Source organism: Molothrus aeneus, chromosome 6 (genome assembly GCF_037042795.1).
Source record: "Molothrus aeneus isolate 106 chromosome 6, BPBGC_Maene_1.0, whole genome shotgun sequence".
Classification (NCBI taxonomy): Eukaryota; Metazoa; Chordata; class Aves; order Passeriformes; family Icteridae; genus Molothrus; species Molothrus aeneus.
In genome coordinates, this window is record NC_089651.1 from 851599 (window position 1) to 975623 (window position 124025).

Consider the following 124025-nt stretch of genomic DNA (forward strand, 5'->3'; position numbering starts at 1 on the left):
GTCAAGCCTTTAGTTTGGCAGATATGGGCTTTAGCTCATTTTCCCTTTCTGCACTTCAAGTAATTCCTGATTGTTTTTCTTCGTTCCTCTTTTATACAACTTCACATCTGCCGTGAGCAAGATGTTACTGTCGATGGGAGTCGGGGAGTTACAGCGCCAGCGCTGCTAGCTGATCTTGAACTTTCTCCCCGGTGGTTTTCTGCTTGCCTGCAGACCGAAACCTTCTTGAAGCTGCGAATACGTGACAACCTTTACGCTTCCTCAAAACCAGAACTTTAGTCGCCGAGAGGAAGCGCCCCGGGCTCCCCGTGCCGCGCTGTCCCTCGCAGCGCTTCCCCCATGGCAGGTGGGGCCGCTTCGTCCCGCTCGGGGCCCGAAACCAACGGGACGGCTGCGGGAAACACCACCGCGGAAACTGCCCCCGGAAACTGCCCCTCAGAAACTGTCCCCAGAAACTGTCCCCAGAAACTGCCCTGCGGAAACTGCCCCCAGAAACTGCCCCGCGGAAACTGCCCCCAGAAACTGTCCCCAGAAACTGCCCCGCGGAAACTGCCCCCAGAAACTGCCCCCAGAAACTGCCCCTCAGAAACTGTCTCCAGAAACTGCCCCGCGGAAACTGCCCCCAGAAACTGCCCCGCGGAAACTGCCCCCCGGAAACTGCCCCTCAGAAACTCTCCCCATAAACTGCCCCGCGGAAACTGCCCCCAGAAACTGCCCCGCGGAAACTCTCCCCACAAACTGCCCCCAGAAACTGTCTCCAGAAACTGCCCCCAGAAACTGTCTCCAGAAACTGCCCCTCAGAAACTGTCCCCACAAACTGCCCCTCAGAAACTGTCTCCAGAAACTACCCCGCGGAAACTGCCCCCAGAAACTGCCCCGCGGAAACTGTCCCCACAAACTGCCCCTCAGAAACTGCCCCGCGGAAACAGTGCCGCAGTAGCCGCTCAGAAACAGCCCCGCTCGGGGCGGCGGAGGACGCGCAGGTTGCGCGGAGCTCAGCGCGCCCTGCCCGACTCGGCCGGGGCCGGGGCCGGGCAGGGCCGGGCCGGGGCTGGGGCGGGCGAGCCGCGGGCCCCGCCCCGAGCCCGGCTAGCCGCGGCGAGGCAGTGCCGGCAGCATGATGAGCGGCGGCGCCGCTGCAGCCGCTGGGTCCGCGGGACAGGCGCAGCAGGTGCGGTGGGGCTGGGCGGGGAGGGCAGCGGGGCACGGAGCGGGACCCACGGCCTGGCGCCGGGCACGGGGGTCCCTCCGTGGGCGGCCGGGAGGGACGGAGGGAGCGCCCCGAACCGGGCTCTGCTCCGCGGGCGGCGTGTCTCGGGGCCGGCCGTGCCGAGCCGCGCCGAGCCGAGCCGCGCCGGGCCGGGCTGTGCCGTGCCGGGCTGTGCCGTGCCGGGCTGAGCCGCGCCGAGCCGAGCCGGGCTGAGCCGAGCCGGGCTGTGCCGTGCCGGGCTGAGCCGCGCCGAGCCGAGCCGGGCTGAGCCGAGCCGGGCTGTGCCGAGCCGGGCTGTGCCGTGCCGTGCCAAGCCGAGCCGGGCCGAGCCGAGCCGGGCCGAGCCGAGCCGAGCCGGGCCGAGCCGAGCCGGGCCGTGCCGAGCCGGGCCGGGCCGGGCCGGGCCGGGCCGTGCCCCACCGGCGGGTCCCTGTGCGGCGCTCCCGGAGCCCTCCCGGACGGTGGCACCGCGCTGGCTCGGACGGCCACGCAGGAGAAGTCAAAATAATCTTTTCGCTTTGTGACTAGCCTGCGATTAAGGCAGCCGAGCGCCTTCCCAACGTGTTACAACGCTGGAGCGGGCTGTTAGTTTGGACGCGTCCTAATGAGTGTGTTAATCAGCGTAACATCCTTCTTTGCTCACCTTTTGGGCTAATTGAGAATGGCATCTGCCGAGTTTCTCTTTGCGCTTCGAAGTGTTTGTTAATAGTGATTGTCTTGTCGTGTTCACTCCGTTTTTCATGTCTAAATTCAGCATGTGACTTGAATTCAGATAGCTGCCCCGTGGAGTGGTGATTGTACGTTTATTTGCCCCTATGCCTGTAAGGTTGAGCCAGTATCAAAAAGCTTTAAGTTCTCTCTCAAGTTTATTGAAACAGATCTGGAGGTCTCTGTATTCTTTAAAAGCTGTTTACAATTGGCAACCTTGTTGGTGCCTTCAGCCAAAATGAGATCTGAGCATGGAAATTGAACTGCATTCTTGTATCTAAAGATGGTCCCTTGCAGGTCAAAACGTAGGCATGTTGGCATGGACAGGAAACTTCATGGCAGCGTGAACTTTTTTTTTTTTTTCCCCTGCCTTTCTTTCTGGCTTTCTTTCTCTGTAGATACTCTAAACCTTTCAGTAAGGTGGAGCAGTGCAGTCCTCTGCTGCCAGTCCCAGCTGGGGTGTAGCTGCCCCCTCTCTGACTCTGCTTTTGGTTTTGAGGAAGTTCTTAATCTCTCTGTGACTCAGTGTTCTAATCTTTAAAATGGCTTAATAAGACTTGTCACGCTTGCCTCCCAGGGACATTAACATCTAATTGATGCTCACGGAGTGCCTTGATCTGGCAGAAAAGAGGGCATCTTGCTTCCCTCATTTCGCCACTTTATTTTGGGTGCTAATTATATTACATGGGTGGAAAACAGATTGGTTGACAACCGAACTGGAATTAATGTCTGTTATCATTGACACAGGCACTCTGAGTGTGTGCCCACTTATGCTTAGTTTGAGGTGTCCAGTGTTTCTCTAAAAACAGTGGGGTTTATCCTTTCTGGAGGATGAGAAATTGCACTGAAGCAGCAACAGACTTTTGCTCCTAACTATACACAGTTTTTTCTCTGTGTATTATGAGGTCAGTAAAGGTTTTAAGAATTAAAACTGTTGACTCAACTCTCAGCATGTCCCTGATCTTAAATCTTACTCCGCCTGAATCTTACCATAGTCTCCGTTTTTGTCATGTTTTACTTCTTTAGAAATAGAGAAAACATACAAATTTACAGTTCTTTGCTTGAAAATACAAGCCTTACAGTATAAAATGTATCTTTTTAACCGTTTTACTTGCGGCTCAAAGGAGTAATTAGCCACTTTACTCCCGTGACTTAAATCTTGCCCCATCTCCTCCTTATCGCTGCTGCCTCCCCCTCGGGCAGATAGCAGAGACTGCGGTGGCTGTAGCAGGGCTCTGGCATGATGGGGTCACCATTAACATACACCGGAAGACATCAGCAGTGTTCATAAATCAGCTGATGTGAGTGGGCACCCTGCCTTAACAGCACCGGCACCATGGGTTTTTTCACCTAAAGCTTGGAGTTGCAGAATTCCCAGTCCTTTCCCTACATTAGGTTCCTCTGTAGGGCAGGTCTCTGTGCTGGGAGGCTGCTTTGTGACACGGCATTTGGCTCATCCCTTTGGTTCACTTCTCCTTTTCACCATTGTTGCTGCAGAATTGTCCTTCCCTGTGCTAAATGGACGTGCAGCCTTGATACCTGACAGCCTTGATGGACCTTGATCAACCAGCGTTGATACCTTTTAAAGCACTGTTTGATGTTTGTTCGTGCTGTTCTTTTCATGGTACTAGGAAAAAACATTGCAGCTGCATCTCAGAGTGTGTGTGTGGTGGAGGGATGAAGTTCTGCATGGAAACTGAAGCATTCTTCATTCCACTTCTTCTTGCCGTGTGGTCTGCCACAGTGATGTGACTTTGCCTGCCCTGTCTGTAAGATCAGGTGACTTTTCAGCAAATTAGTATAAAGGAAAGCATGTAAAAATGGGAAGTTGTCTCTGTTTCACTCTGAATTTCTTTTTTGCTTGTTTTTAATTAATTGCCTCAATGTTGCTCTGAAGTTGTATGGCATTACCAGATCCCTGACATCAGTGCTGCTGTTTGTGGGGAGATCAGATTTCCTTCGCCTAGAATCTAGACAGATGATCTGAAAAGGTTTTGTTTTTATTAAGATATGCTGAAGCAGGGTTTTCTAGTCTCCTGTCGATATCCCATTCCTTGTGGAGGTGAGGAGCCTATGTTTTGGCTGGAGATGTTCTTTAGGTGTAAGAAACCAGAAAACAGGAGAGGTGATTGCTCCCCAGTTTCTTCATGAGTATGCTTGAAGTCTTTCACCTCTTTTAGCACATACCTTGTATCTGCTCCAGCTGTCTCACTGCTCGGGTATTTTATAACTAGCACCTTGAAAAGGGGAAAAAAAGGGAAAACTTTGAAATGCTATATGTTTCCCATTGGGACTCTCCCAGGTGGCTGTGACATTTGTTGTGAATGCCTGGTAACCTGTGTCTGTTTCTTTGCCTCACTCTGGTTCCCCTGGTGTCAGCAGAAAAGCTCTCTCCTCCTAGTGGAAGAGGCTTTGCTTCTTAAGGGCATGGTGTGTTTTGATTCCCTTGAAATGAAGACAATTTCAGGTGTCTGAAACTGAGATCTGCCTCCCAGCGGTCCTTCTGTTTTCTCAGCTTGCTCACGTGTTGGATCCAGAGTCAAGGAGCTACAGAAAGGCTGAGGGGTTGCTTTCTGTGTCTGTGCTGGCAGCCTGGCTTGCATGCATCTCTGGAATAGACTTGTACCTGTACAATAGGAATTTGGGGTGTGAGTTTTGTGTGTGAACAAATTTTTGGCTGCACCTTTCCTGTTCCAGCTCTTTCTGTGTGAGGAGCCCATGAACTTGAAAAGTACAGCCTCCTCTCTGTGTCTGGCAGCTCAGCTGTGCAGGGAGGGCACACTGCTTGTTTCTCATCACTGGGACCAGTTTTAGAGGCGTTTATACAGCAAACTGACTCTTTCAGAAGTGGTATTAGTAGTTCAGGGTACATTAGTCTGATTCTGGAAAATATAGGTATTCTAAATTAAGGCTATTAAGTGTCCACTGATTCAGTGACTGTGCAGATACGCAGTTAATATTGTATTGTGACACATTCTGAAAATTGCTGTGTTTATTTTTGACCTGGAGAAGATGACTAACTCTTTCATGTATGCATAGTTACGTTTACAAGCAAGTAAAAACTTACCCAAAATTATCTTTAGACTCCTAGTTCCATGAAAGGAAAAAAATTCAGACTTGTTCCTAACTCTGAGCTGTGTGTGCTATCAAGCCTTCTTTCTGCTCTGGGTTGATCACCCTGTTGGGTTTTCAGAGGTTTTATTTATCTCCTCCACATTTTTGTGGGCAATTTACTGTGTGGGGAAAGGAACAAGAGCAACCCATTCTGTGTTAGGAGAGGTAGGTGGTACCACAACACAAATTAGAAAGACACTACTGTGGTAGCTTATATTTAGTTAAATTCTGATTGTTCTTATTTCAATGTCCCAGTAACACTGATGTAATTAGGAGAAAACTTGGGTTTGTTTTTTCTTGCTTTTGGCCCCCTAGAGTTGGGATGGCAAAACCTGGTGAGGCAGGTGGTGTATGGATTGTGTGATGGAATTACGTGGACTAGATTTAAACTTTTGTTCTTGGCTCTGGCCTCTCCTCTGCTGTGCTCTGGAGAAATAATGGCAGCGGTTTCTCCAATTGCTGCATTCAGCCAAGGGGACGGTACCAATTCAGCTTTTAAAATTACTGGGCCTGGCATTGTGTATTGTGGAGTTTTAGCTTCCTCAAAAGCAGTTTCTTTGGATCTGTTAGTCCACCATAAATCCTTCTCAGACCTTTTAAGCTTGCAGCTTATTGCCTGTTTAGACTTCAGTAATGCCCAAAGGGGTGCTACAGTTCATAATTAATTCTCTATTGCTGCCATTGCCAAGCATCAAAATAGAATTTCCAAAGCCATGCAAAATTTTTGTTGGGAATAAGCAGGGATGCTTTGTAATCAGCTTTAAATAGTCCTGTGGTAACCCATCAGCCCTTAGACCACCCTTCCAGTACCAAAAGGGTACAAGAGAGCTGGAGAGGGACCTTTTACAGGGGCAGGTAGTGATAGGATGAGGGGTGATGGCTTTAAACTGAAAGAGGGCAGGATTAGATTAGCTATCAGGAAGAGATTCTTTGCTGTGGGGATGGTGAGACATTGGAACCATGATATTTTTATTATATAGTGTTATTTTTAGAAGACTAAGGACATTAAAATACCTGATTCTGATAACATATTTTGTCATTTTCATACCTGAATAGGTGATTCCCATAGCTAATTGGAAGATTTTAAATCTTGCAAGATTTTTTTTCCCGGCCTATGATGTGCAAATCATGTATGATGGAGTCCAGAGAAAAAAAAAAAGAAAAAAAAAAAAAGAACAGTTTTGTTAACAGCAAAGCAGAAGGTGGAGCAGAAAACAAATTTTCCCCTCTCTTTGAGAAGACTCATGTTTGGCAGATAGTGGAATTCTTTTTTGTGTGTAATCGGATAAGAGTGTATTGCAAAGACCTTAATCTGTGTTATTGGCTGAGGTGAGCCCCATCTGTTAATGGTGTCAGGGATGTGCAGTACCCTTGCCCTCTAAACTCATGCACACGGGGAGCAGCACAGAAAGATTTACAGAAACAAGTGCAGGCTCTGAAGGCAGTTGCTAAAAGCAAAGGGAGGAATTCAGAATGGAATGCAGTGTTCTCTGCTGACACCCTTTCTAGCTGAGGAAACCCTCTGGTTAAAGAACTTTACAAGATACTGGGTACTTTATGGTTTCTGCTCATTCATAGTTTGACATCCTTTCATACAGGTTCACCTGCTGTACATGCTTGTTATCAGCCTGGTTTTTATTGATTGTCTTTATGGCACCTTGTGGAATAATTTAAAATAGTAAACTGAGCTCATTAGAAATAAAAATGGGCTTGTGTTGGGTTTGACTTCATGGTGGTAAATAGGCAGTCAGTGCTAATTACCCCCATGTCATCATTCACCCCAGCTGCGGGTCAGACACAGGATCTGCTTGTGCACTTGAATTGCCATTGCTTTGCTCCTTGCAGAGGCAGTAAAGGAGTGAGCATGCTGACACAAGAGCTTACTTCTCCAGGTCTCATTTCCATCCTAGGTGAACTCAAAGAACTTCTGATGGAATGTGATATCTGGGCTTGGATAATTTATGTGAACGAGTTCTCATTCAGATCTGATCTCCTGGCCTTCTGCTTGGTATTTGATTTTCCCCTTTTACTGAGTGCTACAAATTCCTATGGTTGCCACCAATGCAGCCAACTGTTTCTGTCAGTTCAGAAATTGTTTCAGTAATCACATGGCTGTAGGGACAGAAGAATATTGAAGATTGGAGCCACTTTTAAGATTTCAGAGTGTGAATGTGGAGTGTAGGTTCCTCCCATTTCTATCCATGGATTTTTAAAAGTAACAGCTGACACCCCTGTGTACAATATTTGTGTTCAGAACATTCATGTGCTTGACTGAATGTCAGAAACATGCACATGCTTAAGGCTTGGACATAAGCTCCATAAATATGAACTATTAGTGCATTCAAAAACTGAGTTTGTGGATGTAATCAAATACCTCTTGCTGTACTTACTCTCAGAAACCCTGCCCTTGGACCAAGTCAACATTAGGTGTCCCAAAAATGCATTAGGAAGAGCAAAGCTTGTGCAGAGAGCTAAATACATGACACGTGAACCTGTTCAGACAAAAGAAACCATCTTTCTGTTGGGGGGCTGTGTATGAGAGAGTAGAAGGGTTAGGGTGGTTAATTTTATTTTCTGGAAGTGAATAGCACACATTTTTCAGTGCACCAAGCAGGTATCACTCTGTTTGTGACCTGTTTCCTTGTGACAGTGTCAAGGAGCAGGGATTGGGTTGAATCTGTTGCCTGCACTGCTGGCACACAGCACTGTGTGATGCTGCCCTGCCATGGTGTATAAATAACCCTGTGTGGCACAGGGAAGGGGAGACAATGTGCAAATATACACTGGTGTGCTGGGCCTTGTCCTGGATACTGGGATCTGTCTGGCACTGGGTATCTGAGCTGCAGCAAAGGGATGATGGCTAATACAGCACTATAGGAATGGGCTCTTTGTTGATGGAGTGACAAAACTGGCTTTTGTCTTTTCAAGAAAAGAAAAGAGCTCAGAAGTTTTTCTCTTTAATGAAATGAAAAGACACTTTATAGGATTTGGGGGACTTCACTTTAAACTTAAGGATAGCCAATTGGACAGAAGCTAAAAAGTCTTACTTGAGCAATTTACTAGAAAAAAACCAAAGAAACGAATTACTTTTGTGAGGTGTCTTACTAAAAGCAAGAACTTTTTGCACTTGGCTTGGTTTTTCTTCATAAAGAGTTTTGTTATTTTGCCTTTTAATAAAACTTCTTTGTTTCCAACACTACCACAGAAGCCATCCTGCTGATTTTATGCCTTCTAAGGTAGCTGAGCTATCTTGGGTGTGAAATAGATCTCCAAGAGCTGATGAGACCTGGCTCGAGGAGACCCCTGTTTCACAGCACTCCCCAGCACCTACTGCAAAGCTGCTCTGCACGCTGCAGGGAGGCACAACCACGAGTGCCACAGCTCAGCCACATCTTATTTGTAGTTGGGATGCTTAGATAGGCATACAGGAAAATAGGTTAGTGTGCAACAGGCCATCTTTGTGCACGTCGTGGGGAAAGGACTGCCTTTGGTATCCCCTGTGGAGTCATTCTGGTGGCTACTTCACATATCAATGTCAGGTTAAAGATAGAACAGACCAGAGCAGTGTTACTCGTCCAGGAGCATCGGTTCTCCCCTGGAGGGGGCTCAGAGGGTGCTGACCTCGGGCAGTGAGGTTTGTGCTTCAGGGCAGTGCTGGGGCTGGCAGCCCTGGGAGGGAGATGTGCCTTTGGGAGATGCTGGCACAGGCACCAGGAGCAGTGTCAGGCGCTGGGAGCTGGGTGCTGCACCCTCACTCTGAGAGAAGGGTTTCCTCTGGGCTTCCTTCCCACCTGGGAATGAAAAGTCACAGTGAAGCATTCACCTCTGTGTATTTATGTGGAAAAGGAGGGCCACAAGGTTTTTATCTCACACTTCCCTATGCAAAAATGCAGAGGGCAATGCTATTTTCTCTCTCTCTGTTTTCTTTTTGACTGAGGAAGGAGTTGTGATTGTTTGCTGAATATGTTCACGCAGAGGGCTCCAGGATTGCAGAGTGCATGCACTTAGAGGGTTCCAGCAGAATTTCTGATGCTATTTTATGACAACTGCAGAAACCTGACACCTTACAGCCCAATTTATGCATTTAGCTATAGACCACCACACCTGTCTATAGCTACTTGTTCAGCTACTACCTGACTTAATGATTGATGGTATTAGTAACTTGTGTGTAGAAGCATCTTGAAACTCAGTTATGGAATCAAAGCATGCCTCCCAATTATTTTGTTTATCAGGCATTAATAGAGACCAAAAAGAACTATATGGCTGTTTCAGAGCAAGGTGAGATATTTTTGTGTGCTGTTCACAATACTCTTCCCTTACAGAGGTTAGTCCAAGGTTCTACCTGACACTCAGTAAAACACATGAATAACTTAATGCTGTGTTTGACAGAGTTTCTTGGCTCAGCTTTATCTAAGGCAGCACCTGTATGCATCCTTCAGGATGGTCAGGTGGTTCTGCAGAGCAGTGTCAGTATGAGACTTCTGCCTTTTGTTGTAAAGTTTTGTGGATTCTGACCCAGAACTTGATAGGATACATGTCTGTGATGCAATTTGGCTCATTTGAAATCTCAAGCCAATAGAACTACAGCCACTGGCTTCTGAAAACCAGCTGTGAAATTATTTGAGTTTCTCTCCTAGTTCATTAATTTCCAAGATGAATCCAGGAATGGCATACGTAGTATAGCAGATTTACATTTGCACACAAGATTTAATTTAGAGGTAAATATTAATGCAGATATATCAGAGGTTTTTTTTTGCTTTAATAGTTCTAGTGAACAGAGAATGTGAACCACTAGTTTTCAGCTTTATTTGCCCTTCTGAAGTAGCAAAGGATGGCAGGGTTTTCCTTGCCTCTCTCCCTAATCAGTTGCTATCCAGCTAGTGAGCCAACCCTCATGCAAACTATATTGAAAGTGTGGGCCAGAGAGAGTTACTGGGACTTCTGCAAAGGCAACTTAGTTAATGACTTTGCCCAACTTCCCTGCTGGTTTCATGAGGCAGTGTAAGGTTGTGATCAGAGCCTCTGGTGAGTTCATGGAAGCCATCACTACATTTAGTTTTAATGACTGCTTCCTCTAACAAAAAAAATGCCCCTTTGTCATACTAAGAAGCACCTTGTGTTTTGAATCCAAATTTTCTATATTTCTTTTGGGTTTTGTCTGTTGTAAAATATTTAGCTGGGATATTTTGCCAGTCACAGGGCTGAAATAAGTGTTTCTTTTAATTTTGGAGGAGGAGATGAAGTCAAACGGTGTTTTCTTCCTTTTGGCTGATGATTCTACTATGATTATAATGGTGATTCTGATTTCTTCAGGAAGAATATGCAGAGCAGTGAGTGCTTGTCTCTTTTCTGCCAGGTCTGGGGAATTTAAAATGAAAACTAATAGATTATTTTGGACCTCATGACTAGAAACTAGTATTGGAAACACAATTAGAATGAAGCAAAAAAAGGTAAAAATTACATTAATTATTTAATTACCAAACAGATCTGTATTCACATGGAGAGTCTCTGTTAAGTGTATATGCATTTCCTTTCTATTTTTGTCAATGGAATCCACATTTCTGATATTTCTTACTTGATAAAGTTTAATGTTAAAAAGAGTATTTGTAGTCACTGTCCTGTGTGAAGAGTTGTTTTTGTTTGGCATCTTGTGATATGTTGGGCTTTTTTTTTATATTATTATACATAAGGTTTCTCAAGCTTCATTTGCAATGCTCTGGCTTTCCCGTACTCAGTGGTCCGTGGGAGGGGGAGGTAAGGAGCAATTCCCTTTCTTTCAGCCGGGTATTGGCATGGGCACTATGTGCTTAGTCATGTGCTGTGCTGATGGCGAGTTTCGCTCGGCACACCCTGGCAGGGGCAGTCCCTCCCCTGCTCTCAGCAGAGCCATCCTCTCCCTGCTGCAATTGTAGATGACTGGGCTTGTTTTACAGCACTGACGCTGTAATGATAATCTTGCCAATGCTCAGGAGAGGTGGAGGCAGCTGAGCTTTTTGCTGGTATAGCAGGTTTGAAAATTTCACTAGAGATGCTGTGACTTGAAGGTTTTGGTCAGTGTCACAAGGCTGTTGTGAACTTCTGTCAGAAAATGTCAGAGTGGCAGTGAGACTTAGGCTAAAGGTTCTTCCACCAAAATTCTACTTTAATTGCTCTTTCAGTTTCTTTGCCTTCACCTTTACCTGTTTCTTTTCTCCCCTAAGCCTGTATTCTAGATTATGTTCTTATCACTGTTGACTAAACTTCCAGCAGTAAAATTGTCAGCTTTGAGCAGTGAGATGCACCAGTGAGTGCAGCCTTGCAGGGTTCAGAAAAATAGGGTGTAGGCAAGAAAGGGGAGAAAACCACCTGGTAATTGTGTAGGTAGCTGCTGCTAAAATATGGGGCTTCTGTCTGGGAGTGCAAGGACGTTGTATTTATTGTATTTAACGCCCGAAGTGTCTGTGCCTGTCAGAGCTGGGTGCCCTCTTCCCCCTCATCACTGTTCCTCACAACATTTGTTATGCTCTTATGGGCACATGTGTAAGAAATGTCAACTGAGTCATTATTGGGGTGGATGTTCTTCCAGCAGGTGTTTTAAAGGCAAAATTTCAAGTCTCTGGACAAAAAGAGACCAAACTGCCAGTCAAGAATTTATAATATGGAAATAGGTGAGCCCTTTCTTTTTGATCCAGAGCAGTTCTCTTTCCTGACACCCCTCTGTCCTGCTGCAGGTACATGGGGCAGTTTGGCAGCCAAACTGCTGCACCAGTCAGGGTTAGTGTGCAGGGACTGCCTTTGAGATGGAGCCTTTCATGTTGCTTCTGCATGAAAAGGCAGGTGGGTTTGATTTTTAACAACACACCACAGTCATGTTGTTTAATCTGCTACAAAATTCAGACATCTGCCTTTCTGAGCAGCTGTAGCAGGTACATGCAGTGCCTCTTCCAGAATCAGGTTTTATTTTGCCCAAACCTATTTTAGATTTAAACTCCACAGAGGTGAGCAGAGGTGCCCAGGATGTTTCCTCTCCCACTCCAGCACTTGCAGACCGGGAGTGGTGAAGCCACATCAGCAGTGGCTGTGCTGGATGTCCTTGTTGTGATCCTTGCCCCTGCCTGCCGGGCTCTGCCTTAAGCAGATTTACTCAGCTGACCTTTTAACCCACTGGAGATGATCAGAGCTCTGCCCTACGAGCTGCCAGACCAGACAGGGTGGCCCTGACAGGAAAGGTAAAGGAGCCAGCACCTAAGTGCAGCTACCCCAGCAGCAGGAATTTGGGCTGGAAGGGGCCTGTGCAAAGCTGTCAGCTCCTGTTTTTGGAAAGCAAGGGTGCTCTCTGCCTGGTGCTGCACTGACCTGAAAATACCGAGGTGAGCTGTTCATGTGTTGCCATACCCTGCCTGCCAAGACGCCTTGGGGAAATGGGCTCTGCAAAAGTTGATTCATAATTAGATGATATGCTGGATATTAGGAATCCAACAAAGTGCTGCCTTTTGCACTTTTTTCTAGCAATCTCCCTTAGACTCTGTTTATATATTAATGGGCGACATAAGCAGGATTGTAGCAGCCAACTCAACATTTGTAACTTCCCGATGTCCCAGATGGAGTGGCACACATTCAGTGGGTCAGAAGCTCCTTTTTATCCTATTTTTTATCCCTTTGGATTGGTTTCTGTTTGGATCCTTCATTTGCATGAAGGTTTAAGGCGCTGGATTGCCCCATTACAGTTCTGTCCAGGCTGGCTGGTTTCGCTGGGGGTGGTGCACTAAGGTGTAATATGGTATATTGAGTACCCTATTTCTTATAACTACCCTTTTAACCCCTTTTACAATATAATAACCAAACTAACAGTACATGCTTAACGATCTATCAGCTATTTTACAACAGTTTCTAACCTATTTTTAACAAACTTGTACCTCTTTGCAATTTTTTTAGTCTTCTTTTATGCAAACCTATGGCATCTTTTGTCCAGTGAAGAAAACAGGATTCTAGCACTAATAGCTTGTCCTGTCAATTACAGAAAGCTAGGAATAAACTATTCTGGATGACGCTGACTTATGCATTGGGGTATCTGGTAAGCAAACCCTTGGTTACCAAGGCTTTTGAGGTTTTTCTGTGTGTTACCTTGTGCTGCTCCCCCAGGCAGGGCACTCACTGGTTGTGCTCCCTGGCAGGACTGGTGGTCAACAAAGGGCAGGGGTGGAAGAGCCCCTGCTGTGTGTGGTGGAGGGAGGCAGAATTCTGATCATGGAGGACAGATAAACCATCAAATGAAATGCAGAAAAGTTTCTCTTGTGGAAGGCTCCACATCATTAGTGGCAGCAGGAGCACTGGAGTATGTGCTCCCAAGCCCAGTCACTGATATTCCCTGGAGCTGTGTGTGTGTGGTTTTAAACAGGCAGTTTGAGGTAGCAGGTTAATCTGCCTAGAGAGGAGCCCATTTCCCGCAGGCACAGACTGGTCTGTGATGGGCCCAGTTTGGAAGGAATTGCCTGAAGTTGATAGCATCAGTGGAGAAGTTGTGCTCAGTCTGGCTTTGGTAGGAACAGGAGGGCTGGGAGCCCTGCCCAGCTGCACCAGGAGCAGCACCAAGGGGACAGGGATGTTCCCAGCCTGACCTGGGATAGCCTGTGCTGCACACAGGAGGTGCTGGAGGATTTGAACTTCATGTGCTTCACAGTGCTCTGCGCTGGCAGGAATGAGGGCAGGGGTAAAACCTCTCATGTTGTACCTTAAGGAAATGGGCTGACTAAGTGACTGTTGCAGTCACTTCCAGACTTCCTTTCATAAGGTTTTCTGATTTAGAAATGCATTATGGAAATACCTGGCATATGAGCTTTTGTTTTGTTTTTGGTTTTTTTTTTGTTTTTTTTTTTTTTTTACTCCGGTTACTGGTGTGAGCTTTTTCTTTGAAGTAGTATCTATCTGTGGTATAACTTGCACACAAAATAAAGCACTGTTTCTTGAAAATTTTGTTTCCAGAGCTGATATTATTATCCTTTAATCTTCACCTGAGATTTAGTTTTTCTGTTGACTGAATTTTTTTTTTTCCCTTGATGTGGGTGAGCTCATAGTATGTAAATTGTTTCCTTTTGGACCTGGTGTGCCAACTGTCCCAAACTCTTTTTAATGCAGCATATCACTGACTCGTTCTCTTTGGTACTCCAAGTAGCAGTTCCAAGCAATTGTTGGGGGAGGGTAAAATATATTTAAAAAATCCCTATCTGGGTAGAAAAGCTGAGGTTTTGTGCTGTTTTCATGTGTTTGTGACCTCAGAGCCCACGTAGTGAGCTCCAAGGATGTCCTTCTTTTGAAAGACACTGCAACAAAGCCTGTTCTGTGCAGATGGCTTTTGGAGCACTGGTTGTGTTGGTATTTAATCACACTGGGAATACAGTATTAGGGCATTAGCCAACTCCTTATTCCTAGTAAACTAAACCTTGATAACTGGAGCATAGATAAAGATCTGGTTACACATTTCAGTGAAATAAAAGCAATACTGTTTACCTGCATGCAGAAGAGAGGGAGAAATCTGTACTAATATAGAAACAGAATGAAGTCCAAGCCAATATAAGGTCTTGGGCTCAGTAACAAAATGTTTAAAAAAAATCATATTTGTTAAGTGGAGAACTAAAAAGTATTTCTTATGTGTGGATAGTTTAGATTCACACATTTTTCTCTCCATCCTTTTTTTGAAGGTCAGTTCTCTGTTCTCCTTCTTGGTCTCTATAAATTGGGGAATACTAAAGCTCTTTGAACTGCATATTAAGGAACTGTAATAATGAAACACATCTTTGGTGTCTTCAGTTGGTACATTGGATGAATGGATTCTGGGTTTCCTGATCAGCAGTTGGATAAAAACTTCCAGTGTGCTGAGCATCCCCATTCCCCAGTCCCTGCTCTTGGCAGAGCAGGCACAGTGAGGGAAGAATGTGATGCCCAGGGGATCAGCTAAAGCAAAACCAACTTGACCCAAGACGTTTTCTGCAAACCACTTGCCTTCCTAAATTGTTGTTTTCTCTAACAAAGCCAGTTCTAATCAGCACCTTGGGTACTGGGCACTCTGTGAACCCAGAACCAGTTAATCCCTTCCCTTTCTGAAAATTACAGCCTCTTTGAGAGTTGGGGCACCAAAGCAGCTTTAGCTCTGTCTTCCTGTGGCTGTAGGGAGAAATGTGATGCCTCTTATCTCCTCTGCCCTGAAAACACCATGCTCAAGTGAGCACCATGCAGCCAAACATGGCAGCGTTTCAGGATCCTCAGTCAGCTGTGGCTGCTCCACATAACCTCATGGCAATAAATGGGAATGAAGTGGCAGTGCTGCCTCAAAACTTCCTGGGTCTGTGTGACATACTTGTGATGTTTCTGCACTTACACAGGCTCAACGCTTTAAATGCCCTGTTCACGTTGCCTTTCAGGTATGTGTGTTGATGCTGGCCACAGATGCATGCTTTCACTGAGAGATTTTGGCTCTTCTGTGCAGTAAAAGGAATGTTAGGACTAGATGACAGTGAGAAAAGGAACCTTTTAGAAAAAAATCCACATTGTCCTTTGCCTTGGCCCTTCAATGTCATTCTGCAATGTCTGCCCACTTACATGCAGTGAAATACAGGTGCATGATAAAGTAAGTTTTCCAAATGAATGGATGGCTAATGAAGAGCATAATGATAACATCTACATATTATAGCACAGGTCATTCAGTTTGGGAGATGACTGGAAGCAAATGGCCATTGTTGCATAAAAACTTCAATAGAGAAAGATGCAACCTCTGACCATCAATACTGATAGGACTTACATAGAGAAAAAACTTTAGGCAGTGTGATGAACAATTATGGTTAAGAAGTGGTTTTTTTGGTATTTCACAGTTTCCAGTAAACTTTGCTGTGCTGGAGAAAATGAATCATAATGTTATCATGACTGTATCTCAGCTTGCCTTGTGAAAACAGTGATGCATTTGCCATCCCTCCTGTTGCTGGTTAATGATGTTCTGCCCTCAGAGTTGTTTTTTTTTTTTTTTAATTTTTTGATGGGACTTCTTCCTAGCATATTACTCCCATGGGTCTCTTTTTTTTTTCTTTTTCTGGTGGATGTCCCAAAACTAATATTTCAGGATGTATTCTATAGCTTCACCAGGAGGATTTTTCTGCAGCAGAAATGGATTATGTTTTTGTAACTCTCTTGGCATCTTCATTTGGTTTTTTTTTATACTTTGTTTTTCTTCATTTTTTTGGGAAGTCTGGGCAGAGGGAGGGTAGAAATTGTCCTGCACATTTTCTTCCAAAAATACTGTTTCTACTTTCAGAAACTATGTCTTTTCCAATCTCTTCTGGTAACTGTGGGTCCAGTTTACAAGGACAAAAAACATAGAACAGATACAAAACTAACACAGTAGCTTTCTTTCTGTTTTTGTCTTTTTATGTAAATACTCCTTGTGTTTAACCTAATCTGGTTTCCCATCACCCTCTGGCTGACTTGTCTGGATGCAGCTTCTCAGTTCTCCACTGCCATTCAATGGCTGGTTTTTATTGTTTGTTTTTTGGAATTGGCATTGCTGCACTCAAGAAACCTCATTTACAACTCAAAACTGCTTTTGGGCATCTTTGATTCTTTAACTTTGTGGTTTCCATGGATTTCAGTGTGATTGATAGCATTAATGCCCCAGTAAAACACAGGAAGAACTGTGTGATACCTTGTGTTGAAAAAAAAAAATTACAGTAATGGAAAATGGAATGTGTTGATTCCTAAAAATGTGTGTGTATGCATATGAAATACTGCCCAGAACGTTTCATTTCTTTGATCATTGGCAAAGCAATCCTGTCTGTGTTTTCAATGGATTAATCCTCGCTACTGATCTGGAAGTCTGATGTCTACAGATGAGGGCAGCTCTGCCAAATGAATTACTGTGGACTGGAGCCCTCAGGGTCTTGCAGCCCCAGTGCCAGCTGTTTATTCCTCTTGGGTAATTGCCACAGCCCCAGTAACCAGAGGGACACATACTGGAGAGCAGAGATCTACACATCCACGATGTGTAGAAAGATGATCTGAAATACACTCCTGAGAGCTTTTGGCACAAATCTATGAAAACTAATGCTGGTGCTGTTCTTTTCCTCCCCCAAGACATAACCTGGAGTGTTTGCTTCAGCACAGCCGTAATTTCATATTTTTGCTTCAAAAAACCCTGAACAAATATTAATTTCCTTTCTCACAGAAATCCTGAGGAGAAACAAAAGACAGCCTTGCTTTGGCATCCAGTGTTCTCTGAGGGCACTTTCTGGTGTCTCCAGCAGATATTTTTGGCCAGCTCTCAGAGAAGCAGCATTGCTGCTCTTTTTTGCTTTCTGGGTTGGGGGAGATCAGTGAGGGGACAGACAGGCTGTATATGGGCATCAGGTGGCTTCAAGGATTCCAGACTGGTGGCACTCTTTGTCCCTTGCTCCCTGCTGGGGTCCACCAGAAATGAGGTGGCCCCTCCTGGGCTCTGGCAGTGTCACGTTGCTGGGTCAGCTCATGGCCTGTCTTGCTGCCCCATCCTTCTGCATTATTCCTATTCTCCAAGTGCCATAAACCAGCATTGTTTCTGTGATTGCTGACTAAGAGAGTCTGCTTTTTGCTGCTTCATGTGCTTGTTTTCTTTTATGGTGTATTTACCTCCGTAATTATGTCCCCATGCATAAAGGGAATGCTGTAGTAGAGGAACTGTTGCTGAATGTAGCTCAGTTTTGTTGGTATAACTTTATATATAGCAGGGATTTTGCTGACAGGGCTCTGCCAGCTACAGGGTATGCTTTTATTTGTCTTCCTCACAGTGACAGTTGTGCCATCAAAGTTTTGCCTGTGACCTGAGGGTGAGGAACAGAGAGGAGGACACAGGGCTGTGAGAGAAGTGGGATGTTCAAGTTCCCACTGGCAGCTGGGCAGGAGTGGTGCCAGAGTTCCCTCTCCATCATCCTCTTGTGTCATCCATCCCTGCTCAGTGTGTCTGGCCCTGCCATCTCCCTGCTGCTGTGATTTTGGGAATGGAAAACAGGGTATTACTTGCTCTCCAAGTTAGTCTGGCTCAGTGTTCCAAACATCCTATTGAAAGTAGAAAATCTTGTGCTGATCAAAGGACAACCAGCACTGCCTATTCTGTGATTACTATCTATGCTGTTCTAGCTTGTGAGCTTGAAATTATAAGTGTCACTTTAGAAAAAGAAAGGCAGGAGTTTCAAAGAGCTTAAATTGTTTTCACTGAGACTACATCCATACCATCTTTCTAGCTTAAATAACAGGTGCTTTTTCTTAAGAGTATGCTTTCTTTTTCTTAAGAGGCAGGCTGATGTTGCCCTTCTGGTATACTGTCTCCTTCGTTCTTGTGATCCTAACCTAGGGAAACATCAGCATAAACTTTCTACTGTTGTTTATATTGTGTTTCTCATCTACTACAACAGAGCTGAAAAATGTTCTTCCTCATAACCAGTCTAAACAAGAGTCAGGTTTTAATATCTTATTTATGCATGTGGTAGAATCATCTACAGTTACCTTTGAAGATGTAGATTATATGGAAACTTGGGACTTTGCAGCAGAGCTTTTAGCAGGCCTGTAAAAAAAATTTTTAAGTACTTACTGTAACCTGCACAGAATAAGAATTGAGCTAAAGACATTTCTCCTTGAAACCATTGGACTTGAAGGTTTAGAGTTATAATTTCCACTGGTGTAGCTACAACAACATTGCTTGAAAATTCATTCTTCAGAAATTATGGTATTACTGATAAGTAGATGAGTAGTTTGTAAGCTGCATACAAGCTGCATACAAAATTATGTATTGTCGTTCATTTGAAAAATCTGTGCCTTTGCTTTGCAAAATGAGTATCTTGAGGGTTTTAGTTTACAGATGTTTACAGGACAGGACTTCTTGTGCAGGCAGCAGAACAGTGTGAGCTCTGTGGCTGCCAGTTCTCTGTGGGATTTATCTGAAAGCTGGCAAGTGCTGTGTCCTTGGGCCCAGCAGAGGTCTGAGCCCCATCCCTGGGGGTGCACATGTGGCCCCTGGGGCAGCCCCCACTCTTTACCCCTGCCAGCACCGTGTGTTTCTGTGAGTGGGGACACACGCAAGCTGCTGTCTGCCTCATGGGGCTGATCTCGCTTTACTTGTCCTTGTCTTAGTGCAGTCCCTCAGCAAAGCTCAGATTGGTAACATCAAGAAACAAACCGACTATTTTTAAAGCTTCCAGCTTTAAAATGTGTGGAATGTGACTCAGTCTCTGTTGTGGCAGATAAAACCCTACAGATAGGTCATTTTATTTTCTGCTTCCTGTGAACGAATCTAAAATACCCAGTGCCAAGCCTTGGTGCTCTTGTGCACATGTTTCCAGCTGTATTTTATCGTGGGTGCTCCCAGCTGCAGCAGGTTAAACGGGCACAGCTGCACTTGCTGTGTTTGAAATGTCTCATATAACCACTGCAAAACGAGCTGATAGCGTGCATGGTAACCTTGTAAGTTCACAGGCACACAGTGTCTCAGCAGGAGCTGTTTGGAATTCCATACTTGGCCTGAAAAGTTATTTTGCAGGGGTTCTGTGGAAGTTGGCTTTTTATAAAAATACAGAAGAGTAATCTGGCTGTTTAGAGAGACAGTTTGTGAGCCTTTGTTCAGAGGCAGCTTCCCTTCACTGATGTTTGTGGTAGGACTGTGCATCTTAAGGAATGGGTTGTCTGTTTGTGGCCAGCACAAAACTAGTATTTCAGGCCAACATGCTTCTAGCTAGTTTTATAAGCAAAGCAAATGAGAGCTTCACTTGTTACCAGAATTACATAGAATTTTTTTTCCTTTTATGTCATTTTTAGGACAACATGCAAAGAAACCAAACCACCAAAAAGCTGTGTTTCCTCCAGACAGAAATGTTTACATTTAAAATGGTCTCCACAAAAACAAAGTGCATCACAATAGAAACTAAACTGAAAGACTCAGGAAGTTTTGTAACACAGCAGTTTTACGTGCAAACTTCACATTTTATGATGGTATTGATCTCTTAGTTCAGTCAGGGAAAGAGGCAGCAGAAATATTCTACTTTAAACTGATGATGAGGAAGGGCTGGAGTAGGTGACTGCTGTGATTGCTGCAGTCTTTTGTTTCTGTTGTTGTTTCTAACCTTAAGCCAACAATAAATGTATTGTATCCTGCATGCCAAACTGGAGTCTCAATAAAAGAATTTATTCTTGGTAAACATGGCAGAATTAGGGTTGTATTGAAAGTGGAATCAGGATTAGTGGTATTGAGTGCTGGGAATTGAATCCTTTCCTGATCTCCCCAAGGAACATGTTCTCAAGTATTAGAAGCAGCGCATTAAGGGACTAAGGAAGAACTTAAGTGCTTCAATTTTGAATTAAATTAGGGTTGTTCTCATTCCAGTGGGACACATAAGCCAAAAGAGGGTTTTAATTTTTGTTGGTAGTACCTCAAGACCTTGCTGCCAAGCAATTTGTATGGTGCTGCTGTCAAAAAGTATGTTATTTTCCTGTAATGACTCATATATGTCAGCTTTACTGCTTGCTCAGCTTGCTGCTGAGAGACTCCATGTGCAGATGTGAACCAGCTCCATACATCCATCTGACTAGAGATACTTAGTGGAATTGCCCTGACAGTGGAGCTGCTTTTTTCAGTATTCTCAAGATTGTCTGCAGTAGCAGAGCTTGTTTTGCTGACAGGAGATATCACCCAGGACTAGAGCCATTAGTTTTCCTATGGATACATCAGTGCACGTGCCATTGCTTTAACTTCTGCTTTCTCTCTGCCTCTTTTGCACTGCTTTCCTTTTAGTTGTAACAAGATCTTCACTTTCTTCTTGGGCAGCCACCAGGCATGAGCAACACTTCTCAGCTTTCCTTATCTGACATTCCTGTTGGCCCTGGCTGGAGGCAGAAAGGAGGCAGGGATAACTTCTGACAGTGGAGGAACCATCGAAATGGAGCCCTTCTTCTTCCCAGTGTACTTTGTGTCCTCCAGAGACTCCTACAATGCCATGGGAAGCTGGGTGCAAGGCCAAGTTCTTGTGTATGCTTAATACATCATGCAGGGGACCTAAAATGGCAATTCTTGTGTCTAACCCACAGATGCTTCAGTTCTGACTTAAAAGAACTGTTTGTGCAGCCTATTTCCTGCTCTCTCATTCTTTTCCTTTCACTGACCCAAATTTTTATTGGGCTCTGCACCACTTCAGTGAAGTTTAAAATAAAATGCATTTTATTTTTGGATTGTGCTACTAGAGGAAGTTTAAAAGTCACTTTAAAAAGCATCATTTGCAGTTTCAGCATCAATACTCACCTTGATGAGATTTTTGGCTCTATATTTCATCCCGAGAGTGATCTATATGATGAAGGAAGTAAAAGGATAAATTATAATACTCTAAGAACTCAAGTACTTTGCCAAACACTGTTAATTTTTCTGCTACAGGTAAGCAGTTAATGCATTCCCTCTTAAGTCTTTAAGACAGTTACAGAACAGGAAACTTATAATTATAGGCAAGAATGACCCTGTTGAACTCCTTATCCTTATTGCATTGCTTCTAGTGAGTTATATGCAATACTGCAGTGAAATATCAGTGGCTCCTCAGAAAGAAATGCATACTTTTCTATCAGCTGCATATACTTAGAGCACCATCTTCAGCTCTGTCATCTGTCAACACAGTGTTCATGCCAAAAAAAAAAAAAAAGGGAGAAATTAAATGGTGTTTCCAGCAATCCAGAAACCTTAGTAACCAGAGTCTCCTGTCTCATCCTGCTTTTTTGACCACAAAATGTTACTTTTTTGGAGAATATGACCTCTGACACAGCAAGGAGAAATGCTTCACTAGTGAGCAAATGTCTTCTGAGATGCCAATGCCACTCCTCAGTTTTTCAGTATGGGGAGTGTGTTGGAAGTTCCTGAGGAGAAGATTTAATGCCCAGAAAAAATAGTCTCAGTCTTGGCTTTGTGGTGTTGGAGAAGGGAGGTTTTATGGCTGGAGATAGTCCTGCCTGTCCTCCCCAGTGGAAAGGCAGAGGAAGGCTAGGCCAGGCTTGTGTGTGTGCAGCACCTACTTCCACTCCATGCTAAAAATGTTTTTGTCCCTTCCCTTTGCCTGCAGTGGGTCCTGCCTTGTCCCTGCTGTTATCAGCACTGCCTCATGCTTGCTTTCCTTCTTTGCTTGGTTCAGATACCGCTCTCCTCTCTTAGCTCTGCTCTTCCCCCACTTCTCTGCTGGATGGCAACAGCTGAGGCCATAAAACTCCAGTCTCTGGGAGCAGAAAAAGGCACTGAGTTAAGAGCTGGTGATCACATGGGCTTACCAGTTATGCCAAGAGTTACCTTTCAAAGACATTTGTGTTTTATGAACACAACTGTCTTGGGGTGAGCTAATAAAGCAGTGCAGAGGAAGCACTGTTTCATAGCTGTGGTGTCAGCAAAGTCTCTGGTAGGTGTGAGGGAGGAGCAGAACGTGAGTTTCTGGTGACAGTACTGTATTTGCAGGGTGCCCTGTGGCAGGAAGGAATGATGAATCTGACTCCATGTTCTCAGAAGGCTGATTTATTATTTTATGATACTATATTATATTAAAAAATATTATACTAAACTATACTAAAGAATACAGAAAGGATACTTACAGAAGGCTAAAAATATAATAATGAAAACTCATGACTTTCCAGAGCCCCAACACAGCTTGGCCCCAATTGGCCAAAGAGTGAAAACAACTCACAGCAGAATGCAATGAAACAATCACCTGTGGGTAAACCATCTCCAACCACATTCTAAATGGGAGCACAACACAGGAGAAGCAAATGGGATAAGAATTTGTTTTCCTTTTTCTCTGAGGTGTCTCAGCTTCCCAGGAGAAAAATCCTGGGTGAAGGGATTTTTCAGAGAATGTGAATGCCAGAGCAGAGGAGAGCGTGTGAGACTGCCGCTCCCTCCCTCAGTGACGTGCCCTCAGTGGGATGTGTCACTGACACTGCCCCGCTCCCTGAGAACCCACTTGGAATTATTTTGAGAGAAAAGGAAAAGGACTACTTCTCTGTTGTGAAATATCTCAGGCAAGTATAAACATTGGGTAAAGTAAGTGTTCAGCCTTGATTTTAAGTGTTTTTTTTTAGTGGGCCTCAAATCCTGAGGCGCATGCACACCAAGCTGTTCAAGCCTCATGGTAGCACCTTGTGCTGTGTTTCATGGTTGTTCCCTGCCTTTCCTGTGGAACTTTTGGATCTGTTGGTCCTTTTTGGACCGACCGAAACCCTTTGTGTGCTCTGCATTCCCAAAGGCAGCAGGGTGAGGGGAATGCCGGGCCTCCCTCCCTCGCACCTGCCCGGGGCTGGCAAAGGCAGGCTCCCTCCGGCTGACACGCAGCTCCTGGGGCTGTGCTCATTAACCGTCGAGGCCTCCAAGCTGGGAAAGTGCACCATGTCCTGGGCTCCTTCTGAGGCAATGGGAGCTCATGGTACTCAGCTGCTTGAAAAATTAGATCTTCTGAAAGGCAGGGCATGTAAAATGTTTGTGCTTTTACCTCACAAAGCTCTGTAGAAGAGGGCATGAAACGTACTATAAATGAAGTATTCAGAGGGGAAAACAAAAATTTCCTGACTTGTTCTTGGCACCAAACATTTAATCATGACATTTGGTCTTAAAAAATGTACAACTCTCAACATTGCCAATTCATTTTACCCACAAACCCACAACAGACTGATGATGTGCATACAAAGGTTATTTATTTTGAGCACAGACAGGGAATGTGAGTATTCCAAATGCTTCCTTATATCTCCCTGTGGGATCTCTTTAATAAGTTGCATAATATTTTTCTGTATTAGAGGATGGTAAGACAGACATGGTGGGGCTCTTCTTTACTTAAATACGCTGGTTATGTTTTCTTTTTTCTTCTTTGAAGGAAATGCAAGCAGAGAATGAATAGTTTGTGAACAGTGTTAGACTGAGAAGCATGACTTCAAAGGCCTTTCTAACAATTTATTCTGAAACTATCAGCCAACAGATGACGTTCCAAGTAAAATAACTAATTATGTGGGAAGTTAGGCAAGCATTGATTTAGTTTTTGGTTTCTTGGACTGGCAGATAATTCTTTAATAGCAAGAAAAAGAATACATGACTTAACTTTCTGAACCTGAGTCCAGGTAAACCTTCTTCTGAGGACAAGTTTATACATAACCTGTAACAATATTCTTGGAAAATGTGAAAGCCACTTGGATACTTTCTATGGACCTTGGCTGACTCTAAGATGCTCCCCATTAGATATGAAGAACAAGGTTAAAGAAGGATAAGGGAGTGCCGCAATGAAAGTATTTTAGTTCTTTGAAACTTGTGTTAATTTAGAATAGCATTGCTCTTGCAGAATGTAAGGGTATTTATCTGGAATATCAGGCACAGTTTGACAGTAATCATGTTACTAGGAAAAGCCAGTGGGGCTTAGCACGCCAAACATCATTACTTTATATTGTCAGCACATGACAAGGTAAGACTCCAAACACATAACTTCAGCATGGAACATGTGAAGACGTGGAGATAAAATTCCTTTCTACGTGCTAGAGCGCCAAACCCTTTCTCATTTTGGCAAGAGTGTTAGGAAAAGGGGGTCTCTCTATGATTACTTGTTTTCTGGTTCCTTTAGTTCTGGTGTAACTTGTGATGATGTTTCTGCTTAGCCTGTTTTGTACATTTGCTTGTGGCAAATGATTGTGCCAATTCTAAATTGCTCTGGGTAAGCTGCACCCTTGGCCCTAACTTGTGCAACAGCAAAAAAAAAAAAAAAAAAAAAAAAAAAAAAAAAAATCCATCAAACCATGTTGACTTTTGGCTGCAGGTTTCCATGAATTCTTAAGACCAAAATATCACTTGCTGTTACATAAATTCTGCTTGGGGAAAAAATCTGGACTTTTGGGGTTTGTACATCAGTTATCTAGGACTGAACAACAGCAACAAAAAAATTAAATCCTCAAGCTCTCGGTGAAGCTGGTTCTTCTTGTAGCAGTAGGCTTGAGTTAGCAGGGCTTTTATAACAGTCTTTGTGAGTATAAGTCATGACAGCACAAATATGGGATGTTTGTTTGTGACACTTGGGTATCGCTACTAACTTTTTGTGCCTGCTTGTACAAAACTTGCTTCTATCTCTATTCCTTCATCAGACTCTACATTTAAAAATCTTTCTGCTAAGCATACATATCTGTGAGACTTTCTTGTCAAACTTTCATCCTTCCCAACAGGCTAGTCACTGTATGCTGGGGTTTTATGTTCATATTGTATGTGCAGTTTGTGGATTTAATTTTATCATACAGAACCTGCTTTAATATGACCTGTGTTTGTCTTTTCTAGGAATAACATGTGTGGAAGTACTTGCTATTGTTGATCACCTGTGCCCCAGCACGAGAGCTCCAGCTTAATCATTCTCTGCTCTCAGAACATGGAGGAAAATGATGATGAAAAATACAATCAAGCTGGCCAGATATTTGAAAACTTTGTACAAGCATCAACATGCAAAGGCACCATTCAGGCCTTCAATATTCTCACTCGCCAACTTGACTTAGATCCTTTGGACAACAGAAACTTTTACACCAAACTAAAATCAAGAATTACCACATGGAAGGCCAAAGCTTTGTGGAACAAGCTTGATAAGAGAGCAAGTCACAAAGAGTATAAACGCGGGAAGTCTTGTATGAACACTAAGGTAAGTAGAATTCAGTTTTGGATTTCATAGCTTGGGAATTTTTAAACTTGTTTTTCTGCAGAAGCAAGGTTTCTACCATCACTTACAGTGTGTCTGTTCAGTAACCCTTCCTTTAATATGCTGAAACTGGTTATTGACTGGTTTTAGACAAATTTTAAAGTGTTTTTCTTCTGAAAGTTCTGTGGAAACTCACAATATATAAGAGTGAGCCTTAAAGCATCCTTTTACAGTCTGTCTCAGACTTTGTCCTTTTTATACCTCATCACCAAATGGGTGTAAGATGCAAACTTCTGAAGAAATAGGCTGCATTCATGACAGACTCTCAAGAACTACTTGCTTTATTAAGCAGGGGTTTGCAAGGTACAAACTGTAACATATTCAGGCTCCTCAGCTTTGTGTATGCTGTAAGAGACCAGGGCTGGCCAAATGTGTTTCAGCAGCAGTTCCTAAGCTGCTCTCTGAAGGTGCTGCTTGGAGGTCTGGGGATCTGTCTCTGTCACCTGGCATTGGCTCCAGTTGCTGTACAACAGCAAAATACAATCCTGCTCTATTTATGGATTGAAGTCCTTTCCTGGTAGTGTTTTTTCACAAGCAGAATGTGAGTAATTGCTCTGTGGTAGTTACTGAGGGAGATGGTCTGCTTGGTTGTGGAGAGGACAGGAAATGATCTTTTCACCGAGCATGCATTACATATTTTGATAGAGTGCACCGATGAGCACTCTAAATCTTGCTGACGTAAGTCTTGCTGACAAAACTGTGCAAAATACTCCGGCCGGTTGTTTCATCTGGCTATCACAGAATAATTCTACTAGCTTTGTCTCAAGAGCAATTCATTCATTTACTGCCAAGTGATGGCTAAATGTTGTCCCAAGAAGGGTAACTTTTAAGAAGCTACTTGACTATATAGAGGTAGAACAGAGAGGAGGGGCATACTGGGGTATAACATATATAGACACCAAAATGTGAAGGGTTTTTTAATTAAAACTATCACTGAAGTGTTCTTTCATGGACTCAGTAGATAGGTAGTGTTGAAAGTCTCTTTCTTCTGGTTTGCATCATTGACTGAAACTTCTCAAACGCGTGAGGAGAACACCAAGTTACCTTCAGTACATAGAGAGTCCTCTGGTTTTATTCACTTTTTATAACTTCTCAATGATTATTGATGTTTTTTAAGGTCATAAGGGTCCTTAATATAGTTTTATATAGTAAAGTAGTGTCATCACAGCTATTTAGACTGTGTTCCTGGCAGGCTCTGGTTTTCTCCTCTCCTTTTTCCCTTCATTTCCCTTTTTGACCTGTGCTTCCTTCCTCCCTTTTTGTTCTTTGGAAAAGTCCTTGAACATATGTCATGGAGCATCTTTGTGATGAAAACAGACAGGAAATGGAAGGAATGAGAAACTGTCTGATGATTAAAAAATTTTAGGAAATATTCCACATGCACCTCACCATACACATACAGCCCCAGGTCCAAATTTCTGTGGTGGGAAGTTTGGGGAAGTGTTTGCAACACAAAAAAGCAGTTTTAAGACCCACGTGAAATGTAAAAACTAAGTCTTCTCTCAAACGGTGACCTTATAAAGCCAAGACTTTGTTCTGTAAACTTCCTAAGCAAAATGATTAATATTTATTTTGTGAGAAGATTCTGTGGAAATGGGTTGGTGCATAAAATATATAGGCTGTGTAATGCTTTACAATGTTGCCAAGGAGGAAGCTAATCAACACCTTCCACGGTGTTTGAAGTATGGTATTACTGCCCCTTGAGATGAAAGATTTATTTTGAGTGGCATGGTGTAAGTATTTGCAGAAATTAATGGACATTTCTATGATGCACATGCGACCAACGTGCAAATGGCTGTAGAATGTCTGCATGTCAAGAGTGTGGGTCCAGATATTCCGTGAAATACTTGGAGATGTTCACCATGAGCCTGGCCCGTGCCCAGAGCTGCACTTCAGCGTGTCATCGCTGATTTAACATGAGAAACATGAATCTTCACATTGCTGGCAATGAGACCAGCGGCCCCAGTGGGGATATCTAACCAAACATTCCTGGGGTGTGAATCACAGGCTGCTGCAGAGCCTATCTGTGCCTGGCCCTGCAGGAGGGGAGGCTGCTGTGCTGGGAGAGGAGCGTGGACCCCAGCCATTGAGATGGTGGGCTCTGACAGCTCCACTCACAGATAAGGGGTTCTCAGAAATGCTGGCAGCCCAGCCAGTGCAGAGAGGTTAGGCTGCAGCATGCACAGCACCCTTACCTGCAGTGTAACTGGTGATTTTAGCTTTGTGTCTTATTCTGTGCTGTTTGCAGGGGTGGAACAGGAGCTCACAGCTGCATCCTGGCAGCCGTGCCCGGCGCTCACCTCCATGGGGCTGCCTGGAGCTGCTCGAGGCACATCTGCCCCAAGTGAAAACCCTGCTTTAGCAAGCACCATCACAACCTGAGCAATGAGCCAAGTGGATTCTTGCAGTTGCAGCTCTGTAAACAGAGCCAAGGTTGCTAGTAGGCATCACTTAAAAAAATACATGACTTCAAGGCTTTAAATAAGGTTGTGGCCTTGAATGCTGTAGATGAGCCTGCAGCTCATGGTTCTTAGATATGGCTTTGCAATCTTCCCAATCTTTGGAGGAGATAGAGAAGATGCAGTTGGGTTCTAAATGACTCATAATGACTCATAGGAGGCTTGTTGGGGGTTTTTTGTTTGTTTTTGGGTGGTTTTTTTGTTTGTTTGTTTGTTTGTTTGGGTTTTGTTTTGTTTTTTGGGTTTTTTTTTTAAACAAAATGAAAATCTACTGCCTCATCCCAAAACTGCTGGGTTTTGGGGTTTTTTTTGCATGGTATTTAAGAGCTGAATGCTGTACTTGTTGATTTTTGTGCTTATAAACTTTAAACCACGCTTGAGTCACTCATTGCAATATACACAAGTTTTATACATACAGAATGTTCCACTCCAGCTAAATAACAATAATCCTGTGTCTTAACTGCTCTTGAAGAAAACTGCCAAATATGGCTTTCAAAGTTTCTACAATGATACAGTTTTAAGCTGGAAGAATAAAACTGGTTGACGAATTTTCAAGAAGTTCAAACCCACTGCTATTTCAGAGTTGTCTTATTGGGAGCATTATTTTCCCTGAATTCTTTGTAGGAAAAAAAGCAAAACAACCTACCCCAAAATAAAGCCAGAGTGCTGTAGAAAGACATGAACAGAACTGGGGCAGAAATGAATTTTCTGAAACTGTAGGAGTCCGCCTGTGTGAATGTTAAGTCTTCATAAAACATAAACTTCCTTCAATCTTGAACTTCTAAGTTGGGAATGAGTCCTGTTCAAAATTTGTTTCTGGAGCTGGCACCTGCCTAGTTCACCAGCATTAGAAAGAAACAAAAGTTTGTACTAACCAGGCAAAACTGTAGATATCACACTGTGATTTTTTGCAAATATGTGCAGAAAAAGCACAAATTTTTTATGCTGACAAAATTTCCTTCTGGTTTTCATCTTCTGCTAATTAATGCAGAGGAGCCTGGCTGGACTCTGAAGTGATTATTTGTTTCTTTGGGGGATGAAGCTGGACAATCAAAGAACATTAAAGGTTTAATGCATGTTGTTCCCTATGTTAGCAGTTTGAATATCAGTCTAAATTTTTGAACATGCAAAACATCATGCAATACTGACCAAGAATATATCCAGCTAGTGTTAGTATATTCATTACCCTTTTTAAGACATCTGTGAATGTTGCCTCTCTGTATGGAGCAGATTCATTACTTGCACTTGATTTACATTTACTTTCAGTTTACCTGTGTAAATGATGGGAATATGTGCAGGCACATATAAATGAGGCTCCCACTGATGTTTGAGCTAGGTATGAATATGTATCGGGGGTAGCACCTGGCTCATGCTGTGCGCCCGAAATTCAGGCTCTCCCATGCTTCAGGGGAGCAGAAATTTCTGCACATGGAAACCTCCCAGGCTTACTCTGAGAGGGAGTGTTGGTTCTCTGAAGCATGCAAATGTGGTGTTGCCTTCCCCTTCAAAGATGTATGCTGTTTTTTTGCAAAGTACATGCTTACACTTGAGAACTAAGAAAACTTTGCTTGAAGTGCTGCTGTGTAATTATCAGCTGCCTTGGTAGACTCTGGCATTTCTCTCTGGGTATTTGAGTTTTGGGACAAAGCTCCAGTTGAGGAGGGACAAATGCCTGGGTGCAGCTTTGGTCCTCTGAGCATTGTCAGTATTTTGGACCCTCCCTTGGGCACAGTTCCTGGGCAGGAGACTTGTACAGTCTGAGCTGCTGTTTTGACGCTGAACAATATTAGCATAAAGCAAGGAAATAAAATTAAGCTAAGAAGTTTTGAAACCATACCTATGTGCATTTGTAGGTATATGTGTATATGGAATCATATAAAACCCTAAAAAACAAATTCAATGATCTTGAAGTCTATCATAGAATCATTTAGGTTGGAAAAGGCCTCTAAGATTGAGTCCAGCTGGTTAACTCAGCACCACTGTGTTCACCATTAAACGTGGTCCTCAGATGCCTCTCTTTTACTCATTCCGGAACTCAGCCTTTCAAATCTTGTTTTACAATAGATGAGGTTTCCTTCCAAAAACTCTTGTTGGGAGACTTATTGCAAGAGAATGACTCTAAAATTGTTTTTGACCATGTTTCCATGACTTACATAAGGATGAAGTGGCTCTTCTTGGTACTGTCATGTGCTGTCAGTCTGACCAGGACCTGGTGGCATCTGTGTCCCTGCTGCAGAGAGGGCTCCATGGTGGTGCTTTATCCAGCACAGCAGTACAGAGAGCCTGTGGTTTCCGGGGAGCTGGGCCAGGGTGTGAGTCAGCAGAGGAGGAGCCCTGGGTCACAGCTGGGGTTGGAGGTTTTCTGACTGAACCCGAGCTACGTCTCCCTTTTCTAACCATACTGGTGTACCTATGAGCAATAAAACAGGGGATGGTCTTTATCTGCAAACCCCTTCCACTCCTTTTCACACTGTCTCCATTTCTAAAGAATACCTTGGGAGTTACCAAACCTCCTCTACTGGTGCTGTCCTTCCCAGAGAGCTGAGAAGGGGAAAGGAGCTCCTGGTATCTCTGGGTGCTGCCCTGTTCTGTAGCCATAGGGTGATCGGCAGGATGAGCACAGGGTGCCAGGTTTCTCTGCTTCTTGTTGGGTACAAAGGGGGCCTTCCTTCCAGTCCTCAGTTGTTTACAAACATCCCATTCTGCAGTCTTGCCCCTCGTGGTAAATCAGGCAGGTTGGGTTCCACGTGTCTTCCTCTGTCCTGCTAAACAAATACTTGTCTCTTAATGAAGCAAATCATCCAGCATGTATGAACCTGCAGGTAAAGTGGCCAAATTTCCTCCCCAAGTGCTGGCATTTGTTGATCCTTCAGAGGCAGTGGGGATTTTCAGCCAGGTTTCTCCAGTGCTGTACATACTGGTACAGAACCCAGTGAGTTTGAGTGTTCAACTGACCTGACTGATTACATCCCTCAAGACAAACATTTGGTTTTTAATTGAGTAATTGAATTGTAAGATGAAAGAAGGCAAAGCCAGTTATGCTCCAACGGAAAAAAATATCCATATTATAATGAAAATTGTAACCTCTTTCATCTTCTAAAGAGTAAATACCCATCCCTTTTGCCAGATTTACTATTTTCTTCAAAATAATTATTGGAATAGGGAGATTTCCAAACCTGATAATCAGGGTTTATAATGAACACACCAAACTTGTTGCAGATATATTAGATAGTGTTGCTAGCTTGCTTATTTTAATAAAAAAGCATTCCTGTGAAATCCACAAAACTTGAACTAGTCAGCCAGAAGATGACTGCCAAGTTAGGAAGCTGAGTGAATGAAAGGTTGTGGCTTTTTACAAAGAGGCATTCAGCTGCTTTGTATGTGTGTGTGTGTATTTTCTTTAAAAAAACAAACAAACAGTGCTTGGATAGTAGAATTCAGAAGCTGTCAAGGTTTTTGGGAATATTGAAGGCCACATTCTACTGACATTTTAGGTGGCACCTAGGTGTGTTTGGTATACTTGAAAGACAAGCTGTTGATCTTGATATTGGTGCTTCTTTGCTTTTGCCTTTTAGGACAGGGATTCTAAAGCCTTGCACCAGATTTCCACTGTAGAATTATTTTTAAGGATTTTGATAAGCAACTTCTATTTCAAAGCTCTAGAAAACATGGGACTAATGAGGATGAGTGGCAGGGAAGGTTTGCTTGAGATGAATGGAGAAGCAGTAAATCACCTATGAACATGCAGTGAAACCACAGTTGTTGAACACTGCATTCACATTCATTTCTCCAAGGATTTTTAGAGAGGGGATAGGGAGAAGCTGGGGTGATGACAAGACACACAGCAGACAGTTTTTTGAAAGCAAAACAAAGTATTTGACTCTTTGTAATGTGTTTTAAACTGAGATTGGGCCAAATTACATCAGCAAAAGCAAATGTTTGGCATGTGATTTGGTAATGAAATCACTTTATTTTCATTATCCTGGAGACACTTCCACAAACACACAGTTTTTTCAGCTTTATCAGTTATGAAAAGCAATGAAGCCTGGCCAAAGCAGAGCAATCAGACAGGCTAGATAAAGACATTTTAGGCATGTGGAATTTAAAGTTTTTTTGGCTTGGAAGGTAACAGTAGCTTTACATCTGTATTTTAACAGAACTATGCTGTTTTTCAGTCCCTCACTTAATGGCTTTGCAAGTAATCGAGAGAAGGAAACTGTCCCACCCTGACCTGATTTCCTAGATATTTTATGAAGATTCCCACAGGGAGTGACACACAGTTACTTTCACACAAACCAGCACTATTGTCACCACGAGTGGCTTAATGAGGTCTGAATGAAACAAAAGGTTACCACAGGGTGTGTTCCCATGGCCCTGGCTCTGTAGGGCTTTGGGGTTTGGTTCTTTGAAGCAGCTGGGCTGTGTCCATCTGCCAGGAAGGCTGGTGTGGGGGGCAAGGGGAGCTCCAGGGAAGGATGCTTTGCTGGGTCAGGTCTTTCTCCTGCCTTCCAAGAGACCCGTGTGGTTGTTATGGGGTTGGTGCCAAAGGTGGTCGTTAGGGGTTTGTTATTAGCTACGCTTCCAGCCTCGCTCTGGTAATGTTTGTGTACTGATAAGTGAGGAAATACATAACTTTTGCTACCAAGGAGTGATTAAACACTTGGCTGCTAAACCCCAGATTTCAGACAATAAGGCAATTTCCTGTCTCCTGCAGCTGAGGTCCTTCCCGAGGTTCCCATGTCTGCCCTGAGAACAGGGGGTTTGGGGATGTGGTTGCTCTCTTTCTGCTGACAAACAAAATTCTGCATTATCTGCTGCTCAGGCCTCAGTGCAGATAGCTTTGAATATTCTTTTCACAGTATGCAAAATATCACAGTTCTAAGATGCTATACAAGAAGAGAAAATGTAAAATATTTTAGTAGAAGATTATTTTCATAAGCAAACAAGACAATTTCTATTTGTGTTTTCTCTCTAAAAAGCCATGATATTGATGGCATTCATGGTGAAAAAAGAAGTTTAGCTGGTATATGTTGAAAAGAAAAAGTAGAAATTCCCTTTTAATGCCCTTGGTTTAATTTACTTTATTTTCTCTGCTACACTGTTTAAAGAGGGGTTATTTTTGTCAGATGGTTCTTGAAATTTTCACATTCCCTAACAAGTCTGCACTTACATAATTTGTTTCTACAAGCAACCAGGTTTCTGCAAACTGTTTGTATCTCAGGTCTCTGGGATATTTGTCTTAACCTGTGTTCAACGGGGTAAAATTGCTAGAAGCTACTTGGAGATTATGAACTTTCCTGTAGAGGAGTGTAATACTCTGAGAAAATTGGGAATATGCTGTAGAAAATTATCTGGTGCTTATGAGGACCCACACATCCAGCCACCTCCTTAGTGCAGATGACACCCCAGCTAGAATATTCTGGCAGATAAAGCAGAGCAAGTCCAGAGCAGAGCAGCAGGAATGATCAGAGCTCTGCAGAATGTGACCAGCAGAAGAGGCTTCAATACCTTCACCTAATCTGTGCTAGGGAAGGCCCAAGGGGAGCACCATGGGATTGTTTGGAGTGCCAAGCCACACAGAACTGCTGTGGCATTTCTCCTTCTGCCTCCTGTCATCTTGCTGATGCTGATAGATCAAGTTCTGATTAGCTTTTCAAAGTTTGCCTTTTGCCCTGGACGTTTGCTGCTCCTGAAGAGCAGCTCATGTTTTTCCACGGGCACCCTGTTTCCAATAGACAAACGAGCCAAGAGACACTGCCTGCCTTGTCTTGCAGCACTCTCTGGATTTGTTCATCTGACTGAGATACTGTCTGAGCAGAAACCATGTGCTTCTGCCACGCTGGGAGTTAGCCTTGTGCTGCTTCCTTCTCCTGCCCCTTTGAAAGGTTTATGAGAGCAGCTCTGAAAGGACCTGTGCAACAGCAAGTGCTCCTTCCTCCTGATCCTGTCCTGCCTGCACCCTGCCTGCCATCCTTGCAGGATTTACAATTCAGATAAAACAACTGCTCCGGGGTAAATTGCAACTCAGATTAGAAGACATTGCAGGAGATGGCAGTGAGCTTCCTGCCAAGGACTACACACCCAGAGCAGTAATAACAAGTTATGCAGATCAGCAAGCGCCCGGTGGAAGGCAAAGACATTTCTCTCAGGTTTCTTCTCCCTGCTTTTTCTCTTCCTTGTGCTTTAGCAAGGTAGGAAACAATGGGATAGGGTAGGAAGCCATTCCTGGCTGGTGGGGCTGCTGCCGTGGTTCTGCATGCCCTGCCTGCCTAGGAAGTTCACTGCCTGGCAGCCCAGATACAGCCCTGATAGTGGCAGAACAAGCATGGCTGGTGCTCTTGAGGCTGGTGCCTCCATCTGCATTTCACCCAGCCTGGAATGTGAAAACAGACTCATTAATACATGTAAATAAACACTGGTGTATGTTTATCTCCTTTCTGTTGTGTCGGATGTTGGTGTAGAAGAGAGTTTTGCACCTTGCTGCCAAAGTTTATGTTTCCACCTCTCTGCCCCTCTTTTTGAAGCATGCTTCTTTTTATATTTTTTCACCATTTTATATTTATTTTTTGAGACTCTTTTGCTTAGTAATAAGGGTTATGTACTACCCTTGTTTTCAGCCAAAAAAGGTTTTGGAAATAAGAGCTAGAAGTGCTGAAATTTAACTTTCACTGTGTGATATGCTGCCAGCAGCTTGGTTTGTGGGTTCTGTGAGTGCTGTTAACTTTCCCCGCTATCAGAAGCCTTCTTAAAAATGTGCTAAAGGTAAATATTTTTAATTCTGGTTGTTTGAACAATTCAAGTCCATCTTGCTTGCTGGCACTTTTGGATGCTGTGTTACTAAGAAGTGCTGGTTAGTAATTCCTAGTGTTCTCAAATTGTAAGAAAAAGTGTCAAAAGTAAAGGCATTGTCTACCTATGGTAAACTGGTTTGTGCAAGTGACCAGGTAAACTAGAAAAAAAATCAGATTATCACTCTTTTTGGACCTGTATTTAGATTTACTAGTCAAATGTCTGTGAGTGTCAGCAGTAGAAATGCAGTGAGTTTGAAGGCTGCATGATGAGCTGGAAAAAAAAAGGACTCCAAGAGCCCAGAACTGTTCCCTTCTGGTACTGTATTGCACTTTGAGCTCATCTATAGCTGATGTACACTGCTGTGCAGACATTCTGGTTAGGAGAGTTAGGAATAATGGGATTAAATGATTAAGATCTTTAAAAATAAATAAAATTTTAAAATCTGGATTCTGACTCAGATTTGATGTCTATATCTATATGAGCTCATTTACTCAGGACTGGCTTCTAAAAGCCATGTCTTAAATGGGTGTTGGTTAACAATTCACGTAATAGAAAAGTGAATTTTAGAATGTATTTTAAAATACTCTGTGAGATACCCTCAAAGTAAGTTAATGCCCCACTTAGTTGAAAAAGCCAATTTCCAAGTGGAAGCTCAGCTCATTTATTAGGTTGTTGTGATGTTTGGTTAAAAGTTCCAGGTTTCTCTGTAGATGGGCCAGACTGGAGCAGCAGGGGTGTATTTTTAAAGCATGTTACCAAGCTCTTGCTGAAATCAAGCCATGCTTGTTGACCAACCTGCCTGCATGCTTTAGATGCCATAGAGCATGAGAAATCCTTTCCTCCTTTGCTGGCTGCCCAGCAAAGCCCCTGCCCCTGGAAACCATGGAGGGGATTAACCATTTTCTCTCTGTCACTGCTCACAAAGCTCCCCAGACTCATGGCTTGGTCTCTACTATGCTCAGAGGTGAGGCTCTTGATGCCTTTATCTCTCTCCATCACTTTTTGTTTCTGGATGAATTCTTTGTTTTGTGGGTTTGTTTTTGTTTTTGCTAAGTTTTTAGTGTAGCCTCAGAGCACTATCTCAGTGTGACAGGCCAGGTACTTACATGCTGCCAGCCATGTTCATGGCTGGGAGAGTCAGGCAACATTCTTTCTGCAAGGTTTATCTTGTTTTCATTTTGATTGTTTAAGCAGCTGGCCAAAAAAAGAAAAGAAAGCAATCTCTGCTAGATTTTGGGTGGGGGCTTGTTCTTTTTTTCTTCCCTGTGTTTTGATAACAATGAAAGGCAGGTAAGAAAACAGCAAACACACTTAATTCCAAAGGATGTTGGAGGGCTTATTTTGTGCTTTTTTTGAGGAGATTTTTGGATTAAAGCACTTGCCAGGTCGCTGGTGGATATGTTTACTGAAATGAGTGTAACATTTTTTTGTTAGTAATGTCTAGGTTTTTTGGATAACTGTAACTGGTGCAGGGCAATGGAAAGTTTCCAGGCATACTTGCTGTATTATGACTGTCAGTTGCAATTTTTTCAAGAAGTATTTTTTGCATATTCTTCTAAAAGATCTGAGATCAAGTCACCAGATTTAAATACAACAAATGCCACCTGAGTTCTTCAGAAAAGCTCCATAGTCCTGACAGCTCTGATGCATCATAGAAGGCACTCTTGACTTTCTATCACCCTGAGTGCACACAGCCCCTCTTTAATGTGTGGCATAGCAGAATATGAGTTACAGATGTTGTTCATACCATTGTTTAATTTCAAACTATGGAAAGAGCTTTTTTTTTAATACACAGGTCTAATATTAGTACATATATCCATGTGACAGAGAGGATGGATGGACAAGTGTGTCCAAATACATCCAGGAAAAATGAAGGCACGTACTTTTTTCCATGCAGAAGCTTATCTTCCAAAGAAGAGAAAAAAATCCCAGTAAAGATGAGCCAGATGAATGCAATAAATGTGCTAATGTTTCACTTCTGGCATTTTGACTCAATAAAACAGGAGGGCAGTAAAGATAGATCCTCTGATCCCTGGGTTGTGCTGCGTCCAGCTGCGAGTGCAGCAGCTGCTGGGCACGGGGCTGGGAAAGAGCTGTGGCCAAAGTCACCCTGGCTTGGGTGGCCTCAGATCCATGGTACAGTCTTAGAGGGGGGAAAAAAAGAAAGCTATGGCTCCATTTATGAAAATCACTGATCTGGGAGAGGACAAAGCTACACATTTCTGAGGTGCTCAGCTGGGAATACAAAGGGTAAAATACTGGAGGGATTTAAAGCAGAAGTGGAATCATAGTGAGGCATTGAATTTGTGCATTGACGCAAGGTTTTGTTGCAATTAGGGGTGTGTGAGCCTTGCTGTTCCCAGGTACCTCTGAACTTCCCCAGCAGTGGTATTTATGTGGTGTTCACTCTCCAAAAATGTCTGTTCAGCAAGATCCAGCTAATAGTATTATCTTAATAGTATTTTAAGGTAGATTTTTAGACCTATCTGTAGTGTATTTAAGAAGTGTCCACATAACCCTTTGGAGAGTTAGGATTTCTCATTAGAATGCATCTAAGTGAATATTATTTTTGTCAAATGACATATTTTTTAACCTTGCTAATTCTATAAGGAGCTCATAAAACAGTACAACAGAGAAAAAACCCTTTTAAAGATTACATAATCTTTGTAGTCAAGTTTAATTACTCCTAGGCCTTCTCTCCCCCTTTCTTGGGGAGAAGATGGAAGAACTGATTTTTATTAAAAAATAAAGCTTCAGCCTGTGACATTTTTAATGTTGTCTGAAGTGGCATATAGATTTTCATTTTTCAGTGTCCATGATGATGTTTCAAACTTTAAATTGATTGTTCAGTGGGTTCAGGGTGCAATTGGCTGCAGTGTTATATCTGGTGGCTGTCAGTGGATTTATGTGCTAAAATCTGGGGCTGCAAATGGGAGATGAACTGTAAGTCAGTAAGTCAGGAATGTCCCACTGAGCAGTCCTATTTTTGCCAGAAGCATTTTCATATCTAGTAAAGGGGATGGCCTGGAAAGCATCGTGGTGGAGAAAGCTCCTGGTGGCCTCTGCCTTTGCTGCTTATGCAGCTGTTTTTGTCTGGAGCCTTTCCAGGGGAACGGGCGCCGCTGTTCCAGAAAACGTGTTGTTTTGTGCCTGTCTCGTGTTGCAGCACATTAAGCCCCATCACCAATAAGCACTTGTCCAAATCCGTGGAGGATGTGACCCTCTAGAATCAGCCAAATTAGTCCTCGGTGCACCCCTGTCACTCTGGGTGTTGCACAAAGGCCTGGGCCGGTGTGAAAGTTGTCTTCTCTCATGGTCTCAGACCTGCTGATTATGGAAATGAATGTTTGCCATGGAAGAGCAAAGCACTGTCCCTCTGTGTCCTACAGACAGAGCCTCCTGTCACTGGGTGGGGAGGCCCACAGCTGCTGAGGGCACCTGTGGTTGTGAGGATCAGGGGGCTTTGAGGCCTGTGGGAAAGCCACCCCTTTCTGCTCCTTTCTGGGAGCGTGATCCATGATCAGAGGGCCTCGAGGCTTGTGGGAAAGCCACCCCTTTCTGCTCCTTTCTGGGAGCATGATCCATGCCTGTAGTTCAACTTCCATTTGATGGTTTGGCTAAAGGCAGTTCAGTAACGTGGGCAGATGGGTTTTGCTGTTTTTTCACCATTTCCACTGAACAGTAGCAGTGATGCTTCTGGCTTGGCATGCCATAAGACAGCGAAGGGTGTGCCTGTGTCTGTCCAGCTGGAGAGTTGTTGAGCTGGAGGCTAAAAATAATCCCCTTTTTTTCACCTCCAAAACAGCTGAAAGGCAGAAATGAGGAAATCTTGGATTCCTGGAGCTATTGAAGTTTCTGTCTTCATCCCAAGGACATACAGGGAGTGGATCATCATTTAACACCCCCTTATTTTCCAAGATGAATTTAATATTTGGGTGCCTTGGGCAGGAGAGGAGTGAGGGGTTTAGAGTGGGATGATGCACTGGGCCACAACAGGATTTGTCTGCTCTTAGCTATGCCAAGAGATGCTGTTTGTTGCATTTCCCACCGCCATGCTACTACCAACTGGTAGATTCCTTGAGCATCTAAATGCTGAGAGCTAATGTTTTTTTTTAATTTTTGAAGGTCAATGAATAGATTCAGCCTTTCAGTTATAGTGTATGAGATTTTTGTGACTAGGTTGTTGTGGAGTGTTATTTTGAGGTAGGGTTTTTTTGTAGTTTTTGTTGGTGTTATGGGGATTTTTTGTTTGTTGGTTTGGGTTTTTTTTGGTTTGTTGTTTGTTTGTTTGGGTGTTTTTTGTTAAACACAGTGGTGGTGTTCAGCTGTTTAACTGCATATGGTTTTTCCACAAGGGGATGCAGGTGCCTGGATTCACAGGCTGCTGATTTAATAGCAGGGGACAGGAGAGATTGCAAGAGGCCTCTATTGTATCCCTCTCCCTTCCCTTCTATTTTGAGTGATATATTTGTACATTATCTAGAGGAGATCATATCAAAATCCTGTGCCTGGCACAGAAACCATTCTGCTATTGGAGAGGTGACTTGTGCTGCCATTTAGCTCAGCACTGGGAATATTTCCTGGAGATTTTCAAGGCACTGCTATTCCTAAACACAGAGAGAGAAAGTAGCCTCTCTTACCGACAGACTGACCCTTGAGTGGAATCAAGCTTATGAGACTTACCAAATGCTGTGTGTGTTTATATTAGTAAATATAAGTGAAAATTTCTGATACATTTAAATTGCACAAGGAAGAAATCAGTGAAGTTCTGTTCTATTTCTGTCTGAGATAATGCTTTGTGTACTGCACTTGGTTGTAGTGTGGGACAAGATTTATACAGAAACAATCATCTTTCAAGGAAGAGTACAATACTTTTTAACAGTATCATAGAAACAGACTATTTACTCAGCAACTTGAATAAACAACTTTTATAAAATATTCATGGGCCTATTAGTGTTTTATTGTGAAGTGCAAAAATGTCCATGCTTTACTTATTAAGTATGAATTTAAACTGAAATAGTCCTAGGTTAGTCACTAGGCAGTTATTACTGGCCTGGAAACTTACATTAGTTTCATTCAATGGGAATTTTGTAACCCATATTCTTTCTGTAATTTTGCCTTAACATAGGTGCTGTTCTTGGGAAATATGTTAAATTCAATGAAGCTTCTCTTTTGACAGAAAATATTCATGCACATCTGCAGGCAGAAGATCAGCCATTTGCACCAGGAGGTTTTCACCAAGAAAAATGTCTTCTCTCAGTATTATTATCTCAGTGGTAAAACAAGATGTAACATCCAACATGATACTGATTCTTCAGGCAGGTTATAAAAGTCTGGTCATGATCTTATTCTTTCATAAGCTGCCCTGTAAAACTAAACAAGACTTTCTCCCTTCGTTTCCAGCTTGAGCAAGAAATATGCAAAAGCTCTTTGTCTGTTCTTTTCAGCAACTGTTATTTAGGATAATTTGTGGGAGATGCTTTGAAAAGTCAAGTTGTCCTTTAGCTTTGTGGGGGATGATCTGGCACTGTTAAAAGGCAGTTGATGTGTGAATGGTGATGGGGATGTCAAAAAGCCCTTGGCATTTGTTCATTCAGTATTGATTGTTTGAGACTCCCTGTGTGATGCCAGCTGTCATGATTTGTGTTAAATTGCAAGAAATTAGTTCCAAAAGCAGGCCCTGATGAGCCAGGAGACTGGGATGACAGGAGGGGAAAATAGGATGCCATTCAAAGTTCCTTCTAGTCTGGCTGCAGGAAGGTTTCTTCTGGGAGTCTGTTGGCAAGCAGACCACCGGGGAGTGGCATGGGCCTTTCCCTTGCTTCATAAAGTTAGGAACACAAATGTAGTAAGAATTACTTTTGCAAGGATTTTGTACTGGTTTTGACCCCAGAAGTTTCAAAATTAGATGAAGAAGTGCCAAGAGTAAATTCTACACCAGCAGGAAGCGTCCTCGATAAATCTTAGAACAAATAGCTCTGAGATGTAGATAAATGTGTTTCTGGAGGTAACCACGGGTGGTGGCAAACATACAACCATTTTTCATGATGTCTCTATGCAATTATGAAGATACTTTGTCAATGTGATAGGAGAGGGAAGAGGGCAGAATCCTCCTTAAAATGCTAACATAGTGTGTTGCAAAGCACCAGGAGGAACGAAGGGTTTTCTGTGCGGGTTTTGTTACTTGGCAGGGTCTGCTATGACTAAACCTCCAAAGACTGCTGTTTCTTTTTATTTTTTATTTTCTTTAAAGTTGCATTTATTTATGTATAATGCAGCTTGTAAGCGAAAAAAACCCAGCCTCACCTTATCAGACCATGTATGGGCTTGCTTTGTAAAATGTTTCTGACTGCCTGCTCAACATGACTGGAAGCTGTGAAGGCTCATTTGAGTCACTCACTTGTCAGATCTCAGAGTTCCCATGCTAATCACAAGAAGCATGTGCAAAAAGATCCTCTTCAGCTAGGCCTCATGTGCCCTCTATTATTCTTCCTTTATATTGTTACATCTGTTGATTTTTTTTTTTAAATATTCATCATGCAGTGAGGAGTGTTCTTCTGAAATTGTGAATTAAATATGTTCTTTTAAAAGGAGCAAAGCCAAGTGGCTAAGGCAACAGCCTAACTTTAATATCTCTGGTTAACAAAACACTTGCCTAAACTAAGCCAAAGCACCTCACAGGAGTTTTTCTTTCAATGGGAATTTATTAGAATTATTTATTAAATTGAAAAAAGACATTTTTGCACTTCTATGATTTGGATTGGACAAAAGTCAGCACCAGATACTTTTTGCTCAAGTTGTTAGATCTGAAAACAAATGATGACCAAACCAAAATAAATAAATGACTCTACTTTCTGCAATTGCAATGTAATGGGAACCAGACTGGAATCCAGCGAGCCTGCAGATAGAGCCCGTGCTTGCTTTGAGACTGCAGTCAGTGCCTGGCTCTGTGTGTGGGACACACAGCAGCGTGTCTGGCCTCTGACACAAAGGTCTTGGATTGGCAGCATGGCCCAGCTTGGCTGTGCTGCAGCTCTCCCATCCTCCCAGACCCACCTTAGCTGTCCCTGCTTCAGCCACGGCACAGCTGGAACTCACAGCAGGGATTTTGTGAAATCTGGGGGGCTTTGGAGGAGTGGAAGGGGTTCGTAGGAGATGTGGAACAACAGCATTGTCCAGCTATAAGACTGTTTCTAATCAGGTTTTAGTAATCAGTCAAGGAAATGTAAGCACTAGATATGCTTAGGGTTTAATTAGTTGCTTTTTGGAAATCCTGTCCTTGTTGGTCTGTGAAAAATTACAGCTGTCAGTTAAAATTTGGGCAGGAATCCTCTGTAATTGTTTTGGAAGAGATTCTTCCAAGGGTGCCCAAACATAGATTTAAGCTTCTGAAGTGTGATTTTCCTGAAAGTGAGGATGCTTAGCACTGGGTGAAATGGAATAGGACAGGATGAGTTCCCTGGCCCTGGCAGAGGAGGGCAAGTCTGCTGAGTTCCCTTGGCATGTCCTCCTTACATCAGTAGGTGAACCAGGCTGTTACATCCACCCTCTCTTGAAAGAGAGTAGCTAATAGTGTAAGTCTACTGGCTTATCGTAGGTTTGTTCAGCAAATCTAGTAAATGTAGATTTAAAATTTCCTCTTTAAAATAAAAAAGCCTACACTAAGACCACTTATTTCCTTTCCCCTCCCTCTTACACAACTGTGATGCTGTTGAGAAACAGCTGCAAGCACTTGAGAAACGCTAAATGAGGGTTAGAAATGTGCAAGCAGATGCTCAAAAATGTTCGGCTTTTTGTTGTTTTTTCTCTTACTTCTCTTCATCAGATGCTTTTGTGTCTGCATTAAGCACAGTTTATCCTCTTTTTTGCATCGGCTGAATACCACATGCAAGAAAAATTCCGTTGATCCGTAAATTACTTGTTTGTGCTCTCAGTAGTGCAAGTCCAGTTATATTTCAAGTCATACCAACAGGGTAAGATGGAAACTGTGTGGAAGTAATACAAAACCCTGTGTCACACCCCTCCTTTTCTCTGCCAGTGTTTAATTATTGGAGGTGGCCCCTGTGGCCTGCGGACTGCCATAGAACTTGCCTTCCTGGGAGCCAAGGTTGTCGTTGTGGAGAAGAGGGACACTTTCTCCAGGAACAATGTGCTGCATCTCTGGCCCTTTACCATCCACGACCTTCGGGGACTGGGAGCAAAGAAATTCTATGGCAAGTTCTGTGCAGGATCTATTGATCACATCAGTAAGTATCTGAGGGCATGGGCACTGTTCAGATAAGAGGTTGCCAGGATCAGAAGATTGGTGGAGATATTCTTGGTTTGGCAGAAAGTTCATCTGCCTTAACCATGTGCCAGTGCATGTGTCCACACAGAGAGGAAAAAAAATGGTCTTGTTTAAGCAAGGTGGAAATAGAACAAGTTACAGTCTTATGGAGCAGATTTTCTTGTTAGTCTGCTATGGTTAAACAGCAGGTTTTGATTATGAGGTATGAAGAATATTGATATTTATTCCAGTATGTTGAAGGTAGACACTAATAACAGAGTGGACTATTTTACAGGGAAATATGCTGTAAAATTTTGTATTCTAAAATATGCTGGTTAGCAGATCTTTTAAATATCATCAAGAGACAAAGCTCTACAAAAACATTCTAAGAAACTCAACTGAAATGAGTTTTGACAACAAGATTGTGCTGCAAGAGGAAAGGGAGGCGGAAGAGAACAACATCCTGTGGTAGTTGCTATGTTTGCATTCATTACAGTATGGGAAATAGAAATGCTACACACTTGTGTTAACAATGAATTTCAGTTCTCTAGCAGGCTGGTGGCAGCTGGGGTTGCTTACTTATCAAATACATCTTTGTCACTTGCTCTCCACAGGTATTCGACAGCTTCAACTCATCCTCTTCAAAGTTGCACTTATCCTTGGAGTGGAAATTCACGTGAACCTGGAATTCGTGAAAGTCCTGGAGCCTCCTGAAGATCAAGAAAACCAAAGTATTATTTATCATAATACATTCTGCTCACAGCAACTTCTTTTTGTGCCAGGTGTTACGTGAAGTTGCATAAGGCAGTCAAACACTGTTTGCAGAAATCAAGAGTTTTTTGCCCTTCTTACTCTTTTTTACCCTTCTTACTTTTTTGCCCTTACTTACAAGCCAGCCTTGTTCTGTGCAGTGTGATAAGTATCAGTGTGACAGAGCACTGATAAATCTTAAAACACAACCCAGGCTGAGAAGCTCAGGTTTTGCACTATATGCCTTCTGGCATGTGTTTGAGGCTTTGTAGGAAGTCTGGTGTGGCTTCTCAGGATCTTCTTGATAATATAAATATTGAGGATGGATGAAGTGCCCAGGGCCTTGTTTTTGCATTCACATTTGATATAACTCCCACTGGCACACAGAGTCTTACCAGCATTCTTATGCAAGATTTTTAAACAATAGAAAAATATTCTAATTCTCCAAAAATTTTTTTAATATTAGTTTTTTGGATGTAGTATCACTAAAATATTTTAAAATTTTAATTTAAACTCTGTGGTATCTCTTCAAAGGGTCACATAGTGACAGCAGAACAAGTATATTGGTTTAAATAAAGTATATATAGTTTTAAAACACTGACAGTGCAAACACTTTCACATAATCAGCTTTGTAAAAAGAATAAATTTAGCTTTGTGAGTATGCTTCCATTTAATTTCTATTTAGACGACAATTAGAAGCACTGATGATGGAATGCTGTTTTTCCTCTTTTAGTAGCCAGTTCTTTCTTGCAGTAACCACATGTATGTACTGCCCTGGTAAGGTGGCTGGGGGGTTATTTCTGTGAGAATCAAATGCTTGAGCATCTTCTTGTGTGGCTCTGAGGGAAGCTACTGCATTAGGTGATCCAGAGAATGAGAAATGCACCCCTTTATCTCAGTGCCCTTTCCTCAGACTCTGAAATCACTTCTCTGTTGTAATACTGAAGAATTAATAAATATTATTTGTGTTTTCAGAGATGGGTTGGAGAGCTGAATTTCTCCCCATGGATCACCCTTTGTCAGAGTATGAATTTGATGTTATCATTGGTGCAGATGGCCGCAGGAACACCTTGGAAGGTGGGCGAATGTGTGTGTTTAGCCTTATTACTGCTCTTTAGGGTACCTTGAAAGATCTGAAAGTCAGAGCAAAGAAAGAAACAAAGCAGCAGGTTACCTTTCAATCCATGGAAGTCTGTGTGAAAGCTGTTGTTTTATGTGGTACCCTTTGGTTTTGTTTTTAAGTTATAGCTCAAAGTAAAAGGCATTTAATGTCATTACTGCTTCTGAGCTCTGTGTATTTGCACTGCCTACAGAATGCATTGTGGTGCCATTGGGCTTGCTTCAAGGTTAAGTAATTATATGATGATTTAACTTGAAGGAAGCTGACAAGATACAGGTCAGGAATGGCATAGCCTTTGCTGTGGTGCTGTGAATTTGCCCTGTGTGCTTGAACTCATGACCAAAAGGTGACTGCCAGGTATTTAATGAAGGCAACAGAGGCTTTGCTGCTTTGTAAATGAGACTGAACTTCAGAAGCACCTCCTTTAGAAACAATGGCAAAAGGTAATAAATAGCTCTAAGGTTTGTGGGAGTAGAGGGTGTAAATGTTTCCTGAACTTGAGTCACTGCTGAGAATTCAGACCACCTGAGTTGTGTTTCTTAGAGAGACACTGGCTAAGCTGCTCCTGCATCACAGGAACAAACCTTTTACTTAATTATGTATTTCCCTTTTAACTCTAATAATATCCAAGCTAGTTTCCATTCTCTAAGTACACTTTTCCTTTTTTTTTATTGGCTTCATAGTTTGTCTGCTTATTCTTTTATCTGCCAAATACAATGTGCTTACAGTTAATTCCTTATAATGCTGTACTGGAAATTTCCCTACACTGTTGTTTGGCTGTCCCCCATAAAACACTGTTTAAATAGTCAGGTACCATCAAAACCTAATTATTCTTGCTTCACCTGCAGACTCTATCAAAAGGTAAATGTTTATCATCATACCAGGATCTAGGGGAGTGATTGGTGCACTGAAGATATGTACAGAAGCTGGTGTTCTCTTATCAAATCTATCCCAATGAAATAACGAGAGCATATCAAGAAGCACAGAGACAAAAATCCATAACAAATTTATTTCTTGCTATAAAATAACATATTCATATGATGTCATCTGCAGTGAGCCAAAAATACACTAAGGATCCTCTGTTCTAGTTCATAATTTAGTAACAGATGAGGGGAACATACAGATGGAAAAACTTCAATGTGTGATTGCAAGATTGTGGCTCAGGGGGCTTTTTTTCAGTGAAAAGTGAAAGCAAAGATGGAGTGAGGAGCTTCTCAGTTGGTGTCACCTTGGTAATATAACAATTAACCCACTGAATATTTTTCAATTCCAAATACCTGTGGAAAATCTCATTAGCTGGTAGTGTGTGCACCTAAGCACTGCTACAGAGATTTCTATTTTCCACATCATTCTCTGCTGCTTTTTGACTGCTGATCTCTTGCATATTTTTTCAAGAGCTGTTTACTACCTATATAAGAAATACCTAACTTGCCATTTAGCATGTTAAAAATGTCTCCCTCCACTGAAATTGACCTGTTATATTCCCAGACATGTAAAAAAAAAAATTTCCACATTTTTCTTTAGTCATAGTTTTTCCTGAAGTTCTTCCCTTAGTTCCCCGTCCAACCATTTTTCAATGAGACTTTATCTTGAATGCAGTGCAGCTCTAGTTTTGCAGCTGAAAATGGGGAGAAAAGACTCTTTACATTCAAAGGAATTTTGGAGGCATGGTGGAAGCTACTGACGGCATGTTGTTTGATGAAGTGTAGGAAAGACATTGAGCTGCCTTGAGCTGACCCTCCCTGAAAGTCCAGTCTGAAGTTTGCAGTGGTTTTAATTCCTGTCTTTGCTCCGCAGGCTTCAGGAGGAAGGAATTTCGTGGAAAGCTGGCTATAGCAATCACTGCCAATTTTATAAACAGAAATACAACTGCAGAAGCCAAGGTAGAAGAAATCAGTGGGGTTGCTTTCATCTTCAATCAGAAGTTCTTCCAGGACCTGAAAGAGGAAACGGGTGAGTGCATCCTCATTTTTTCCACTACCAAATACAAGAGGCAGCAGGGGAACTCTATGTGCCAGGCCACCCTCTTGTTACTGGTAACATCAGTTTTGAATAATCTGTGTAAAACGTTTCCAAGTGATAAAATATTGTTGATGTCAGAAGCTTGCAGATGGAGGTGTCCATTTATGGTACAGTGGGATATTTTTTTAGCTTGGGTGTTGCCACATCATGGCTTGTTTTAGTGTTTAAATTTTTCTCAACTGCAAAAATGTCTGCTATGTTGAACAAATTTGGAAGAGCATTTTCAGGGCCCAGAGATTTTCCCTTAAGACATGATTTGTTTTGTTTCTATCTGTTCACATGCTGAACAGCTTAAACCCTTTGAAAAAGTCTCTGCCCTTCTGGGAGGAGTTCATTCTTGCTTTTTGATGTGTGGAGCTGATAAACTGAGAAGACGTAGAATCTGCCATAAATACTAAAAATATAAACTGTGAAACACATCTTAATGGGAAGGGGTTTCAGAATAGTTGTATTCACTGTCAGTACAATCAACTCTATTCTTGATTTACAGCTGATTTTTTAAAAAAAATTACTATTGTAATTGAAACCAACCCCCCTGGTTAGACCCAATGCCAGAGCCCTAGCAACCTGAAAAAAACTTTGCTCCCTTGGCACCCAGATCTACCTCAGGAACTGTTGATGCTGTAGTTAACTAGATGTTCCCTGAAAGAATGCTGAATAACTTTAAACTGTGCTGAGAAAAACTGCTGTTGGGCGATGTCACCCTGATTTTTTAAGTTTTTCTAAGCCTTCTGATTCTTGTAACAAACTTTCTCACACACTTTACGTAAATAACTTATTGTTTTGCATTCTTTTATGGAGGAGGAGAAATTTGATGGACTGTTGGTGTGTCCAGTGTCATTGGAGAGGTGGTACTGTCACCTTCCAATCCACTGTCAGTTTTGGAAATCTATAAATGTTGGAGTCAGAAATTAAAAATTCTCTTTTCGCTTTGGAAGAGCTGCGTGTCAGCATTGTGTTATTTTTTGTCCTACAGTGACAGGGTGAGACCACTGTCCTCTCTTGTTTTGTTTCACAGCATTCTGCCCCCTAATCCTTGATCCCAGCTGGGAGAGGGGATGCAGCCTAAGAAGGAAGAGCACCTGCTGGGATCAATCCCGTGCTGTTGGTGAATGACACACGGGCAGAGCGCTGCCTTCGGTGACAAATGTGTCTGTCTCTCTTTTCAGGGATTGACCTGGAGAATATTGTTTACTATAAAGACAGCACACATTATTTTGTGATGACAGCAAAAAAGCAGAGTCTTCTGGACAAAGGAGTGATTATTAACGTATGTAAAAATGCTGGTTAAACCCTATTTTATTTACCTGGCACAGAGTAAGTGTGAACATCTGCATAAACGTTGCTGGATGTTAGGGTGTTTATAGACTTAATCACTTCATTCAAGCTCAGGCCACTTGGATCTTACTGTGACATTTTTAGGATTTGCTTTTTCCCTTCAATCAGCTCAAAGTTTCAATAGAGAACTGAAAACAATACTTCCTAAATTAATCAGTTTTGAAACTGGCTGAAATGGGATCTTGACTCACCTTGGAAATACGTGGTGGGATCATCACAGCAGAAAATAAAAACCTCAGTTATTTGAGGGTGAACTTAGCACAGCTATGTTCAATTTTATCAGGCAAGTAAGGAAGTGTAAAAACCTACCCTAGGTTAAATTGCAAATTCTTTAAAGTGGGTGAAACGTAATAGAAGAAGGCTATAAACATGATGGCCTGACCTTTCAGGGGTGTGTGTGATTTCAAGGTATTTTTTTCTTTCTTTTTTTTTCTTCTTCTTCTTTAAAATATAGGGTTTATTTTCTTTTGTTTCTAGGAAGTGTTATGGCACCACTTAAATTTCCCTTTCTGAAAACCCAAAAGAGTTCAATTTTTCTTGGAAAGTAAAGCAGTGCCAAAATAGCCAAGTGTAATTTCCTGAAGGAAGTACTTGTGGGGAACTGTTAAAAGGGCTTTTGGCTTTCTGATAGGACCACTCAGCTCAGTGCCATGATTCCCTGCCCTTTTGGAGGCCAGGGGCTCCCAGGGCAGAGCTGCTGTCCATGACCAACCAGGGTGGGAGAGAGGAAGGGTCAAACCCCTTGGTCTAAATGCAATGCCACTAGGGTTTGCAAGGGATGGTGTTCAGGAAATATTATATCAAGTTTTTGTGCATTCTAACTTAAACTGTTGATGGGCTTTAGTAAATCAAACCCACCATCTTCTACCTCCTGGAGTTCATTGGCCTCAAGCTTTGTTCAAACATAGGCAATGTTTTTTCCTCTTTATTAATTCTTTTTTCTTTTTCTTTTCTATTGAGTGCAAGTAACTTCAACTGTACAGTAAATGCACCAAGTAACACAAAATAAAATGAATAAAATAAAGTAAATAAATAAAAGTCCCATGGCATTTTTCACATACTTGTGGTACTGTAAAAGATCACCTATGACATTCAGTTCAGTTTCATGCAGGCTCACTAAATTACTTGAACCCCACTTGAAGTTATAATAGCTTGGAAATGGAGGGACTAATATCAATTGTGTATTTTTAATTTCGAGCAATTTTCTGAAATCCTCTTTACTTTCAGTGATTTTGTGTCTATTTCCATAAATAGGTATCTGTTTAAGATGATGTTTTCAAGATGATTCATCACTACTGATATGTGTAGGCTGAGATTGTGGGGCTAGTGTTTGTAGGTGAGGGCAGTCCCAGGGGATCTGTCGGGAGTTTGGAGCAGAGGAGCAGCAGCTGTGGCTCATCAGAGCTGTTTTCATGACCTACTCAGCTCTGAATGGAAAAAAAAATCAACCACCCCAGTGTGTCTGGTGCAACTGGGCTAATAGCAGTTTTGTGGTATCATCTGTGATTAGGGGTCTCATCCACGATTAGGCTGGAAATAGAACCTGCCTCATTATTAAATCACTGCCTTTAAGTAGGATGACCTGTAAAGGCAGGGTCCTTTACCACTCTTCCCAAGGAAAAGCCCAGCCCAAAAATGAACAGAAAAGCTGCTACGGTCCAGGTTTGAGTGTGGTATTTTTACTGAGATGTCGAGTCAAACCTTGAGGCCGAGCCCCCATGTCACAGCATCAGTGCTTCTGCTCTCCTGTGGTTTCAGATGGGGGGTGCACATGTGCAGAAAAGCATTGCAGTGATGTGGATGACATCTTTTGATGGGAGGGAAGTAATGTTCTGAAAAGATCACATCACCAAGGAACTGGGAGGAGCTATAATTTTCTATTGCAAACAAAGCTGCTCGTTCAGTGTGGGTAAGGAAAGTTTCTGTTTGGGGCAGTACCTGTGCTTGTGCATTGGCTTTTTGGAGATGACAAGTGTCACTTGTGTCTTGTTGCTGTGAGATGTGTGGCTCCCAGTCCTGCTGTGAGACTGCAGTGTTCCAGTTCACAGAGGACATTGGAGTCTCTCATCCCACATCCTTCTCTCCTTGCAGGACTCTGTTGATACTGAGCTGCTGCTCTGTGGGGAAAATGTGAACCAGAGCAATTTGCTGTCCTACGCCAGAGAAGCTGCTGACTTTGCAACCAACTACCAGCTGCCTTCCTTGGATTTTGCAATTAATCATTATGGCCAACCAGATGTAGCAATGTTTGATTTTACCTCCATGTATGCATCTGAAAACGCTGCGCTGGTGAGAGAGAGGCACAGACATCAGCTCCTGGTGGCTCTTGTTGGAGATAGTTTGCTTGAGGTAGATCTTGGAATGCCTTCCAAGTAGTATTTTCAGGTTTTTTACTTTACTTCCTTAATCCAACCATTCAATCTAGCCTCCTGTATAAAATGTCCTCTTTTGCATGTCTTAAAACAGTGGTGCCTTCTTTGGAATAGGTTTTCCCCCTTTTTTCTTTTCTCCTTTATTATGCCATAGTTTGTCATAGCTAATGCTTGGCTGGCAGCCTGTGACTCAGATCCCATTTTGCTTGTTGTGTTTCTGTCTGAAAGCTGTGAGCTCCATGTCCTCAGCTCGGGTGCATGGCATAATTTTACTGAATTCCATCATAGACAAAAACTTGATCCAAATTATTATTGCAGTCTCTTTGCCTTAGTATGTTCCCTTTTTTTTCTTTCTGAAGTGAAAAGTGGATGCTGCAACTTTTTTTTAAATTCGTGCTGACATCCTGAGGCATTTGAAAAGAGCAGTCCAAAGCAAGTTTAGGAGGTGAAAAGGGCATCTTTTTTTTTTTTCCCCTTTTTTTCCTTTAATAATTCTTGAGTCTTCTCTTTATTCTCAGCCTATACCTTTTAGGGCTAAGAAATTTGTTTTTATATATAGAAGTTAAAAAAAGGAAAAAGTGAAAAAAGTAATCTTCTTCCCCTGCCTAAGACTTAAAGGAGAGGCACATTTGAAACCTGCAGGTGTTGCGTGTGTTGCATTTTGACTCTTTCTGGGTTATTTTTCCAAGACAGTATGAAACCCTGGACTCCAAATTCACATTGAAAGTTACTGTTGTAGTAAGAACTTAAGAAATGCAGAGAACTAAAGTGTAACTGCTCCTTGCAGCCCTTCTGGCCGATGGGCACTGGCTGTGCAAGAGGCTTCTTGGCTGCCTTTGACACGGCGTGGATGGTGCGGGGCTGGGCGCAGGGGAGGCCTCCGCTGGAGATCCTGGCTGAACGGTGAGTGCTGCTCTGCTCCCCAGCATGTCCAGCCTTTTAAAGAGCTACAAGGCAGGGGATTTCAGAATGCTATCAGGAGAAATAGTATTAGGCTTTAAATCACTGATTTATGGCACCTAAAGTGTGATCCTTAAAGAAGTAGACCAAAGAGACCTTGTATCAAAAAAACCCGAACCTCCAGCCATCTCAACACCTGGTTTTTTATCATCAAAATAAAAAAAATCCTGAAAGGAGTCTAAATAAATTCTTCAACATTAACAGCTTTCAGAGTTGGTCTCTGTGATTTTAACTCTGCATTTTGGTGTAGTGGTGCTCTCTTTAGGCTGATAAATTGTGGAGAATTATTATAAAGCTGCACCAGAAACTTTTTTTGACTAGAGCAAGAAAATCTGTTGCTAAGTACAGCAGCAGTCTTGGCGTCATCATGGTCTGAGGGTTGAAGTTGCTGACTTAGGTCCTGCTGGCAGCCAGCCTGCTCTCCTACAGCTGCCCAGGCTGTTTTGGGGTAGATACAGAATAGGAAGAGTCATGGTTGTGGGAATGCAAGCAGGAGCTTTACTAACTACTGCACTTTGGGAATTTTTAAGGTAGAAGCCTGTGGGATGACTCAAACACGGCCTAATCCCAAATGGAAAATTCAACAGCATAGTAAAAAAAGCTGTGGTGGTTATAGGAATTGCAGGATGACAGGATCTAGTGCTATTATGTGGTAAAAAAGTTACTTCTTGAGTAGATGTTAAAGCAAAACCAGATGACTAGATGATGTAACCTCTTTTTTTTTTCCTCCTTTTTCTTGCTCACTTCCTGCCTCAGGAAAGTATGGACATAAGCTCTAAGTGTCCGTCTTGTCCTTTTTCTGTCTGGCATCCTTCTGCTGAGTGGGGATAAGAAATGGGATGGATGCATTATGCATTTGGTCCGTAACTTTTCCTGGCAGAACCAAAATGAAGTTTAGGCAGCTGCAAAAAAACCCCAATCTCTTATAGATAAATATTTATTTTAATACATAAATCTTGCATCTTTTTTCTCTCCAAGAGAGAGCATTTATCGACTCTTGCCTCAAACAACCCCTGAAAACATTAATAAGAACTTTGACCAGTACACCATTGACCCGGGAACAAGATACCCAAACTTGAACTCGAGCTGTGTTCGACCTCACCAGGTCAGTACTTAAAAGGCTTGCTTGTGAAATCAGTTCTTTTTTTATCAAGGGTAAATAGAGCTGCAAGGAGTGTGTAAACAAAATCTTCAGGAGACTCCTTAATTTAGAACCAGCTGCTGATAAAGTTAACCTGGAAACAAAACTGGATTTTTTGTCTGATGTTATGCTGGTGATTGCTTTTCCTTGTAGGTGAGACAATTATATGTTACCAATGAGCTACAGCAGTGTCCTCTTGAAAGAGTGAGCTCCATCAGAAGATCAGTGAACCTCACAAGACAGGGTAAGTGGCATCTCCTGTTTGCTGTGGCTTAACATTTGTGGCCTTCTGAGCATGCAGAAGCTGACTGAAAGGTTTGCTTTCCCCTTTGTGCAGAGTCAGATATTCGGCCTAACAAGCTTCTGACGTGGTGCCAGAAGCAGACGGAGGGATACCGAAACGTCAATGTCACTGACCTGACCAGCTCCTGGAAAAGTGGCCTTGCTCTGTGTGCCATCATCCATCGCTTCAGGCCTGACCTCATGTAAGTGACAGCTGGGGAACTCCTCGGCTGAGGCATTTGCAAAGGGCAGTGTAAGGCCAGAGCAGCCCTGACACTCCACAGTCCCCTTGTGTGGCTGCTTTCTGCAAGGAAGTGCACACCGTGGCCAGGCGTGGAGGGGGGAAGGGTGGGGTTGGGTTTGCTGTGTTTCTTCTGTATGTCCTTGCATGCTGTTTAGCATGAAATAGATGTGCTTTCAAAGAACTAGGAGGGTTTTGAACCCTATGATTTATCATGTTTGTGGGAGTCATGTGTCTATTTAAAACGAAATTTGCAGTTCTGGGGGAATGTGTAGAGCTGCATTCCCAGATCCCTGGAGACAGGTTTTGGTGTCTGTTTGAAACCACAGCCATGAAGCACAATCCTGAGTTACAGAAATGCTGGGTGAGCCTGAAGGAGCCATTCTTCATCTGTTGTTCTGGTTGCTGTGACAGTCAAAGAGGGAAATGTTGATGGAGGTTTTGTACAACTCTGTCCAGGAGAGCACAGAGTCCTTTCATGTGGGTGAAACAAGAGCTGGGCCTTGAAAATTAACTGCCCTAGGGGGTTGAGTGTAAGCCAGCATTCCCCTTTTGGCACAGTTTCTGGGGTCCTAGTGCTGCATGACCCAATTCCATGCATCTGAATATTTTGTAATGTCTCATAGTTAGATACAAGAAGGTCAGTGTGTAACAGGTGTCAAGGAATAGCAATTGCTGGCACTGCTGGGTGCAGTCAGTGGGGTGACTCTCTCTTCTCACCAGTCTCCAAAATGCAGCGGATGCATTCTTTTGTCTTCCTACAGAGAGTTAGGAGTCACACATGAATTACTGTTAACCTCCCTTTATTGTGGATAAATGAAAGGAATGATTGAACTTTTTTATGAGGTGTGATAAATTGGAAAAAAATAGGAGTGGTACCTAGAGTGCTTGTTTGTACAGTTTTGCCAGAGGAAGAGCTGAGATTTTAAGAACAGGAATTTTTCTTTGGCCTTGGGTTGGTTTAAAAGAATTAGAATTCTGGATGGTTTTGGGAGAGAGGATACAGAGATACAGAAAGCAAAGTAATCTTTGCTGACTGTGGAAAACATGTTCTCTGCACTGCTCTCTACAAGGTCAATAAATTTATCTTCCTGAGCTAACAGACCTCCTGCTGTTCAATTAATGTTGTGTTTGGATCTTGTTGGCTTCTTGTACTCAATGAGCCTGCAGAAGGACTTGGCTGGATGAAAGTTAGGCAGGCAGGAGAGGTGGCTGCCAGTGACAGCTCCCAGCTCCAGAAATGGGCAGTGGATGGGTGAGAGAAGAGGAGAAATTCTTTGGGAATTCAAAAACTCACATTCCACTGTGAGGAGAAAGAAACTACCCTGCCTGGAGCTTTGTAATTTATTTACATGTTTATTTTAATCATGAATTTTGGAAGCTGTTCAAAAGATCAGAGTCTTAGAATAGGTCTCATAGAAAATGGATTAGAGAGTGGATAACAGAGTTCCAGATGTGTGATGCACTTATTTAGTGTACTGCTAAATTCAGTTATGACCTGGGCAGGAGGCCCCTGCTCAAACCGTGTGTGTAACACATTAAAAAAGGAAAGGTAGTGTCTGTGCATGTGTGTGCACATACATAATATGCTACTTCCATAGAATGCTGTCCTAAATTTCTTCCTCCTGGCTTTGATGATTTATAAAACTAATTGAACCTAAGTAATCTCTTGCTAATGGATGAAGTCTGCAGTAGTTCAGCTGTATGTGGAGAAGGAAAAGGTTTGTTAGCACTTCTGAGGAAGAATTGCATCTCTCCAATAAATAGAGATATTTTTTGGTAGGACCACAACAAGGTCCAGTTCAGTGAAAAAGCTTTTAGATTCCATTTCTGGCAAAGGCAGTATTTGCAATAATAAAATAAGTATTTGCAATAATCTTGAGCTGCTGGTGCTGCTGTACCACGGGGGCACGGTGCATTCCCGAGGGGAGCGGGAACGAGCGATGCCGCTGTCTGTCTGTCCCCGCAGTGACTTCGAGGCCCTGAACGAGGAGGACGCGGTGAGGAACAACCAGCTGGCCTTCGACGTGGCTGAGCGGGAGTTTGGGATCCCCCCGGTGACCACGGGCCAGGAGCTGGGCTCGGCTGGGGAGCCCGACAAGCTCAGCATGGTGCTCTACCTGTCCAAGTTCTACGAGCTGTTCCGCGGCACCCCTCTGCGCGCAGTCGGTGAGTGAGCCTTCGTCCAGGCTGCCGATGAGCACTGCTCTCCAGCCAAGAGGCTTTTCCCAGCGAGGCAGAGTAGGAATTTTCCAGAGTAGAAATCCATTTTGATTTAGGTGAAATGTACATCTTTGAGTTAAGTCTGTAGTTTGCAAACATGGCTGTTTAGTCTGACTGCCTGTTCTCGCAAAAACCTATGCTCAGAGAAACTGCTTCTGCTGAAGGACAGAGATAAGGAGGACAGAGAGAGCAGGGTCAAAATGAGCCAGGAGTTCCTTCTGATAAAGAAGAATTAGTGGCAAATATCACATGAAATCAGTAAAATGAACATGAACTTATTGTGACATTGCATGCATATGTGTTTGAGAGGGAGATAAAAGAGGATCTAGAGTTCCCAGAGGCATGCATGTCACGTTAGGGGAATGATCCCCACATCCAGCACTGTAATAAACATACCGGCTTTACAACTTCCACAAAAGTTGTGGAGTTTGTTTGCTCCCACAAATAACCAGCAGAGCCCTTCTGGCCTGCAGGAGTTACCTCGGGCTTAACACAGGAAATGGGGGAGAATTTGATTGAAGACCCAGGTTTTGTGGGTCCTTGGTGGTTTCAGGGAGTAGAAGCAGCTGGATAACTGCTGCTTGACATCATGGAGGGCATGTATCAAGTTGTTGTGATTCCCTGGTAGTACATTGATGCTTGTGTTTCTCTCCTCCTTTTTTTAAAAAGCCACCCTACATTGTATGTATTTACTTTTATTTGTCTGTGTTTCTTATATATAATTGCTACCAGCACTCAACTGGAAAGCTTTGGCTTAGAATAATTTAAAACCAAATCTAAGTAAATATCCTAAGCAGTTGTTTTTTCAACAGATGCTGCTGAGAAGCAAAATGGAGAAAATAATGATCCTGGTTCACCAAAATCATCAAATTTCATCTTTAATAATCATATCAATTTAACTTTACCAAGAAAACGAGTACCAAAGGTGAGTTGTGAAGCAAGACTTGCCCTATGAATATTTTTTTTCTGAAAAGATGAAAATAAGCTTTCAGGCTCAGAAATAAGACGTTTATATATACACTGCTATAATTTTCTGAGCTATTTCTACGTGTAAGAAAAAGAGTCCTGTAGCTCTGTATTCCTGGAGTTAAATATACAGCCTTTTTATTATATACCAGTTCAAATAATCAGTGCTGTGCTAGACTGTCTATTGATTGGGAGGGAGGGCTGCTTGTTGGAAAAACCAGTGATTTGCACAGTTTGTGGATGCTGTCAGGGTTCTGAAGAGAAGCTTTCCAACTCCTACAGAGGAAACCTGCAATGGTGACAAACAGTGGGCGGGTTGATCAGCAGCTTTGGGATAACAATCTCTTAGTCATGCCTGTGTACTTTTCTCTCTTGGTTACTTATTAATGAAAACTTACTGACAGGCCCTGTTATATCCCTATATTATAAAAAAATCCATGCCCATACATGCTGTGATTAAGGACTACAGAGCCTTGAAGCTTTGCAGGGGCCTGAGTTAACGCATGTACACATCTACTGCATTTCTCAGTATATTAATATACTGCTTTTTATATTTGTTGCTCTCTTGTCCTGTAGAAATGTGATTTCTATTTTTTTCACCTGAAGAATTACTCCAGAATTTCCAGATACTTCCTACACTGACTTTTGTCTTGAATATTTTCCATCCTGCAAACTGTTTTTCAAAACCTATGGACAGTCCAGTAACTTAAAATATCCTTGTTAGGAAATAATTTTTTCCGGCCACCCACATATACACAAAACTAAGTGACATGGTTCCCAGATAGCCAAGCTGTGAGAAACCAAACAGGCAGAATAAACTTTGTTTTTTCTTGTGGATGACTTCTTTAGAAGGAAAACCTTTATCATGACCACAGTGTTGTTTTTCAATGAGTTGTTTGCAGAAGTAAACAGACTTTTAGCAGTGGGGAGAGCTTTCCATTACTGAGCCATAGAGCCTCTGATTAACCTCCTGTCATGAAATAAGCCTTCTGTCATACCAGGAGCTGGAGTTCTTGGCAGTACATGAAAGCACAAGGTGATTTGCTTGAAGGGCCCCTCTGGTTTCACACTAGGGGAGCTCGTTGGAAATGAGAAGTGGAAGTATTATTTCCTAAATCAGCTTGGGAAACAAGGCATTTTGTGTGAGGTTTTGCAGCTCTGTCACAGATGGGCTGTGAAACCAAGCAAGGTGGGTTAGGGTTCTTGAATTAGGACAGACTTGGGAGTGCCATAACCAGCTGAAACTAGCTGGGAAATTAAGCTCCTTGGAAAGCAATTGCTTGAGTTCAGGGTTTGGCTGTAGCTTCAGTTTTAGGGTTCTTTCCCCTGCATAAAGTGGTGCTGAGCATTATCAAGGTGCATATATATCAATTGTTCTGTCCAGGCTTTAGCAGAGCAGAGAGTGTTGCTAACTGAACTTCCATGGCATGCAGTTTGTCCTTGGACTGGGCTGGAGGAGGGATCCTTATCTGGGCGCAGGCTGTGAGAGACCAGGAAGCGGGGCCTGGAGCTGGGGTGGCTGTGGCTGTTCTGGCAGCCTGTGCTGAGCTGGATCATGTTTTCCATTCTCCTTGGAGTGTCAGCCCGGCTGGAGAGGAACTGAGATTTCCTGTGCTCCAGACTAATAAATGAATGGAGGTGTTTACACAATGCAGGGCGCAGCCCTTTTGGAGTCCTGCTCGGCAATTAAATTGCTTTGTCTTTCACTTCTTTGTCAGCATGTTAATGAGAGTCCTTTCTGCCCAATTTCTGAAAGGCAGCATCTTGCTTTGCTCCATTCGCTCAGGCAAAATCTGCTTTTATGTGGCCCAGGCTATTATGCAGAATACATTGTGCTGCTCTGTGTTCACCCTTTCTGGGTGTAGACTGATGACTCTAGGTAGTGCAAAGCTGGGTTTTACTGAGCTGCTGCTTGAAAGACAACGTAGTAAAGCAAAGTAATTGAAATATTGTCATCTGATTCCTTTGGTGTTTGCCCACAAGTTGTTTGGGATTACTCGTCTTCATTGCATAATGATTTATTACAGTCTATATGTAAAAAGGAAGCCTGCATTCTTTGATCTTTCTTTATTTCTTTTTAAGGAATTCCTTTTACTCCTTTTATTTGTTTTTTAAGTTGGCTGAGCAGGCACTAAGTTACAGCGTGGGCAAATGCCAATAAGTGGAATATAGTTTATTGTTCATAAATTATCACTGTATCAAATCATCACAACTGAATGTTATAAGAAGTGATAAAAATTTGCCAACATTGACTACTTTTCAAGTTTGTGCAGGCTGAGTATGAAGTATTACTGATTTGTGTAATCTCTAGTTGAGTAAAATAATGAAATATCTTCGTGGCTCGAGCATAAAATAAGCAATTTGGTTGCTTAAGTGTTGTAATGTTCAGCCATAGTCAGGGAGGTGAACCTTATGAGGGAGACAGACCTTTAAGGCAGCCAGTAATTACTCAAAAATGGAAGCATGACTGTGCTATGAATTCATGATCTGCATGCGGACAGATGGTTCAAGAGAGATTTGGGGGTTACAGTGAAAGACTGAGGGGTTTCTGGATTTTGTTACTTCTCTGGAAAACAGTGCAGTCTAGCTGAAAATTCACGGAATAACTCATGCTGTAAAACCTTTTTCTTCAAGGATGTGTTAATACTTTATGAATTCTAAACTCCTCAGTACTGAAAGAGGGAAAAATAAACACCAAGTTGTAGGGCCTGTTCAGCACAGTGTACAAGCATGTGTTCTCATGCACTGGAGTGCAGTGAGAGCTCCCAGTCAGGGGCTGTGTGATGGCTTTTACTGCCCTGATACCTGCATGAGGAGCAATCCTGTGAGCTGGGGGATCTGACAGGGAGGGCAGCAAGACCCCCTGATGCTGGCACTGCTCACCTGTGTGTGCCTGGCTGAGCACAGCCCAGACCTCATCTGCCTGAGGGATGGAACTTCTCCTGGGGGAGCTGCTGGGGTAAACATGGGAATCGCTGCAGTAACCCATGGAACTTGTTTTGGCTTTGCCCTTTCAGGCTGAAGGGAAAACAGAAGAAAATGAGACGAACAAGAGGCGTCGGAAAGGCCTCTTTGGTGTCTTTGAGCAGGTTGGTGTTCAGTGGTGCCCACCCATGTCCAGATGGACACCAGAGCTGAGGAAGCAGTGGGAGCTGGGGGACCAAGCTTTGGCCTTTGGAGCATGGCACGGAAAAAACTTCTCCCTTGAAATCTTGAATTTACTGTGGCGTGCACTAAAGAAGAGATAAATTAATCATTTGGGAGGGAGTAGAGCATTAACTAAATTGCACTAGTTTTTGTTCTGACACAGGAACATTTAAGGTATTGGTTTGTTTTTCCTTTTCCTAATTGTCTATTTAGACAATTTTTTATTTGAAGAGTTTGCATTGCAGTTTGGTTTCTAGCCCTTCTCTGATTAATCACCTTTGTGACTCTGCTTTATGAATAGCAGCACCAATTAATGTTCCCTTTTACTGTACTCTGGGACCCAAGAAAATATTTTTTGGCAACTTTTGCATGCAAAACATGCAAAAGTTGCCTGTTTAGTATACTGCAGACTGTATTTCCTTTCACCCTTTGCTGAAAAGGATGTTACCTCTCTCCTCCTCTCCCTTCATGAGTGTTGTAGGAAACACAAGAAAAACACAGTTTGTTGTTTCCTTGCAGACTTCAGGCTTTCCAAGCCAGGGGACAAACAATGGGAAAGAACAGAGTGAATGCAGAGAAGGAATGAACCAGAACAAAGTCAAATCAATGGCAACTCAGCTGCTGGCAAAGTTTGAAGAGAATTCTTCCAATACAATTCTGAGGCGACAGGTAGGTCAGAGATGAACATGAAAGCATCTCTGAAATTGAACTGTAGTCCCTCCTTGTGAAGGTAATGCAGATTTCCCAGGGAAGACAAGAGTCTCTTAGGTGTTTGGAGTGGCTTGTCTTTTTTAATACTTTATGCAAATTAAAAGTATTTCTCTCAATACTTGGTAAACAAATACAAGTCATATAGATTGACTAATGCATCTAACAATAACATGTTGCTGTGTTATAGTGTCTAGAAATCTCATGGAAGCGAGCCTGTGGAATTTGTGTTGTTTGGAAGTCTAAGGTGGCTGCATACAGTATTGCAGAAGGCCTGTTGTGGCCTGTGTTTTTCAAATAAAGGACACTGCATATCCTGTGGAGCCTGTCTTTATGGAAAATTAGGAAGTGTCAAAAGGAAACCTAATCTCTTGCAAGATATGTCTGGCTGCCATTTCCATTCCAAAACTAGGCAGAGTGGAATACATTTATGCGTTTTACAGCGTATTCATGGTTTGTTGTTAGTGTGACTAGAGGTATTTTAAAAACAATCCCATGCTGCCAAGGTAGGGAGGAGAAGCTCAAAATCACACTTCAGCCAGAAATAGTTGGAATTAGCAGAGTTTAGATCTGTCATCTGAAAGACCTGAAGGACGGATGAGCAAAGTGTGGATGTTTTGACAAAGATGGTGGCTTTCTTAATTCTTCATCCTTGTATCCGTTTGTTTATTTAGATATTTAGGTCCTCCAGTAGTGTAGGCTTTATAGATGTCCAGTGACTTTGTCTATCCTTGAACCAAAGTTGTTTGCACACTGCCTGGCTACTTGTCAATGCCCTGAGCTTTCAGTGTGTGGTAAGTGGCCAGACATTTCCTTGGCCATGCTGAAGGGAGTTATTTTGATCATAAGCTCTGTTAAAAAGTACTGAATGTGTTCAACTCAACTTCAAAGTATATCTTTGATGGTAGCAGTTGCTAATAAAATGGGTAGGTGGCAAAAATATGCAAAATGTGTTCTTAAGCTTCATAGTAATGCATCTTTAAAAGAAGCTTTTCTTTCTTTCTGCCTCAGAAATTCTTTGAATCCTATTTACTGTCTTCGTTTTTTTTTCTCCTTTACTCTGTCTTTGCAATTTTAAAAATGCTTTACAAGGAGGTAACAGATAGACCGGCCCTGCTCTCCTCTGACCCTCCTGTTAATCCTCGCTTTGCTAAACCTATGGATCCAAGCCTTCTTCCACCTCAACCAAAAAGGCAGGTAGGAGGCTCCTGGGGCTAACTAACACCTGGCAAGCACAGCATTTCTCTCACTGCTGGGAACTCGCTGCTATTGCAGAGCTACATAAGATACAAAGCAATATTTGGATGGAAACTGCAGAGTTCACAGACACATTTAGCTGGGAATTGTGAAAATGCCATTAGAAAATAAAGGCTATTTCACACCTACTTTGCCAGATGAGCAAACTCTCTGAAAGTGTGGAAATACCCTGAAAACATAAGTGTTGATTTCTGTGTTACCATATCTAGACTCCAAATTGTATGAATGTAATTGCACAGCTGCTTTTAATGTGTGAGAAAACTACAGCAGTACCCAAAAATTTGTGCATATATACCCAATGCTTTGGGTTATTGTAATGATAAGGCTAAGAGGGAAACCTGGCAAAAAGATAAAGGCTTGAGCATTGACCAGCTGATATTGGTGCCCCAGGTATTTTATTTCTATAAGTAGAATTTGTGATAAGAATTTCTGCTGAAATCTCTTTTGCCGCATCACATATATGAGGAAAAATGTAGTCTAAATTTTTCTCTTGGTACTTTGACTGAAAGCAATCTCATCTCAAACCATATTGATACTTTTCATCAGTTTTAAATTGTAGTAAACATCCTGTAATGGCACTTCAAGAGCAGTCTGCAGTGAATTGAGAACTGTATTGCAAGTGGAAATCTGCAGATCAGAAGCTATTTTATATGAAAACTCAAATTCAGAGATGTGTTCTGAACTCCTCAGAAAATGCCTTAAATCTGTAATACATTATATGCTGATTTGGGTCAGATTAGATGTAGAACTATAGCAAGAATTACTGTTGAAATCCTCCTAAATATAATTTGATTACAAGCTCAGTTTCAGGCAGATGTGCTGCTAAAAAACTCCAACCCAAAACCTTTGCTGTAAACTCTAGAGGAAGATGTTCTTCTGCACTGCTGCTGTCTGAGGTTACTCACAAAAACTCAGAAGTGTACAGAAGAATGTCACGGCCTGCACAAGTTGTGTAGGAGTGATTTATTTCAATGCATGTGCACAAGCACCAGAAGTGCAGTAGACAGTGTGCAAAGAGTGATGTGAGAACATTTTATGTGCATGACTGTGCCGTTCTTTCGGAAGCATCCTTAAAAGCTGCATATCCTGCATGCTAGTGCAGAAAGCAGAGTTTTGTTCACTTCAAGTGTTTCCCAGTTTCAGGTGGTAGCTAGGAGTGAACACGAGGTCAGGGAACCCAAACAGTCTTTAAATGGTTCTGATCATATGGCCAGGAGAGCAAAGACTGTGCACAAAACAGATCCCCAGCCCAGTCTGTCAGAAACCTCTGAAAATCTCGCCTCTGCCTGTTCTGCTGCATTTGTACTTTCTGGAGTGCTTGAGCGTCTTCAGCACCTGGAGGAAAAAATGAAACAGGTGACAAGCAACTTCTTTTCCTTTCTGTCTCTTAAATGCCTGTGATAATCTGTGTACCGTGGTTTTGCTGGCTTGTTCTCTGTTGACTGTAGGTTGTATTAAGACAATAAGAAGTCTTTCTACAAACTTCGGTGTTTTGTTCGTGGATGTGGTTTTAACTGAAATCTCTCTCTTTCTTTTCTTGGCTGTCCTTCCCTGGCTGTCACTGCAGAAAAGAGCTCAGACCATAGCAAATAGGGAATTCCATAAAAAGAACATTAAAGAGAAAGCAGCACATCTCGCCTCAATGTTTGGATACATGGAGTTTCCAAAGGTGAATTTTAAGTTTTGCACCTGAAGAACTGCTTATTTGGAAGATGTATAAGAATTCATGAAGGGAAAGAAATTGCAGTGGTTTTGGTTTTAACTTCCTTTCATTCTGTGTGGATTTGAAAAGTAATGTGGATTCTACTGAAACCAGTAAAAAGTGTTGTTTAAATATTATTGCATAGTTTAATTGAGGTGAAACAATCTGAATCCTAAAGCTAATCAGAGTGCTTTAGCAGGAGAGACATGTATTCAAATAAACTATGTCTTGTGCTTAAGCACACACTGCTGGCTCAGTTTCTAATCAGTTGCTGAGCAGTGGTGCTTGGTGCACTCTGGTTTTTGCTGGATTTCATTATGCTCTCTCCCAGTACTATCTTACTGCCCACTGTGAATATTTCTATTAAAGAAATGGTACAATAATACCATTTACCATGAAGATGCCATGATGATTTTCATGGGCGCTTACTGTACAGAGGTAGCAAGAAGAGTAGATCTGTCATTGTTATGTTTCTGGTTTTTTTGATGCATGACTGTGAACTTAACCTGTGTTGATGTCACTGTCTCTTGGGTAACTCTCCTGTTTCTGCTCTACACAGAATAAGCTACCTACTAAAGGCTTACCCCATTCTCAGCCCCCAACTCCCTCTTGCCCTCCACCTCATCATTCAGCTGTTGCTGCTTCATCATCTGTTGGTTCAGCTTCCTCTGCTGTTTCTTCTCAACAGGTACTCTATTAAGAGATTTTTCATGTAAAACCCAAACTTGTACTCAAGCTGCTTGAGAAATGGCTTGGATGGAAGGTGCTGCCAGCGGACCTGTTGTATGGGTCGTAATTCACATTTAAATCAAGCTTTCCCTTTTTGCTGTTGTTAGTTCTGCATGTTTGTAAGAGAAATGTTGTCATCAGGTATGGCTTAGGTAAAAGCTGTGAAGAACAAAGCCAATGGTTAACATTTTTTTACTTAATTCTGAAAATTTTGCATTGCTGCTTGTTTTAAATGATCTACTGTAGGATGATACCACAGGCATGCTGAAGAAAGCTTCCCATTATAAAGCAAACTGTGTGCTGTGGGGTTAGTTTTCTTGGCTTGGGTGGAATTTATGTTTCTTTTCATAAGAATATCCATCTGCTCTGCAGGGGAAAACCTGCACAATGATGGTTATTTTAACCCTGTCTTAGACTGGACATGTCTTAGAATTGTATGAGCATTTACCAATACAGACATTTTATTATTGTTTGTTTAATTACTAGTACTTTAAACTTGCTTCTGCATGTGAATAGGTAGAATACAGTTCTTTGTAGCAGCAGAACTTCTGGAAACATCCATACTTGGAAAGAAGGAGGTGACACTTGGGTCAGAGATACTCAGTTCTTCCTACTGAGGCTGATGCTCATGTGCTGTGTTGCAGTGACTGCCTGGCTCCCAGTCCCCAGGGAAATCCAGGGGACACGGCCCTTCAAGGACACTGCGAGCTCAGCAGGTGCCTTGCTGCAGTAATCCCCTAATTCCCTTCATTCAGCTTCAAAGTAATTCCTTTGCCTGGATTTACCTCTTACTTTTTATGAGCTAAGAGGTGTAGCATGTGATGGGTTTTAAGCTAAGTCATGGTTTCCAGAAGATTGGGAGCTGATGTTCATTTGATTTGGAGGACTATTATGACTCTGCAAAGAGAATAAAAAAACCCCAAAACCCAAACCCAAGCAATCTGAAAAACCCTTTAGAACATGAGAACTAGGGTTTTAATCATATGGAAACTCTGTGAGAAATAATTTCATTGGGATTTTAACATCACTTCTTGGAGAACCTTTGTCCTGACCAATCTTTTTTTCTGGATATTTTAAAAACTGGATTTTCTTTAAAGTGCACTGCCAGCCTTGATTAGTTTGCCTTTGTATTTAAATGGTGTGGCAATAGTTTGTTGTTACTTGGTTTCACTCAGGCTGGGTTTACTTCAGCTGAAAAATGCTCTCTCTAGAGATACTGGTAGAATGCAGCTCAGCTGAAGCAAGAAAATCGAGTTCTGTCACCAGCACAATAAATATACGTTCATCTCAACGTAAATATTTGGCTGGTTAAGCAGGACTACATTTACACTTTGGCAGATCTACATGCATGAGCATTTTGATGCCTGCATACCCAGCTCCATGTGCTGTACAGGCTGCCAGCCTCTTGTACACTATGCATTTCATAGGTGTAAATGTGGTGCATTTTGTGTGGCATTTTGGAGAATTTTTAAACAGCAGTTCTAGTAATGACCAGGTGATCTTTGCTTCTCCTGTCAGGGGCACAGGTGGTAATAGAATCTGTCCCTGCCCTTTCACGGTCAAATTGTTGTCCCTGTGTTTTATCCTTACAGATTGCACACTTTTCAGAATGTGAAAATTTTATCCGGCTCTATAAAACACTGACTAAATATGCAGTGCTATATAAATAAAAATTCAACAGTATTTCAGATGCACAGTGTGCATTTTCAAGTGCTGTTCAACAATATGTTTGGACCTCTGCTGTGAATATGCCAGGAACTGCCTATGTCTCCATTATCTTGAGGAGGGGAATTATGGGTCTCAAAATTTGAATTTCTGCTCTCTGTTCTGAGAAGTATCATTAGCTGAGTGTAGACTTCAGTATCAGAAAGTGTTTTGGGATTGATAAACTGACAGGAAGATCTGCTGTGTGTTGCTGTCAGTGTTTCTGCTTTTTCCCCAGCAGACAGACAGAAGGTAATAGAAGTGTTTTGAGTTCTGTAAGGCTTCATGATATATGACCTATAAATATCAGCACCCTCCCATGGTTTTAAATAGCTAGTGCTGTCATTTAAATTTCAGGTGAGTTCTGAGGTTGCTACCAGACATGACAAACCGATGCACCTGTTCAGTTTTGCTTGGAACAGTGTTAGTTATGGGGACACAGTTATTGAAAAGGGTGGCGATGAAATCATACTGTCTAATTACAGAAACTTGTTATTAAGTCTAAGTCCTGCAAGGAGCACTTGAAAAGAAGGCTGTGGGACTCTATTGTTTCTTTCAAGACATGCAGTCATTGCAACTTAGTAAGAACTACCTTCTTTGTACAATATGTCAATAATAATCAAAAGTACCTTCTAGCTTCAATCACCTGTCAAAATTCACCTAGCTAGAATAATGAGTTAGCATATATTATATTACAGGCTGGGCTTTGGTTATTCCTGTTTTCTGCTCAAGGTTGGATTGACCTTCAGAAAACTCTGTTCATCTGAGCTTTGCATGAGTGAGTCCACACCGTGTGTCATAAGAACTGGGAAGTTTTTGCAATCAATTTGCTCCCTGCAGAGCTTGGACCAACAACTTCCCTTCAGTGACGTGACTCTAATTGCCAGCAGTAAGCAGGGCTAGGGTGTTTCCTACACACAGTAACTTATTACTCAAATGTTGTTTATCTCAGAGGGAAGATACACATAGCAGCTTGTACACAAAGTAAATAAATCACCCTCAAAGTAAAATAAGACCAGGAAAAAGGATTTGAAAGAACAAAGGGAAAGCATTGTATGCTTTTGGAGGCAGAGAGCATAGTTCCTTTGTTTTATGAGAATGCTACTGAGGCTTACTTGGCTGGCTGTGCAGTTTTGAATAATAACACAGGGAAATACAGAAGGCAGCTTTCTCTTCCCATGGCAATAACCACCCTGGTCAACCTGCTGAAAAGCAGTGTGCCACTGACAGCTCAACAGTCTGAGGAAATCACAAACTCTTGGGATTTTTAAGTGTTTTCTGCTTGTTCCCTGAAATTCACCGTGTAAGGTAACTCTTTAGGATTCCTGTTCAGCCAAGGCGTTAAAGCTGCTGGCATAAAGCTGCCTGAGCTGTGAGCCGGAGCCTGTTCCATGCACACAGCGGCCCCAGCGTTACCAAGCTGTGTGTGACTTCAGTAGAGGAGCAGCCTCAGGGGCACTGAGGACATTCTCTGGTGTCTCTGAGGGTGGTAGGTGCTCTTGGGGCTGCCCTGGTGGATCCTCATCCTGCCCTGATTCTTCTGGTTGGTGATTGAGTGGCACTGGTGCAGAACAGAGTAGTGCTGTTGGAAGGGATGTACAACAAACATCTCTTGCCTGACCAAGTCAGGGCTCACCAAAAGTTAAAGCATGGTTTTAAGGGCATTGTTGCTAAATTAAAGTGAAATCTCACTTGCTTTTACTTGGAATGTGAATTCACATTTGTTATAGGAACATTTCCTTTTAATAGCATTTTTAAAGGGTGTATAAACATGCAATTTTTTTTTGTTTTGACTGCTTTAATGTTGCCATAGGTTGTTCCAATGGATGGAGAACAGAAATCAGCCAACCTGATGAATTTCAAGGTGTAGTTCAGGCTCAAGGATACTTTTCCTGAAATTCAACTACTTGCACTTTAAGCACAGCCTTGTTATGTAACTGATTACTCCAGTATTTATCTAGTTCATGGAAAACTTTCTGCTTCAACTGACTTTGAACACTTTCTTTTACCTTGGATCTTGTGGACAAGAACTTGTACATTTACATGTACATTACTTGTACATGTACAACATGGCCTCAGGATATTCAAATGTGCTCAGGATATTCAGAGGTGCAGAATTTGCGGAGGAAATTTTTTTTTGTTCCATGTTCTTAAAAAAAATCCACAAAGGAACATAGTTTTCCTGTAGTAGCAAGTAGTACTTCTTGTAGGGTTTTATAAATTGGTGTGCCACTTGGGACAGTGTTGTGGTATGTAATTAGCAGTTCACTTTGCAGTTGTTACCCACAAGTTGTCCAGATATTGAATAATATTTTAAAGTCTTTTTATCCTAAATAAAACCAAACAGGAAAGAAATTTTTCCCTTAAATGGCCTTTGTAGTCTTAATGTGTATATTTTGTACCTGCCTGGTTATCAAGTTAATTATGAGATAACTCTCAAAAGGTAAGGGGAGCTGTAAAGGGTTGGCCATAGTCCCTTGAATTTTTTAACCCATAATAATTTTTGAAAACACACCCACAGTGCATTATAAGTGTTTTTAAACTTGATAGGAAATGCTTTAAAATTGTTTTAAAGTATTCCAAATACCATTGCATTTATATTTTTTCCTTTCTTCATGGTAACTTTCTGATATTTTAAAACCTTCAATTAGCAGGACTTGGTGTGGTGGCAGTAGACAAATTATTTCACTGAGAAGAGGGTGACTTCCTTGAGATTTGGGCTCTGTGAGAGGCAAATGGAGTGTTATATATGATATCATGTATCTGTCCTCATGGAAAAAAGCAGTGTCCTGATTTCAGAAGCAGAGTACCGGACTGCTGGCCAGACCAGGGAGCAGAGTACCTGCCTGCTTGATGCTACTTGCACACTCATGCACAGACACTTCTCCCCTGTTCCAGTGCCCAGGCGCAGGGGTTTGGGCAGGGAAGCACACACCATGCAGTCATTGGTCTGTCTGCTGTGCATTTGGAGCCACAGCCTAAGCCACTGCTGCCTCCTTGCAGGCCTGATTGATACATTTGGTTAAAAACAGCCTAATTTTCATGGTTGCAGCAGTGTGATGAAGCAGATTAAATGAGAAGTTTCCCTCTCACGAGTGTGGTTTCTCCAGTTCTCCCTGGCATTACCATGAGTCACTGGGGAAAGGGCAAATGGTTGCCCTGTGAGCACCAACAAAACATTTCTGTGTGGGACTTGGCTCATACATTTTCATAGAATGTTCCCTGAAATGTCACAGTTTGGGGAGTGTTAATATGGAGTTCAATCCCACCCCCTGTTCTGAAATGTTACAACCAAGTCCCAGAGAAGTTGAAGTGAACAATAGGGGTTTTTTTAATGTCAGAATGTCCTGCTCAGATAGCCAGGCAGTGGCTCCCAGCTCAGCCTTTCATGGACGCAGCAGGAAGCCTTGAGGAGAAGCATTTGCTCCCATCAGGATCTTCTCAGTCATCCTCAGGGAAAAGTCTGTGGGCTGCACAGAAGCCTTCTGTGGCCCCACGCTGGTCACGCATGAACATGCTTGTGCTCTGCTGGGCTTCCCCTCTGCTCTTTCTCCTGCCTCCCTGTATCGATGTTTGCATGTGCCCAAATCATTCTTGTCCTTTTTTTGTCTTTAAATTCTCTTTCAAGGGTAACTAAAGCTCTTCCTTCTATTCTTCATCTTCCTCCCTTTCCTGATTAGATGACTGTAGGAAAGGTCTCACGTGCAATTGGAGCTGTGGCTGAAGTTCTTGTAAATCTGTATGTGAATGATCACAGACCCAAGCCACAGCTTGAACTGGTAAGACTAAACCCACAAAGAAACAGTAACTTGACTTAAGAATAATGTTCCCAGAATGCCATCCTGACTTAAGACCCCAGATGTGGAGCACTTGAAGCCTTATGAAAGGTCTAATACTTTATGAAAGAATCAAGTGCACATCGGCACAATGTTCTGATGGGAATGTTGCTCTCCACGTCTTCTATTTCTATTTCTATTTCTGTTCCTGAATTAAAACTTCAGGAGGCTTTTATTAAATGTAATTACTGTAGAATTAGTAACAGAAGACAATTATTACTCAGGGTGGCTTCTAAGGAAAGTTTTGTGCAGTACATGCTTATGTAGTTATTTTTAACGCTCGAGTGCTGAATCACTGTGCCTTCTTTTGAAGAGGGCTGTTTCTCAACTCTGACACTGTTCTGTGTTGAATTCAGAAGCGGTCTCTGGACAGAGCTGCAGGTTCTTGCCCCATTCCTCATTTTCCATCTGCCGCCTCCACCACTCAGGGCTGTCAAGTACTGGGAAGCCAAGTAAGGTGTTGTGTTGTGCTGATGACACTTTACTTACCAGCCAGCACTAAACTCAGTTGTTTCAGCTTCACTGTAACTATCTGATCTACTAACACCATGGTTTTAAAAGCACATCTGTGTGGTTTTCCATTTGCATGGTTGTTTGTTTGGAAAGATTCATGCTCTAAAATGATCCATCAGAGCAAAATGGATTACTAATAGCAGATCTGGAATAGAATTCTCAACTTTTAGGCAGAAGACTATGTGACAATGACAATTGTGAGTTCTACTTACCATTAAAAAATGGTTCCAAGGCTGCCTTTTGCTCACAAATGGAAGATGAGTTGTGTGGGCTGTGTGCTACTGTCTGAATGTGCCTTGGATTTTCCTCCTCCATCCTACATGTGGTACTTCTCCTGTGGCAGCGGAGATAGTGGAAGGGGAGGGAGGTGGTGATGGACGTGGCAGGCACAGCACACTCACCTGTACTGACCTGTACCCAACCATAATACAGTAATGCAAAGTAACACCCTCATACCTGCCTCTAATAAGAAAAGGAAAGTCCAGTGGCATCTAATCAATTTCTACTTCACTTTTCTGTACCTTTTGCACGTGTATGTAAGAGGGGATGAAATTTATGGCAATTAAAGAATGTTCATTACCAGCCTAATTGCAGCAAACTTTCAAAATAGTTTCATGTGGTTAATATGGATTGTATTTTGAATGCATAAAAAATGTTCTGAATGTGTATGGTAGGAAGCCAAGTGATTTTTAAAGCTAACCAAGCCCCAGGTTGGGCTGTGGTCTCAGGAGGAGCATGGCTGAGAGGGGAGGCAGGGCTGTGGCCATGGGAAGGGTGGAGCGTTTGAAGACTGCTTTTCCTCCTGGAACTTAAAGCACAAGCCTGCATTTTCCTCCAGATTGTGTCTGAACTGAGTTCAGGGTGTTTTTTTGCTTGGCTGCAGATGCAAGTCTGCTGTTTGAGGCTGGTGAGGTGTGTCTTCACCTTCTGAGGGAGACACGAGTCCTGGAGCCAGGACGGTGCAGGATGATGAGGGAGCACTCAGGGAAGATGTTGCTCTTGGACCTGAGTAATCAAAATGTTGGTGAACTCCCAGAGGGAAACTGGATGAAAGTCCAGCATCAAAGTCACCCCTTTAAAGTCCTTGTGATGTCTGATTTATTAATTTCTGCATAAACCTACAGAATTGGAATAATGAGTAATTAAAAAGCTGACTGATGCTTACTGTAATTTTGCTTGGAGGGTGCTGTGCAACCCTTCAAGAAGCTAAAGCAGCTTCCCCCTTCATAAGGATTTATATCGGGGTGTGGTGTGGAGCCACAGCTTTATGTTCTGTTTTTATCTTTGAACAGGGTTCTCTGCGAAAAGAATTCCCCAAGTCCATCGGGGGCAGTGACATCTGCTATTTCTGCAAGAAACGGGTCTATGTCATGGAGAGGCTGAGTGCAGAAGGCCACTTCTTTCACAGGGAGTGCTTCAAGTGTGAAATCTGTTCTACAACACTCCGCTTAGGAATTTATGCCTTTGATGTTGAAGAAGGTAATGGAGGAGCTATTTAGGAGTATTTTGAAATGTCTGAGATTGGTGCTCTTGCTGGAACTGAGGAGAAAGATCTGTCTCGGTAGCACGGTCAGGAGGAGGTCTGCCAAGTGTGCTGTTTGTGTCCCTACTGATCTTTGAGTCCTTGTACATGCAGTCCTAATTGTTCAGAAGAGTTGAGTTATGACAGACCTGAGCTGTAAATGAAGAAATCCTCAGTGGAAAATAAGTTGAGTGACCAAAATGCAATTTGTCAAATCACAGGTCAGAGTAAGGGAGGGGAAAAAAGGGGTGAGGTTTCTCCAATAATATAAAGTTATTCTTATCTCCATTCAAAACTGGCCATTAAATAACATGATCTATAAGGACAAGCCATAACAGTGGCAGATTTACATGGATGCAGGGAACGTAGGTTATTTCTGTTACAGTGTTATGGTCAGGAGTTGAAAGCAGTAGGACTGACCAAGCACAGTGTGATTTATTCCAGGCTCCAGGCTGCTGTAGAACAAGAGGTTCAGATCTTGGGTGCTTCATCCCACCTAAATCCTGGGGGTTTCCCCTTTTTTTTTTTCTGCTTGATGTCTTGTGTTGGTTTGTAACTTTGTATTTATGGGATGTTGTTTTTTTGCTGTTTATTAATCTTATACCTGAGAGGTAGATAAATGACCTTGTGTTACTGAACTAATGTGCAAATCTGTAAAAGAAACCTATTCAGAGGTGTCAGTCAGAATCAGTGCCAGGTTTCCCTTTCCTTTTGCCACCCAACTGTTCATTATCCTGGTTTCATTATTTTTTAATAGATGCAACAGTGATTTTTCACTCCATATATGTAGGATAGATAACATATCCTGTAACTGATGATTTTTCCCTCTTGTAGGTAAATTTTACTGTAAACCTCATTTTACGCACTGCAAAATCAGTACAAAACACAGAAAGAGAAGGGCAACAATACAGATCCATGGAAAGGTATGGAGAGATTTTATTGCCAATGCAATGCTGAGGCACCTTTATCTGGGGCAGGGTGAAATCCATATGTGTGTGTGTGTGGATGTTTTCTAACTCATGTGCAGTAAAATCAGTGCTAAAATACAAACCTCCTCCTTCTGTGAGTTTGGCCTATGTATTATTAATCTGGTTCTCAATGGAATTTAGCTTTTCTATGCAAAGTAAAGTTGAACTTAGGAGCAACTGGAAATGAAAATGTATGTAAAGACTTCAAGACAGTAGCAGAAACTGGACTTACATACTTCAGAAACATATTTAACACTTTTTATTTTTTAATGCTTTTCCTAAGGAGGCGATAGATGCATGGAAGAAAGCGGAAGCCAAACCCACAGAGATCACCACAGAAAGCAGTTTGTCCACTGCTAGCAGTCCAGAGGACAGGTCCCCAGGTATCCTGACTTCCTTCTTAGGGGGCACGCTAAGCTGGCCCCTGCGGGTGACCAGGGATCTGCTTGACATTCCCAGCCGCCTGTCTAACTGGATGCGTGGTTTCCTGCACGCTACCCACCTCCATTTCAGGGACAATGCATATAACTATACCTACCTGTACGAACTCCTGAGCCTTGGGGTGCCACTCCTCTGTGCTCTCCTAGAGGTACTCACTCACATGTACCGGGAAGCAGAGCTATCACTTGAAAACGTGCTTGAATGGGTGAAAAGATTCTGTAGGGTTTGAATCTTTCTGTGTGTCTTGCTCAGTTGTGCCTTTCAAATTTTCAAAATTAACAGCCTGGCTATTTTCTCAAGGGAAATTTTTGGTTTGGAGGGCTTTGTTTTTGCTCTTCGTGCAATGTGACGCATGACTTCATTGAATGGTGGATTCCTTCTGATAGAAGCGAGGTACAATTGAAATTTTCAACACAAAATGTACTGTATGTTAGAGCATGAAGGACAGTGTCCAAACACATTTCTAGAACATGGAGTCAGATGAAGGATATTTTCTAGATTATTTTTCCCCCTGTTTTATTCTGTGATCAGACTGTTGGAGAAGATGGTACATTTTGAAACCGTTTTTCTTCCTTTTCTGCCCAGCTTATTTTTTTCTTTTTTCAGTTAGACCATGAAAAAATATGTGTTCTTTCAGGAATATTTCTGACAAATGGCTGGGATTTGAAACCCGAGTAAAGCATATAGCTTTTTTTCCTTCTTGCTTTCATCTTTGCTCTAGGTTATGAGATTTTTACTTGTGTTAATATGTTTCAAAAAAATAGTGTACGTAATTCACATTGCTTCAAGTCAAATGCCTTTTACATTGCTTTACATGTGATGGATACCTTTTGTTGATAGTGGGTACTATCTGTTCTACTAATTTATTTGAAGTTTTTCAATAAATTTGAAGAGCAAATGATAGTTGAGTGAAGACTTGATTGAAATTTTAAGTCAAAGAAACTGGTAGAAAGAAATAGGCAGAACATTCCTCAAGTCAAGGCTTCCTCATTTGGTGGGTGATATGAGGCATATCAATTTATGGAGCACTCCACTGTAAATGAAGTTACTCCTGTTGTGCCTCTGGGCAGGCACTGCTCCCAGTCTCTTCTGGAATTTTTTAAAAATGCAGGTTTAGAACAAACATCAAAAGCCAAAAAATGTATTCTTAGGCGATAACTTCTTACTTGGGTAATTCATTTCAACGTGTGCAGCTGGTGGCAGAAAGGTGAAATTGTATTATCTGGAGCAGCAGATGAGTAAATTTCTTTCAGATGTCCCTCAACCTTAGACTAGATTCAGAAGGTTTACCTTAATCTGTTAAACATCAAGGACACAGTGACATCCCAATGCTCATTACTTTCAGCCTAGTTAGCCAGCGAGGTAAGCATGCTCCCTGCCTTTCAAGTACTTATTTATATTCAGAAGTTTACCAGGAAATAGGTAAATCCAATATGTGTAGCCTAAAATGAAAAGCATCTGTAGCATTTTTTTGTAGCCAGAAGAATGTGGCATAAACAATAGGAAATACTGTTGCATTCAGTTAGTACCAAAATTGAGGATCACCTGCTAGTGGTCTCAAATGACCGTGCTGCCTATGGGCTGGCAGGCCTTGGGGTTTGTTGTTTTGTTTTGATTTGATTTGATTTCCTATAATGTGGGAAAAGATAATTTGAATTGTTTTGCCTCTTAGGTATGAAAAGGAAATGTGTCTGCTGTTTAAAATAAATGACAAACTGGATCTTCCTTCTAGATAGTTTGACTTTCTTTAAACTATGAGGATGAGCTTTTCACATTTTAGAGTGGTTATGTATTTTGGGGTAAAAATTGTTATTTTTATGCACAGAACTTGAAAAAGTGCTTGAAGAAAATTATTAGATATAAGGTAGCATTCCTTTGACAAAAATTGCCTTTAATGCTCAAACATGTATTTAGCCAAACTTTGCTATGACATTGAGTGGATGCAGCAATAATTACAGTTACATGGTGGCCATCTGTATATATGTAATGTATCTGTACCTTTCTTACAGCATTTAAAAAACCTGACCTGGAAACACTGTATTATCTTTAATTATTTTCTAATGATAGAAACTGTTTCACCCTAAAAAGGAGGAAGTCTGCAGTGTAGTTACTCCTGCAACACAGCAAACTGCTGGGCGGTTGAGTTTCCAAATTTGGGCTGCTATCAATTTTGGTTTCAGTTTGTCAATAGGAGAGTCTTTAGGAACACTTCTTCCTAAAGTTTTCTCCTGCTGTTTACTATGGCAGAGAGAGCATAATGGTAAACGTAGGGAAAATGGTGATGTACAAGATTTTTTGTAGAAGATGTCGAAGATTTCCAAGAAACTTGGAAATCTCTGGCCAATGAACTTAAACCAAATGAATCTTACTAGTAGAAAGTATAAAAACAAGATTAAAAAAAAATAAAATATGGTATTGATTTTATACAGATTTGTATAATGGGGCATAAATCCCTACATTTCCACAACAGAGTTCAGGAACTTGTGTAATGAAAATATTTTCCTGAGGAATCTTAACTACCATGCATATTCCACTGGGATTTTGCAGATGATTCTGTTGGGAGGGTTATTTTATTGGTATTAGTCCAATTGCTCGATTTTTTGACTTCTTCATCTTACTGTTCTGCTAGTAATACTCATACCTGCTTGTCCTCATTGATAATTGAATGAAAAAAGGCAGTTCCATTTTGGCCAGTTATTTTTTGTACCAATGTAATCTTCCTGATGCTTTCCTACATAACCAAGTGAAGTTCTGTGTTTTCTTCCCTGCTGTCTTCTCTGCCAATCTCCCTCATTGCTTTTAGTCCAATTCAACATTCCGGTGCTGCACCCGCTCACTGGCTGAAGCCTTTCTGCTCTCAGGTGATTTTTTTTCCAGTTCCAAAATTACATAACTAACCCTGTTGTTTGAAAGCATTTCATTGTGTGTTCTTGGTTTGTTTTTTTTTTTTTTTAACTGTTGGAGCAATCTGTGTGTCTGGTATATTAATGGAGCTTTGGCATGATTATTTAACCTGTTGCTGAGTTCACAGTTCTAGAAAAAGTAATGTTTTTCTCTCTGTGTCTGTGCATGTGCGCTTCCCTGTGTCTTTAAGGTAAGTTAGGCAGTAAAGGATTTCTTGAAAGAACTTGTTAAAGCCTTATTTCTTTCAAAGAACTGAAGGAAAGATCTAAAATAAGGTCAGGGTGTGATTGCCCAGCTGATTCTCCGGGTTAACATGAGCACCTGTTTGCACTGAGCTCACACACCCAATGAGCAAGCAGTGTCTGAGCACTTCCCTGCTTTCCTACTGGAAAAGTGTGGTGTAAAAGGTTCTGTAGGCAAAGTAGCCTAAACTATGCAAGTTCTAGTCTTCCACCCCAAGTGACATTGTAGACAGGCCTAAAATTGACTGTTATTTTACATACGTCATAAAGGTAATAAGTTCAAAGTGCATGTGCTTCTCAGGCTGAACTACCAAACTACTACTTGGGTTTGGGTGGTTTTATTGCCTGGGCCTTGCCTGGCACTCTGATGATTGCGTTTCTCTTGCTGCACGAGACGTTGCCGCCCCTCTCCATGACCAGCTCCCCCCATTGTTTTGTGTGTATTTTTTACATAAGGTCCAGTTTGTATAATCACTAGGTGACAATCTAGAAGGGGAAATGAAACCCAGCAAGAACCAAGGGCTTAGGCTGACTAGGAAGTACACTGAGGGTCTGGCTGATGTGGTCATAACCCAGCTGTCCCTGCCGAGGACCCCTCTCAAGGGGAAGGGCCTTTGGGAATTGATCTTAGGAGCAGTTTTAGGAGGGGCCAAACATCCTCTGCCATCTGCTCCATTTCACACACCTCAGCCAGGAATGTGGAAGACAGCAGGGCCAGAGCCCTTATCTTGCTGGTCTGCACATTTGCACGACTCAGCCACTTGTATTTATTTGTGTGGGTATCCTAAAATGACTCGATGGCTCTGAAAGTCCCCACGCTGTGCCCACACAGAATCTCTCAGTGTTTCAAACGTCATTTCCTGCACAAATGGCTGGGATGTGACTCCCAGTGTATTTCAGGGCTGCAGTGTGTTGTTACAAAGCTCAGCATGCTTTAATATGAAGGTCATGACATAAAGGTCTGCCATTTCAAACCACTTCCTATTGCTGTGTTTTTTACTCTCTGTTGCAGAGTCTTCCTTCTCTTCCTGCTCAGTGAGGATTCTGTCCTTCTCCTCCTAAATCTTCTGTCTTCATTTTACTTTATAATCTTAACTGAATATTTTTATGAAATAGTTTTTAACTCTGTATTTAAATTTTCACATGGAAATTCTGTATTTTGCACATGGTGAAAATTGTTTTAGCTTTATTTATGATATCTGCTGTAAACAAAAATAAATGTAGTTCTTTATAAGTCTCCTTGTTTCATCTCTTCCTTTTATAAAGATTTCCTGGGTACAGAGACTTAGTGACTTCACGCTGGTTTTGCACCTTCCTCTTGTGGTGGATGCTGTGGTGTTACCCTGCTTGTGGCCCGAGCAGAGGCCCCAGAGTTTCCCTGTGGTGGTGTCTTTGCATGTGTGTCCCTTGTGATGCACATCAAGGTCCCTGAGGAGTTGTCCAAGGTGACTGGTGCTGGGATTTACCCTTCCTGGGGATGAGGAGCTGGTGTTGGTGGGCATGGGGCACACACAAACAGCACTGTCCTCCTCTCTTTGGCCTCTGCTACCTTTCCTTACACTGTTATTTTACATATTAACATATATCATAAAGGTAATAAGTTAATGTGTTTGGATTTTTTGTTGTGTTCAGGAAAAGCAGGTAATAACCCAGGATAAATCTTTACCTTTGCTATTTGCTCTGGAGTGCTCTTCCCAGTACCTGCTGGACCCCTGGAAGCTGAAGCTGGTGGTGACCCATTGCCTGTTAACAGTTGCCTTGCTTTATTTAATTACTCTTTTAAAATTTTATTTTAATTTTTGTATTTTAAGCTGGTGGTGGAATTCTTTTTAAACAGCAGGTTCTCCAAAAGAACTTTCCTAAGTCTTCCTCCTCTTCATTTTCTTTCTTTTGCCTACTCTGCAATTCTTAAGCTATAATCTCTTCCTTTGCATTTCAAGAAAAAAACCCCAAACAAATCCCAGAAAGACTAGTTCCAAGAGTTTAATGGAAAGATTGTGTGGTTTTATTTTTTTTCTTTAATGAATTAAAACTGAACCTCACTGGGGTTGTTTGAATGACAGAAATGATTTTTTTAAAATTGTTGCTAAAGACAACATCATTGCCAAAGAAGAGCAAATGTTATTCTCAATGAACTAGTCCATCTTCCCTGCCAAAGAAAAAGCCACCAGGCACAGTTAAAAGTTTGCTGTCCGAGGGGAAGATGATATCCATTATGAAAACATGGGGCAACAAATACCACTGAGGACAATACTTGGCACTTGATTGTATCAGACAAAGCAATTGGGGTAAAACTGAATTTGCTCTATGCACAGTTTACAGTTTTAGGCTGAGGCAGTGACAGGGAAATATCAGAAGAGCATTTTTGCTTGCAGAAGGTGATGATTTGTGTGGCACTGAAGTGTTGAGAGGCATCAGCTGTTCATGCTGTTCTCATAAAGTTTCACTCATTCCTGCTGAAATAACAGTGCAATAACTTGGAACTGGGGTAACCTTAGAGCCTGAGTTTATTTGTCCCAGAGGTGCAGAAGGTCCAGGCAGTCACATCACTAGGCAATCCTGTCAGCAGGGGCATCACCTTGCAGGAGACAGCCCATGCACTCGTGGGCAAGGCAGGACACAGTGTATGGATAAGAAATAAAACAGACAAAATGATCAGTGTGAGAGGAGGAAGTTTGTGTTGGTTCCCTTGCTCTTGGTCAAAATTATTACCCAATAAAGCCACACATTCCCTGTTTTGCTGCTGGTGGTGCTGCTGAAGGGAGAGCCTGGTGGGTTAAGGGCTGTGTGGATGTAACAAGCTGATTTCAGACTCCTTCTCTTGCCGTGTGAGCAGAGCTCCCTGTGAGCAGGAGACCTGCATCTTCCTCCTGCTGTGCCCTGGAGTTCTCTGCAGAGCCTGGGGTGCTCCCAGCCCCAGGGCTGTCAGCAGTGCCCCAGAGCTGGGGTGCTGTGTCCCTCTGCAGAGCCCAGGTGTTTACATGAGAGGCAGGCAGGCTGCTCCTTGGGGCTCACCCACAGCCCCTGCTTTGGGAGCAGGGAACACCAATGCCTCTTTGCCCAGTTAATGCCCTCTAAGACCTGATGGCACAGATGCCATTCCAGCATGAAAAGGGCAGAGGTGACACTGGCAGGCTCAGGAACTGCTCTCTTTCCTCCTCTTTACACTGCTTCAAATGGGTTCTGAGCTTGTCTGTTGCCACAAGGCCCATTTGGATTGAAAATAAGTACAGCGATGTGCCTATTTTCTTTATTAAATTTCTTTTTTTGAAAAGCCAGGCTAACCTTTCATTCTCAAAGCCAAGCAGCATTAGCTGCCTAGGTGTCTGTTAATGAAAATCAAACATGTCAGCATTCACTAAAGGTAACCCACCTTTATTATAGTTGTGCTAAGCCTTTAAAATTAAAAAGATCTTGCAGGTTTTAAACATACTTGATTTGAATAGAAGAATACAGACAAAACTTCTGAAAATTGCTCAAATTCAAACACCAGCCTTTCATTAACTCTACCAAGAAGAGTAATTTCTGCTCCTCTGAGTTTCTTCTAAATTGCTACAGCTGTAAATGCCAGTGAGAGTTGCTTCTGTGTGTCTTCCAACCTCAAGCAAAGACTATGATCTGCATTTTTCCACAGCATTATGGCAATTAGTTACTATAATTTGCTTTAATTCACTTCTGGCTCACTCATTCCTCACATTCCAGTCAAAACATTGAGTTTTGAAATGCACTGAGTTCTGCATTAATATTTATGTTTTCGAAGACATGACGTGTTTGCAGATGACTTGATTTTTTTTTGCCTGAAAGATCATGTCACTGAAGATAAGAAGACATTATGTATTAATGCCCGGTGCAGGTATACATACTAGTCCTGTAAATATTTCCCCAAGTTTCTTTCCTTTTCTGCATGAACTGTGCTCACATAAAAAGAAGGGAGGCTTTACTCTCATCAGGTGGTGGGCTCCAAACTTGTTTGAAATTGATGGAATTTCTGAACTGTTTTTTTGAAATGTGAAATGATGACATTTCTGTGTTGCTATAGTATTGAATTTGCCCTCGCAGCATTTGTTCTGCAGGTATTCATTCATAACTTTAAGGTTTTTGGTGCTTTGAATCTGTGTCCAAAAATACTATTTTGACGGACACTGGAAACTGATGGTGTTGTTGCTGCACTCCAAATTCATAATTAATACATGCCTTAATATACCAGACTAACACAGATTGCTCTAATTAAATATATATTTACTCTAAAATGATAGAAATAGTGTGCTATCATAGCAGGTTTTGTTTGAGATTCAATTTTTCCTAAAGACACCTATTCAGTATGTCTAATAGGTTTCCTCTGAGTTGTTTTTTTTTTTTTCTCCTTTGTCAATTTTTGTTCAGTTTGTATTAGCACATAAATGTGCACTGTCCCCTCAGATGCATTAAAAAATCATGGCTGGCTCTGAGAGCTCCACATTCCATGGTTTTATTTTGTGCCAGAATTCAGAAGTGTTTGTTTATGAAGTAGGTGATGGAGACCTGGAGAAAGTGTTTTGCTGCTGAGGAACTTGTGTAGGTGCTGGCATGGGCTCACAGGAGAGGGAGGAGAGATGGTCTCCTGGCATGGGGACAGGAGGAGGGGGCTCATCCCTGCATCAGGGATGGAGAAGAGGTGGCAGGAAAGCCTCTGTAGGCAGTGGTGGTTGGAAGGCAGGCAGCTGATCTGACGCTCAGTGCCACCCCATGGATAATGGGAGCAGCAGTTCCCTTCACTCTTTGCCACGTGTTGGCCACAACAAAGTGGAAATTGCTTCTGTTAGAAGTATGAGGAAGAGGAAGAGGAGTTGTGGCAAGAACTGAAATCTGTGAAATGTCAGCCATCCTACCTTTTGTAGGAATCCTTTTCCAAGGGGAAAAACCTCCCTGGTGGTATCTCAGGTGAGATGAAAAGTCGAAGTTGGGACAGGACATCAGTTTGGGAATGCTGCTGGAAGCTTGATAGTCTCCTAAGGCAGATCTGTGGGACACCTCAGTGGGATGTCTTCCTTCAGAGTTTCCAGCTGTGACAGAGACAGTGCTCCCTTGCAGCCTTGTGTGTTTTGAGCTCAGGCTGCAGGATGCAGCTGAAGCTCTGACAGCTCTGAGCTTGAGTTTCACTCGTGTGGGCTGCTGAGCCCTGAATTTCAGCAACACCAAGGTCTAACCAAGCTGGAGGTGTTTTCCCATTCCCTCTGCCAGTCCCACGTGGACTGTGCTTTCCTGGACAGTGCTTTCTGCTCGGGACCTTGCCCCTGAGCTCACCAGGTCCGTTTCAGCTGTGCTTGCTCAGCTCTGCTGTTGCCACACCTTCCTTCTGTCCCCACAGCTCTCCTGAAGCCCTGCTGTTTTGTAAGCTGGACTCAGATTGCTTTTTTGGTTTATTGCACAGTGAGAAGTCAGGCAGTAAAGCGGGCTGGGTGTGCTACAGATCAATTTGTGGTCTGCTGACTGATGCCGGTGTGTGATGCCAGCTGGTGTTTGCTTTCACCATCAGAGCTGCCCACGTTTGTGAGTGACTCCACTTCAGAGCTGCCCAGTGCTGTCAGTGCCTGAGTCAGCAGCTCCATACAAGGCCAGGCAGGGTGCACTTGCCCTGTGGATGAGTGATGAGGTGACACAGTGCAGTGGCAGGCCAGGAGCCTCGGGGTTGCCAGCGGGGAACGCAGGATGCCAGTGAGGCTGGAGCCTGGAATGGGGGCCCTGTGCTGTGTGGGGCAGCTGCACAGCAGGGAGGGTGAGCCCTCTGCCAGCCCTGGGTGCCAGGCACCCACACCCTGCTGAGCAGAGCAGTGCTCTGTGTTTTGGTGGTGCCTTTCAGCTGGGGACCAGGAGGTCCTGTGCCAGTGCTGAGTGGCTGGGGCTGTTTGGGTGAGTGCTGTTGTACTGTTCCTGCTTCACAGCCCTCAGGGTGTGCCACAGGTGGAACAACAGCACATCCCCACTGCAGGCTGGGACAACTTATTCAGGAGGTTTCATTCTTCCTCCCTGTCCCCCAAACAAGGTCCATAAGGAATTGTTTCTTGTCTGCTTTTCCACAGCTGTGGAGCAGGGGTGGAGCTGTCTGCCCTCAGGGCAGCTGTGGCAGGGTCCCCTTTCACTGCCAGCAGCAGGGAGGGATAATTTCTTGTCCCCTCTGAGGCCCTGCCGGGGCATCTCCACCTGGTCAGCCCCCAGACCTTGTGTTTGGTGTGTGGGGACCCCCAGCCTGGGCAGATCAGGAGTTCTTGGAGTTGTTTTCCGGAGCACCCTCCCCATAAATACTTTGTTCCTGACCACCAGTACCTTGAGTGTGTTGTAGGCCAAAGAAGAAAGGTAGATATAATTTTAAAATCTGTTGTTTCCTGCCTCTGTTCATGCTTTTCATCTGCCTTCAGTGATGCTCTCTTGGTTTGTGTGAGCTTTCATACTTTGGTTGACTTGGTGAGGTTCACTCCCCCTTTCCTCTTATGTGGGGCTCCCATTTGGTCTGACTCACTTTAGCCAAGAAATCCCACAGGATTTGCTTAAAAATTAATTCCCCTCACATGACCTAAAACCAGCTAAAGAGGAGGAGGGAGGAGAAATGGGAACATTTCCTGCTGTTTGTGGCCCAGCAGCATCCTCTTGATGGGGAGCTGGCTGCAGCTGCCTTGCTTGGGGATTTTCACTGGAGCATCTTTGACCATTTTTGTCCGTGCTGGAGAGAGGCACGTGGGGAGCAGCCACTCCTGAGAGGAGCTGATCAAAGCCAGCTGCCCTGGGCCAGCTGGTGTCCGAGCTGCTTGGCTGCTAGCAGCGAGGGGAATGGTTTTGGGCAGAGCCCAGGCTTTGTGCCATTGTGGGCAGCACGTGCTCTGCCCGAGGCGGGGAGGAAGCGGCTGGCCCGGTCCAGCTGCCCCAGCAGGAGCTTGGCTCTGCCTGAAGCTGGCAAGTTCCCAGGGCCGTGTCACCTCTGTGCCAGGTCACAGCAGTGGGATCTGCCTTGGCACATGAGTCAGGAGCAGCAGCAGCCGGGCTGGAGTCGGGCTGCCTTGTGGGGCAGGACTGGCAGCACACACAGCATCTCCTGCTCATACCTGGTGCCAGGGCAGGCTGCTTTGTGGGGCAGCACACACAGCATCTCCTGCTCATACCTGGTGCCAGGGCAGGCTGCTTTGTGGGGCAGCACACACAGCATCTCCTGCTCATACCTGGTGCCAGGGCAGGCTGCTTTGTGGGGCAGCACACACAGCATCTCCTGCTCATACCTGGTGCCAGCCCTGGCACTGGGGGCACTGGGATGCTGCAGTGATCAATGCCTTGCACATGGGGATCAGAGAAGGTGTCCTGGGTGGGTAGAGCTAAGCCTCTTTAGGGCTTAGGGCAGCTTCTTTGGCACAGCTGCAGTGGCACACTGCTGCTGGGCATGTTTCTGAAGGGGACCCGTGCCAGGGACTCCCAGGGTGTTTCCATCAGCTCAGCAAGGCCCATTGTAATGACACCTCCGAGCAGGGTGTCACTGCAAGCTTTCAGGCTGCAAGAATATCCATGTAGCAAGTGTTTCTAACAGGCAGCACAATACAGACAAGGAAGGTCTCTCCACTGCTGTATTGCACTGTCAGCTTTGCCCCTGTACCTGAGGAATAAAGGCAACCCAAAGTATTAGCAAAACCTCTTGAGATGCCAGAGGCCCTGACCCCACATCCCAGGAGATTTCTCTGTTCTTGTTTCTGGACCTTGGGATGACTTTGGCTCTCCAGATGGGTTGATCCAAGGCATGGTTTTGGAAGAATTTCCATTAGGAAAGGTAATAACTGTGGGGACATCAGGTTTCATTGCCATGTTCCTGCCTTGGGCACGGAGCCTTTGCAGGACAGTGATGCTGCATGAAGGCCCTGTTAGATGCTGAAGTGTATCCAGACTGAGGTTGAGGCCATTACAAAAGTTATTTAAAAAAAAAAAAAAGTTAAAAATGCTTTTTAGGTTATGGTGGATAATCACTCTGTAAGCAATGTGAATTTTACAAGCCTGTCATTGAGAGAATCAGGGTTGCACTGAACTTTGAGCAAGCAGAAGAGCTGTGCTGAGTTTGCCTGCTTTTGGTTAGCAAGACAATGCCTTCAGCCCCTGAGCTTCCTGAAGGGCTCAGCTAGGAAAAGCATCTCCAGAGAGATGGAGGGAAAGGTCTTTTTTAATGTCTTTGTGCCTCACTGCTGCATCTCTGACTAATTCAAGGCCTGGTGCAGACATTTCTGTCTTTAATGCAAAGATGAGCTGGCACAACATTGAATTAAAACACTTAGCATGACACTTAATGGAGAGAAAAACTATGTTTTAAAGGGAAGGGGTTTGTATCTTCATCTGTCCTTGGGGTCTGCAGGGGCTCTTTGGCCAAGCCCATGGATTGGAGTCAGGTTTGACCAGCCCTGACCTCTGGGTGAGAGCCAACCCAGGTACAAGCCCTGCAAGCTGAAGCCTTAGGAATACTTCTCAGTTACCACAGGGCTTAGCTAAATCCTTGCCCTGTAAGGAAAACAGTCATTTCTCTGCCCATGTGAGGAGGCCGAGGTGAGTTTTGAAATGCAGACAAAGGAGAAATTGTTTTTATCCACATTTTTCATCGTGTTTGAGTGGGAAGGCCAGATGAATATGTGATTGTTCTGTTCAAATCACTGGCTGTGTTGCTGCTCTTAAGTAGCTGAAGGGCAGCTAAGCTTCACTGCTTGCATAAAAAAAAAATTAAAACCCCAACCACCAAACAAGCAAACAAACAAAAAACCCCACAAACTCTAAAGCCATGTTCTTTGCTCTAAATGCAAGTCAGTCAAAGACTGGGGCAGGGTTATGGATGAGAAGGATCACCATATGTGGGTGACAGCAGAGTCAGGAGGAAGTTAACAACATCTGAAGGAATGGAAAACGTGAATTCCTTTAATCCTATCAGCAAGTTGGAGCTGTGTGCACGCAGACCGTAGAGCAGCACGGCCACCCCGAGCTGTGCTGGCTGCAGACCTGCAGCTCCTGGCCAGGCAGAGCAAGGCTGCCCTCAGCCCTGCCCCAAGGCACAGGCAGGGTTTGGGATGGGCACACTGCCTGCTGGGCTGCCTCGGGGAGCTGCAGCACCCAGGGAGGGCACAGCACTCGTGTTCCAGGCTTCCCCTTGAGCCGCTGCTGAGGGGCGGGTGTGACAGACCTGCTCTGACCATGGCACAGGGCTCACACCTTCCCGCAGCGCCTTGTCCTGCTCCTCCAGCTTGTTATAAAGGAATTAGCGATTTGGTTAATAAGGAGAATTTATTCCATAATGAAAATACAGTGGTAAAAAGGCCACAGGCAAAGATGAGATCGGCACTGAACCAGGCTGACAGCGTTGGGTGAGACACGGGGGGCGCTATGGCCCCTCTCCTCTGCTGTGCATCACCAAGAGACAGCTGTCACCAAGTCTTTTTTATACATTTTCAAGCTCTGAGGGTTGCTGGGAAGGGTTTCCTGCTTTCTTATGTTGATCTTATCCTCCTAGCATATTCATGTAGTTTTTCCTTCCTTGTCATCACTCTTGCTGAGAGTTTCCCGAAACTGGTAAATAATTCACCTGGTTAGAGGAAAATCTCCTGCAATGGACATTCTAGGAGACACAGATTTATTGATAATGCACATCCAATGCATATTGCTGGGGTTTGGTCAGATGAATAATCCTCTGGAATCAACATTTCTGGAGATGAATATTCAGGCTAGGATCTTGGTGCATATCGCTGTAATCTCATCAGAGGGAATTTCCCCAGAATCCTCCTTTGGCATGCCAGGATTTTCATCAGGTGAGATTACTGTAGCCTCAGCACGAATTTATACATATCATCTATTACAAGCCCCCTTCCCTGGGTCAATTGGGTGTTTAGGCCAAGGATTAGCAGGGCCTCCAGCCCAAAGTGTGCTGTGGAGCAGGCAAATTCCCTGCTGGAAGTCTGTAGGATGCTGAGGCAACAGGGAGTGGGAAGTGTGGAGTGAGCAGGGTGGAAATGAAGTAAGACTTTACACAAATGCTATTTTGAGGGACTGTTTCCTGAGGACTGGGGCTTCCTCTGGTGAGGCCCCGTGCTGCCAGGCAGAGGTCATGGCACCCGTCTGCACAGCAGGAAACAGGGCTGTGCCTGTTCCATCCTGCACACGCCATGCCTCTGCAGCTTTTACTTTAGATAAAGCTCAGTTCCTCTGACTCAGCCTCTTGGCTTCTAGTCAAAAATCTCCTGTCCTGCGGAGGAAATGATTAGGGTGCTGGAGCATCTCTCTCATGAGGACAGGCTGAGAGATTTGAGCCTTGAGAACAGATGACTGAGAGGGACTTAATCAAAGTCTATCAGTATCTGAAGGGGGGGTGAAAAGAGGGCAGAGCCAGGCTCTGCTCAGTGGTGCTGAGCACTAGGACAAGAGGCAATGGACAGAAATTGGTGCAGGGGGTTCCACCTGAACATGAGGAAGAACTTCTGTACTGTGCAGTGGCTGTGCAGGTTGCCCAGGGAGGGTGTGGAGTGCCCCTCACTGGAGATACTCAAGAGCCAGGCTCAGACTTAGGAAAGCACTCAAGCAGCAGTGGCCTGAAGTCCTTCACTAGCATTCTGAGGTCCTGGCAGTCTCAACATGCACTATGGTGGGAATCAGGGCACTGAGGTTTACAGCCTGCTTTCCACCCTGAAGTCAGAATTCCAGAAAATCAGGGTCTTCCTGCTCAGCCTTGCTGTGCTGACATCTCACTGAGGACCTTGGTGGTGCTGCAAGGATGGGTGGCTGTTCAGGATTCAGGGAGATCTGTGAGGCTGGAACTTTCTGAATGACCTGCTTCTAATTTAGCCTAACATCTGTCCAGCAGCAAAAATGTGTGCCTCACCTTTGTGTAAGTACTCAGCCTCTGGGCTGATTCAGCAAAAATTAGTTCACATAGCCCTTCTTCTCTAACTGTGCATAATAAGAGCTGTAAAGAAGTCCCAGATTTCTTTTTGAATGCTTTGTTTGTATCAGAACATAACTTCTGCTTTTGGACCCTCCTCAAATGTGAGTAGCAGTGCTGACCCATGGCACAGTGGCAGTGGTGGCTGCCTGGATGTGCCTGCACTGCTGAGGGGGAGCAGGGAATCACTGCCAGGTGGGCTCCAGGCCTGGGGAGCTCTGGACTTTTGTTTGGATTGGCCACACTGTCCCCCATGGTGCTTACACAGGCTGGCAGCAGCGCATCCCTGCTGCCTGAGCTCGCTGCAGAGCCCTTTGCAAACTCTGCTGCTTCGTCCTCAGAGCCCACAAAACACCCCAGTGATCTGGGACATCTGGGACATCTCTGCTTTCTGTTTGAGCCTCTTAGCTGAGGTGCAGCCCTGTGATGAGGGACAGAGGTTCTGACATGAAACTTTCCAAGTGCCCTGCAGTGCTGGAGTTCACGTGCCCATGTGGGTGTCCCATGCACTGAAACACCAAGGTGGTCCAGTCTCTGCTTTGATGGAGCTGAGTGCAACGTAATTTATTCCATTTATATGTCTAATCCAAATATTGATAAAATATGTTAGTAAGGAGTGGGTTTGCTTTCAAGTCCTAGAGTGGTTTGAGTGGGAAGGGATCTACAGAGGACTAGTCCAACCCCCTGCCATGGGCAGGGGTGCTGGTCTTGAACCTGCTTGGCATCACTGTGGATGTAAACTTAACTTGCTCAGAAAGGACTCTGCTGTTTTAGCAGCCTTCTGGGAGGGTCAGCTCCTGGGTGCAGAGTTCAAGAAGGGGAGAGGTTGTGATGCCAGAAAGAAATTTACAAAAAAAAAAAAAAAGAAAAAAAAAAGAAAAAAAAAAGAAAAAAGAAATCTAACTCTTCAGAGAGATAATGGTGCCATCCATCACTGTCATCTGGTGCCCTGGGTGGCACCCTGAGGTCCTTCACCAGCTCTGACTGTTACATGTCCCTAATGGTTGGAAACTGGATGTGCAGCAAGCTATTGCAGAGGGACATGTTGACTGGAAATGTTTTCACATTCAGGAACCGTGCTCGGGTAGGTAGTCTGTCTGTTTGTCTGTCTGTGGGTTTTGATGGTCTCCAGCTGTGTGTCTGTTAGTCATAAACATGTTTTCTGCTCTTTCCTGGTAGTGTGGCGGGGAAAGCATAGTGAGTGGGGAGGGAAGGAGCACACTGAGTGTGCACGCCAATGGCAAAACTGACTTTCTTTAGCAGCCACTTGAAGTGACCTTGGGCAGTATTTATTGCCAGCATGGGTGCAGAATTTATAGAAAGAGCTGGCAAAATATTATTTGCATTTGCTTGCTCTGATTTTCATGTAAAATGCACCATCTTTTAAGGAGAAAGTTGAGTTGGAGGATTTGGGGTTTACAAATTGGCTCAGAACACTGAATTTTACTTAGCTGCTGGAACCCACAGCATCCTTGGGTGGGTGGCCTGGTTGGGCCGAACTGGAAGTCAGACATAAAAATCAGAGAGGTATGAATTTCCTCCCATCTCCCAGAGGAAATGAAACCTCTGCAGTCCAGAAACACGTGACTGCTGTGGTGCTATTGAGCTGGATGTAGGGCCTGAGTGTGTTCAAGCACTCACTCATCCTGCAAAGAGAAGGATGGAGTGAGTGCACTCCTGCAATAAATGGAGGCACTGCAAGTTAAATAGGAGTTTCATTGGTGTTAACTAGATGGTTTGCTCCAGTAGATCAGAAAATAAGCCACGTCCCAAGTTTGATATTTTCCCCCAGTCATACAGGTGTAAATTAGCAACACCAGTGTTGAATTGGATGCAGGTAAAGCACCACACATGGGCAGTGAACCAAGAACAGCCACTCTCCTGGAGCTTGTCATTTGTCCCTTCTGCACCCAGCCCCAGGGAACTTTGCGGCTGATATGTTGTATCTGCTTGGGTGGGAGATGGTGGGTAGATAAGGTTTCTCAGAAGTGAAGGATTTCACAGGGAGAAATGATCTCCTGTCTTAACCACTTGGGGTGAGCGAGGCAAACATGGCTTTATTCTTTATTTCCCCTGCCTGAATGTGAAGTTCAGGGACAGCGCTGTTCAGGTGCTGGGATGCTGCTGCTTTTCACAAACCAGGCTCTGTATTTGCTGTACCCAATCAAAAATAACTTGAAGGGGTCTGTGTTTATTTTCCTCATTCCTAAACTGACCTAAACTGCAGGGTGAGGCTGAAGGTTCAGCCATCCAAGCAAGGTTGGTTCATATGCCTCCTGCCACACACACAGGTCCATAAGAGGCTGGAAAAAAGCCCATAAATCCCTACTTGTGTGGCTGGCACATGTGGCACTGCTGGCACCAGGCTGATGTCCACCCCACTGAGCAGTGCCAGGACCTGTCACATTCACATTCTCTGAAAAATTCCTTCTCCCAGGAGTTTTGTCCTGGGAATCCTCAGAGGAAAAGGAAAACAATTCTTATCTCATTTGCTTCTACTCTGTTTTGCTCATGTGGAATGTGTTTGGAGATTGTTTACCCACAGGTGATTGTTTCATTGGATTCTGCTGTGAGTTGTTTTCACTCATTGGCCAATCAGTGCCAAGCTGTGTCGGGGCTCTGGAAAGAGTCAGGAGTTTTCATTATTATCTTTTTAGCCTTCTGTAAGTATCCTTTCTGTATTCTTTAGTATAGTTTAGTATTCTTTAATATAATATAGTATCATAAAATAATAAATTAGCCTTCTGAGAACATGAACATCATCCCTCCCTGCCACGGGGCACCCTGCAAATACAATAAGGACCTGCAGCTGCAGAAGCTGAGGCTACTCCTGAAGGTTCCTTCTCTCTGGATCCAAGCTGAGGAGCCCTGACAGGACTGTCCTGGGCTGGAGGGCTGTTTCTGCCATGCCAGGCTGTCAGTGCACACACCTTGCCTGTGCCTTTGGGGACAGTGCAGGAGCCCAGGCAGAAACCCCCAGCCAAGGACCACTCAAGGGCAGGGGCAAGGTGCCCCATGGACTCCCTCCTCCCCTAACAGGCTGCTGTCCCCTTTGTGCCTTCCAGGCTGCTGCCTGCCCGTGGCTGATGAGTCCAGCTCCCCCAAGAAGGCGAGGAGCATCCCTGAGGAGCAGGAGCTGGAGCGCTGGCTGCGCCCCCCTTCCCCCGAGTGGGCCATCGTGAGGGTCATCCCCGAGGAGGAGATGGCTGAGCACAACCTCCTGGCTGTTCGAGTCATGGTCACCAGTGATGCCAGCAGGTACCTAAAGCACAGCTAAACCTACAAGAGCAGTTTGCTTTGCTCTGAAATTCTAAAGAAAATCATAACAAAATATAGTACTGGATGTATGTACAGCTAAGGAGGGTAGGAGAAAATAACCAAACAAAAAAAACCCCACAAATGCTCAGAGTAACTGTTGTTCTTAACCGCAGCCATAAATCCCCACAAGTCACATGAATCACTTTGCAGGAAATGTTCAAACATTCCCATCCCACACAGGGGCCTGAATCAGAGGGTAAAACATTGCTGTGATCAGCTTGGGTTCAGCTCTTGGAACGGACAGTTTTTGTTACACGGGGATTTGGGATTTGGGCAATGGGTGTGTTATGGCAAAAGGTGCATCCTGTGACGTGGCCACCTCCCACCTTGGGCCCCATCCTGCAGCTCCACACCCTGGGCCTCTCCTGGGTGTTGAGAGCCTGCCCATTCCTAAGAAATCTGAAATTTGATGAACCCTGGGGAGCTGTCAGAGGAAGCCCAACTTCTAGATACTCATGAGAATATATTTGCTTTTGGGCAGGGTTCTGTATCAGTTTGTTCCATCCAAAGATTAGATTGGTATCCCCTGAGTAAAGCACTTTTCCTTACTGAGAACTAAATAGTAAGAGGGGAAGTGGAAAAGAAAAAGAAAAAAGGCAAAACCAAGAGACCAACTGTTGCAAACACTGCTGCTCTGCTGGGAAGCTCATTCAGATTCCTGACACCCTCTAAACACCCGCCTGTGGTGCTGTGTGCAGCTTTTGGAGAGCAACCTGGCTCTGAGACATGCACCCTTCTGCTATTCCCTGAGGTGGTTGTAAATAGAGTTTGTGCTCTGTGAGTGCTGGGTGCTCTTACAGGGAAGGATGAACCTGTCCATGAGGAAATGGGGAATGCAGGGAAGGGTTTCCTGCCTGTTTGATAGCTCCTCTGCAGAGCAGCATCCCCTGCTAGTACCCTGCAGCTCCTGGTGTCCAGGCAATGATGAGAGCCAGCTAATCCCCCTGATCTGAGGGATCAGCTCCTTCCCCTGGGGCTGGACAGCAGCTCCCTGGCTCCCTGCCAGCAGGACCTGGCACAGGGGTGACAGCACAGCGGGTGCCAGTGGCACAGGGGGTGAATGTCCCACTGCCCCTTCTGCCTTGGACTGCTCCAGCAGGACAGACCCTGCCTGAAAGGGGGAACAAGAGAAGCAGCAAGTGACGAATGGCACTGCTGGGCTGGCTGCAGGGAACTCGGTGGGACTGGGAAAATGACCAGTGCCAGCTTTGCAGTTCAGGCTTTAGGTACTGTGAATAATGACCCCCTTTCCAGCAGAGACAAGAGGAGAAACCTCATACTAGAGCACTTACCTCCTTGCTGGCCAAGGAAAATACATGTTTTGCTCTTTAAAACAGAAAGATATCAATCAATGTTCATGGCAGGGCTTTTTCCTTTCCTTTGGAGTGGCATTCTGCCCAGTCTCAGTGTGGTGTCTCTCCATCCACACAGGGTCTCACACAGGGTCAAAGACTTCATATATTTATACTTCTACATATATATGTCTGTATCTATCTGTATGGTTGACATTGCTTGAAAGTCAGCTTAAAAAGTGTGTTTTAGCATGACATTCAAGGCCACTCTGATTCAGCCTGCTGTTCAGAGAGCAGTGCACCTGGAGAGATGCTCACTTCCCTGCTGTCCTGCCTGCCCTGGCCTCCCAGCACTGCTGGCTGGAGCTGGGTGGAGCTGGGGGCCAGGACTGCTGCGTGCTACTCAAATACAGGCCTGCAGCCTCTCCTCTTCCTCTTCTTCCTCCTGGGTTGTGCCCTGGGCTGTGACAACAAACCCCTGCTTTCTTCTGTATAAACATGGAGCAGCGTTCTCCTGCCATGCCAGCAGGACTGCTCACGGTGTGAGCTTCTCTTCTTTTGAGGCACAGCTATTAATCATCACAGGAATAGATTTAGGTAGGAATAAATGAGGTTGGCAGTGTTGTTAGCATGCAAAAGAGGTTGAGTGGGAGCCTGCTGCAGTGCACTCGTGTGTGGCTGCAGTGGCAATGTGGTCGCATCAGGAGGGCTGACGGTGTCTGTTCCCTACAGCCTGGATTTCAGAGATGAAAGAAATGGCCTGATTACTAGAAAAAGGGCTAATAATCACCGAAAGGGTTGTTGTGCCCTGAGGCAAGGTCAGGATGTGCATGTCATCCACACGTGTGTTTCTGTGGTGTATTTTTAATTACATTTACAAAAGGGGATGCCATAATCTGCCTCTGTGATCAGCTCAGGTGCCTCCCTGTGCTGCTCACTGTTCCATGAGCTGGCCCAGCGGCTCCTAGGAACGAGCAGAGTTTGTTTCCTTCTTTCCTACAGACACCTTTTGCATGTTTGAAGGCTGCTTAAGTAGCTTCACTCGATCCTCTCTCTCTAGACTTATGTTTACAATTTTCTCCAGCTTCTTAACTCAGCCTTGCTTGCTGGGCCTGTGGCTGTCCTCACGCTTCTCCTCCAGGCTCCTTTCTGCTCTTATTTTCACAAATCTGCAGGGAAAATGCAAACAGTGTAGAGTTTTGACCCTTGTGCGTTGTTTCCAGGCCAATCCCAGCATTGCAAATGCTGTTTCCCTTAGTTCCTGCTGCTGCACAGCCTTGCAGGCAGAAGTGCCTGGCCTGGCTGTGTGAGCACTGAGGTTCCCTTCTCAGCAGCACTTGGATTCCAGGTGCTGAACCTTGTGGCTGTGGGTGCAAATCCAGACTGATGGGAATGGGGATAGCTCAGCTGGGTAGCACCCACAGCAAATCACAGTCCTGTCACAATGGTGATGAAAGAAGGAAAATGAGGCCATCAGCTTTGGCTGGCAGGCACCTCTTCCTCTGAAACACCCACACTGCTTTCAGGGCTCATGATGGTGCTGGTTGCACCCCATGAAATGTCCCACTTCCATCTTGCCCTTGTGAAAAATGCCAATCACTTGTTTTTAAAATTTTAAAAGTTTAATAGTAATAAAGGGGTTATAAAAATAGCAATATAATTAGAGTGATAAAAATTTGGACAATTTGGATTAGGACAATATGAGACAATAAAAACAAAGAGTTACAGATGTCTGGGTACCTTTTTCTGGGCAAAATAAGCCCGAAAAAGGACCCACATTAACAGAGGATTAACCCTTAAAAGCAACAGCCTGTTGCATATTCATGCACCTCATCCATGATGCATAAATTCCATTCAAACACAGGATTCTGTCTGGGCAGTGTCAGCTTCTTCCTCTCAATCCTGACGGCGTCATCATGGCTGAGCAAGGCAGGAAGAAGTTCATTTCTCCTGATAATGGAGCAATAAATTCTCTTTCTCTGAAAGATTCAGGTGTCCTGTGGCTGCTCAGTGGGAGTCCTCTCTTTAAAAAAAAAAGTATCTTACATAGCACATTTTCTAGTTTAACATTATGTTATAACCTAAAACTATATTAGCACACTACTTAAAAGAATTACTACAGCATCACTTTCTAACATAAGCCATATAATATTCATACCCATTCATTTCAATATTTGCCAAAAGCCAATCATAAAATAGGCCTTTTTCATGCCCTTTCCCCCGTAGCTCTGAGCTGGAGTCTGATGTGCCTGGGGGCTCCTCGAGCTCGGAGGTGGGTGAAGCCCAGCCCTCGCTGCCGGCCTCGCCCCCCGCCTGCTCCAGCCCCATCCAGAGGTGGGCATCGCTCATCAGGAGCCCCGCGGTGCCCCAGGAAAGCTCCAAAACATCCAAAGTCGCTGATGGTAAGCAGTAGCCTGACGTGGGGGTGCCCCAGCAGCCTCTCTGAGGGTGCAGGTAGGACTGGGGGAGACTTTTCAAAGTGGAGGCTGTTCCCTGCAGTGTGGCCAGGTTGTCTTTTTGGGGGGTTTTCTGCCTTTTTGGTGCTACAGCCCCAAAAGCACCATTCCCATAGTGCAGGGTAGCCTGGAGGAGTTGTGCCTCGTGCTTGGCTTGCAGCAGTGGGATGGATGTTTTCCCACCAGTAAAATGTTAGGGTGGTGTTGGGCAATGCAGTATCTGCAACACTGCCTAGGCAAGGGTGAGGCTGGGAATCACTAGAGAGCTCTGCTTGCAACAAGTTGGGTTTCTACAGGTAGCTGCTGCATGGTTTTGTATCCAGTGAAAGCACGGGTAGAAAAGGATATAGCTAGCAGGGAAGTGGGGAGAGGTTTGGGAGCAATCTGCCTTCAAGTGGAAAGAAACTCTTTTCTGGAGCTGCTCAGAACTAAAAGATGTGCTCAAAACAGCCAAAGACATGGTTCTGCAGAAAATAAAAGGCTGCCAGCATTCGTTTCTTCCCATCTCCCACCACTCCCACATCCATATATGCATTTTTAATCCTAGCAGAAAAGAGGGGATTTTACACAGCAATTTAGATCCCCTCTTTAATAACGGAGCCCTTGTTTGAGGCAAAAGGACAGCAGCAGACCCCAAACATGCCCAGCAGCTTGTGGCTCCATGTAGCCACCAAAGGATTTTATCCCTTTTCATCCCCAGTTTCCCACTGCCCCATCCCTGTTTGCTGGGGTGGTTTTCCTGCCCCATCCCTGTTTTCTGGGGTGTTTTTCCTGCCCCATCCCTGTGTAGGTTCGGAGCTGCTCCTGCATCCCAGTGGTGCACGCTGCCCTCTCCCGGCTGCAGCTGCTCGGATAACGGAGCCCCTGCCCTGGGAAATTGGGGTTCTGCTCCTCCACCCGTCTGTTTTCCCCAGCTCCACGTTTGCTCTCTGGCTTTTGCTGCATTAGCTGACCCTGTGTCCCCTCTGTTTCTGCCCAGCACTCCAGAGAGCCAACAGTTTCCAGTCCGCGGCATTGAATAAGTATCAGAATTGGAGGAGAAAAATCCAAACGAGTGAGTAGAGCTTGAGAAGTGATTGTATCTTCTATTCATGCTGTTTTCATGTCTTTTAGCTGTCTGTATTCCCTCCTTTCCTTTAGAATTTTTGTGGTTTTGAGTCACTAGTCACTACAAGTTTTGTGTTTTGAGTCACTAGTTGTAAAAACAGAGATATAAAACACACCAAATGTTTCTTTTCATTTTCTAACCCTCAAAAAATCAAACTCCCTTTCTGTGTGACTGTTTTCTGTGTAACTACACCCATCAGCAGGTGGTGTCCACTTCAGTTCTCCAGATGGGAACACACACTCCAGTCCCAGAGGTGCAGATTTTGTCTCTAGCCTGCCTGCACTGATTGCTTTTGATCACGTGTGACTCTGGGTCTGACCTGGTGTCACTCACTAGAAGTGCTCCTGGAGGTGCCTGTTGACACACTCCCACTGGTGCTGTCACCTCTTTTCTGTTGGGAAAAAACCCCAGGTGATATTTCTGGGTTAGTGAAAGGGAAAAATCCAATCCCAAGAGGTGAGATGGTGAAAATAAGTGTTAGTGGTTCTTGTCCTCTAGCAGTTTTCCTTGGTTTGGGCTGACCTGCCTTTCCCTGTGGAAGTCACACAGGAATGCAGTGATTTTGATAGAGATTGTGCTCTATTCACTTCTGAAACACAGTGTGGTCACCCCTCCCAGCTGAGGCTGCAGAGGTAACCTTCCTCCTGGGCTGGGCTCCCCAGACAAGACACCTCTTGTACTTGGGTTCCCCCCAGATAGAGGCAGCAATGATGGATCTGACTCCATGTTCTCAGAAGGCTGATTTATTATTTTATGATACTATATTATATTAAAGAATACTAAACTAAACTGTACTAAAGAATACAGAAAGGATTCTGACAGAAGGCTAAAAAGATAATAATGAAAACTCGTGACTCTTTCCAGAGTCCTGACACAGCTTGGCACCGATTGGCCAATGAGTGAAAACAACTCACAGCAGAATGCAATGAAACAATCACCTGTGGGTAAACAATCTCCAAACACATTCCACATGTGAGCACAACACAGGAGAAGCAAATGGGATAAGAATTGTTTTCCTTTTCTCTGAGGGAGAAGGGATTTTTCAGGGAATGTGAATGCCACAGACACCACCCTTGGTTTCCCCCCTGCTGCTTGGGGCTGGTCTCCCTCCTGCCTGCACAGCCCTCAGGAGGGGCACACACCTTCCTGCCTGTGCCCCAAGGACTGGCGGGTTCCTGCTGGGAATGGCCTCAGCACAGTGGGGCTGGGGGAGCCCAGAGCCCCCCAGAACTGTGCCAGAGGCGCAGTTGTGTCTGGGAGTGGGGGTGTTGGCAGGCTGGAGTGTGGAACGTGGGTGTCCAGCAGTAGCAGGGTGGGACCTGTGCAGGGGACTGAGTGTCACAGTTTCTGGGCACAGGGACAGCAGGATTTGGGAATGGTGGGGACAGCTACTCTTTAACCCTGCCCTAAGCTGCCCTCTGCAGCAAGGGGCCATTTCTGCTGCTGCCCAGCATCCCAGAGAAGTTATGGCTCTGCTTCTGAAGCAAGTAGGATCCCTGTGCCCATGCTGGGGCCAGTGCTCAAGCAGAGGCATTTCAGCTTGCTTGCTTTGAATGCACAAGAAAGCTTTGAGATTATTTGCAAGTCTCTGCGCTGTGGGATGAATTTTTATATCTCAAATGATGAGATAAGATGCATTTCCTCTTCCTGGCATCAGCCTTGCCTTCAAGTCCGGTGCACATGAGCACTGTCACTACTCACCCAGAGTCCCCTGGAGGCCTCGGGTGCCTCAGGATAACTCAGTAAATCCCAGTAGGGCACACACAGGGCTATTTCATGCTCTGAGAGGAGGCCCCCACCAAGCTCTGTGAAGGTCTGTCCCTGCAGAGGCAGCTGTGGCAGACAGACAGGCAGGACAGGGCTGCATGCCCCGGGGTTCCCTGCACCAGGAGGCTTTGCCATGCTCTGAGAGGCTCTGGGGTGTCCCACCCGGGGCAGGGCTGCCCCATGCCCGGCATGAGCAGGTGGGACAGGGTGTCCTCAAGGTCTCCTGGCATCCCTGCCAGCCTTGGCTCTGCCTCTGTAAAGCACGTGGGAATTGGCACAGACATCAGAGTTTGGCTTCACCAAAGGCTTGGATTTAAAGTCTTGCCTGAATTGATCTCAGTTTTTAAAAGATCAATCAATCATGTTTCTGATCCAGGTTTGTGTGTGGGGTGAGAAAGGTTGTTAGAGAGGAAAGCAGAGAAGACTGGAGGGGGTGTCACTCTTAATTCTGACTGATTTTCAGCTTGTTCTCAGCAAGGACATTACTTACAGGTTTGCCAATTAATTTTTCCATCATTTTGTTAAAATCTTCTGTGTGCCTCAAGGGCTCTAGAGGGAGCTACAAGCCTTTGAGAGGGAAGCAATGTGCTGCATGACTCTGCCTGAAGCTCAAGTACGCTGTTAAAATGAGGTGTAAAGCACAGTCAGCATACACTGGGAACGGAATAAAGGCTTTTTTTTACTCTCTGGAGGAAGACTGTAAGTCATAGTTTCTATATTTAATCCAATTTGATTAAAGGAATTCATGTGATCATCAGTCATATGAAAAAAACCTCTGTCTCCTTTTCAGGCATATTTCCCCAAACACATATGTTTCATAAACAGCACAGGGTAGGCAGCCAAGGAGAGGAAATCAGTGTCATGGCTATATTGGCTGAAAGGCTCAGAGCAGGATATTACCTTTCAAAACCTTTAATCCCCATCGCACGGCGACAGGGAACGCCGTGCTCCTAATTTATCTTGGGATTCGGGGCCAAGATCATGATAGTGCCCAAGGGAACTTTTTTTTTTAATTTAAAATCCTGTTTTGAAAGCAAAGCTGAAAATACAGGTTCAGCATCTTGGTGGGAATGGAACTGTTGTCCCTGTGACAAGTGGGGGCTGTGGCTTTGTGCGGAGCAATGTTCTCACGTGTGCAGGCCTGTCCTTGTAAGCCTGCCCACGAGAGCTGGGGTGGGCAGAAATTCCCCCCGTGGGCATGGGCAGACCCCTGGCTGGGGGTTTTGTGCCCTCATCGGTGTTCTGGCTGTGGCTGCTGCAGCACTTGCATTTCCCCTCAGTGTCCTGAGCCATGGCATTTGCTCCTGCCAGGAGGTTCAAGGCTTTGTTGGACCAGGCTGAAGCCCCCTGGCTCACTCATGCAGGGGGTGGTGGAAGGGGCTTTTTTATCCCAATTGTGCATTCTCATGTTTTCCTGTAGCTCAATTACAGAATATAAAGGTCAGCCCCTGGCTGCCATCCCTGCAGGAGCTCCTTAACAGGCTCCAGCGCAGTGTGTCCCTCCAGCCCAGATCAAACAGAACAAGCTGCACCAAGATTGGGTACAAATAGGTGGGACACTGAGAGGAAACTCAGCCTCCCTCCCTGGTTTTGCTGAAGTCCACATGCAGGAACTGTCCTCTCTGTCTCTGGAGTGTTGCTTTTGTCCTTATGCACCTTTTAATCCCCATGCAGAAGAACCAAAGTTTGCATGGATTTCAGAACTAATGCTTGGGTTTGGGAGTTAATAACTGAGCTGTAAATCTACTTGTCATGTTATAGCTGGACATGGTAATATCTTGGATCAGGGATACTTTTGTTTGTCCAAAGATTATTTGTTATGTAAAATTCCCATAGGCACAAGTAGTGGAAAGTTCTCCTGCCTCCCTTCAGGTGCAGGTTGCCTCCTTTAGTAATTAATTACCTTGCCTGATCCCAACAGGTCGTGTTGCCTGTTGTCCTGGCTTGGGAGACTTTTTTCTGTCCTTACTGCCTGCAGGTGGATGTATTTCCCATTTTGTCCTCATTCCGATGGACAGCCCTCTCAGAAGTCATCCATTTCCTTCATTTCTTGGAATTACCCAAAGTTCAAAAGTCACAGGTTGCTTCTGAGAAGGCCCTCTAAAGAGAACTGGCTTTCCAGAAAGTTTCCAGGAACTCCAAAGCTGCTTCACTACATCCAGCCCAGAAGTGGAAGCAGCTCAGGTCCTGAACTGAAAATATCAACATGTGTTTGGCACAGCAGGTACAGACATATGTGAGCCAGGCCATAAATTTCAATGTTTCAGGTCAGTTCTTCAGGTTTAACTCTACCCAGGAGGCTGTTCTCCTTCTTCTGCTCTTCTTCTGCTCTTCTTCTTCAATTGCAGACTTCATTTTCGACAAAGTCAATACCAATGGGAAGATAAAAATTGTGTCTTTTGCAGGCTTTCCTCTGCTGTCAAGCAAGAAACCTGGGCCACATGGGAAGGACAGCTCAGGCAGCTGCCAGAGTGGAGCTGCAGAGGAGCACTCCCAGACACAGGTACAAAGGAGAATTGTGCAGAGCAGGATGGCTGGGACTGCTCTCAGCAGGCTGTCCCTGCTCCTTTAAATAGTTTAGGTCCTCACAGTGACCACTGAGGATGGAGTCAGACTTGTGCTGTACAGAGGGAAGAGGCTTGGATTTGATGTAATCATTCCCAAATCAAGTGTCTGTGAGACTCACGCCTCAATCACACAAGGAGTTAGCCACTAATCTGTTGCATCAGTCATAAAATCACAGAATAGTTTAGGCTGGAAAAGGACTTCACATCTCCCACTGCTCAGGAGCATCTTCTGTGTCCTTCAGGACCTCAGATTTCCATGGCATTTTCTAAAGACTTTTTTATTTTTAGGTTTTTTAAGAATGAGGAAGGGTGGGCCTGCCATGAGTGCAGCAGTGACTGCCCATCCTGAGCAAAAAGAGCAGCACGTCCCTGGAGCCAGGTGGAGCAGGGACCAGCCCACATCCTCCAAGTCCTGGACACTTGTCCTCACCCTTGAGTTAAACATGACTAAATTTACTTGACCTCTGGGCCTGTGCTAGGAAAAAAATGAACTCTTCCATGTCCATGGTGGTGGCTGAGATCCGGTGCAGGACAATGGGGCCAGGAAGGGAAGGTCCCAGGGGAGCAGAGCTGCACAACACTGCCCGACTCCATTCAGCTCCTGCTCTACCAGCACTGCTCACAGGCCTTTTCCTTACTCTGGAAAGCAAGGATGAACAGGGGGTTTATTTGTTTATTGTTTCTTACGTTATTTTTTTTTTTAATCCAAAATCCTGGCCAGTAACAACTTTAGTCATCAAACAGAAGCATGAAACAAAGTGCAATCATTATTGCCTTACTTCTGTTGCTTCTGGGAAATGAAAAGTCAGATTAATGGCTTTACCCAGGTGAATTTGGGTATCTGGCACAGAAGTGGAAGCAGGAATTCAATCTTCACAGCATCCATTATCACATAGCACTGATGATAAAATGCCTCCCTTTTAAGAAGGAAGAACTCTAGTTTTGTTCTGCTGGCTACATAAAGTGGGTATTTATCCCTGTTACTATCTTTAGCAGAAGATTTTGGTGGCTGGAGTAAAGAATTTAAGCCTTTACCAAAGGAAAAATAACCACGAGAGGGAACTAATTTATTTGTATAAAACTACCATATTACATTTTATAATCTTTCCCGGGTCACTTCTTCCATTCCTACCTGCACTACATAAACATGCAATATTAGAAATTTGGAGAGGATGGATAATGGTCTTTTTTGCTTGCTCAAAACTCTAAGGTGATGCAACTGGAATGCACAAGAGAATAGAGCAGATCTGCTCTTGTCTGCTTTCCTGGAGATAGGACTGTTTCTTTCTAAAGAAAATATTAAAGGTAATTCATAAAGACATTAGCATGACTAACATTATTTTTAGACTATTAAAATTTCCAGTAATATTAGATTGCTACTCCTAGAGAAATATTAGCCCTTTAGGGAGAAAAGCTTTTCTCACATTATCATCTACACGTGTATTTGTGTATAAATTAAATATTATGTTCATTACTATTATGCTGAGATTAAAATGGAATAAAATACTTTATGAAATAGAAGCTACACAAAGCAGTGTTTTTATATCCCTAAAATAATTTTTTTTTAATGCACTTCACAGTTGGCTTCTTACAAGAAGCCACCAGAAATTCCAAGAGGACATTTCAAACCCTGCAGCCCAGTATTTCAAAGAAAAGAAAAAGCCAGGGAGATGCCTGAGGACACACATTGCTATGTTCCCCACTGTCCTTTTCAGAGCAGCACCACGGGCTCTCCACAGACCCCTGCTGGCAATGAGACACTGGCTGCTGATTTTTATGAGCCTGAAGACACAGACAGTGACAGCTCAGCCTGGGACTGGAAGGAGAAAACATGGAAACACACCTTTGAACCAGAGCACTTTAACAGGAGGACAAACACACTGCCATCTCTGGACTTGAAAGAGAAAGATGGCAAAAACACCAGGCACCCAGAAGAAGAGTTTGAGCAAGAATTAAAGGAGGCAAAACAGAAGCTGGGGCTTCGTACTCAGCAGCAGCCCTCATGTGGCCCAAACAGGACAGAGCCAGGAGGGAGCAGTCCAGGCTGGGCAAAGAACAGAGCCCCTTGGGCTCTGGAGAAAAAGGATGCTGGCTGCACTAAAGAAGTGTTCAAACGCTCTGGCTGCCCTGGGCCACTGCTCTTCTTTGCAGATGGTTCTCCACCACCTTCATCAGTGGACACCAGGGGTGCTCTGCAGACTCCAGATGTGGTTCCCAGGGAGCATGCAGCTGCCCAGCCAAAGTCCCCGCTGAGGCTCATAGCCAATGCTATCAAAAGGTCCATTTGGGAGCCTCTCACCTCAGCTCCAGAAGGATTAAAGCAGGACTTGGACAGCAAAGTCAAAGCCTCTTCAGAACAAGCCTTCTTCAGCTTCCCCAGTGCTCCTGGGTATTCCCTAAGCCAAAGGAACAGGAACAACAATAACACTCAGTCACAGCATCCTAAAATAAGGGAGCGGGCAGGAAAATACATAGGAGATGGGAGCCCTTCCTCAAATCAGTCTCGTTCTTCTGTGGGTTCAGAAGGGATATCTCTAAGGGATTCCAGGGAGGAGGTATCCTTCACACCCCACGGGCTCTCCAAGACAGCCCATATACCGCAGAAACCAGCTTGCACTAGGATGGAGGAGGTCCCAGGACTCCTAGAAAAGTTCACCTTTGAAGACAGTCCTCTAGGGACTCCCATGGATGAAATATGTGTCTGTAAGAAAAAGTCCACTCTCCTTTCATCTGCAGAGCCCAAGGACAGCCTGGGTGACTGTGCACAAAAAGGGTCACTCTTCAACAGACTGAGAAGCAAAGCTCATGAGAGGGAGTGGAATTCCTTGGTGTCATCTCTGCCTGTCATTAAGGACCATTCTCCAGAGAGGTTGTGTTATCCTTTCACAGGTGAGGATTTCCCAGTGGAATTACTTTATTATTATTACTGTTATCATCATCATCATTATTGGTATTACTATTATTATTATTGTGTAATAGCTCTTAACCTTTAAGAGACCTGTGCATGCCCATGCAGGCACACATCTATGGTGTGCTATGTTTAATTTCTAGTTATTTCCTACAGTTTTGTGGCTAAAGTTCAGGAGTTGCTCCAGATTTAAAGGAGTGGAGTGGATTTGCAAGCAGAACCAGCTTGCTGGAGCAGAGGTTGGTTTGCTGCTCCCTGTTGCTGGGACATGTTTGGGTCAGGGGTGGCAAGGCACAGTGGCATGCTGGGCAGAGCAGCTCCTACAGTGACACTGGGTTGTGGAAGGGGGACTAGAGCAGGCAAGCAGAAGGACAAGCACCAAAACCTCCAGGTTTTGCAGTGCAGAGTACATTTGTTTTCCCTCCATGAGGAATCAGAGACTGAAGCAGTATGGTTGCAGCAGCAAGAAGCTTTGCTCTGTGTTTGTGCTTCCTCAGCACGTGTCTCCTCAGCTCTGCTGTCAGAGTGACCACTGTGGACATACTTCTGGGAGCTTTGCAGTGTCATTAATATCCCTTGTTGTTCAATTTGAGAGGACAGAGCACCTTATTGACCTCCTCTGACCTATTTGTGAGTCTATCTGGGCAGTGATTAAAAGGTATCAATTTTCTTGTTTGCTTGCTAGAGCAAGGTTAGTATTAAAACTGCAGACAAGTCCAAGAAATATTGATGCCAGACCAAGAGCAGTCTGAGTGATCTGAGCATAGGCTCAGAAAGAATTAAATGCAGCACAGATTCAGGTGTGAAATATGAGACAGAAGAGCTGCACCCACCTGTCTTTCTCTGTGATCCATCTTCCCACTGCAGAAAGTCTCAGTTATTTAACTAAATAACCTATTGAATTTTGTCAACACACCTGTTTGTCTCTTGCTTTATGAAATTGCAACCCAAACTGTAACCCCAAAATCGCTGCTGTGCCTCAGCAATAAAACCTGTATGTAGAATGTGAAGTCACTGAAATGTTCCCAGTGAGCTGCCAGATCCTTTTGCATCCTTTCTGCCTCAGAGCTGCCACACACTGTGAGAAAGATCCAGCACATAAGGCCCTTGATCTGGAGCTCATTCAGACTGAGAGAATAACTCCTGCTCTCGTTCCTTGGAGCATTCTTGATCCAACATCTCACAAAAACAGGCATTCCCATTGAGCCAGAAGATGTTGAGGACTGCAGTGAAGCACCAGAGAATTGCTAGTTCACACATCTCACTGTGTTCTTAAATGGAAGGCCTTTTCAGAGTCTGGACCTCATCAGTGCCCATCAGCTAAGCCAACCTGACCTGCTCTTAACTAAATGCATTGCAGTAATTGGTATGTTGTGCTCATACTGAAATGGGAAAAGTTCTTGCAAGTTTGAATAATGCTATACTTGATTTATGCTGAAAATATTTTGAAATAACATGCTGGTGTAATGTGTTGGATTCCTCTGCTGTCCAAGCCAGAAGAGGAATTAATAAATAATTACAATTATTGAATATAGGCAATGCAAAGTCTGTTTAGAAAAAAAAAGAAAATGAAGCTCTAATCTAGTCATTTGCCCAGTAATCTGTTATCTTCAATGTTTCAACATTGTAGCTCTCTGAAGTTTTTAAAACATTCATATTTGAGTAAATCTATACATAGTAAAACTAGTAAAGAGCTGAGTCCTGTTTGACTCTCAGAAATGGCATTTCTGTCTCATACAGACACTTGTCAGAGGCCCAGGCTTGGCAAACTTTAGCCATGAAGTGATGACAAGCTTTAGCACACACTTCTTGTTATTATTTTCCTCTCTTGAAATTTACTACAAATTTCAGAAAATTTCTTTAAGGGAAAAAAGTCCTCCCAGCACCTTGCAGAAGCCCATTTAATGAGACTCCTTCTAACACTGCTCTTTGCAGTAGGGCTTTCCTGTCCTGTTGGGGGTCAAACTTGCTCTCTGCAGGTATGGCAGGTATTGCACTGCACTGGTGTTTCTCCCTCAGTGCCTTGTGGATCCAGAGAATGAGCTGGGTGATCAAAGTCCATGGGCTTGAGATGAGCCTGGGCCAGCTCATCACAGAGAAAACCCCTGGGGAGTAACCAAATGCTCAGAAACCACTTCTGATATTCAGTATGTTCTGTCCTCCCGTCCCTTCCCTCCCTGCCATGTGCTCGTCATGCTCAGCATGAAGAAGCAATCTTCACAAAAATGAAGAATCTTAGCAGCAGATTCAAACCTACACCTGCAGTAGCACCTTCCAGTGGCTCATTCCAGTTTCCCATGTCCAGCCTGATTTCAAGGCTTTCTGCCTAACACTTCCCCTCTTTTCCATAAGAGCTGGTCCTCAGAGACTTTTGGAAATTTGGGGCTGTGCAGAAATCCTGTAGCTGCACAGGCTACTTGTGTGAGACCTAGGCAAAGCTCACTGGATTAATGGGGGTTCATGCAAACTTTTCAGTCAGAGACTGGTTAAAAAAAAAATAAATCCAAAGTTTGCCTGTAGAATATACAACTGTCCACAAACAACCACGCTGAACTTCCTAAGTGCTATTCCAGATTTTTGATTTACTGCACAAACATCTTTAAGGCTTTTGTCCTCTGATGCTTCCTTTGTGTTCCAACCTGCAGTAAAACGCCCCCCAAAAAACTGATCAATAAAATTGTTCAATCAGATGGCTAACTGTTCTCTCCTAAGCCTACTTGACCTTTTGAAATTCAAAAAAATGCCAAAGTGCCATGTTAATTACTGATACTTTAGGCAGGAGAGCCAATTCAGCTGATGAGGAAATTTAATGTGCTGTGAGCTCTCTTTGCTGATTTTGTGCACCCTCAGACTGGGAAGTGATTGCTTGCAAATGTTTCAGGTTCCCATTACTGCATTGTTGTGCCCCAGAAGCTCTGTGTGTTTGCAGTGTTCTGCTCAGTGAGGACACTGCTTTTGCACTGATTTTGTATTTCAGAAGGGGAGCTGAGGCACCAGAAAATTCATTACATGCATAAGAAATCTGTGGAGAAGCAGAGATGTGAAACCAAACAGCCAAGTCCTCTCTTTCTGCTGCTCATTCTTCTGGATTCCTACTGGCCATTCTTTGCATTTCCTACCAGCTTCCATCTCATTTTGGACACCAGTGCCCCAGGAGATATGTGTAACTTTATCTCTCTCTTTTGTAAAACACTGAAGTTCTTACAGTGGTCAGGATTAATCCCATGGCTTTACAAAAATATGCAATCTTGGACAGTTGTGGAGGAAGCCAAGAGATTAATACAGCATTATGTTATCAGAACAGTTCCTGCTCCAAGACATTCTGTGTATTTAGGCTGCAGTAACTCCATGGCACAAAAACACCCCAGGGAAGAAAGGGCAGTGAGCTGTGACAGGCAGATGGACACCAGTGCTGGGTTTCCCTAGGAATCTCCAGGACAATCAGAAATGCTCCCACATCTAACACAGGGGATCACCTCAGGAGCCTCTTCACATCACACCTCTCTTGTTTGCCAGGGGACCTCAGGCTTCCTGGGAAAATGAGTACCTTGGATGTTCATGTTAAGGGAGAGGTTCTCAAAAGCATTGCACTTTCATCTGAGGGCTTGTTCCATGGGGAGGGAAAGCTCTAGTATGACATATGCTAATTTGGAAATGAGGGAGATGCTAGAGTACTCAGGAAATAAGAAATATGTAATAAATAACTCCCAATCTGAAGGAATGAGATGCCTGGAAAGTGAAAGCCCAAGTCTAGAAGACTTGAGTTAATATTTGGAAAAGAACCTACATTTTTGAGATCAGTTCTGCAGCAGCTCAAGCTTTAGGCTTGTCATAGTTGGAGGCAAATTATTATCATCTAACTTTAGTACTGCACTTCTAAATTTCAGATTTTAATGACTCAGTAAAGTCCCTAAGTTTGAACATTGTTATGTTTGTTTTGTCCAAATTCTCACAGCTGTTGGCTAAGTTCTGCCTATCCCACCCCGTTTGGTTGGAGGGGGTTTTTTTGGGTTTTGGTTTGGGGTTTTTTGTTGTTTGTTTGTCTTATTGTATGGAGCAGGCTGCTTCTCCTCCAGACCTTGTAATGCTTCCTAAATTATTGATATCACCCAAAGGGGAGGACAGAGGGAGCACTTGCTTATTGCCAGCAGAGCTGAGAGAAGAAAGGGAGTGTGTAATTGCTTGTGTTTCCAGCCCTGCCAGGCTGCAAGGTTTGCCCTCTGCACATGGTGGAATTTGATTTCCCTGGTGGCCTGAGCAGGGGTAGTTACTGGCTACCACAGGGCAGCTGCTCAAACTTCTGGCTGCACAGGGAAAAGCAAGGGGGGGAATTTCCTCAGTAGAAGCAGCAGTGGCTGATGCTGCCCACACCTGGGGAGGGCTGTGCCTGGCTGTCCCTGCTGAGCACAGGGGGAGTGCTGGGTGTGCAGGGCAGGGCAGGGTGGCACTGCTGTGACCCAGCACCTGAGCAGGTCCCAGGCAGGAGCTGTGTCCCTCTCCAGGCACTGAGAGGCAGGGAGGTGTGGGCAGCACCTGTGAGACCCACCTGGGGGGCTGCTGCACCCCAAAAAGGATGGCAGGGTCCAGGTCTGCTCCACTGAGCCCTCGGAGCTTGCACCTGCACTGAGCACAAGCACAGGGTGCTTCTAAAACTGAGATCACTGGGGAAAAAACCCAGAATTTCTGCCTCAAATTACTTGGATTTGAATTACTTGCTTTACTGTCTGGGATGAACACGTTTCATGGATCCATGAAATTCTGGGTTTTAGGGCTCTGGCTGGAGGCAAAAGTCCTACTTCAGCCCTGGGACCCAGAGCAAGGCAAAGAAGAAACATCTACACTGGGAGAAGGGGAGGAGATTTCAATCTGAATACACCTGGAAAGCCAACTGTTGCCTTGTAGATACAAAGAAAAACCAACAGTGTGAACTTTAAATTATGTACATTTCCACGATGGCCAGCTGTTAATCATTAACCCTGTAGCAGGTTGAAGCATAGAGACAGATGTTCCAAAAGAGGTTTTATTTTCTGAATTAAAGAGAATGAAGCTACGCATTAGACAAATTAAGAAGAAATTCAAATATTTACACCCAGTTGAAACAAGATGCTGGAAAAACAGGCAAGATAAAATTGCTGCAATTAAATGTAATTTAATTTATGGTTCTGAAAGCGTGTTTCTTCCAAAGGCAGACTTTGAGTTTTCCTTATGGAGTGTATTGTTGTGATGTACAGATTTTCCTGACTTCTTATGGCATTTTAATCAACAGCCCAATGATGTGATAATATTCCTAAAGCAGAAAAATAAGTGACATTTGTTTAGACATAATTAATGAAATATTTATGTTGCATGAGGCTATGTGATAAAGCCCTGTTCTCTTAGTCCATTTGCTTCTGATTACATTTGTGATTTTTTTATATGACCAGACATTCTGACGCCAACTATTTTACACTGAGCAGATGTCATGTAGTAAAAATGGGTGCCAGATGCTACAAGCCACATAAGGGTAATTTGTTTAAGAGCTGGCTCAGACTTTGTGCATTCAATTACACTGCATAGTGAGCCTTATACAATCATTTGGGTAATATGGCTAACTTCAGATATACATTTTAATGAATGTTGAGTGCATTCAGAACAGCGTGCTACATGCAGGGTGCTCAAGGAATTAATTTATTTGTTTGTAGTACCTAGAAAACAATAAAATATATGGCCAGACAGTTTTTGACATAAACAATTTAATTAGTGTTGTCAGCTGAATGTCCAAATTGCTCTAGGTGCTGCTGATTAGAACTCAGGGCAGGTGCAAAGTGTCTGTTTAAGTTAAAGAACAGTATTTTTTGCTTCATTGACCATTTTGTTATTGTGTTTTAGGATATAAACACACACCTGTCAGAAAACAAGCTACTGACTATTCTACTTCATCCTCTGATGAGGAATTTGAATCCAAGCCTTCATTAACACACAAGGTAATTTGAGCTTGAAACAGAAAGGTATTTCCTTAGTTGGGCTGTATTTAAAATTCATCATATGATTTTGATCTAAAACACACAGCAATTCCTCAAAGTGGGAATTGGAACGTTGGAGGTTACATGTCATTACATTAAGACTGATGAACATCAACATTTCTTTTACCTCTTTGGACCTTTAATTTCCCCTGCTTACACCAGCACTGACAGAGGAGGTCTTCATCTGACAAACAGAAATGCTTCACTGAAACTGCTTTGAAGCTGATTCTTAAGTGGCCTTAAATAAGTAGCCCAACAAGCAAGCTGTTGAGAAAATAAACCAAACAGATGCAGTTTTCCTTTGGGGGAATACAGATTCATTTGGGAAGTGCTGCAGGCAGGTTGCCTGGAAAACTCTGTGGCTCACACACTTGTGCTGATTAGGATAAAGTCCCCCCCGGGCCCTGTACCCCAAAAGGGCTGACAGCAGGAGCTGGGGGGCTGCAGCACCCTGAACCCTCCACACCCAGCTCTGAGGTGAGGAAATACAGCTTTTGTTGTCTGAATGGCTCATCAGAAAGGTGTTATACCTCTTTCCTGTGCAGAATATCAGTAAATGTGATTTATAGTCTGAGGGGGCCTTTTGATTTGCTGCCTTTGGGGGTGGGGGGAAGAGGAATGAAAACAAAGTACTGAAAAAGACTGAAAAATATCAGTGCCAGGTGGGACTTTGAATGGAAAAAGTGGAGCCAAAGCAGAGCAATGTGTGGCAGCACTTGTCCCCAGTGGCTCTGTGTCAGGATGTGCTGAGATGGCAGGAATTCTTCATTCATCTTTCCTGCTACAGGAAAGGCAATCTGCAGTACAATAATGTTATGGTGAATTAAAACAGGTTAAAATAAAATAGAGAAAAGAAGGGAGATATGGGAGCAAGCTGGATAGAAGTGACCCCTGGCAGTTCACAAGGCATTCACAGGGAGGGCAGGACCAGGGCAGGGAGAAGGCAGAGCTCCAGGAAAGCTGCCAGAGAGGGCAAGAAGGATCAGCTGTTGCACATGGGCATTACCAGTGGTTCAGTTTGGATGCACATTCCCCACTTGGTGTGCTTCTTTCAGCTGCCTCCTACCATCCCTTTTCATGCCAGTTCTGGCTGCTATTTTGCCAGTGCCACCATTTGTATCTGGCAAAACTTGGTGGGAAAAATTTTAGTGACTTCCTGGCTGGGTAATTTTTTAAATTTTGTCCCATCTGTGGTGCTCATGTATCCTGCCTCCTCAGAAATGGGAACACCACAGCCTTGAAGCAATTCAGGACAGCTTGGGTCAAAGGCAAGATGGAGAAATGGCAGGTGATTCCCTGGCAGGTGATTCCCTGCCCAGCCCTGCAGCATGTGCTGTCCTGATCTCCCAACAGCAGCAACAAGTGCTCTGGGGAAAAGCAAAAATCTCTGTAATGCAGCACAGAAATGGCATTAGGGAAGGTTTCACATGATGTGAATTTACCACTTTATAGCTACAGCAATGGAAATGGGTTGCATTTCCTTAAACTGGTGCTTTCCCCAGCCTCTGTATGGCCATGTATAGTGGGATGTTGTATACAGTCAGCTTTGTGATTTGGAAATGTTTTATTGACACCCACTGAGGGCTGCCTTAGGAGCTTGTAAAGCTTTAAAGCCAGCATAGCAAATGCCTGTAAATGCTCCTACATGGCTGTTTCCCTTTTGCCTGCAGTAGCTGACCCTGCTCTGGGCAGGGGATGGGCTCAGACTGTCCCCAGGGTCAGTCCCAACCTCGACGGCTCCGTGATTCTGGGGGAGCTTTGAGGAAAGCTGCAGTGGCAGACTCATGCTTTGATTGCCTTTCTCTTTCCCTCTGTGTCTCTTGTAGGCAAAAAGAGCTCTCAGAAAGAGAAGGAAGCTGGAGAAGGAGACAAAGCAGTTGATTAAACAAGAGGAGCTGAAGAGGCTTCACAAAGCACAGGTGAAAATGCAGCTCACAGATGTCCCCTTTGTCCCCAGGAGTGACTTGTGAGGATGGGGGGACACAAAAGGGGTTCTGCAGCTCCCCTCACTCCTCAGCATGGCTCACTGCCCTCTGTGCTGAAATCCCCCAGCCAGCAGCAGCAGGAAGGTGCCTGTGCCAGGGCCTTGCATCTCTCTGGGGGACAAACCCATGTCAGTCCCTGGAGATCATCATAATTGGCATCATAATTTTGTAGATGTGCACGAAGAACAGAGGGAATAGTGACTGGGGGAACTGAAGAGGGAAAGAGATAGAAAGGGGAAATAACATCAACGCTGTAGAATGTAAGAAACTCAGCCATTACCTCTGTGCATTACAGGAGGATACAAAAATACAGTGATGGCTTTTGTTCTCTCCCTGCTACAACAACGAAAGTGAATCATTTTTTCCCCTTAATGACAGAAAGCTACTTCATTTTATACAGGCCCTGCTATTCAGAAAATGCTAGGAAAGCTCTGGACTCTACTGATGTGTGATTATTTCCAATTACAGTTTAAGATTTGTAAATGCACTTCTGCACAATTTGATCTCAGATGTATCCTGCTCAATACATGGGAAGAGAAGCTATGTTTTAGTTTTTTATCTGAGGATTGTAAATGATCTCCAGGTAACATTAGATGCATATGTGATACTCCTGTTTTAATGCTTTGTGGAGACAATGAAGTCCAAACTTTTTGAATGATCTTTTGTATTTGTTAGGCTGTTGCTGGGGGCTTGGTTTGGAATGCCCTAACACAGCCTGAAATGGGAACTGCTGAGTATCTGTCTTTGACATTTCAACCTTTTAAGGTGTTTCATGCTTTTTATCCCCACCACACCTCTAAAAGTCTTATTTCAAAGAGAATGGACAATGGATGTAGAAATCCTTCCTGAAGTGGCACTGAATTGTCACAGCTATTAGACCCTTTTCTTTCTGGGTCAAAAGCTGGTGAAATATGAAAGCAAACAAAAAAAAATCCCATGGATAAAAAAATAGCAAGCAGAGCTTTCCAGCTGTAAACCTTCCCTATTTATATGAGCTTTACTAATGTAATATCTCAGAATATATGTCTCTGAATATGAAAGTATTGACTTTTTATACCTTGTGAGACACAGAAACATTATGATGTCTTTTTTTACAATGGGAGAGCTAAAACTCAGAAAAAACTGAGATTCTTTTGGTGCCTGATACTTACATAAAGTTGTGATAGACACCTAGTGGCATATTTAAATTGCTTAGGTGCCTGGTACACTCAATGAGTTGGCAGGAGCCACAACTCCTCCAAGGCCTTTCCAAGCTGTTTCTCTGGGAACTGAGACCATCTTCTGTCTCTGAATTTTGAAGCTGTGTCTGTAGCTTTTCTATCATTGCATTTTGGCAGGCAATCCAGCGCCAGCTAGAAGAGCTGGAAGAAAGACAAAGAACTTTGGAGATTTTTGGTGTCGAACTGGAGAGAGAACTGAGAGGAGAAGCAGGTACACAAAGCAGTTTGCTTGTTTAGTGGTGGGATTTTTAACCTGTTCCAAAACACAGGGTTTTAATGGTTGTCATGGAAATAGTTTGGTGCAAAATCTGAAAAGGAACAATAACTGGCATGACAAAAATGATTGATAAACCTTTTCCTCAAACTCTCGGTTAGCTCAAGCACCTTTACATTGAATGCTTTAAGTTTTTTGTTGGTTTTCATAGATTTGGAATTAATGCCAATGCTATTGAATGTGAATTAGCATTTCCCCCAGCACCACCCCCCCCCACTTTTTTTTTTTTTTTAATTTAAGTCCCATCCTGAGCTTAATTTCATCTTGTGGAGGGAACCAGTGAGGTTTCCAGGAGCTGTATCTCAGTTACCAAGCCAGCAGCAGCCCGTGCCTAGTAACAGAGTCTTTAATGACTTTCCTGGAGTGTGAAATGCCATTAATATGATTAGAGCCAGTGGCCATGCTATAGCAACAGCAGCCTGCAGGCACACACACACAGACCCCAGCAGCACAGCTCTTCCCCCAGATGATGGCAGGGGTCCCCTCACCGGAGCCAGCGCTGCCCAGCACCCAGGGCTATGGGACCCTGCCCCTGGCCCAGCCTTGGCACTGCTGCCCAGCTCACACGGGGTGAAGCAGAGGGACAGGACCCCAGCGGCTCCTCCAGGCTCAGAAGGGGATGGGGGTGTGAGCCCTGCCCGTGAGGGGCTTCAGAGGGGGCTGTGCTCTGTGCTGAAGGGACTGACAGCCTGAATGCAAACCTGTCTTTATTTACCTCCACTTTAGAAAACTGAGCCTTGTGTTTTCCTGACAGGCAGTTGCACAACATGAAAAACACAGATATGTTCTGGCACCTGATCTTGTTGTTTTCTTAACCAGGCAATCCAGTCCAACCCCTCCATGCTGGTCTTTTTAATGCCATATTTCATAGCAGCTCTCACCCCTATTCTGAACACTAATCAGTTCAGCAAGAGAGCATTCGCCCAACCTTTCATATTTATTAACTAATTTCCTAGAATTGACTGTGTCAGCCTATTCCAAACTTTATTTAAAAATTTATCATCTATTTTTCTTAAATGAAACCATAACCCTTTATCAAACAGCACCTCACTTACTGCCTGTGAGAAAGTCTGCTAAAAAGGCTGTGAGAATTATAGAGTTAGCTTTTTTCTTCTGATTTTTGTAAAGATGGTTGTTTTTTGTAAACCTCAAAAATATAAAGGGACGAGAAGCTTCTAGCTCTTGGGATAGACACAGAATACCAGGATAAATGGCCTAGAGCCACTTCTTGTTGTTGCTGTTTTGACAATCGCATTTCCTAAAGAAGGCTGCCTGCCAAGAGATCGATGCTTCTCATTCTCTTACCATCCCTGGTAATTGGATTGCCCTCATTAAGGTGAAAGTACTGTTTTTTTCTCCCTGTTGATTGTTTGTGTGTAGGTGGCCAGTTACAAATAGGGCAGATACTGAAAGGTAGGATGTTACTGTCTCTCAATAACTCTTCTGGTGCAAAAGCACGAGGCCATGAGCTCCCCAGACAAAATGTGAGTGCTTTGTTGCTCGCAATAACATATGTGTAATGATGCAGGAACTGCTGGCTTTAATATTCTGTTCAAGCTTCCTAAAAATAAAGAGCATTACTTTTTAATGAATGACCAGTGTTTATTAGGTTAAGTTGTATTTAAGCAGGTCTGTGCTTATGCAATTCAAGTGATTTAATAGGTATTATTAAAGTAATTAGAAAACGATCACAGTTCAGCAATAATATTGAGCTGCAAAGGTTGTGAATAACCAAATTTAGAGGCAGGCCTGCAAACAGCAGTTTTCAGTGACATTTACGCAACTCTCCTCTAATAATTCTACAAGCCTGGGATGAATGGCCTCTTTGTTAGGGGGAGTTATTCATTAGCTCCTCAACTGAATTAGAAGAGAACATGCGTGGGTGCTAAACAACTGCCATGAAGACTGATGAGCAAAATGAGGTTTTGATGATCTTGTAATTGTAGTGACAATAATTAATGCATTAGGGAAAAAACCACAAACCCCCCAAAAAAAAACTCCAAAAAATGAGAAGAAATAATATCAGTCCTATGAATAATTTTTCATGCTTGTTATTTCCTTTATTCTGCTTCAAAATACCAAATAATAAATCACTGATGTACCATTGCTTTGTTTTCCACTGACATTTGTGAAGGCTTATAGAGAGCTTCTGCCTACAAGAAAATACGGAAATAAAAATCTCAAAACACGTTTTCCACTAAAATTAGCATAAGGGCTCAGTTGACTAAACAAGTCATGAACAATGATGGTAAAGAAGAAAACCTGTGTTGAGAGAACGTTAGGAAATGTCTCCATGCTTTGGAAGGTGAATAAATATCTGCACATTTTGGAGGTAGTTTTTGATTTCACAAAAAACATATCCAAGGTGTCTCGGAATTTTCAACAGAGTCAAAAGAAATCAGTTGCAAGCCTGTAGAAATAAATAATATGAGGTTTAACTGTACCTGAAAAGGTGCAAACTGGCCAAGATCCCTTTACTGTGTGATGACTGTAAGAAGGGACAGTGAAGCATCAATCTGAGAAGGTTCTGGTTTTGAGAGGAATGTTCAGTTACTACTCCTCCACAGCCTATACAATTCCCTCAAAAGTGATGAAAATAGAAATGCCTATGATGTAATTAGAAGAATGTCTGACTTTCAAATGGATCTCAGTCAGGAAACTCTCGGGTAAACCAGGAGGACAGGTTTGCTTTAGCAATGCTCTAGGGAAAAGCCAAGATGGCTCACAAAACAAACTCGCAAACTGTTTTCCCTCTTACCTATTAAAGAAAATCTGTAAAACTGCATCATCCAAAATGCTTCTTTGGTTTGTTCTGCCCTTGGAAGGCATTGAGCACTCCATCAGACTTAAATAAGTATTTAAATTGCTAGTAACAAACATTTGAAAAGCTCAGGGAAAAAATGCCACAGGGAACACTTAGGGGCATTCTGTGGGATGGAGGAGGCGGCAAAACAAGGGCTACTTTTATTGCATCTTTTTGTGGATTTTATGAAAATGAATGTTTTTTTGCAAACTGCATTATCTTTGATTACCTCAATCAAGCTACAATACAGTCTTTTATTAGAGACACAGAGTTTCTAAAGTGTAAAGGGGAAAGGTTAAAAGAAGGAATATTTTTACCTAAACAAGGAAACAACAGGAATGGAACAGTAACCTTTTGTGTCTGTGCTGCACTTATGCATAACAGCAATTGCAGTGTTTTTACTGGCAAATAGATCACATTTTCATGATGCCACCATTTCTTATTACCATAGTAAAATAGATCAAATTTTGATGATGCCACCATTTCTTATGGTGGTGTTCAAAAATCTAAGGCTCTGAACACTAATGCTGCATCCCTGAATTGGACTGGTGAGAAACTGGCATGTTCCAGCAAGGAGCACTCCTGCAGTCACTCTGGGAAGACACTTTCTATCACCACTTGCTGACCTGGAAGATCCCACAGGAACACATCCATTACTGCCAAGTTTTAATGGGATCAGGAAGGAATTGAAGAGAGATTGTTCTGTCTTCTCCGACTGTTATCCTTCTGTTTCATGGTAATTTCCAGTTGGGGCCAAGTCCTGATGACAGCTGTGGACCTGCACCCCTGCCACGTGACTGCTGTCCTTGGTGTGGGGGCCAGGTCCCTCCTCCAGGGTGGCAGGAGGTGACCTGGGCTCCCTGGATGATGGTGTCTGGTGAGGGAATGCAAAGGTGACCCCAAACACCCAGCAATTCCCCTTGGCTAAAGGGCTAAAGGGCTTCATTGGGTGATATCATTGCTGCCCCAAGGAGGGGGGCTTTAAACTGCTGCTTTGGAGTGGAGGCAAACCCTGGCTCTGAGTGAGGGCAGATGAAGCTGTAGAGACAAGAGGGTAACCTGTTGAAGCACATTTCAAAATGACAACAGAAAGGCATCAGCAACACTGCCGAGCTGCCCGGGACTCTGGCTCTGGGACCCAGTTTAATGATACTCTTGCAATTGGTGTCTCTGGAGCTTTAACCAGAGACCTTTCAGGTTGTTTCAGTGCTCTCAGTCATATAAAGTAAAGGCGCAGTCCCTCTTAAAGTAGAAGAAATCATGTAAGCTTCCTTCCACAGAAAACAGCCAGGCTGGTTTTAGGGTGGGGATTTTGTTCTTGGTTATCTAGCATTGTGGCTCAGTGAGGACTGAGGAGGACAGAGCTTGTTTCCCCACCTGCGGGCAGTACACCTTCTTCTTCATCCTAAATCTGGCTATTTCTGCTTCCATGTGTGGTGGGGAGTGCAAATGCCATGGGCTGGGGCAGGAGCACGGGGTGGCTGTTGGCTTTCTGCTTCTGAAGGTCCCAGTGTGTCACTTGGACTGTAGCCTCAGGCTGGAGCAGTGTCAGATATTTGCCTCCTACGAGTGATCACCATTCTGTGGCAGCAGAACGGGCAGAACAGATGTGGGAGGTGTGCTGCAGTGCCATCAGTGTTGCTGTAATTCTGCATCAAAGGGAGATGGGGTGGCTTTGTTTTGTGAAAAAATGAATGGAAAATGTGAAGTCATGAGGATGTTAAAAAGGACAGCAAGGAAAATAAATACATATGTGCTCTGACTTGCCATTTGAAAACACCCAGGGGTTCTTCATTGCCAAAGAGTTTTGTTCAGATGGTATTGTAGGAGAGTAAAGGTCCTTACCCAAAGAAAGAGATCCACCCTTTTCTACAGCAAGGCAGAGTCAAGCTGTGAGCTCTTTGGGTGAAAGGCTGTCTATCAGCCCTGGCCCAAAGTGTTATAAAACCACCCAGTTATCATAGATTTGTCATTCAAAGCAAATGCAGATTTAGAGGCCAGTTGACAAGTGAAGGGAAATTTGCAGAGGATTTGGTGGTTTGTCTGATGTCCACTGGAGGCAGGGATTAAGCTGCCAGTGTATACATCCTGAAGGATGATGGTGTTAATGGAATATCCACTAAGACACAGTTCAGCTCTGAAGCCCAGTTTCAAAGGAGAGACTGTCTTATCAAAGGCAGAGCTAAGAGAGAGAAATAGTGCCCAATATGTGATTATTTGAAAGGAAAAACTTCAGGACAAAAGTGTTTTAAAATCCAATGCAATCCAATGCAGCTGCAATAAGCCACAACTGTCAACCAAAAATAGATAAAAATGTCATACCTGTTGTACTCAGCCATTGCTGGGGTAAGTCACACCAAAACCATCTCCATTTGAAGTCATGTAGGCTGAGGAGGACTATTGAAGAACTTTGTTGGCAAAAGCATTGGAAAGAAAGCTGGTGAAGCACACTAAAGTCTCCTATTTCACACAGATTCAGGCACAAAGGATGAAAATCAGATGCTACATGAATGGTTTGAGCTGGTCATGGAGAAGAATAAATTAATGCGTTATGAGTCTGAGCTCCTGATTATGTGAGTAAGAACAAGCGTAAGTATTAAAGATGGGAGGGGACAGGGAAAAGATGTACTCACAACTCACAATACACCTGAACACCTTGCTGTGTGCTGCATTTGAGACAGCTGAGGAATAAAATCCAGAGTAGCTACAGCCTGTTTTGAACATAGATTTGCAGCTGAGGCCTTCTCATCCTTCCCTCTCACAGTGGCTGAAACATTTAAATTCTCTATGATGCTCTGAACCAATATTGGTTCATACCCTGTATGAATTGGTTCAATGTGGCACAGAGATGCTCTGCCTTCACATAATGTGGGTCTAATGAACACCTTCTCCTGGGAAGAAAAACAGTCTGAGAATTCATCTGTTTTTATTGGACATAGGCAAAAAGACCTAGAAATTCACTACAACCATGAAATAAGCAGATACACCAACACAAGAAGCAAATAAAACCCAGCTCAGCTGCCACTGTTGTGGCTGGTGGAAGCAATGTTTGCTGTAGCTCCCTTTCCTTGCCTCCCTGCAGACACACTCAGGACAGACAGACTCTCAGCTATTTTCTCCACGCTCGTGGGCAACGTGGGAAGGCAATGGGAGCCTCAGCAGTCCTCACTCCCCGCTGGGTTTCCCACCTGTGCAGGCTGCCCATTGCCATTTATCATTTCCATATTGCCAGCCCTGGGCTCCAGCTGCACCCCAGTTTCTCCCCAGCTGTGCTGGTGCTGCTGGGGCTGACCCTTTCTTGCCCCTCTCCTGGGTGCTGTGGCAGCAATGCTTCCTTCTCACACTGTGTGAGAGTTAAAAAGGCAACAGTGGGCTGCTTCTAGCACTGCAGGACACAAAATGTTGTTGTCTGGATGTGTTCATTTGTGAATTCCTTTGCCTCAGGAGCTGCTCCTGTGCAGAGGGCCTGGTGAGGCCCTTCATGTGTGGGTTCAGCCCCATGCAGAATTACAATGTGGGCGCCACCAGCAAAGCACAGATGGTTCAAAGCCTTAAGCTTCGCTGTTTATGGGGGAGTTTAACCCTATACATAATGTAAGAGGTGGCAGTGGTACTCCTGGAGCTGCTCTGGAGATGTTGGCACAGGCAAACCTTTTAGCTTTGGCAGCCCATGAGGAGAAAATACCAGATAAACAGAACACAGAATCTCATAACTGAAATCATGCTAACATATATGTCTTCATTGAAAAAAGCTGCTTCTTTAACATACTTTTTGCTGCACCCAGAGCCCAAGAGCTAGAATTGGAGGACCACCAAAGCAGGCTGGAACAAAAGCTGAGAGAGAAAATGGCCATTGATGGTAAGTCAGAGGGGACAGTGTGCTGCAGCCCACAGGGACAGACTGTGCCAACCCTGTTTGCTCCAAAAAGGGTGGCTGAGGCTCCTGTGCTCCCTCTGAGCACAGCTCAGCCAGCAAAATGTGAGATCTTCTCATCTGGCTCCTGGTGAAGACAGCGGAGCTGACCTGCCCAGTCCTACACTGCACTGCAGGGGTAATTGCACTAATTGTGCTCCCCAGGCAGCTCTCCAGGCCAGCTGATCATGGGCAGCAATGGAAAGTGACTTCTTCTGTCACCTAAGCAGAAGAGGTTGTCTGCTCTTATGCAGCATTGCTGGGCACCACAGTGTTTTGGGACTGCTTTGAAGTACTTGGGATTACAGCTTGGGCTTGTCCTTTCATTTGGGATTTGAAAAGGAGCATGGGGAGGAGCAATGCAGGGAGAAGAGTGGTTCCATAGCACTGAGTACCCCAAAATATCCTGTTGTGCTCTAGGCATGTGGATTGCAAGTGATGGCAGGTTTCAGTACGTTTTCTGAAAAATGCTTTCCATTTCCTTACAGGTACTACATTTCATGTAGGGATTTTTACCTTATGAGCTAAATTTAAACTACAGCTTAATTGCTTCTATAATTAAGTAATGCTTTTCCTATCCCTTCCAGTCTAAATTTTGTACCAGATCTACTATAGACTCTAGGAATCCTAATGATCAACTTCAAATGGCCCAAATCCAGGAGAAAATTCTCCTGAGCTGTAACTCTAACAATACTAACTACTATCGACTACATTTGTCTTTGACAATAATGTTAATTCAAGCTGTGCACTAACAGTTAAAATGCAAACAGTGACCTGGTTCTTAACCTCTTTTTTGTGACCTTTTAGACAGCCTTAAAGATGAGATGGATCTGAACGAGGAGGATGAAATTTTTACTGAGATGATGAAAGTGGTTGAAGAAAGGGACAGACTTGTATGTGCCTTAGAAGAGCAGAGAGTGAAAGAAAGAGCAGAAGACCAGCACTTTGAAAGCCTTATTTTATCTACAGGTTATCAGCTGAGCAGGATTTAAACAGCCACATGCAAATAAACATCCTTTCAGCAGTATTCCCTATCACGGAGGTACACTCTTCTGGAAAATGAAGGAATTCAAATTTTAAATCAACTTATTTGGGAAGCACATCATTTTGTTATCAAAAGCTTTAAAACAGGTTTTTGCTTAGACCAGAGACAGTCATTGCACTGTCAGCTCAAAGGATCACTGGGATCCAGATTTGGACTGAATGTGCCTGTCTGACAGGCACCAGGGTCTGTGAAAGGGAAATCAGAGCTCCATTATTCTCTTGGAATTTTATTTTAATGCTGAGAGCAGAGTTTCTGAGGAACATGATGACATCATTTAGTATTTCTGAGACAGCCTTACTCTCCATCTGTTTGTCTGAATCTCTGTGTGGCTTTGTTAATATTTTGGCACAGCCAAGGCATGGTCAACTATAGAAAAGTCAGAAAACAAGCATCTCATAAAAATAGGGTTAGTCTTTATTTCTGGTGGAGGAAGAGTCATTTGACTAATAACTATATATGAGCACTTAATAAAACTACTGTAAATGCAATGCCAGAAATTAATTTTTCAGGTATTTATAAGTTTTATTGCACTGTGTATTTTTGAACAAGAAGTTAAAGCATTATTAAATCCCTGCATTTTGTAAAGTGGTAAGGGTTTATCAAAGTGGTGAGTATCCTTACAGCTGTTACGTGCACAAAAAAGTTTCTGTATATCAGAGACTAAAGTCTTTAAAATCAGAAAAAATGATAATTTAAAAATAGTAATTCAGACCCAATTGGACTATAGGGCAGACTTTACTAAGGCATACTTTAAAATTTCTTCACAAAATACATCACAAATGGTATTGCTGGGTGTAATAAATGGTATAGCAGTTAAAGACAACCATCCCATAAAAGGACTGCAAAAAATGTTGAGTTTTTAGTATCAACATTTGATAGAAAATATTGTGAGTGTATTTCAATTACATTTATCCTGCTGCTTGAGAATATATGCGTATTTTTTGCTTAAAGGGGCCATCTTCTATCTTTTTTGTACATGCATTTGCAGATATTGGCAAAAAAGCATGCAGATAGTCTCCTAATTTAAGGAATTTCTTAAATCTGAGATAATTCTGCCAATTTAAGATTGGTAATATTCCCAACTGTGTGTGTGATACACTAGATTTTCAAACTGGAAAAAACAAGGGGAAACTGAAAGACTGTTTTTTGAATATCATTTTACCTCATGCTCTGAGAAGATTTGATGTTCTCATTATTTTGTGAATGGTGCTAATTTGCAGCATCTGCCTGTGGTACAGCCAAAGATAGAAGCATTCCTATTAAAAAAGCTTTAAAAACCTCTTGGTGAGTACTGGTAAAGTAACAGACACACTGGATCCTGTCACAATAATTTCTGAGTTATCTTTAGGGTTGGTTTGGTTTTGTTTTTGTTTTTCCTTCTGTATTGCAAGAAATTTGAAATACCGTTTCTAAAGGTAAAAGCAAGTTTTTGCTATTGGTCACACATAAATAATATACCTCGGTTGGTGCAAGCTTTATACTATTGCTCTGCAATATTTATTTATATCTATTTATTAGACTGTTTAGAGAGGGTAAGAGTGTCTGGTTGTATCTTACAGTTTGGATGTTGTCTCTGATTTTGATTGAAAACTGTGTATTTCTAACATGTGTGTACAGCAAAACTGTGCATTGTAGAGTAGACAGCTTTATAGGTTTGGTACATAATTAGCAATAAAATATTAATTAAGATTTTAAACAGTGTTCTCAGTGACCGTAACTTGAAGGGATACCCTTAAAACACAGCATTCAGGGTTTTAACATACAATTTGTCTTCCATCACAGTGAAAAGACATGGAAGAAATCCTTAAATGTGTTCCAAAATAACCACCAGACTTTTTTCCCATTCTCATTCATAGGCTAAGCATACCTGATCTTCAGATGACATTTTTACTGAGATGGATTGCAGTGGTTGATTCTTTAAACTAACTCTGTTACTTAAGACTGACACGAAGTAGGAGAGGCAGAGCAGCAATAAATATTTTCATTTTCTCTGTTGAGATCTGCTGGTATTACCAGTTTGGTGGAGAAAATTTCTGGGTTTCATCACTGTCCCCAATCCTCCCTCATGCAGTCCTGTAGAAAAAGACAGTCTAGGAAATGTCATAGTTTTCTGTGAAAATCATAATGATTTCAAGGTATTTTTAAAAGTTTGAAAGCAAAATTCTTAGAGCTTTGCAAAGGAGGAGAATTCTGCAGAAATCTCCAGTTATGTCAAAGATTGGTTTTCTCACCTCACTTTTACAATTAAGTAGTCCCATTCACATTAGTCTTGCTGTTGCAAATATGCCCTGGGATTTCAGTTTACAGTAGATAGACACCTGTTCAGCTATAAAACCAAACTCCAAAGGGTGCTTTCCCTTGAGCTTCAAAGATTTGCACTCTTGAGAGTATCAGAGTCTACAGAAGCTGAGGGCCATCAGAACTTTATGGACATCAACAACATTCTTTGCTAAAGAAGCACTTTTCTGAAGGCCCTGTGGTTACACACGTTCCACCCAAAACTGTCTGCTCTTGGGTGGAAAAACCTGTCAGGCTACTGCTGCCCTGCCTGATATTAAGTACCTCACAAGATTAGATCCAAAAATAAACAGTGTAAGTGATTTAGAAAATCACAAACTCCTAAGTCGTTTAAAGCAGGTCTTTGTGTATTGTGAGAGTAGAGAAGGGGATTAAAAAAAGGAGAAGCTATGTGCACTGTTCCCAGGTCAATTTCATATGGCTGGCTTCTACTAGACATGTATTTAAGCACTGGTTTGGTTCTCAGTTTTCTTGCTGCTCAATCTTTTCTGTAACGTGGCTCTCTAATTTATAATAGATTTGTTCATTTTTAAGTTGATGGCACTGGCATTTTGGGGTATAATGTGATGTGCTGGAATGTACTGAGTGCGTCTAAACAGGCTGGTTGCGAGAAATTATCTATTTGAAAGAATAAAATTCTGGCTCACTCTTGAAGTCCCCAGATAATTTCCATAGAAATTTCTTTCTACTGACACCTACAGTGCAATAATGTGTGATGAGGACAGATCTTTAGCTAAACAAATTGAATCATCTTCTGAACTCATGTACTGGTAAGTAAATCACAGCATCTTGCAGTGCACAAATTCCTTTTGTAGTTCAGAAATAATGACACTCTGAGGTTAGGGGGCATCTCTAACAGAAGAGATTACAAACCCCAGGAGACCAACAACTTCCACACATGCTTACACAGGAATTCGCCAGCTGCTTTCCTTGGGCTTGACACACAAATTAGAACAGCTCCTTCAAGACTCAAAGGAAAAGTGTTGATAAAATGGTGATCAAAATCATAATTGCCAAATAATTGTCAATTTTCAAATGGCACTAACTTTCCCTCTATCAGGTTATCTTGTTTTGTTGCTTTCTAGCAGTGGGAGAGTCTTACTGACCAAGACCATGTGCTGCCCAGAGGAGAGAAGAGGATAAGCAAGCCTGGGGCCAGCATGATTGTCCCCTGCTCAATGACTCTGGACTGATGGATGGGTCTCTCCTCCTCACAGGACAGATGGACAGCTCTCAGAATCTCTGCTGCTCAGAGTGAGCCTGAGATGGGCTAGAAAGTCTCTTTTCCCAGCCCGGCGGTTGAAGGAGGAGTCAGAGCTCTTCATTTCTCATTCTCAAGGTTGTTTTATTGTATCTTATCTATAAAATTCTTTCTCCTGGCCTGCCAAGGTCTGTTCAGCAGGACAGACACTGGCACTCTGGCCACCCTCGGGCAATGTTATCTTTTTATACTAAAAACTATGTGTATAATATTTACCATAACTTCCCAATACCTATCACCCATGTTAGACAGTGAGCTTCTACTCTAAACCAATCTGAAAGTGCCAGCATCACCTGGAACATGGAGGCCAAGAAGAAGAAAGAAGGACAGGGTACACCCAAATTCCTCCATCTTGGGACCCCAAGCCCCCATTCTAAAAACCCAAAAAATCTATTTTTCACCCTGTGACAAACTAACTATTATTCTACTTAAACTCTCTTGACTTGCAATTATTCATATTAAGGTGATAATTTGCTCCAAGGACTAAATCAAAGGCACAGGGGCTTGGGCTCTGTGCCAAAGTCTCTGAGCCC

The 124025-nt window shown here is 43.5% G+C and overlaps 1 protein-coding gene across 1 annotated transcript; it reads left to right on the top strand.

Annotated features, from left to right (window-relative positions):
* The first annotated feature begins 1115 nt into the window (after nt 1-1115).
* On the top strand, nt 1116-119880 carry MICAL2 (microtubule associated monooxygenase, calponin and LIM domain containing 2). Its single transcript, XM_066552501.1, has 36 exons — nt 1116-1171; nt 25341-25692; nt 43039-43246; nt 43881-43997; nt 44992-45093; nt 46934-47089; nt 48328-48428; nt 50588-50845; nt 51656-51771; nt 52807-52933; nt 53123-53213; nt 53307-53454; nt 55462-55661; nt 56528-56640; nt 59699-59770; nt 60348-60497; nt 61629-61733; nt 62937-63149; nt 63361-63462; nt 64055-64183; nt 69609-69707; nt 70121-70216; nt 71570-71756; nt 72634-72722; nt 73051-73150; nt 90341-90533; nt 94112-94287; nt 95321-95395; nt 99622-99719; nt 101364-102672; nt 108560-108654; nt 110520-110612; nt 112016-112109; nt 117449-117548; nt 118761-118834; nt 119696-119880. The coding sequence occupies exons 2-36, from the start codon at nt 25429-25431 to the stop codon at nt 119878-119880; spliced, it is 5835 nt and encodes a 1944-aa protein (XP_066408598.1). The 5' UTR covers nt 1116-1171; nt 25341-25428.
* The last annotated feature ends 4145 nt before the right edge of the window (nt 119881-124025 follow it).

What these genes read in the sequence shown, in the direction of transcription:
- MICAL2 (XM_066552501.1), top strand. Translation starts at nt 25,429, where the DNA reads ATGGAGGAAAATGATGATGAAAAATACAATCAAGCTGGCCAGATATTT. An exon ending in GGACCTGAAAGAGGAAACGG is followed by an intron (nt 47,090 to 48,327) that starts GTGAGTGCATCC and finishes CTCTCTTTTCAG; the next exon opens with GGATTGACCTGGAGAATATT. An exon ending in CAATACAGATCCATGGAAAG is followed by an intron (nt 72,723 to 73,050) that starts GTATGGAGAGAT and finishes GCTTTTCCTAAG; the next exon opens with GAGGCGATAGATGCATGGAA.